The sequence below is a fragment of the Spinacia oleracea genome, chromosome 2 (genome assembly GCF_020520425.1).
Source record: "Spinacia oleracea cultivar Varoflay chromosome 2, BTI_SOV_V1, whole genome shotgun sequence".
Lineage (NCBI taxonomy): Eukaryota > Viridiplantae > Streptophyta > Magnoliopsida > Caryophyllales > Amaranthaceae > Spinacia > Spinacia oleracea.
The window spans coordinates 87,522,315-87,666,493 of record NC_079488.1 but is presented as its reverse complement, the minus strand read 5'-3'; the positions used below and the strand labels follow the sequence as shown (position 1 = coordinate 87,666,493).

At 36.4% G+C, this 144,179-nt stretch overlaps 6 protein-coding genes, 2 long non-coding RNA genes and 1 other non-coding gene across 13 annotated transcripts; 4 read left to right on the top strand and 5 right to left on the bottom strand.

The window, feature by feature from the left end:
• The first annotated feature begins 5,087 nt into the window (after positions 1 to 5,087).
• On the top strand, positions 5,088 to 8,199 carry LOC130467982 (protein FAR1-RELATED SEQUENCE 5-like). The gene is made up of 3 exons (XM_056837226.1): positions 5,088 to 6,140; positions 6,350 to 7,784; positions 7,872 to 8,199. The coding sequence occupies exons 1-3, from the start codon at positions 5,428 to 5,430 to the stop codon at positions 8,091 to 8,093; spliced, it is 2,370 nt and encodes a 789-aa protein (XP_056693204.1). The 5' UTR covers positions 5,088 to 5,427; the 3' UTR covers positions 8,094 to 8,199.
• Positions 8,200 to 33,705: 25,506 nt separating this feature from the next.
• LOC110797528 (small RNA-binding protein 11, chloroplastic) lies at positions 33,706 to 65,043 on the top strand. Of its 5 annotated transcripts, none has more exons than XR_008928189.1 (6): positions 33,706 to 33,886; positions 37,392 to 37,460; positions 37,611 to 37,717; positions 37,801 to 37,989; positions 60,836 to 60,948; positions 64,263 to 65,043. XR_008928189.1 is itself a non-coding variant. In XM_022002646.2 (4 exons), the coding sequence occupies exons 1-4, from the start codon at positions 33,742 to 33,744 to the stop codon at positions 37,912 to 37,914; spliced, it is 435 nt and encodes a 144-aa protein (XP_021858338.1). In that variant the 5' UTR covers positions 33,707 to 33,741; the 3' UTR covers positions 37,915 to 38,481. The 5 variants fall into 5 exon arrangements, 1 of the variants encoding a protein (XP_021858338.1); XR_008928190.1 differs by lacking the exon at positions 60,836 to 60,948 and adding an exon at positions 58,219 to 58,288; XR_002535859.2 differs by lacking the exon at positions 60,836 to 60,948.
• Positions 43,130 to 45,877, bottom strand: LOC110797518 (protein FAR-RED IMPAIRED RESPONSE 1-like). Its single transcript, XM_056836174.1, has 4 exons — positions 45,764 to 45,877; positions 44,477 to 45,039; positions 43,870 to 44,393; positions 43,130 to 43,176 (listed from the first exon to the last, which is right to left on the bottom strand). Exons 1-4 carry the CDS (start codon positions 45,875 to 45,877, stop codon positions 43,130 to 43,132), a joined length of 1,248 nt encoding a protein of 415 aa, XP_056692152.1.
• On the bottom strand, positions 61,531 to 63,071 carry LOC110797527 (probable F-box protein At2g36090). The gene has a single exon (XM_022002645.2). The coding sequence runs from the start codon at positions 62,993 to 62,995 to the stop codon at positions 61,913 to 61,915; it is 1,083 nt and encodes a 360-aa protein (XP_021858337.2). The 5' UTR covers positions 62,996 to 63,071; the 3' UTR covers positions 61,531 to 61,912.
• Positions 65,044 to 69,628: 4,585 nt separating the features above from the next.
• Positions 69,629 to 70,099, top strand: LOC130467615 (NAD(P)H-quinone oxidoreductase subunit 1, chloroplastic-like; the record flags this gene model as incomplete). Its single annotated transcript, XM_056836173.1, has 1 exon — positions 69,629 to 70,099. A coding segment is annotated over one exon (471 nt), but the record flags the coding sequence as incomplete, so codon positions are not given.
• Positions 70,100 to 81,448: 11,349 nt separating this feature from the next.
• Positions 81,449 to 82,601, bottom strand: LOC130467981 (uncharacterized). The gene is made up of 2 exons (XR_008928188.1): positions 82,296 to 82,601; positions 81,449 to 81,985 (listed from the first exon to the last, which is right to left on the bottom strand). It is a non-coding gene; the product is annotated as an uncharacterized lncRNA (long non-coding RNA).
• Positions 82,602 to 100,885: 18,284 nt separating this feature from the next.
• Positions 100,886 to 100,992, top strand: LOC130468209 (small nucleolar RNA R71). Its single transcript, XR_008928629.1, has one exon. It is a non-coding gene; the product is annotated as a small nucleolar RNA R71 (small nucleolar RNA).
• A 13,629-nt stretch (positions 100,993 to 114,621) lies between these two features.
• Positions 114,622 to 116,211, bottom strand: LOC130467614 (uncharacterized). The gene is made up of 4 exons (XM_056836172.1): positions 116,152 to 116,211; positions 115,578 to 115,956; positions 115,313 to 115,497; positions 114,622 to 115,233 (listed from the first exon to the last, which is right to left on the bottom strand). The coding sequence occupies exons 1-4, from the start codon at positions 116,209 to 116,211 to the stop codon at positions 114,622 to 114,624; spliced, it is 1,236 nt and encodes a 411-aa protein (XP_056692150.1).
• A 7,868-nt stretch (positions 116,212 to 124,079) lies between these two features.
• LOC130467979 (uncharacterized) lies at positions 124,080 to 124,559 on the bottom strand. The gene is made up of 3 exons (XR_008928186.1): positions 124,439 to 124,559; positions 124,288 to 124,351; positions 124,080 to 124,191 (listed from the first exon to the last, which is right to left on the bottom strand). It is a non-coding gene; the product is annotated as an uncharacterized lncRNA (long non-coding RNA).
• Between the last annotated feature and the right edge of the window lie 19,620 nt (positions 124,560 to 144,179).

Genomic DNA, 144,179 nt, shown 5'->3' with positions numbered 1-144,179 from the left:
TACTCTTTTCTTTGTTTTTTTTAAAAAACTTTTATTTTTAGCGAAAGTTAAAGGTTATTTTAGCATGAACGGTGTTATGCCGGTCATAAGTATTATTGGTGAGCCAACAATTACTTTTGCGAATCGTTTTTTTAGTTTAGGCCAGAATACGCGAAAATTGTCGAGTCAAGCCAGCAGCGCTAGAATATTCCAGCGCTGGGATTTGCAGCGTTGGAATTTTCTAGCGCTTGCCTGTGGTGCGCTGGAAATTTCCAGCGCGTGCAGGCGTTCGTGCAGTTTTTTCCTTTTAGTCAATTTTGTTTTGTGGCTTGGATTTTACCAAACGGGTCCCTTTGTTTGAGCGTTCGTGCGCTCAGACATTCAGCATTCCGACGCAAATGGTAAGTATTTTGCGCGTACTGGCCTTTGGGTTCGATTGGCAAAAGCGAATGCAGATTTTTGTTAATTTTGACTTAATAAGGCTCCAATTCCGTGAAAATACCTTCGGAGCAATTTTGAATATGCATTCCGGAATGGGTATTTTCAGCCAGACCTACGTAATGCTTGAGGCAGATGCGTATTTTGGTCTTTCGAATTGGTAGCACGCTGGACTGGGTTCTGAATTTTCACATTTTGGTTAGTGATTCAAATGCGAGGAAAAGTAGGCGGGCGCTGGAAAATTCCAGCGCACAAGATGGCAGTGTTGGAATTTTCCAGCGCTGGCCTAGACAACGTGAGAGTTTGATGCGCTGGCCATTGTGCCTTTTTTTTTCTTTTCCTCGTCGAGTGCACTAGTATTTTATGGCGCTTGGAATTTGAGCGCTGGAATATTCTAGCGCAGGTCAGGGTAGCGCTGATTTATTCTGGCGCTGGGCTCCTGGCTGCGGAAATTTGTTTCTGATTCACAGCTTTAACATTATTTCGACATTTTAAAGAATTTTTTTTTGGAACTCGATAAGCATTGTTGACCTTAAACTAAGCGTCTGGTTGATTAGTTTCACATAGCACATAAAAATCTACATTTAATTAACAACGAGCATGATTTCAAGTATAATGCACATTTAGTTTATGCTAGTATCTAAGGTTCAAAAGTCTTGGGTGTCAATTGTCAAAGTGTACCAAACCTATCGTCAATTCCCCAACAGGCCTTTATCAGAGTAGCCAGGTTCATGACGAATTTTATCAAGGCCTATCGGGTACGTGTTGGAGTGGCATATACCGTGAATGGACCTAGGAGATAAGCGGTTTAGTTTTGGTGGATGTGCTACATTGCGAATGCATCGAGTGGATAACATCCGCAGCGCGTGCACCCCTGGGCTGATAGGTGTCCTTAGTCTGGACTTCCGAGATGAAACATGCCAAGGAAGTCGAGATTCGTTTATGCGGTTCTGTCGCGGATCATTCGTCACATTGAATATTCAGGTCGTCCCAACTTAATATGGAAATAATTGTGCCGTAGCGTTCGATTTCTGCTATATGGCTTCCTCACCGACGCACTACTTGCACAGATTATTTCAATTATTGTCCCCAGCGGAGTCGCCACTGTGAGGGGTCGAAAAACACGACGGGGCGCCTCTTAGGAAGAGTGTAAGGCCCTCACGACTTTTCCCCTCTGGATGTGGCAAGCATATTAAGTAAACAGGGACTAACTGTGGGCGTTAGCCTCTTTTACTAGTCTTTAGGAGTCGCCATTCAGATTTAGAAAACTGACAAAACCTGGTTATCGTGATATGCCTATAGTGCAAACATATGTGATTCACGACGGCCATAGAATCCCTTGTGATCCCTGGTATGGAGATCCCTTAACGTACATCCAGCGGAGCAGAGATTGAGAATTCGGGGGACATTTATTAATACGGGGAGTGCCCAACATTAGCCCACGCGGTGCGGTCCTTACTAGTTTAATTGTGATGATGATGGGACATGCGTTATGCTACATTACTACTCTTGATTGATTTTAATGCACATATATTACTAAACAGATGTCAAAACACTGATTGAAGTTTATTTAAGGGTGCTTAACAATAAACCGGTTTGTCCAAGTATTATCTGATTTAGACGTGGGCAATATAACATATTAAAGTTAGCAAATTTATATGGTGGAAAAAGCAATAAAAATATAGATATATTCACGTTACAATAAAGCGTAGGCTAAACTACAGTTCTCAGGAACACTTACCACTCGCCTTAGCAGAGCCTCCTTTTAGCTTTTAGGACAACCTTTATACTGACTTTTAGATTTTTATCCTTCCTTTAATAATTTCATCAGAGTTTCCTCTTAGATTCCTTGGTTTTGGCTTATGAATTGGGTAAAACTTCGGTAGTAATTGTGATGGTTTGAATACTTGTACGGACAGAGTTCTGTTTAACGAGAGTTAATACGGCAGAACTGTTACGAATACGGGGGTGGGACGTCAACAAAAACTTAGTATACTAGAGAGGGAAGAGAGAATTCAGAATATCAGAGGAGTGAGACTGGATTGATGACTGAAAACGGGGTGCAGAAGGTTTGTATTTATAGTGTAGGTAGTCGAAATAAGATAGATATTTGAAAGGCTCGATCGCTAGAAAAAAGTAGCGCTCGAATTTCCAGCGCTCAAAACTGGAGCGTAGGAATATTATGGTGCTTCATAAGATATGATTTGAAGAGTTTGAGTTTCAGTTAGAAACAAATCGCAGCGCTGGAAAAAAATGGCGCTTGAATTGGGACCGCTCCAGCGCACGAAATGCCAGCGCTAGAACATTCCAGCGCAGGCAGATCTGCGGATTTCCAGAAAACTCAATCTTTAACAGCTCATAACTTCTTTATACGAACTCGAATTCTTGCAAATAATATTTTGTTGGAAAGCTACGGAATCCAGATTTCCAATGCAGCTGGTCTTGCATCAATGCGCTTCGTAAATCTCGAGTTATATATGGCCCAAAGAGTTGAGGTCGGTCCGTTTCAGCGAAGCCCAAGTAAAAGCCTTATAACTTATTCGTTTTAAATCGGATTTGGGCTTATGATAAGTCTATGGAAATCTTATTCCAAGGCCTATACAATCATGTCATTTTCATGTTCTAAATCATAATTTATAAGACAGAATTTGATTTCGGAAGGACGTATTTATTTGCTAAACGGGCTAAAGAGCGTATTCTAGGCACTCGTAAGCATTTTAAGTAACTTGGGTTAACATTTACATGTATTGTGCCCAATAAGTATGAGTTTGAGAAGTTGTACTTTTTGAGCTATGTTAACTGAAGGCAAGCACTAGAACATCGTGGCGCGCACAGGTGTACTATAATGCGGACCATCATATTCATTCTTTCTATCGATGCAACCACATATTAAGCCGTATCGGGATGCGAATGCGACTAAATATGTGTCCAGTCTATTTTAGGAAGCTTTCAATTTATGGAAGTTTACTATATTTAACAGGTACTGCTCCGAGTGGTCTCTTCAGTCAGTCGAGGGTTGTTCTTTAGCTAATTAGAGTGCATTGTTGGCGAGCGGGTTATAGTTTCATCATCGAATACACCGTGTCGGGCCTAAGGGAAAATGTAGGCGTCTATAATGGCCGTAAAAGAAAAGAAAAAATTAAAGGAAAAACGACAATATATCATATATGCCATGTCAGCATATTACCTAATGTAGTAAGTCGTTGTTGAAAGGAACCCTTTAGAAGAAGGTAGGTCTAAAAGATTGTGTTATTCTTAGTTAAACGAAAATTAAGCCCTTTCTAAGCAGACCGCTTAAATGTTGTAATATTTAGAATCATTTTCTCCAATAAATTTATTTCAACCAAAATAAGCTTTTTTTTAATAAAATAATTTAAGTTAAGACTCCATTCTATTCGACTTATTTTGTCCAAAATTATATTAACTTAAATAAACTTATCTAAATTTAACTTAGGAAAAATTGATGCTAAAATACAATCTTTAAGCGATCTGATTAAAAAGGACTAACTTTATGTTTATCTAAGAATAACGCAACCTTTTGGACCTATCTTCATTTAAAAGGCTCCCCTCTACAATAACTTGCTAAAATAGGTAATATGCTACAACATTTTTTAATCTTCTTGATAATTATATAAAGAAAATTGTTGAATTTGTGAGGTTGATTTTCATATTACCTATTGTAGCAAGTCATTTATGAGGGAAACTCTATAAAAGAAGACAGGTCAAAAAAGTTGTGTTATTCTTAGTTAAACGAAAAGTCAGTCTTTTTTAAGCAGATCGCTTAAAGGTTGTATTTTTAGAATCAGTTTTTCCTTTAACTTATATGAACTTATTTTATATGAAATTAATAAACTTATTTCGTAAATGTATGATTTTTTTTCCTGAACTTAACTGAACTTAGTTGAACTTATTTTGTTTGAAACAAGTCAAAATAAGTTGAACAGAACAAAGCCAAGTTTAGAAAAGTTCAGATAATTAAGATAATTTCGGATAAGTTAAGATAAGTTCAAATAATATAAGTTTAAACAAAATAAGTCGAATAGAACAAGCACCTGCATAACAAGTAGAATGGAAAAGGCTGCATAGATGTGGTGAACAAGCTAGCCCCAAAAGTAAAGCTAGCCCCAAAAGTACCTTCATAGGATGTTTAGCGGTTCAAAATAGGCTAGCAACCAAGGACAGATTACTAAGGTGGAACTTGAGTATTGATGGCAGACGTGGCTTATGTCAAATGGCTGATGAAACTCTTAATCATTTATTTTTCTTCTGTCATTTCTCTGAGGAAGTTTGGAGACTGGTGCTTCAGAGTAGGGAGTCCATACACATAAAATGGTTTTATGTTGACTGGACTTAAAATGCAATGGGTGGTTGACATGTCAGATTGTACATTTTGGTTTTAGGTGGGAAATGGTATATTTTAGGAGGGAAAGGTTTTCATTTTTTCCGCCAGTTTGCTCTTCACAGCGGGTATTCTAGCGCCCAAAAATCCTCTGAAATTTTCCCCGCCTAAATTTCCCAAAAAAAAAAAAAAAAAAAAAAAACGGAAAGTGAAGCTGAGCATTAACTATCCACAGAAGGTTATCACTTACCAGGCTTGTTGTCGTATAATATATGAACCACTAATTTATTAAGCGGGATGCCCGATGTTGTTGATTGAAGTTGACGGAGAAACCTATGTACCTTGTGTGTATAAGATTTTATTTTCGTGGATAAGTTATGTATGTTATCCATTTTAATTTAATTAATTGTATATGTCTAATTAAAAACAAAATGTTATTTTATTATATCAATTTTTTATTTGTTTATTTTAATTTAATTTGAAGATTTTCGATACCTATTTATTTGTATAAAAGCATTGTATGATTTAATTTAATTTGTATTAATTTATTATTTGTTTAATTTCATTTGTTATGCCAGAGTACAATGGTTAGTATAGACCTTAATGTTGAACCTGACGTCGTAGAAGGAACTATTGTGAATTCAACTACGCCAACCACCCCTTGTCCATGAATGTGTTTTGAGTCCGGTAGTGAGTTTTTTGAATTTTGCAATCGTTATGCGTACATGACTGGTTTTGAGTTGTTTGTAATATGTAGTAAGATTAAGAAGGAGTACAAGGATAAGGGTGTTAGTAGAGTTGGTATTGGTGAGCTTGAGGCTAGGCCTCATACGATGGAGATGATCAGATTAAAGTGTAAGAAAGGTGGCGTGAAATCTAGTGTCGGGTCTAATGTTACTGGTTGCAACGTATTTTTTTATGGTAAAGAGAAAAACGGAGAGTTTGTAGTTATTAGTTGTGATTTGGTGCATAATCATCCTCTATTGCCCGAAAATAGTAGGATGATGGTTAACTATAGAAGCATCGATAGTGCTACCTTTGATAGGGTAATGATAAATGAACGTGCCGGTGTTAGCATTAGTAGAAACTTTGGCACGCAATTGATTGAAAAGGGTGGTTTTGATAATATGACGTTCAACAAAAAAGATTTGAGGAACGCCATAGCTGTTGAACGTCGTAAAACCATGTTTGACAAAGGGGATGCTGTTGCACTTGAAGAGTATTTTAAAGCACAACGAGATCTGAATGGCGATTTTTATAGTTCTATAGAACGAGATGAAGAGGGTATTTTAAAGAACGCATTCTGGTCCAACGCGCGTAGTAGAGGAAGTTGCAAATATTTCGGGGATGTGATCAGTTTCGACACCACCTTTTCTAGCAACAGGTATGTTATTTTATTATTTATTTGTTTCTATTACATAACTGTGGTTGTTAGTTTTTTGGGTTATTTAGTTTAGTCTTCTTGAAATTGAATTAATTGTGCATGTGGTAGTGCATGTTATTGTAATGTTATTTTGTATGCATGCGATAATAATTTACTTGATATTGTTTTTCCATCCTACTTCACACAATAATAATTACTGAATTAACTAGGTATCGTATGCCATTTGCCCCGTTTGTTGGCGTCAACCACCATGGGAGGTCAATTGTTTTTGCTGCCGCTTTAATCTCACACGAAGACACTCCGAGTTTTGTTTGGGTCTTTGAGGAATGGCTTAAGTGCATGGGAAAGCCTCCTAAGGGGATTATAACCGATCAGGACAAGGCAATAGGTAGAGCGATAAGCATAGTTTTCCCTGGGGTTCCTCATAGGCTTTGTTTGTGGCACATGCTACAAAATGCCTCTCGCAATCTCGGCAAGCTCGATGAATGGAAAAGCATCGACACGCTAATTAGAACCGCCGTTCATGACATGCTCGATCCCGAGGAGTTTGATGAGGCTTGGTGTCTTGTGATGGACAAATATAATCAACGTCAGGGTTGGATGCTGGATGCGTATGATAAACGTCGGCAATGGGCACCAGCTTACAATAGAGGTAAATTTTGGGCTGGAATGTCCTCTACGCAACGAAGTGAAGGTATGAATCGCACATTCAAAATTCATGTAAACTTAGATTGTGGATTAACGCAGTTTATTAAAAACTACGAGTTCTGTATGAAGATAAAGGCAGAGGAAGAGTCGAAGGATAATCATAATAGTATAGATAAGCCTCCTAAACTTGATGTGGACAAGAGTGTGTTAGCTGAGTATGTGTTGCATACTGTATACACCAATGAGATGTTTGCTGCGGTTGTGAATGAGCGTAAAGGTTTAACCCATACGAACGTAACCAAAACCAATGCAATAGGGTCACTTGTATTGTATAGAGCAGATGAGAAACTGACCTCCCCTCATTGGAGGAAAAGGTTCAAAAGTTACGTTGTTAAAGTAGATAAGGTTAAGGGGGAAGTCAGTTGCTCATGTCAGTTGTTTGAATTTAGGGGTATTTTATGTAGGCACATACTCAAAGCAATGGATGTGGAGGATTTCCAATTTATACCGGAGAAATATATACTAGATAGATGGACGAAGCAAGTTAGGTCGTATGAGAGTGTTAGGGTTTCATACTATGATCCTGAAGAAACCGCAACGTTAGCCAAAGCTAAAGAGCTTTCCCAAAGACATAATTATTTGAAAGAATTAGCCATGCGCAATGAAGCTGCCTACAAGTTATATACGGAAGGCACTGATAGTCTTAGGCTGAAAATGGAGGATGCAGTCGGTATAAGAAAGACTGGTGAAGGAGGTGATCAGTCTATTTGTTGGTGGGATCCCGAAGCACGTAACGTATTTGGTCGTCGTAGGCTACGACCGAGGGAGTGTAATGAACGTGCCCTAAAGAGGGCATCTCAACCTGCTGAGGATGGTGCCATTAAAACCCCCATTGATAAGAGGCATGTTGGGCGGTCTAAGAAAGGACCGTATTCAATTTACGACAAATCAACGAAGAACCAAGCATGTAATCATGCTGAGATTGCAGCGAACGAGGTAATGTAAAATTGTTTGATTTTTTTTTTATTTGAATGTTTATTTTTTATTACGACTTATAATTTATACAAGTTACGGTAATTGTAGGAACTCATAAGGTCTACTTATGGCCATATTCCTAGCTACCGGGCAAGGCAAGAGCATGCGAACAACGTTCAGGATGCCCGTTTACATTCCTCATCCATTGGACCTGTTTTAGAAGACATTCCTGAATCATCTCAAATAAATTTGTCCGAAGATATATCTCAAACTTTTGATTATGATACCTTTGAATGGAACACAAGACTTGGAGGAAGATTGACCATGTAGTTGTTTTTATCAATGTTATAATGAATTGGGTACCGTATTATCTGTATGGCATTTTTGCGCTAGATTGTCATTTGAAGTTTGTTTATTGGTACTTTTTAAATTTAATCTAATTTTTAACTTTAAATAAACGCAAAGCGTTGAACTGAATTGGACATCAAAATAGTACGGGGAAAAGCTACAAAAAAAAGTGTGCGGGTTAGGGGGGGTGGGGGGAAGGTTAATATGCATAATGCCGCTGCTACCAGGTATCGAACCTCAGACCAAAGGGGAAGCAATGCTCTATGTTAAGGCAGTAACCATTGTGACGTGAGGCCGAAGCCATTGCCTCATTTGCGTCAAGAATATACTAATAGTTTGACTTAATGCTCCACGTGCTGATAAAAGTAATTAGAATACCGTCTTTAATTACATTTCGTTGACACGCATACAACGATTAATTAATTAAATTAAATTTACTACATTGGAATATTTTTACATTTATTTTGTTCACATTTGTTGTTGAAAATGTTGGTGTCTTTATTTGTGGTATTTTGTTAGAAATTTTCAAATTGTAGAAATAATTGTTTAAGTTTCTGTGTAGTTTGTATGAGTTTGAGTGACATAATTAATCTTCTTGTTGACATCCAAGTTTAGTGTAGCACAATCCAACTTGTATATATATTAATGGTTGTTTAGTGTAAAAGTAAATTAAAGTAATAGAATGTCAGCAAATCATCCAAAAATTACAACGAAGTGCGATTCTATTGATAGTATTTTGCAAGGTGGAATAAGTGTTGGTGAAGTGACTGAATTATGCGGGGAGAATGCGACCGGTAAGACACAACTTTGCCTTCAAACTAGTATTGCATGTCAATTACCTCCGTCAGTGGGTGGAATGTATGGGGCAACCATTTATATACACTCAATTGGACCTTTTCCAATTTGAAGGTTAACTTCTCTAATACCCTTCATTTTAGAGACCTCTCTTGATCCCAATGACAACCCCTGTGATCATATAACAACCAAACAGGTTGAATCACCGTATGAGTTACCTGACGTACTTGACTGGGTTGTAAAGTTGATTAAACAGTCGCACAACACATGCAGGCATGTCAGGTTAGTTGTTATAGACTCTATTGCAAGTATTTGCACTAGCCATTTTGAGAACACGGCTCAAGGGCTAGAGTCACGAACACAATTGCTTCGTGCAATTGGATACGGTTTGAAGTCCATTGCATCCCAATACAATGTTGCCGTCCTAGTGGTCAATAATGTTATTGATGTGTTTCCAACTGATTCCGATTCCTCTACACATTTCATGATGTCCTCCGGAAGGAAGGTTCGGCCTGCTCTGGGCAACGGATGGACTCGGAATATAGGAACAAGGTTATTCTTATCAAAATCAATTAATTCCGCAGACCAAAGTTATGTAAGAATGATAAGTATCTTGTTATCATCTACGCTAGAGTTAAATGTATGTAGGTTTAAAATAACCGAAAAGGGAGTTGTTGATGCATGAATTACATATTCCGGGGGATTAAAAGAAAAATATTCTGAATAATGTAACAATCTGAATGTGACCGAATACAATATGATCACATCGTAATATTAATCCACACAAATTCTAAAGAAATCATTGTTGTAGTGAAAAATCATTTAGAACGAAACTTATGCCGGATATTTGCCTAGAATTAATTTCAAAACGTCATTTGACTTGACCTCATTGTGATGGCTTCCCACCAACCGAGCAAGTAGGAATTTCCTAACACCATTATCGTTGTCCAAATAAGTCTGCAATTCAAACCATTCAACTGAATCATCGTTTGTATGTTGTTTAATTAATAACAAAGCCATACAAAAGTATTGTGTTACCTTCATCATATCTTGCACATTCTCCAGGACAGACAACAAGTGGAGCATGCACAACAAGCCACAGCCCGTACCGATTTTCGCGGACGGATTGTTTCTAACAACAAATTTGATATCGCCTTTTGAAAACGATGACCACACGTCGTTCTCGGTGGGTTGGGGTGGAATCTGCCCAATTATGCTAGCCTGGTGTACATCACAAAAAGTTTCAGGACGCATGATTCACAATTCGATTTATCATTTCAACTAACAAATAAAAATTATAGAGGACGTACAATCTTGAGGCCTAGTAAACGGACAGCAGATTCAGCTGTATGTGGCTTTATCCTTGGGTCAAATAACCTCAGCTCTCTTTTTCCACCGGATATGTTAATCACTAACCAATTGTCACCAAGGAAAAGGGGTATATACAACTGCATTTCAAGTGGGTTTAAGCTGAATTATGATTAGGCCAAAAAGCGTGAATATATGAATGACATAAAATGGATATTTTACCTCGTTGATTTCATTCCAAACAAAGTTGTTTGCGAAGTCTTTCTTTATTTCATTCACCTTCTGCACCTCCAACTCCATATACGTGTTTGATTTTATGTCAATTTCCATTATATCACTCTACAAGAAAATGGTCATTATTGTTATTCTTAATCCACATGCAATAACATCAACTCTTGTAATACACTTACCAAAAGCGTTGGGTGGATCACGTATGATTTAATTCCAGGGTTCGTTAAGATGTCCATGTTCAAAGTAGCACACCAAGCATCCATAATCTGTAAGTGGGAATTACCATTATGTTTCTGAGACAGAATATCGTGGCCCATATCTTATGAAAACGCACATAATTTGACAACACATACCTGGAGATTTATTTCTCCTGGAATCGTAAAAGAGGAAAACAACAAACCACGAGTCAGTGAATGTCCCCCGCATTTGAAAAGAACTTGAGGTGTTTTTTTGTTTTTTGCCAGTATCGTGTCAGTAATCCTTGCATGCTTAGGATGAACCAACGGCGGTTGATTTGCGAAGTCCCTTCTGTGGATGTCGTCGTCGGACTGGGTTTCATCATCTTCTTCGTTGGTATCGTATTCATCCTCGGAACTTCTACTGGATGTTCTCTTAGCAATTTTTTTACGCTTCCTTTTATTAGGGACTTTACCCTACATTCGGTACGTATTTGTTTAAGTTCATACATTTCATTAGTGTATGTTTTCAAAATTTTGGAATAGGCTGTATAAAATACTATCTGGTTAAGGTAATCTACCTTCTTGTTTGGTTGTTGCTGATCCTTGTGTTGGCGTAAGTTGACCTTTTGCACATCTGGAGGAATGATGGGTTCCCCAACAACATTGTCTCCTAGATGATGGATCCATGGTGGTATTGTAACTGGTTTTCCAATTGGGTACTCTTTACCGTAAACAACGTCCCGAACCACCTGTTTTCAGTGTGTTATGACATTGTTGTGTTAGTGCATTCATTCCTTTTTTCAGCTATGATAATGTGAGATATGTGTGTGTTTTTACGAATTTACCTCCGCTTTTCCAAACTCGCCGTTGGACCCTTTATCAGTAGCAATGACCAAGTCCATGTCCTCGGTGGTCCAAGCACCTATGCGTGGCTTTTCTTTGCACCATAACTTTCCAGTTTTTTTAAACTTGATACGATCCAGGTATGCAATCTGTCAACATACAAAATACTGATTAATAATTCACCACAGTGTTATTCACAGATAAATCAACTATTAACTTACCAATAACACAAACGCAGAAGCTTTTCCTGGTTCCTTCCCACGACCTGTCATCCATTCATACACAAACCCGCACCAATTCCATGTAGCCGGATTCTCAACGTATTCTTTCTTTAATAATGGCAGTAGTTTTGGGGTTATGAAGTTGTACTTGTTCATACAAAATAGACTTCCCATAGTCAACAACAAGAAATTCCTTGTAAACCAGAACTTATTGACCTCAACACTACATTTGTTGTAAACCTCTGTGTAATCAATCCCACTACGAGTGTTGTAAGCAGTTTGGAATTCTACAATTTCATCTTCCCCTAATGTCATTGAGTTGAAGTCTTGGTCACCAATTGGTAAGCCAGTGATCCAAGATATCATTTCCTCATCAATTGTAATCTCGTAGTCATCACGTATAAGAAGAACTTGTCTCTTCCAGTCCCACCGCTTTTCTAACCAAGTCATAAAATATCTATCTACTTTGTTTACCTTAAGTTGTAGAATGGACCTAAACCCCGCACTCGCAACCCAATCTTTTCTTACTGGACACATTGCATTCACTGCGTCTATAACTAATTGAGGGTAAACCCTTAACGACGTATGCTGAACAAAATGAAACATTTATGGAAACACGTTACAAACACGACAAGCAATGGTTACGAATTGTTGTTGTAGACTAATAAAGCTTAAAAAGTAAAATACCGGTCTTGCTGCCTTGCTTTGACCCTTCCCCAATGGTGGCCTTCCTAGGCCACCCGGAACCCATCTTCCAAGAGGCTTCCCACGCTTCAACCGTTCATCATCCGTCAAAGGCGGCCTTCCTCTCCTAGGCCTGTGTGGACGTTTATCTTTCACCACCCTATCCGTTTCCCTTTGTGGCATCTGTTCATTATTAGGTTCAACATTTGTGGGGTGGTTGATAACATCATCGGACTGGTCATCGTGTGGGTGTTCTTGATGTCCAGGTAGAATGTCATTCTAACAATAGCAAAAGTTGCAGTAACATTTAACACTACCCACTAATACAATTGACCACTGTTATTTTATCAAGTAATTTTGAACTTTAAATAACTAAGTAAGACATTACGGTTGTTTTACCTCAATGTCTTCAAAGTTTAGAACCGGGCTTGAATGCTCACCAATGCCTATGTCGTCCCAAATTTTATCCTATTGTAAAGCACAACATTATACCCGTAAAGGATCATATTTGAAATAAATTGTGTGTGTGTTTTCTTTTAACTAAATAACATTATTCATTTTCATCTACTTACACCTTTTTACCCAATTTTTTAAAAAGTAATGTCTTAAAAGAAAATACCTGAGACACTCCGATGTCGTGAAAGATGGGTATCTCTTCCGTTTCCCTTTGTCCATTTTTCTCTATTTGAACGGTCTACATCATATTCAACAGAGTAATTACTTGATTATATTCTAAATGAATACTTAACCTTGCCTTTTTCCAACATTTATTAGATTATTATTTTAGGTTCTCACAAAAAACTTTTACGAAACCAAAACGGATGGTAAGTGTAACATACTTGTGGGGAAACAGTAGAACCGACGCCACCATCAACGGTGTTTTCTGGACTGCAATTTTCGTTCTCTTCGAGGGCATCGACTTCCAATTCCTCTTGTTCTGGGGTTGTTTCACCAGTATTGCAATCAATTGAATCTGAATTCATGGCATAGGCTGCAGCAATCGAAGCCACCTCCCCAAAATCGTGTGCAGCAGGGTCGTCCCTAATTGATTGAAACTTCAATTACTAATCAATTTTAAAACAAAATACACATGCAATCATGTTTTAACATGAACACAAACCAAATATATTGATTGGTGCATCTAGAATAACGATTTAAGTGATGAGATCAATTTTACTTACATTCACTGTTCACGCGGGTGAGGCCGTCGGCGTTTGGAGAGAGTTTGGGTGTTGTAGTGGTTTTCTAAGTAAATGGTTGAGGGAGACCAAGCTTTAATTTTTTAAACCGGCGAATTTAATTTTCAAATAAAACAAAACATGAAAAACAAATTGGTCAAACATGGTAATGATGTCGTCCGACATGTAGGTGAGTAGGTGTTAGCTTTTTCAATTTTCAAATTAACTTTAGTTGAAAAAAAAATTAAAATATAAATAATATCCTAGTTGTGCACCCTCCTTAATAATTAATTATAATTAAATTGTTGGTTATGTTACAATGTGTACAAATATTTCAGTTACTAATGAACAAGGTCAGTATTAATGATTTATTAATTACATACTTATGTCGAAGTAATAGTATAAATTTTTATTAACCATTCATGTTCCTCTAATTTTTATTAACCATTCATGTATAAATTTTCATGTACCTTGAATGGTTGACTTAAAACGGCTTGATAATAACATAGTAGATGATGACACCTAATTTATCTCCTTTACCCCGATTAGAAAGTCGTTCATGTTTACCCGAGCCATCATCCATCATCGGTATACCTAATTCACATCTTTACCCCGATTAGAAAGTCGTTCATGTTTACCCGAGCAATCATCCATCCCGGATAACCTAGTAGATGATTACACATAATTGATCTCCTTACCAAGATTAGATAACCGTTCATGTTTCCCGAGCCATCATCCATCATCGGTATACCTAATTCACATCTTTACCCCGATTAGAAAGTCGTTCATGTTTACCCGAGCAATCATCCATCCCGGATAACCTAGTAGATGATTACACATAATTGATCTCCTTACCAAGATTAGATAACCGTTCATGTTTCCCGAGCCATCATCCATCATCGGTATACCTAATTCACATCTTTACCCCGATTAGAAAGTCGTTCATGTTTACCCGAGCAATCATCCATCCCGGATAACCTAGTAGATGATTACACATAATTGATCTCCTTACCAAGATTAGATAACCGTTCATGTTTCCCGAGCCATCATCCATCATCGGTATACCTAATTCACATCTTTACCCCGATTAGAAAGTCGTTCATGTTTACCCGAGCAATCATCCATCCCGGATAACCTAGTAGATGATGACACCTAATTGATCTCCGTACCACGATTAGAAAGTCGACTTTGTTTACCCGAGCAATCATCCATCCCGGATAACACCTAATTGATCTCCTTACCTAGATTAGAAACTCGTTCAAGTTACCCGAGCAATCATCCATTCCTGATAGCCTAGTTGATCTCCTTACCAAGATTAGATAACCGTTCATGTTACCCGAGCAATCATCCATCACGGGTATAACCTAGTAGATGATGACACCTAATTGATCTCCGTACCACGATTAGAAAGTCGTTCATGTTACTCGAGCAATCAATCATCCCGGATAACCTAGTAGATGATTACACATAGTAGTTCTCCTTACCAAGATTAGATAACCGTTCATGTTACCCGAGCCATCATCCATCATCGGTAGAACCTAATTGACATCTTTAAAACACATACACAATTCATTTAACTAATGTGCATACAGGAATATACCATCAAACATGAAGGACATTTAAAACACATACACAATTCATTAGCAAATTATTGTTACAACTATGGTGGACCCAACTACTGTTTGGTGAAACAAGGATTGGTTCGTCTGCTTCTTGCCTACTACAAGGATTGGGTCATTAGCTGATTGGTTGCATGACCAACCCTTTGTGTTGGCGGGAAAATAAACAATGGTGATTAATAGTGTGGGAAAACAAATAAACTTGCATTCATACTCATATACACAACGATTTCATCAAACAAAATAAATTACACAACTTATTAATTAATTTCTGTTGTGACAAATAAAATATGTGTACCACATATTACGCCAAGTAATCCCACCATTTCTCCAACGTTTGGTCTTTGGTGAGTCAAAGAAGTGCCATATAAATACAACCCTTGAAATTGTACTCATATTCATTCAAGCAATCAACTACATACACAAAACCGATACCAAATCCACTAACCCATTTCCTTTCAACAATGGCAAAGAAATCTGGCAACCAGTCAACACCACGAACAAGGAGAGGAAGGAATGTATCAACTGGAGGAAGTGCATCCCAAACTATCACAGTGAATGGAAAAGGTAATTTTTTAATGTTTAAAATTTGTCAAAACAACAATGTGGTCCTTTAGTGTAACCAAAACAATACAAAACCTAATGTTGTTTTAAAAATTGTAGATGTTCAACCCACCAGAAGATGGTCGAAATACCTGGCTGTTGAAATTGAGCAGGAGAGGTTCAAAGTCGAGTGGAGAATGTTCATGAGAGTGGTGATTAATCGTCTAGGTCCTTCAGAGACATCGAAATTGCTAAGTGAATTACATTATGTCCCTAAAGTTAGCGAGGTTTTCATGGATGAAAGGGACTCCTATTTGTTAGAAAACTACTCTTGGCAAGGTATTGAACCAAACTCGTCTGGGCAACGTATAATATCGGTGGCTAAAGCGGACGACAGGTTAATCAAGAGGGAGCCAATTGAAGAGAATGAATACTTAATGATGATCGGGAGATAAAAGAAGATTGAAGTCATTGACTTGACCGACGAATAGTTGGTGGCTTGTTAGAATCACGATGTTCTACATTTTTTAAATCATTAATGTTTAAATCCAGGTTCATTGTAATATTTAGTTAAGGTATTTCATGTATTAACTTCTATTTTATTACATTGTGTTGTTGGAGTTAACAATGTTAACCAGTTATTATAAATTATTTGTGTGCATTTTATTATGTATGTATTATTAAGTAATCATACATCACGCTTTTCTAGCCAGCATCGCATTATTGAATGTACCTTTGGAAACCCCGCTTTTTACACAATTCCTTTTGAATAACTACCCAACTGTACGACAAAAACCAAACACAGATACACAAAATCGGTGACGGAAAAATGCTCTCCGTGGAGGAAAATTTAAGGTAAATTATTCCACACTTTGTCAACCATTGATTTTCTACTTGTTCAATTAGATTCGTTTCAATTAGATTGGTTAATTTGAAGCAGTCTTTGATTAAATGTGATACAGGCTTTGCAATTGGAAAACAATAATATTCCTTACCATTTGGTATCATGGGAAGTTCATTTTCCATCCCAAGAGAGGATATGAGAATGGATTGTCACAGACGATTATCAGTAATAGAATTCGTCTAAGCCTTACACATATGGAACACCTAATCGAAGAATTAGGATGCCGAAAAGAGTATACGATCTGGTTCGTTGCAGATATGGACCGATTTCACGAGGATGGTGTGCCAATAAAAGATGAGGATGACTTTGTGAAGCTGGTTGAACTCACAAAAACCAATCCACTTGTTCAAATCGTGGTTCAACATCGAGATGTTGAAGAAGAAGGGAGAGGGGCTGCAAAAAGAAAGGTTGCGGCCTGCCCAACAACATCTACCAAAAAACCTAGGGTGAGTCACATTTAATTGTCCATACACTACTTTATTGTATTGTGCTATGAATTATTTGATTCCATGTCTAATAAATATTATAATATTAATAGAGTAAGAAATCAAATGGAAAAGACTCGGACAGTTCTGATTCGCATACTGGATCCACTAAGGATAACGAACATGTCGGGAGGAAGGTAACCACTCATATTTTACACAACTACGTTAATTAGATTTTTTACAACGAACTAATATCAATTTCACACCCCCGATATTATAAAATATGCATGTATAAGTCTGATTTTAATCAAAATGATTAACTCTCCCACTAAGACAACTTCAAATACTTACAGATTCCTAGAATGGGATGTGCTCTTAGTCAATTTGGAATTCTACTTGGGAAATTATCCGGTAAACAAAAGTTGTGGATTGTTGATATGGGCTTTGAGGAACTTTTATTCACTAGGATTTTCAATATTGACCCAAAGTTTGGGTACTGGATTACATCCAGGTTTGATCCTAATACCTTACAACTAAAGGTTAGGGACAACTACATGGTTACAATTGATGAGGAAATGGTACATTGGGTGTTAGGAATACCGTCCGATAAAGAATTGATGCATCCGAGTTTATCAAATAAGAGCACAGCTCTAACCATAAAAAGATTATACAAGCAGAACACAATGTACGGAGCTGTTACACAATCTGAAGTGTTTGGTAAAATCGTCTGTCACCGGCCTGATAAAGAGTCCTTTCAAAGAGACTTCTTATTGTACGCACTAGGAACCATTTTATGCCCAACTCAAAAGTGTGGATGGATAAGCCCTTTGCATCTAAGCGTCCTACAGATAGCGAGCGAAGCATCCACTTATAATTGGAGACGTTATGTACTGGACTGGCTTATCAAATATGGAAACAAATTCAATTCCTCAAAAGAAGGATACGGGGGGTGTACACTACTTTTGCTCGTGAGTACTACATTTGAAACATTTTGATCAATAGGGTACGATAACTTGTTTAAATTGTATTTGTTAAAACAATTACTCTGTTCTTACAGATAATCTACATCGATCGACTGGCGTCAAGTACTAGAATCCTAAAAAAATTTCCAAATTCAAGTCGTCTACGTCTATGGGACCAAGAAAGCGTGGACAGGGTCTTGAAATCAGACCAAGGACCAGATGGTTCCTATGGGTTCGGCGAGGTAGTTGTGGATTATGTGTACGGTGACATATAAATACTTTCTATTAAGGTTTTGTATTATTTCGTTTTTTAATCCTTCATTTTTTTTTTAATTTAATTCTGTGCATGAGTGTAATATCAGTAGGTCATTCAGTTTTTTAATTGTGCGGAAAATTTGTGATCCCAATAAGTGATTGTAATAAATTTGTTTTCATTCTTTTCCTTGTTATGTTTTCACAATTCATAAACATTTACTGAATATGTAAAATTATATGTATTAGAATGAGGACTCATTGGAATTATTTTTCCATTTATGTCCAATATTATACCAAGTATAACATATAATTTTCAGACAGACCAACCAACATCCACATAACAACGGTCATATTTAGAATGTACCGTTTTTTCAAATCTAAAACCAATATATTGGACTATAAGTATGGCTTGCCTACTATAGCAAAGTACTTTTGAAACCAAACAGTTCCACTACAAAACTATAAATCACTAAATTAAGAGCATGGTTTTAGATTATGAATCCCGAACCTCATCCCCGTCAACGAGACACACCCGTGGGAGTAGAGTGAAGAATTTGTTTTGCTACCATGGTCAAAAAGCCAAACTTGACCTTTGTAAACACACGAAGAACGCTGGACAAAGGTTCTACTCATGCCCTTATTGGAAGGTTGGTAACAAATACACTAATTTTTTTTTTCAGTGCCTACTTTAGTATAGGGGATGGATAATAATGATTTAGATTCGGATGCAGGACGATAATTGTGGTTTCTTCACTTGGGAGAACGACATCAATATCAACATCGTTGAGGTACTTCAAGAAGATAATTCAAATCTGCGGGAAGAGAGTGTGCGATTAAGTCTTGCAAATGAGATGCTCATGGCCCAAATCGAAAAGGCACGTGACGCAGAAGTATTCATGTACAAGATGGCATTCATAATAGCCTTTGCCATGCTTATTTATTTCACTAGGATTTGATAATTGTAATCGTTTTCCACATTTGCCTTACAATGCTTCGTCATGTTATCGTTCGTTTAATTAATAAAATAAATTCCCTACGCAACTTTTTTTTGTGCCATTAACTTAAAGTATGTATTGACAGAAGTCCTCAATTTTACAATAATGAATAAGAGATTATTGTACATTATAGCCAAAAAAATTATGAAATGGAACTCAAAAGCTTTACTTGGGATTACAATTCCATTAACAAATACAACAAAAATAATGTATACAGTTAATGTTACAGCAGAATTGAGACACGCACGACTTCATTAATTTCGATAAAATTAACCCAAGCGTCTGCGTCTTGGGAGTTGGTACAAAAATTATTGCATCATTATTATTACATACACAATATATTTTAAAAACGTAAAATAAACTTAACATACACAACCAGTATTATATCTCGTATAAATTGAAAACAGGTTAAATAAAACAAATAAAGGTAGTCCAATAGTCAACAAACCTATCACATCATACGTTGTCTCCCCTTACACTCCCATTCTTGTCTAAAAATTCAGAGAAAAATCACTTTAATAGAACTACAAAGAATTAAGTAAGGCTTCCAAGACACAACTCCACAAAATCACTCTCTCAATAAAACTAAACTCCAAAACCCTCCCTAAACTACATCTTCACGGAATGGAAAATCAACAACAACAAGATGGGGAGCAACAGCTACCAACACAACTTGGGTTGGAATTGGTAAGAAGCTTACCTCTCAATTCTTTATTTCATGTCTATATAGTGATTGTGTAGGAATTAATTCTATTATTTTAACAATTGAGATGAAATTATTTCATAACTATTGATGACCCCTTGGATTTTAATTGATTGTTAAAGCTAGATCTGGAATTAATAATTTAAGTAGTTGTGGGTTGTGGTGTTAGTTACGAAATTTAAATAAAAAGAATGCTCAATTGCTAATGTTGTTGTTGATTTAATAATTTTGTGAATAATCAATCAAAAAATTGGGGGAGTAATTGTTTAATACTACGATTTACACTTCAAGTTGTGTTAAATGATTTTGTTTCCTACACAAAATCGAAATAATGTAGGTGTAATTGGTAAATTGTAAAATGGAGTCGTTAAACTAAATTTCATTACAAAGGGGTTGTAATTTGGGAAAATTATTCTACATGTTTGTGTGTATAATTTTGTGTATTTTTAAATATTTAATTACATGAACTAAGATATAATTGGGAGTTATCTACTGCAAACGTTCGAGTGGACATTAAAGGAGATGATCAATTTATGTATATAGTCATATAGTTGTCCAATAAGTAGTAATTATCCTAAATTGTACTATTCAGCTTCTGGTTTTGCAATTTACTGATAGATATTAGGAGATGATTACTAACTTTATTTTAAATTAAAATAATAACATTGCAGCTGAAACCAGAACAACATTGGGCACTATTCGACGAAAACATTATGGGGAGATTGATATTTCCACGTTTCACGTCTACGGAGGCAATGGAAATAGCTAAAGTTTGCAAAAAATGGAGAGAATTTGTCATGATTAAAATATTACATTGTGACGAAGTAATGGATGATACTTGGTAGGGCAACGACCATGAAGTATGCCGCGACTAAGGGTTTTATGAACACGTAGTAAAAATTTTGGCGGCTAGATTTTGCAATAACCCAATAATTTTTCTTACATATCCCATATGCGGATTCATATGCTTTTGATTATAACGTGCATAACGATGAAGCTTTTTTTCAAAGTCTATGGAAGATTACAAGAATCGACATGGTTGAAGAAAGCTTTTGATGTAATATAATGTTAAGTCGATAATCGGCACATTGCTTGTACAAGTATATTTTATTAAACAACGTTTTCTGTTTCATTAACATGCATGTAAGGGTCAAATTAATATGACGTCAACTAAATAGGTCACATTAAAATATAATTTCAACATCATTTGATATTAAAGTAACCACAATGTCAAATTTTTGTAAAAGAATAACTAAAAATAATCAAGTAGTTCAAATTTGGGGAAGAAATAAGGGTAATGATGACACCCACAATGTACCTTCTGTCGATAAAATTAACTCTTACATTTGCGTATTTTGGAACTTATTATTGGTAATGGATGAATAATTTTCCATACACGACTAAAATTAAAAATAAGAGAGACAAATTAAAAACGGAGAACTTTTTTTTTAAAAGAATATACACAAATAAATAATTTACATTTATAATTTATGGAGTCAAAAAGTCAACAAGGCAATCACATCAACCTTTGTCTTCCCCCCTACTACCATACCTGTCTCAAAAATCAGACTACTTTACATGCAAAAACTAAGTTCATTTTCCTTTTACATTTAATCAGACTACACTCAATCTTACATCACACACCTCACAAACTCATTTCACAAAGCTCAAAAAAGAGAATCATTTCCTCTCTCTCTCCAAAAACCAAACACGGCTAAAATTGAGTGTAGTCATGGACTCTCAACACCAACACGAGCTTCCAGAGATGGCGAATCAGAATTTGGGGCCAATCGTGGTATGGATCCAACCCTTCCTTTGTGTGTTTCGATTATTGTATACTAATTATGTTGTACTTAAATCCTAATTTAAGTTCTTTTGATAAACTGCTGTGATTAGTTGTTTTGGTCACGAAATTGGAAGTGCTTGGTGTTGTTGGTGGTTGTTTGTGATGGGTGTTGGTGTTGGTGTTGGTGTTGGCGATGGTGATGGTGTTGTAAATGGTGGTCATGTTTTTGCTATTCGTGTTGCTGTTCGAATTGTACTAAGTTAAGATTGTTGTTTTTTGTCTTGTTTCTTACAACAATCCAAAAGAATTAAGAGGTCACATGTTCAATTTTGGTACCTAAAAAGTATAATTCATCCATTAAATGTTTAAAACTAATTAGGGTTTGACTAAAAATTGGGATTCCATGTTTACATTATGAACAACTAATTCAGATCTGGACAATTTCATTCGCCAAAATTGGTTCTATTTCACATATTAATTTGCTAAAAATGTAATTAGATTTAACCGAGATTAATTGATAATATGTGTTCTATTACAGAAATTAATTAATTGCCACTCATTTTACAATTGCTTTCAAAGTAAAAACAACATGTGAAATTGGTGACAACTATAATAATAAGTTGGTTAATAAAAAAACGAACAAATGTTAAATACAAATGTATTAAAAAACGAACATATGTGTACATGACACTCTATGGTAATCTCACAAACATCTCATTTTATACACATTAGATAGTTCAACCATTAAATCTGCTTGCATCACATTTAACAACTAATTGCATCCCATTGTGAGTCATCTTGCTACCCTTTTGTTAAACAAATGCTACAACAAATGTACAGCCATTTGGACCGGGTTTTCGATTCAACCCAACAGACGAGGAACTAGTTCAGTGGTACCTAAAAAGAAAGATCACAGGAAAACCGTATGGTTGGGAAGCGATTACTCAAGTAGATTTCTACAATTACGAGCCGTGGGAACTGCCAACCCTATCACCGTTGGACTCAAGGGACAATTTGTGGTTTTTTTTTGTACCAAGAGGAGAAGAACGTAAGAGATTGACTAGGGATGGTCAATGGAAAGGTTCTGGAGCGACAAAATATGTGTTTCATTTGGGAACAATTGTCGGAGAAGTAAAAAACTTCTATTTCAAATGGGGTGAAGAACATACGCAATGGAGGATGAAAGAGTATTCCATTACCGGTGATGACGTTGGACACGATCAAAAAAAATATGTCATCTGCAAGCTTTTCTACAACAGACCGTGGAACGAAAACCAATTCGTTGAGGAAGAATGGGTTCCACTCTTTGATCCTCCACAAGTCGCACAGAGCGAAGATAACGCAAACCACCAAAGTATGGCAAACAATGACCATGCAGGTAACATGCAAATTTACCCCATGTTATGATACACATACTAAACAATTTCGTTATAAATTTCATATGGCAGGGTATCTAATTTAGCATTTCTTATTTTGTAGCGAGCCCTGGACAAAATGATGTGAATGACCTGCATTACGAGGCGAACTTCATCGAAATGGAAGAACAAGATCATTTGCACATGATTTTGGACTCGTTCATTCCCAAGTCTACATAAATTCAGATCGATATAGTATTAACCGACTAATTGTTGTACGTAATTCCAATTGTGATGTGGAAACATTTTGATGTTAGATAACATTCAAATTAACGTATTAGGTTTATTGGTTGAATGTTTGTAAACACGTATATCACTGAAATTATAAGTAACATATTAATAGAAATGAAAATTTTAAACATGTTGATAAAACTATATAATATCACAAATTAATTTCAACAAAATATATATGATTCACATACCGTAACTTATGAATTATAAAATAATTTAACGTACTGTATTCATTTCATTAGGTATAATTAAAAAGATATTTCATTTGCGTAACATTGGTAATTGATTTTTGATTTGTTTTAGTTAAAAATACGTGAACATTTCAATTTTGAGGATAAAAATATTAGGTGAGATAACAATTTTGTAAACTATTTGCACCCATTTACTTGAAAACATTCAAAAAGAGTTGCACACAACTTGGAAGAAGAGAAAAATGTTCAAAAAGAGTGATGATTACCACCACGAAATCCATTTTTCCATAAAAAAAAACTATTACGCATGCATTTCCTGGTACTGTTTCTTATTAATGTATGTTTAATATTCCATACTTGATTTATCTATACAAAATATAAATCACATAGAACATAAAATTAAAACATCTAATAACGAATAATCAGATAAATAAAAAATATTAAAAAGATGGATTCTATCACAACAACCTTTGTCTTCCACCCTATTACCATACCTCACTGTATACTCAATCAACTGTACATGCGAAAAATTGCTTCAGTCCACTGTTTTTTTTAGTCCGACCACCACCGCCCTTTCAAGACACTCCACCTTTACCATAAAAGCTTCACCAACTCAACTTCATTCCTCACACCAAACAAACCAACACCTCTGTCTCTCTCTCTCACATCACACGCGAAAAAAAAAAATCTACCAACAATAACTATGGTCAATCAGATTTTGGGGGAGAACTTGGTTTGTATACTACCATTTCTTTGTCTAATTCATCAATTTTTTACTAGTTTTATGTTAATTAAAGTCGAAATTACGTGTGTTTCATTCGAATCTTTAGCTGCATGTTCCCTTTCATTATTCTTGGTGTTGATGTGTTGTTGGTGTTGATAATTTTGTGGTATTTTCTTAATGTTCTGAGTGTTGATCTGTTGTTGGTGGTGTTGTATTCTGTTATTGTTGTTGATGTTACTCGATCTGTTGTTGGTGTTGGTCATGTTGTTGATCGATCTGTTGTTGGTGTTGGTCTTATTGTTGATCGATCTGTTGTTGGTGTTCTTGTTGATCTTGTGTTTTTGGTGCTGGTGCTGGTGCTGATCTAGTGTTCAATGTAGATGCTAGGAAGTAGAAATCAACATACTCATTTTCTTAGCTAATTAGGGTTTCCTACAGTGGGATTACGTGAAGATATATTGACCACTTACGTCGGTCCCACATAATGCATAATTAGTCATCATTAGTTGATTTGTACTCATTACAATCGTAAAATATACAAATTACGACTGATTATTTAGGTTATAGGACCAAATTTAACTACAATTTTTAACAACAAAACAACTAATTACGTCCTTTCTTTAACAAAATTCAAGTTAAAAAAAATAATAATAACTAAAACCCAGCAAAATTAGTGGCTATACAATAACTTTTATTAGATTCATAAGCTAATGAAAACAATTTTTACATGTGGGTTGTATACTTTCTTTTGATGTTGAGTTTAGTTCAGAAAACTGCATTTATTTACAAATGATTAACTTGAAATACTATATATTTCGAAACCATAAATTATTTTTCGAGGAAGAAACGAAGTACATGGTTAGATGGAGTACGTCGTACACAACTGTGTCACTAATGTAGTAGCAAAATCACAACTTTTACGCGCAATTTTTATGCTAGGAAGTATATTGCAACGATTTAATCAACTAATTCGGGTTTTACTCTTAAGTAGTGTTGTAATTGTTTGTCAACCTAATTATGTATTCTGCACAAATTTACAGAAGCTTGCACCTGGTTTGAGGTTCCACCCGACGAATGAGGAACTACTAGTGTGGTACCTAAAAAGAAAGATTAGAGAACAACCTTTAGGTTGCGAGGCAATTACAGATATTGATTTCTACGCATACGAGCCATGGGAACTACCACATATGTCACCAATTGATTATGGGGAAAATGCATGGTTCTTTTTCGTACAAAGAGGAGGAGTGCGTAACAGATTGACGCCTAGTGGAGGCCAATGGAAAATCTCAGGTACGGCTATAAATGTGTTTAATTTGGGAACAATGGTAGGAGAAATCAAAAGTCTGTCGTTCAAATGGCGTGGAGAACATACGTTATGGAGGATGAAAGAGTACCACCTTACAGACAATGACCTAGGAGAAGAACAAGGAAGTTACGTCATATCCAAGGTTTACTACAAAGGACCGTGGGTCGAACATCAGTTTAGGGAGGAAGAGTGGGCAGCAATCTTTAACCCCCCACAAGCCGCACCGAACGCACAAAACGTAATCAACCAAGAAATTGAAAACACTAACAATGCAGGTAACATGCAAATTAACCCTCGTATTATGATACTCATAAAAAACATTCTCAATATGACTTTCATATGATATCTAATTTAGCAATTGTAATTTTGTAGCAGGCCCTGCCCAAGATGTTGAGTTGAATTACATGGATATGGAAGATCAAGATTTTGTAAACAATGTGCTCGCCTCGTTCATGAACTACGGATGCTTGTGATGCTACAAACATTCTGATCGACTTAGCAATAACCGAGTTTTTGTTGTTAATATTTAAACTAATGCTATGGAAAAAATTTCATGTTGCATACATTAAAGTAACGTATTAAGTATGTTGCGTGAATGTTTGACAATCTTACACTTGGAACAATAACGACTCAATCCCGTAAAAATACACACACGTTTGCAATAACCAAACTCCAAAACATATAATGTAGAAAACAACGGATTGAGTGGTAATGGATTAAATAGGTTAATTATCAATTCATAAAAGAACACATGTTCTAATTTACATTACAAAGTAATCTTTACACTAACTAAAGTTTATACACAACAAAATTTATAATTGTAAAATGTATACAAAATAATAAATCAATTATTTCTTTTTTTAAAATATAATTTACATTGTATGTCACATATACTGAAACCAAACAAATAACATTCCTACGCAAAACCAACAATGGCTTCGGCCTCACGTCACAATGGTCACAACTAAAACATTAACATAGAGCATGGCTTGCACGCTGGTCACGGGTTCGAGTATTGGCTTGAGCATAAAAAAATCGCGCATTCATCTTCTTCCCTACCAACCCCCCACCCTTTTTTTTTCCTTTTTTTTCCAGTTCCCTGCAAATGTCCGTTTCTATATATTTGTCAACAACAAACCATGTTTTTGATTTCCAAACTTAAACAAAACATTGATAAAATTAGGGAATATGGATATAAAACTAGGATAAATTAACCAACAACAAACCCAATCCAACATTGGAAATATCGAAAAAAAAATACAAAATCAGAGATAAGAACTCCATTGACATAGATGCTCCAACGACGAAGAAGGAGAGCTCACAACAACATTCTTTTTCTGGAAAATCAAAACATAAATATCATAACAGCTCACATGAGTTCAAGGAGATGATGAAACATCGGTTTCATCGAAATAAATCCTAGAAAAAAAAAGAAAAAAAAAAGTTTTATTATTTGAAATTCAAATTCAAATTGTCATTGAAATTTTTCAGATGACTAGACAGTGACAAGGCAATGAGCTGGCATTGTTACCCAATTGGTGAGCATTTTAAGTCCAGTCAACTTAAAATGATTTTAGGTGTGGGTTTGGCGTTCAGAGTATGGGGGTGGTTAGAAGAATTCTTCCATGGAATGAGGAAGTTCAGAGAGTTAAGAAAAGTAGGAGCATCAAGAAAGTAGACTGTAGCTATAGTATTCATTTCTAGAAACAGTCTATTGTATTTGGCTTCAAATAAACTCAAAGTTGTTCATGGGTCATGTTGATCCAGTTAGAGTTACGTTGTAGTTGACAGAATTATGTTCAACATTGCTTGTAAACAGTAGAGTTTGGTGTGTTTTTTTGTTAAGGATTGTTTGCCTTAATACTGGATTTTTGGTGATAGGTTGTAATTCTACCTTTGGTAAATGAAATCTAATATTATTTGCAAAAAAAAAAAAAAAAAGTCGCATAGAACATAACCTTATTATTTATATTTTTTTTGACGCGAAAGAACAATTTCATTAATAATCAGCCATACGGCATCTACAATGATAAAATAGATCTGCATACCACATATTCAAAGAAAATACATAACTGTTACAATCAAAACAATTACTATTCTGCATCCTAAAGTACATCTCGTACTCCACCGCTTCTAGTTTAACGCGAGCAGTGATTTTCGATGTTTTCGCATCTTTCCAAGTAGAGCCTTTCGCAATTTGCGCACGAATTGTTCTGATCGACGAGTTGATGATAAACCCTAAACCTGTATGAATCCAGATCTCCTTCTCAATGATTGAAACCCTAAAAAAATTCTCATCCATTGATGAGAATCAAGAACCTAGAAAATTCTAGGAAAAACCCAAATAAATTGGGAATAACCCAAGAATAAATTGGGAACAAATCAACGGAAAACAAAACCAAAACAAGACAAATCATAAAGAAAAATGATGAAAAAACAAGAAAAAGGGTCGAAAATAGTCTAATTTCCGAAGAAATTAGATTATTTCCGGCCTAAGCGACAAAGAAAACTGAAACCCTAAAAGATGAGAGAGAAGAGATAAAAAGGAGAGAGAGAGGAGCCTATTATACCTTATTATTTATATATAGTACAAATCACATGACATAATTGTAAATAAATTGATTGTCAAGATATTCATTTAAGCTCAAATTTTATTCATTTAACTTCGACTTTTATTCATTTAAGCTCAAATAATTCATTTAATTCACTATTTTTTTATTTCTATTTTTTTTACCGACTTATTTGCGAAAATGTTTTACTTCCTCTGTTTCACAAAATATGCATCATTTTGACTTTTTATTTTATGTATATACTCCCTCTGTTCTCGAATATTAGTCTATTTTGGAATCTTGACACTATTCACAATTGAAAAGAATCTTCTAATTTTTTCCAATACGTCCTTCAAAACATATTCATGTGAGATCTTATTTTGTTCGTCTTACTGTGTAGTTTAACAACATCAAATTTTTATATTTTTTTAACATACATGTTTGGATATATAAACATTGAGTTGAAACGAGTTGAATAGTCAAAACAGGACTAATATTTAAGAACGGATGGGCTATTAATTTTGACCATCAATATCTTTAATTATATATTAATAAAAAATTATAAAATTATATTTTGGAAAATCTAATATATATATATATATATATATATACATATATATATATATATATATATATATATATATATATATAAGGAGACATATTTGCTGAATTATTAGAGCGCCACATAGGATTACTAATGGTTTCGGCTAATGAAAAATAAGATTTCTAATTTATTTTTGAATTAAAAAAATCGATTTCCACGTAGATAATTAGTTAGGTGCCACATAGATATTTTAATTAATTAATTACTAATATATACAACTCCATCAAAAATCAAACACTATAATAATTAAAAAAATAAATCTAAAATAAAATTTATCCAAAATCAAACACTAATCTAAAATAAAATAAATAAAATTTAATTTAAAATCAAACATTAATCCAATAGGAATATTTGCTGAATTGTTAGAGCGCCACGTAGGATTACTAATGGTTTCGGCCAATGAAAAATAAGATTCCTAATTTATTTTTGAATTAAAAAAAACTATTGCCACGCATTTAATTAATTAGGTGCCACATAGATATTTTAATTAATTAATTACTAATATATACAACCCCATCTAAAATCAAACACTCTAATAATTAAAAAATAAATCTAAAATAAAATTCATCCAAAATCAAACATTAATCTGAAATAAAATAAATAAAAATCAATTTAAAATCAAACATTAATCCAATATTAGAGCGCCACGTAGGAAATCTAATGGTTTCGGCCAATGAAAAGTGAGATTTCAAATTAATTTTGAATTAAAAAAATCGAGTTCCACGTAGATAAAAAAATTAAGTGTCACGTAGATATTTTTATTAATTAATTATTAATATTACACATATACAATTTCATCCAAAAAGCAACACACTCATAATTAAAAAAAATAAATATAAAATAAAATTCAATGCAAAATCAAAAACTAATCTAATCTAATACGAAGTATATAAAATTGGTATATACATAGGAATTTTATTTAAACTTAACAATTTAATAGAATCCCTGCATCGTACGGGCTAAAATCTAGTATATATTGAGTTTAACCCAATTTAATATATATATATATATATATATATATATATATATATATATATATATATATATATATATATATATATATAGGAGAGTTTTTTCAAGAGCGATTAGAGTGTCCACGTAAGATAGCCCAGTCACAAAATCATTATTATTATATTTTAAATTAATTAAAAATATTAATTATAAAAGAGATAAATATCCGGTAACAAAGATAAAGATAAAGAAAAGATAAAGATTGAGTAATTCAAATGTATTATATCTCAATCTCTCTATGTATATATTAACCATCTATCCCACTCCAAACCCCCTAATACATATTGATTGATCGAGTTTAGACGTTTAGTTCTACACACAAGAATGCTTTTGCATTGCTTTTCCATATTTCAATTTTTTGAATTTTGTTTTTATTGGTTGTAATTTGTAAAACTTATAACAATTTATCATATTCATAAATGAACATGCGGTAGGTTTTAAAGTTTAATGTTCGGTTTTGCATTTGTTCTTTCATATTTCTACTTTCTTTCATGTATTTTTAATGGTTGTAACGATTTATTGTATTATACTAATTATGATTAGTTTTCTTTGTTGGTATAGCCCGTATAGGTGGTGATAGTTCAGGATGTAACTATTCTTTTAAAGAAATATAAAGGCACAACACCACGAGGCCACGATAGTAAAGGGGCTGGGGAAACATACCAGCATGGATGATTCTACCAAGTTTGAAAAGCATGAGTATTTATCGATCATCACATAATTACTTTTATATGGTATTCATTCTTATATTTAATTTGTCACTAAAAATTATGAATTTTTTTATGTGAATGACTGATCTTGAGACCAACTCTTTATTAATCATCATATTCTTATTTTTATCATCATTAAAAGAGTTTAACTAATTGGGTGATGATAAAGGTCGCAAGTTGCAACAACATTTATTTGTCGCAATATTACGTGTCGAAATTTAATTGGTACATATAGGCGCCATGTAGGCTATGAGTCACCATAATATTTTTACTATCAATGCAATATTTTTACTATGAAAATATGTAAATAACGTGATCGATATAAAAAAGGAAACAAATTAGAATATTAAGATTTTCTACCATTTTTTGAAACATGTATAATAGGATATATGTGTTAAATATTTTAGTTTTCAATTTAAAATATATGACACATAAGCATGTCATGTCATCATTGTGACCTTTATCATTTTCGGGCTTGTAGGTCAAATATCCGTTTTTGGAAATATTTTCATTATAATACGAATCGGAGTATTATTGCAAACTTTTTATTCTTTGTTCTTCGCATTACGGTTTGTAGGTCAAATCTCCGCTTTTGGAAATAATTTCGGCACATATAGAATGGGACTATGGATTCGATTATTACAAGATTTTATTGTATTTTTTTGTTGAAAATTAACTTGTTCGAGTTGATTGCTATTGCTACTAGACTACGTACTCGTATTTGATAAATTTGTAGTATGGTCCTCATCTCTTGCTATAGCATAAGAATTATGTGTTTTTATGTATTGTAAATTACATTAACTAGATTCTATCCCGTATATGAATGGATATTCTAAAGTTATTATTTGACTGGAATATTTCTTGTCCTAAAGATATACGTATTTAATCATAGACATAGTAATATGCAATATTGTATGACAATTTTTTTTTCTTTTGAAGGTAAAAATTAGTTCATTGATAAAATAGTCATACGACATCTATAATAGAAATCAAAACTAACAAATACAAAACAATTTGGATCAAACAAAATTCTAATCCGGCAAAACCACGATCGTTGTAGATGAGATCTGACAATGATGGATACCCTCTTTCACATCAATGTGAGCCTCCAACGAGGGGTTCTTTCGATCTATTGTAGCTTTGGTATTGAATTAAATTCGATTCAATTGATTGTAGACGTAAGAATGACATTCGTTGTAACCCCGCACAAATCTTCTTCAATAAGGAGAGAATAGAGTTTTTATTTCGAACATGAAATCAAAAGCTAGAAAAAACAAGAAAAAAGGGGCTTACCATCAATCAAATGGTTGGTGGTAGCCCCTAGAAAATTAGGGTTTTAAAAGAGGAAGAGAGGAAAGGGAGAGAAAAAAGAAGAGCGGCCTTGTGAAAATGATACGGAGTACTTCATACACTTCCAACTCCTGTATGAAAAAAATATTATACAATATGATTTGACTAAAATATTTTCACAAATCATTTATAGTAAATATCTCTGTAGATTTGCGATGCCATTATATATAAAACCAATATTATGTTTTATATAAGTTAAATAAACAATTAATTAAAAAAATATAAATGAAAACTAAAATAAAGTAGAGATATTTTTTAAAATATATTTTGGTGCGGAAATTTTGGACAAGAAGTGAGTCGAGAGTCCAGACCTAAGACGTTAAGAAAATGGAAGTAACATTGTTTTTAAATTGTTACGAGTGTATGTAAATGGGGTAAATGGTGAGGATTTATTACAATATAAGAAAATGAAGCAATCTCTATAGGATGGACTAAATAGAACATGATGCGAGATGACATTAATAACTAACTCGATTTTTCCAATTTATGAACTAATCATTTCATAACTCGGTTTTTTATGAGTGTCTTGTGCATAAACATTTTAAATATTATGAACATATTTATACTCCAACTTGAATTTTGACCTATTTTACCTTTCTATTATAGGTATAATTTATCAGACACCTATTTTTATATGATGATGTATTAAGACAAAGATGTACGAAAATTGACAAACCCGTGCATCGCACGGGCTTCAATACTAGTTACAATTAAAAAGCAGAAAATTATCTTTATATGTAGCATCCCTCCCACTTGAGATTTTTTCCATACCCAAAGCTCGAACCCAAGACCTTGGTTAAGGCCCTTAACCACTCATACGAACCTCAATTGATTTAATATATCTTTTTTTTTTTTGGATAAATGGAATTTTTTTTTTTTTTTTTACGGGGGATAAAAGGTTTAATACATCTATTGTGAATAAAGGAAGTACTATAATTTACACCGGTAACAAATCACATTTGTTGTTCAATTTCACCTTTGTTTCTCACTCTTTTTCGGCCTATACAACTAGGGGTGTAAATTGGCTGGACTGGATTGGACTTTGCCAAATCCAAATCCAATCCAAAAAATTTTGGACTTGGATATTTGAGTCCGAATCCGATCCAAATTTTTTTTCGAGTCTGATCCAGTCCAATCCATAAAAAATTTCTTGAGTCTGAATCCAGTCCAGCCCGATCCAGAATTTTTTTAGAAAAGAAAGTTTATTTTTTTTTTATTTATAAAAAGTTAAAAACAATTATTTTTCTTTTGAAGGTAAGGAGTTCGATCATAATGCAAATAATACTGTTACAGACTAACTTTTTTGACACATAATATAAAATATACGAGTATTAAATATTAGGTATGAAATATATTAACACCTATAACTACAAGTCACTCTTTCGTAAAGGGAAAAAAAAATAGCCATTAAGCTATAGATATAATTGTAAATAATAATGTCTTACACATTAAAATACTTAGCCAAAAAAGGTTCTAGTTCTTAAAAAAAACAAAATTTTTAAAATATATTAAAGCTCAATAATCAACCTTCACATCCAATGGGAGAAAACAAAAGGAAAAGTAGTTGATATGGGTTTTATATGGAGTGTAATGTTTGGTTGTTTTCTGTTTCACAGAGTTATTAAAGCTCAAATATCACATAATTCACAATAGTTTTTAAATTACATATGTTTATCTATAAATAAGAGCATAAAAATTTGGACTTAATTGGATTTTGGACTCCGAAAGTTTGAGTCCAAGTCCAATCCAAAAATAATTAGACTTGGTAATTTGAGTCCGAGTCCGATCCAGTCTGACAAATTTAAACTGGATTAGATTGAACTTTGGACTTTGGACTTTTCTCAATCCAATTACACCCCTATATACAACACACCGGTCTGCACCCAAAAAAAAAAAACGCGCCGATAAATGGTGGCGCTCCTCAGAAAAATCACCACCAACTCCGCCGCCATCGTAGGCCGCCACTTTACTTTTTCTCCTCCCGGAATCCCTATTTCACCGACTTCGTCTCTCCTTTCTCGCAGAGCCATCGCCACTAAACTCTTCGTCGGAGGTATCTCACACTCATATCAGTATTCGTATATTAATCCGTCTAATTCTGTTCTGGAACGTCAATTTTATCGAAATTCCTTGTTTAGTTTGCCTCGTTGTTGATTTTTCGTGTTTTACTCGTTTCAGCACGGAAATTTAATCGATGTTTGATTACTTGAAGAAGATGATGCATTTTTCAGTACGCAATTGCATTATAATCGCTCTTTTTGGTTGAATCAAATGATTAGTTAAAATGTTCTTCTTATTTATATATGTAGAATCTCCGTACTTACTGCACTGAAGCATCGATTCATTGATTGCTTAGGAATTAGTAGATGTTGAAGCTTAACTTGTGTAAGTTGACTGAAGTCGAAGTCGCAACCCTATTTAGATTATTTTGCTTTTTAATAAATAGAGGAAGGTGCAAATTTCTGAGCGAAATAGTCTTCTTGATGAGAAGTTTGATAAGGTCTTTAGTGTTAGATGATACTCCTTTGTCATGCTTTAATATGCCACTTTTCGATTGGTGAATGTCCCTGCATAATACTTCCTCCAATTTATATTAGTTGCAGCCAAGAGACCATTTGCACTACTTTCATATTCCCTTCCTTTTGACCATCTTTGGTAATGTATAGGTAACCAGCCTAAAACATAACATAGTCATGTGAGATCGTGTTAGGTCCGTCTTAATGTATGTTTTCTCAATATCTACTTTTTATAACTTCTACTTATGAATAATTGGAGATATATAACTTTTACTTATGAATAATTAGAGATATATATATGGTCCAAGTTGTAGGCAAGCGTAAAAGTCAGTCAATTCCATCTAAAAGGACAAAGGAAGTATGGAAGTTATCATATATTGTAAATTAGTAAGTATAATTATGAATTTTCCCGTAATACTTTTTATATCTAGGATTTGAAACATATGTATTACGTAGTATCATAATAGATATCTATGTTATTTTGAGCGAACGTAGTGTCATAATAGATATTTATGTTATTTGAGCGAATTTCCTTAGAAATGACCAATTTAGCGTACAGCCTATCAAAGTGGGATCACTTGGACTTTAGGGAATAGGGAGTTGTTACTGAATGTTATTTTTTTTTCAATGAGTTGAAGTTGTTCAAATCATATATTCATATAAGATTGTCACTAGTATTATCCACATGAAAGATGATCAGATCATCTTTTTTGTAGTAGTAGTTTGTTTTGTTGTTGTCTAGTCGAAAACACGTAGCTAACTAGTAACTACTTAAAAGCAATGTATGAGGGAAGCACAAAACCGCAAACTGAGTAGTATGTGGCATACTTTATAGAACTTCATGACGTTAATATAAACTGAAAACTTTAAGCTTCAGTGGATCACTGGCAACTCTGTCATGAAGTAGGATTCTCTAAACAGAAAATGCCCCACATTCTTCTCAGGTTCTGAAGGGAAGCGACCTGAGATGTTTGATAGACACATCTCCGATCTTTGCTATCATTTGTGGGTTTTACCAGAGAACGAGGTATCAGTTAGATATGTTTGATTCTCCCATTTAGCACAGGAATTCTGAGGATTTTGGTGTCTTATAAGTGAGAAGTTGTGATAAATCTTTTGCCGCCCTATGCACAAAATGTAGTATCCTTTGGATCTAATATCTTGGCAAATGATTCTCAACTTATGCTCTTATGGAGTTGAATAGTGACAATATTTTTTCGTCTTGGTGACAACAAACTCAGCCCCTTTGCGCAGCTTAAAAATGTGTCCCTGGTTCTCTCTTTCTACCATCTTGATATCTGGAATTTTCCTAGAAATTTTTGAAATGATGCGCTAGAAGGCTTGAAAAGTGGCAAATCGATGGAATTGTGAGGGGTAGGGAAAGACCAAAGCAAACTTGAAAGAGGTGATTGAGAGTGATATGAGTTTATTGGAGATTAAGGAGCACATGATATTAGATAGCCGTAGTCGGCGGAGGTTATGCTGAATACTCAACAAGACTTCTTTTTTTTTTTCTATTTTCTTTGCAAATTTTCTCATTTGTTTTTAATGTTTTTAACATCCTTGTGCCTCTTCTTTAAAAGTGTAAGCCGACCTTGTTTTCTTATTCCCTAGTTTTCATGCCTCATTACTCTCGCCCTCACTTTCACAATTCAGCGTGTTTATTCTCTTTAATATAACCTTTTAGTTTCCTTGTTTCACTTTTGTTGTTGTTGTGAGCTTGAACTTTCAGCCTGTTCTCCAAATCATAATCATTTTTATCCTAAGCAAATAACGTGAGATGCTTTTGCCAACTAAGTTGTGCTGTTTTCTATTACTGTTGGATTTTCCATATATCTGTTGTGTAAGTGCGTTATGTCCGGCCTAGTTCTGAGCAAATCATCAAAGTTTCCATTATGTTCTTGTAGAGTCTGCTGCCTCTTTCTTCGAGGATAGATTTTTAGCTTCAAGCCATTCAGTTGATATAACTAAGAGTGTGAATGAGTTACGCCAAACAGAGTACTACATTATTCATGTTAAACTTATTTAACTTAGTTGATCTCAAGTCTAAGCTCGAGCTTTCAGTCATCTTAATGTTCCATTTAAACTCGGTAAGGAATTGGTGAGTTTATACTTCTCTCATTTATTAATCCAGCTTAGCTTATTAACCAGCTTTGTTCTTTGTAGCTCTTTCGATAAAATAAGCTTCTAAAAAAGATTTAATAATCAGAACTTACCAAATGTAAGGCAAGTGAAAAACTTTTTATTTATCTTGTTGGTTTTTGTTACTTTCTAGTTGAATTTCCAGAAAAAGTACATATTTTAAGTGAACATAAGAACTTTAAGTTAAATTTTGTTCAAAATCGTTTAAATTGACTAAACCAAGAAACATGAGTTTCTACCATGCTTGAGCCGATATTCTGGCTTCTTCTTCTTCGAAATTGTTTATATATTGATAAACCAAGAAATACGAGTTTCCACCATGCTTGAGATCTTATTTAAGCTGGTTAATAAGCTAAGTTGGATTAATAAATGAGAGAAGTATAAAATTGGAACTTAAGCTTTGTTCTCATTGGAAAATTAAATAATTTTGACAATCTTCAGTTCTTATCGAGTTTATAAAAGAGGCCATGGGGATAAGAGTTGGAGAACAAGTTGTAAGTCCTTTCTTTATTAGAGGAAAGAGAGAGACAAACATTTAGAGGGAAATAAGAATTTTAGGCTTTCTTCAAACAAACACTTAAGATTGGAACAGAAGAGCTTGACCTACCCATGAGGACTTGGTTGTTTGCAATTGAGGGTATCTTATGGTGTTTCGTATCTGATCATTTCCTAACATTTATGGGAGATGCAATCTTACCGATATTCTCATATGGGCATTGCTATAATCTTATATGCAGTTTTGCACTGGACACTATTTAGTTATGGGTTCCAAACTTTATGGCCACTTCATTGGGATCCTTTTGTCAACCAACTCTGGAAAACCAAGTTGCCTACTTGAGATGAACCTAAAAAAATTGTTTCCTTTACTTTGCTGACTGTCTGTCTACCTTTGTGTTCTAGGGCTTTCATTTCATACTACAGAGAAGACGCTAGCAGAAGCATTTTCACAATATGGACAAGTAATAGAGGGTAATTTTGGCACCATCCAGCCCTCCCCCCCCCCCCCCCCCCCCCCCCCCCCCCCCCACACACACACACAGAGACAGACACAGACACAGAAAAGAGGTTGTTGATGCTCATTTCCTGTTTAATGATGCTGATATGTCTTACTTTTGACAGCAAGTATTGTACATGATCGTGTGTCAGAGAGATCCAAGGGTTTTGGATTTGTAACTTATGCATCAATAGATGAAGCTGATAAAGCCTTGACGGAGATGAATGGGAAAGTATGTGTTTTATCGTGTATCAAGATGCTCCAGTTTTCATTTATTATAATCCCGCACTGGAAATAACTGATGAAAACTTGCAGCAAGTACATGGGCGCAATATCTTTGTGGATTATGCAAAGATGAAACCCGATTTTCGTACGGAAAGGCCCATAGCACGAGGACCACCTGTTGCTGATGCTGAATCTGTTCAATAAATTTTTATGGCATGGAAAGATGGAAACATTTAAGTGATTGAAAACACGAGCCCAGCGATTTTTCCGACATGTTAGGTACGTGACACAGTCCATAATATACCTTTAAATCATTAATGAAACCACCAACCTATTTTATTTTAGTTCTTTCGCGGTGGTTCAATTATGGATATTCTGGTAATTTCAGAGCTGTTTGGTGCTAGGCTAAAGAGTTGCCTAAACATTGGCACGTTTTTCATCCTTTTTTTTAATCTCTATTGAGCATACTAGTTTATGGTGGGGAAAGGTTCTACTGCTTCACGTCAATGGAAGTTTATTAATGTCGATTAACAGCAAACTCTTCAAATCAAAAACTGCAATGCAATGAAGTTGGGAGGTTGCTGAAATTTCTTTTTTCTATACTCCTGTAGTTACTGTGTCAGTATTTGGTTAATATAAGCTAATCCAAGTTAGTCAAAGTCCTCGTAAGTGTTGCTTAATATGATGTATTATAGACTAGCCAACATTAGAGCATGCCTAGTTGCATGAATCTAAAGTGAGCAAATGAATAAAAATATTTATTGTCGCGCATACTTGTTTCTTTGTTTGCCAACCATTTAGGAACTCCATCGAAGTTCTGTTTGAGTCGAGTCTGAATTAGGTGGGATTATTTCTTTGTGTTCTTATCTGTTGTTGGATACCATTCTAGTTTATGCGAAAAGATGATAGTTGACATCAGATTTGGTAGGTTTCTTTCTTGATAAAAGAATATTACTTCTTATCGTACAAGTATCCTGTAATTTTATGCTCTTTTTGCTTTTAAGCTATAACTAAAACTACCCATGTAAAGAAATGTGTTGCAAATTGCATGAACAAACTAAAAATCATATCCTACCACTGCCCTTGAAATGGGGCAGTGCACTCTGCATGGGATTTAAAACAGTCATCTTCAAAAATAATTCTCACTAGGTCACCCTTCCATGATCCATCAATTTTTTGTGGAAAAGTAATAGGTGATACTCCTAACTATGTGCATAATTTTTACGGCCTTTAAACCTAAGGCTAATATGTAAGATAAAAACTTCAAAACATTTAACAACCGTTTCATATTTTTGTTTTGTTTTGTTGTTGTGTGATAAAGTATTAAATATTTTTTTATTAATTTAAGAATCGCATCTGGCCAAAATTGTCAAATATCGGGTAGCTGACCTCGATATTTCTGCCTCTAATTGTGGTGTGAAACATACTCTGTTTCTTTTACGTTTTTGGTTTTTCTCTTTGGCACTCTCTCTGTCCCTTTGATCTTCTTTTATTCTTTCCTTTTGCATCTAATCTCGCTCCTTTCTCTATCCCTGACTTCATCTTCTGCTCTCGAGTCTTGACACATAAAATGACTAGTGAGCTGAAATTTACGAAATTGTATCCATTTGTCATCAGTTGACTATAGAATAATGAGTTGACCTTATGTCAGTAATAAATTGATCTTTACTCATTGAAGTGTGTGCCCTATCCTTTTGGAAATTATTGCAATATGGTGGCCAGACATATGGTTCTACTCCGTATCAGTAAAGGAATTCTTTAACTTATGCGGAGTATTGGGAAGTTGTAGATCTCAAACATATGAGGAAGTATTTGCACATGTCTGATATTTAGAGAAAAAAGGAAACATACTGAAATTACCATTGAAATTACGCATCCTTATGGACGACCACCTCCAGAATACTCACCATTCTCTAACCTATTTCGGTAACATACAAGATTATGCGGTGGAGTTAGACTACGGCTAGGCCACACACCAGTGACTTCATCGTCCTGGAGTGCATAGTACGGGTTAGAGTTAACTAGCCACGTGATCTTTCCACCGTACGATCCATAACCATATTCGAAGTAGGGTATGTATTCGATGGCATTCAGGTTTATTGGTCGAGATGGAGGCATAAGTTCCCTAGTGATCATCTCGGGTTTAACACCAGAATAGCACGCCGAGTTGGTGTTAAACCGAGACGATCACTAGGGAACTTATGCCTCCATCTCGACTAATAAACCTGAATGCCATCGAATACATACCCTACTTCGAATATGGTTATGGATCGTACGGTGGAAAGATCACGTGGCTAGTTAACTCTAACCCGTACTATGCACTCCAGGACGATGAAGTCACTGGTGTGTGGCCTAGCCGTAGTCTAATTCCACCGCCTAATCTTGTATGTTACCGAAATAGGTTAGAAATGGTGAGTATACCGGAGGTGGTCTTCCATAAGGATGCGTAATTTCAATGGTAATTTCAGTATGTTTTCCCTTTTTCTCTAAATAATTGTACTCTTTTTTTATGGTCAAGTGGTATTAGCAATTTTTTCTCTAAATAATTGTACTCATTTTTAATGGTTTAGTGGTTATTAGCAAATGGTCAAGTTCTTTTAGTTATTAAATGACATTTTTTATTTAACAAATGGAACTTATTATTATCAAATGACACTTTTTATTATCAAATGACACTTTTTATTAGTCAAATGGTACTTTTTTGTAAAACATGGTTTGCTTTTTACAGTAATTTTGATTCTTCAAATATGGGCCCACATTTTTGAATCTTGAAATATGGAACATTGCCCATTGTAATTTGAATACATTTTTTAATCTTGATATATGGCCCATTGTAATTTGAATCTTGAAATAAATGTCACATTGTATTGTGGCCTCAACATATAATGCAAGGCCAATGTAATTTAAGAATGTAATTTAAGAAATGGCACTGCACAGGCCAACATTTCAAATTGGCCTTGAAAACAATTGTGTCTTTACTTGAAAACAATTGGATTACAAACACAAATTGTCATTACAGTAAAGGGTCAATATGTGCCTTTGCTTTGACTTGACTTGGACTCCAACCTTTCAATGACACAAACTAATTAACATAATGAATCAATCACGCAAATGTTCAGCATTATTACAACTACAAGCTTACGGATAAAATGAAATAAAACTGTTCGCCATTATTTCAACTACAATCAAATAAAATGGTATAAAACTGAAATGAACTAGTACATAGGCATCATCCTATTTCTCCTTAACACCGGACACAAGATCCCGGATAAACAGCGGCAACTGATTACTTGCCAACGTAGATGCACCCGGAACAACATGTCGTGGATCAAATTGAGTCGCAAGTACACAACCACTCGTCTGGTACGTGGTACCCAAACTCAACCCCTGGGCCGATTCACCACGTTCCACCTGAAGCATCTGCTATGAAAAAGACAGCAGCTTCCCAGGACCGGGTTGTTCAATGCAACAACCACCACCAAGCACGGGTTCATAGAACCCACCTACAGCACCGTTCACAGACCCACCACATACTTTAGATTGGGATTATTCAACATAGAGTTGATGTGGGGCTTGTTGTGGGTGAATAAAACGTCTTTGTGAAGGTTGTGGCTCACTATAAGGTCGTTCTTGTGGATGCTGAGGATGAAAATAGCGTTGTTGTTGAGGATGAACAAAGGATTGTTGATGTGTTTGTTGTGGGTGACCATAGCATAGTTGTTGAGATTGTTAGAATTGTTGGGGTTGAACATAGGGTCGTGGTTGAGTTTGTTGGGATTGAACATAGGGTCGTGGTTCAGATTGTTGAACATAGGGTGATTGATGAGATTGTGGGGGTGGATGGCCAACATATCCTGGAGGTAAGAGGGTTGTAGGCTCAGAAAAATAACGAATAGTGCCATCTAACATTTGTATACCACCAAGAATTTGTTGTAACACTTGATAATTTTTTTAAAAACATCAAAACTATACCAACATAAGCATATGACAATAAATTTGTACAAAACATTACCTGTTGTTGGGGTGGCTAGGGTGCCTGTTCCTGCTGGGTGGGTGGGGGGTGGGGGGGTTCCCTGTTCCGGTTCCGTGGCCTTCTTGCCCTTCCTCGTAGCTGCCGGCTTCCTTGGGGTTGCTGGCTTCCTTGGGGCTGCTGGCTTCCTCGGGGCTGCTGGCTTCCTCGGGGCTGCTGGCTTCCTCGGAGCCGGCTTATCCAAGACTGGATAGGTCGGAGGGTGTTCAATTTGGGTGGCATCATCATCGTCATCTTCATCTTCAACTTCAGTTTGGGTTAAGTCACAAATGTTATGAGAAACACCTTTCCGGTTCATCTGTTCTTTCGTTGGAGGTTTCTTTGGAAACTCAGTACATGACCTGTATATATAGCTAGTGGTCTTGTGAGCAGGTGCGGGAGACTTAAAGGGATCCAAAAGGGGAACACTACCCCCATCTTTACTACTAGACGGAAAACCATGCCCATCATTACTTACCGAATAAAGACCAGGAAAATCAAGACTTCCGGGAACACTATCACCACCAACACAACTACCTTCATGCTCAGTTCCAAGTGGGGAATCGAAGACTGCAATACGACGTCGTACAGAGACCAATTCACCCACAGAAGAAGGGGTTACCTCAGTCGTACCCTTTTCTAGGCATACAGAAGATGGGGTTCCCAACATGACCTCCTCACTTTGGGTAACATCGTTTTTCCTATCAAGCATGGAAATCTTCTCATCCAACCGAATATCCAACAACTGAAATATATCAACCACTACATCAACTGTTTCTTTGTAACTCGAAGTCTTCTTGCGAATGGGATCAAAAAGGACCTGCAACTTATCATACCTACAAACATGGCTAAGACACAAAACCAATATATAATCACATACCCTTTACTAATCATAACAAACAAGATTTTATACCAACAACAACACCAAGCAAGGAATACATATATTCACCCTACCATCAACCAAGAAATAATTATAATTACCCTACTTTAACTATTCACAACAAACATGATTTTAGTTTGAATTGAAACAAGAACTGACCTGCAACCAACCTCTGTCTTCAAGGGGTCATGGTACATTACCTTCACCTTCGTATGTTTTCGTTCAACATCTTTCCTCCAACGCCGAAGTATATATTTTTTAGGGACTTCTGTTTGATTATTTAACTCATATACAACCATCATGTGCCTACACATGATCCCATGGCATTCAAAGTGCTTGCACTGACAACTTACTTCTTTGGTCACATAATTATAAGTCGCAACGTACTTTATCTTACGTTGCGTTAGGATCTCCTTCCTAGAGTATTTAGGTTTAACCCAAACCCTATCAGCAAGCTCATACTCTTCCACGGCATCATCCAACATCTTCCTACCAAGACCATTGACATAAAGCATTTTCGAACATTCTCTTTAAACCTCGTTGAACTTAGCATCAGTATAACATTTCTGGAAGACAACTTCAATTGGAAAATCAGTTACAATTTGCCTTATATTTCTCGCCGTGCTTTCATCGGCCTCCTTTCTGCATTTGCTCTACCCTCCATTGCTTCGCAGTATGACTCGGCAAACTCATACAAAGGCGTATGTTTGTCAACATAACAATCAAAAATAATTGTTAATGCTTTCAACCCGTTGTGTCGTCTTCATTCCAGCCTAGAATAAATGCTTCAAATACGCAGGTACCCACATATGCCTTTCCGCGTACATATCTACACACACACACACCATAACTAAATTAATTCATTCCAAATAAATCATTCCAAAATACACTGAAACAACACACTGTCCTTTCTTCTTTTTGTCAGACCACAACTGAGGTTGTGTGTTACAGATCGATCGGATCAAACTGATCATTCTATGTGCATTTCAGATTGATCAGGGTGGGTGCATTTCATTTCAACATACCATGATCAGTTTATGAGAATTAAGGTTGCCTAAACATATACTTATACTTAAGGTTGCCTAAACATATACTTATGTTTATGAGATTGTGATAAACAAAAAAGGGTTGCAAGCAGACTTACGTTTATCATAATGTGATCTATGATCCAAAAAAATGGTTGCAAGCATAACAGAATCTCATAATGACCTTATAAAGGTTGCAAGCATGGCCAAAAATCTAAGCAAACTTAGTTTCCAAGCATACTAACCTTCAAGCCAAACAGATTCAATCTTTGACAGGGTATACCTCTCCATCACAGTTGCCCAATTCATTTCAAATTCATCAGCATCAAGACTACCATAAATCGCATGCTCCAAATCTTCTTTCAAATCAAGGTACTCTTCATTCTTTCCGAGCTTCTCACAAAACTTCTGCGTAATGTGCCATAGACACCACCTATGACATGATTGACTCATGGTTGACCTTAAAGCCTTCCTCATAGCGGCATCCTGATCGGTCAATATCCCAGTGGGCGCTTTACCTCCCATACACTCCAACCAATGACCAAATATCCACTCAAAGGTGTCGGCTGTCTCACGAGATACCAAAGCACATCCAAGTAATATGCTTTGCCCATGGTGATTTACACCTATAAAATTCGCAAATGGAATTCTATATTGATTAGTCAAGTAAGTGGTGTCAAAGCATACAACATCACCAAACTCCTCATACGCCGCTCTACTATGAGCATCAACCCAAAGAACATCTAGCAAGCGCCCATCTTCAGCTTGCCTAAACACGTGAAAAAAACAGGATTATCGTCTTTCATCTTCTCAAAGTAAGTAAATATCACCCTAGCATCTCCCACTTTCGACTTCTCCTTTCTCAGTTTAGCAGCGTAATCATGAAGATCCTTCTGCGAAAAGGGCATGTGCGCTTTACCATTCCTCTTGGTTGACATCAAATTATACACTTGATTTCGCCGCCATCCAGCCTTCCTACACACCTCAAATTCCCGACCTACGTGTGGATTATCTTCAATGAACTGCTTTCGGAAGGCAGCAATTGTTCGGGACTTACCCGCGGTTGGGTGGTGATTTGCATGTCCCATGACTGATCTACGTATAACCCACTTCCCTATCTCATTTACACTGGCAAAAATATGAACGTGACATTCACATTTCTTTGACTTGCGTACACCACTGCCAACAAGAACCAGCAAATCAGAACCTTCATCACAACTGACCTTCCGCTTCCTTTCACGATCACCATAGCACTCACAAGTCCACATAAAATTACGCTTCTGTTTAACTACTACTCCTATTTCAGACCCATCATGTGACAAGCTACTGCTAGTACATTTCTTCGACGAACCACAACGACGGACAAAACAAAATCCCTTTTGCCTCCCATACGCCTTCAGATGAGTATCAATCCCCTACCAATCAGGGAAAACCATATCTTCCTTCACTTCGGGCACTTCCTCTTCCTCCCCATAGGAAGTCACTACAAAGTTCTTGGAGGGAGTTTTGAAACCATCACCCCCATCCTAAATTTAAAAACACATACAAAAATTTTCATTCGCATTGAAGAAGAACAACTGCCAATGCATGTTTTCATTTTCATGAACATTAAATGGCAGATTGGAATTAACTTGCATAATAAAGAATAAACAGGTTCATAATTCCACTACCATCAACTTTAATCCTAACTACCATCAACTATAATGCTAACTACAATCAACTATAATCCTAACTAATCATACCTAACTATTAATCATTAATAATAAATAAACATCAGAGTATTGATTAACTAATATTACATAATAAATATTCAATACACATATTTATTATTCAATTAACATGGGTATCGGTCCTGATTAAACACGAAATTTCATCAATTTCGTCAATTCTAACCACATAACTACAACATAGAAATCAGAACATAGATATCAGAGCATTCATACCTTTCATTAATCCGGTCCTAATTAAACACGAATTTTCATCAATTTCTTAAATTCAAACCAAATAACTAAAGCATTGAAATCAGAGCATAGATATCAGAGCATTCAAATCGAACTAATTAAACAGGAATTACACGAAATAAAATACCTACAAAATCCTAAATTTTCGAGAAAAACAATAAACAAAGCCTCCATTTACCTCAATCGGATCTTGTTCGTCATCAGAACACTGAGATTCCCACCTCCATTCATAAGGCCCCTCTTGGTCGTTTAGTAAACGCCCAGATTCTGGATCTATTTCCCTCGAAGTCATCTCGAGAGTATTAATCCGACTCAAATAAAAAAATTTAGTTAAATTTGTTTTGTGGTTGCACTCAATTTGATTGTTTGTTTTCGAGATTCATTACTGGGTTGTTTGATTTAAAGAACCTGGGATGAGAACTGGGGAAGAAGAAGAACAAAAGACGATTTGGGGACGAAGATGAGCAATTGAGACAATTTGGGGAACCTCAAGCTTTTCCACGTAGATAGTTCCAACATGGCAGTTTGGCCATGTGTCTTTCACTATTCAATTTTATTTTCCCCCCAAAAACACATCCCTTTTTAATTTCCCTTTTTTTTTGTCTGATATCGGTTGGGTTGCACATATCAGACATATGCAAATACTTCCTCGATTGCCGCCACGCCTACCTCCAAACATATTATGATTCCCTCTTTAATTTGCGGCACTTTTTAGGCTTTTCTGAGGCAAATCATTATGTCATCACTTTATCATCTTTCTAAAGGTCAATTGCCTTGTGATCAAATTGAACACAAGTCAGCCAAGAGAACCCATTTTAAGTTCCAACATAGAGTATGTAAATACTAACAGTATAAGTGAACCTTATTAATACTAATTCGTAGCGTAAGTGACCCTTATTAATACTAATTTGTAGCGTAAGGTATATCAAGAACATACTACTAATTCAGCTACCAAATTAATCAGTATCAAATATCAATATGAGTATTTACTTGTGTCTATTTTGGACGAGCCATTTTTCACATAGACTTTCTCATACTGAATTAGGTGTATTTAACGAGTCCAAATCCCATGTCTCGTACTTAACGGATAGTGGGTATATATACGGTACAAAATAGCGGGGAATTCGTAGTTAACGTACTAAAGTAACAACAAATTTTGGATACTTCTTAAATTCGTGAGTGTGTGACCGTGTGATTGTGACCTTGTCTTTTGAATTTCTATTATATAAGCGAATTTTTAAACAGCGTTAAGAAAATGATTGCTACTTTTACCCTTTATTTAAATCAGAAAAAAAAAAAAAAAAAAAAACACACAATACATCTTCTATTACAACAGAGAAAGAGAATAATTTAAAAGATAGATATAAATAAAAAGAGCACCAAATATCAAAAGGAAGAAAAAATATAAATAAAACGAGCACCAAATATCAAAAGGAGGAAAAAAAATATAAATGAAAAGAGCAAAAAGTAATAAATCAATTAAGTATTTTAGTGAGCTTTTTTACATTACAAGCACGCATAGAAAGCTAGTCCCCTGTAAATTATGGTGTACATAATCGTAGACACTTTCATTTTAAAATAGCTATAGAGCCTGTTCAAGAACGGGCGGTTAGATAGCGGTAGTTCAGAGGACTTGTGATTTTTGGTAACACTAGTTGTTGGACCATTCGTGATAGTGCACGATCCCCTAAGGTATACAAATTTATTTTACAGAAATGTTACGTAAAAGACTGATATTTACAAATTTTGTTAAATGTTAGAAAAACATTGCTAAAGTTCGATTTGCGTGTAATTAATAATATGAAATCATACATACGTTTACAATATTTGTGAAGGAAGAAATAAAAGAAAGGCAAAATAGAAAGAAAAAAATTAAAAAAAATTAAGAGAGACATGGTAGCAAGATTACTGAGTGTATAGTTGTCCCCACACTATTGATAAGAATAAGACAAAAAAAACAATTAAGGTACAAAATGGGGACATAATAGTAATAGAAGTTCAAGGCTTTATAAGTGTTAGGATATGAATTAAAAAGAGGTGTAATTTAAAGGTTGAAAAAATATAAAATTATATATTGAATTAATATTGAGTGTCGGGGGGGGAGAAGTAGAAGATGCTAATGAACATATTGGAGTATTGTTAACTTTATGTTGAATAATGAAGATGAAGTGGAAGAGGCGCTGAAGTTCTAAAACATATAAATAACAAAAGAAAAATAAATAAATAAAACAAATTGATGGATGAAAGGAGGGATAGACACATGACTTCTTTTTTTTCCCGAAGGGAATAGGAAAATTATCATTAATAAATCGCCATACGGCATCTACAAATAATAATTAGCCCTAAACAAAATATAATCTAAAACATCAATATGAAATTCTTCAACCAATTTACTAGTATGCACGCTTCGGAACCGCTTCTTTGATATAGTAGTAATCCAACCATATTCGACTTTCGATGACTCAACATCTGTAATGCCTGATGTTAGCAATTGAAATCTGATCTTCATCTTGATCTTCAACCAGTAATATTTTTCCCTCATACACACAGATCTACAAATAACCTAAAAAAACAAATTTCCCTGAAGGAAAAGAAAAGCCCCGTTTTTCAAGGGAGAAAGATCCTCACACAAGGAGGCACGTTCTTATAACCTAAAAACAAACATAATTAAATGAATAACCAACGAAAGATTAAAGATTGGGGCTTTCCACCGATAAAAATCGATGGAAGCCTCTACAATATTCGCCAAAGGAGGCTAAGGTTTGATAATAGACACATGACTTCTAATAATCTATGATTTTTTTTTTAAATACTAGGTATAGATGTATGCAGGGCCGTCTCAAAGATTTTAGAGGCCCTGTGCTATTATAAATTGAGGCCCTATTAATAATTTCAAAAATAAAAAATCTCCAATTTTTTATTTATGGTTGTATTTTTATATGGAACACGAATATGACTTATTCATGTTATTGAGGTATATTTTGTTTCTTAGTACAACTTTCCACTGCAATCAACATATTCAAAAATAATTTTAAATTTAATTACACACTGAACATAAAATCGAAAGAAGAATTTTGAAATTGTATTACCTCGTATATGACAATCAAACATTTAACAAATTCACCAACAAGTAAATAGCAAAAAGATTAGATGAAAAAATAGATACTCAAATTCACTATCAATCTACAAGTATAATAATAACACAAAAATTGAATTACAAATAAGAGTGGGGAAGAAGCAATGAACATCGTACCGATGTCCACGAGGTGTATGCCACCACAACGGTTCTGTTATTCGGATGGAACACTACAAGAGGGGGGGTGAATTGTAGTATGGAACTTTCTAGCCAATTTTGCGGAATTATAAAGAAACTTTAAGCAAGTAGAGAAACAATGCAAGAGAGATTTTACGAGGAAACTTTCTACGCCCAACTAGAAAGAAAACCTCGACCCACTAGGGATTTCAACTTAAACTCTTTTCACTATAGGGCAACAACTCAGTTACAAACCTATAAGGAACTCGGGCATTACTTGAGTTCCTCTACGAACTCAAGTTCCCAATAGTTGTTCCTCAAACAACTACGCTCTCACTGACTTCCCTAGAAGTCTCTCTTGACTCTTTTGCTTCACTCAAAGCCTATCAGCTTCTCTCTCATAGACTTCACTCAAAGCCTCCCCAAATACAACAGGAACTCACTCAAGTTCCTACCCCATACACATCAGGAACTCACTCAAGTTCCTGCCCAAAACTTATACAAGAATTCACTCAAACCCTTGACAAATTACCCATTACAAGAGCTCACTCAACCCTTGAACAACTCTTAAAATATTGACATTTGATAATTGATTAAACTCTAATATGTAGAGAGTGAATAACTGTAAAGGAACTCGGAACTGACAGGAACTCGGAACTGCAGGAACTAACTAAAAAACGTGGAACAAATATATCTTCTTTAATTACCTTCCACGTAAACCAGACTCTGTGGAATGACCGAGAAGTCAGACACTCTTGAATGAATGAGAAAGCTCTCCTTTTATAGAGGAAGAAACCTCAACCACTTTCTCCATAATCTTCTCCACTAACAACCACTAAGCCCTTCAATTTAGGCATGATCCCATGACTTTAGTCAGTAGAGAAAATCATGGAGTTAGGGCTAAGCATAATCAGGTTTTCCATGATCTCCTATTATTTCTCCACTAATGTAGTTTTTCCAAAACAACGTAAAACAATGATTTTAATTTTCTAAAACAAAACCTTTTAAATCTGATTTTAATAAAATAGAAAAATAAATTTTATTAAAATAAAATAACTAACAATCAGATTTTATTTTACAAAAAGATTAATTATTTTTTATTTATTAAAAATAAAATTTTAAACACATTAAACTACAAAAGATATTCAAAACAAATCCTAGAATGAATAGGACATTATTAAAAACGAATTTTAAATAATAAATAAATAAATATATGATATAAAAATCAGAATCCTAATTAAAATAAGATTTTATCAAAATTATCTTTTATTTTAAAAACATAAATAAATAGAGTTTTACTAGGAGATAAATACTCAAAGTCAAAGGTAAATCCCTAACAACTAGGAGTGTTAAAAGCCACGTTATTGACACTTAAAATTACCTTAAAACTAGGAGTATTCTAGGAAGATAAACTGACGTTATTTCTCATAAGTTCCGACAAGTTCCTTTTGGCACCGTGTTCCTCAATTATTCAAGTTTCTACATACTTACATGAATCATAGAAAATAAACTCTTATTTTCTTCTTCATGCTTCATGATGCTCCAACTCAAGAGCCTCATGTTGATAGTTCCGCCTCTGGAACTTCTCCATGCTTGTTCCTACTCAGGAACTTTATACTCGTTGTTCCTCGTAGGATCTGCGGAGGAACTGATCTGTTTGTGTTCCTTTGAAGAACTTTGTTGCAGCTTGGATACTTGATTTATTGACTTGAACTCTTCATGTTTGTTTCTTCATCAAACCTATATTTGTTTCGTATACATATTGGAACTCAAACATAGGTTAGTCGTTTGCTAGTTGTCATCAAAACCATAAAGTCAGTGATGACAACCAATACAAGCAAGATGAGGAAAACTAAACTAATAAACAAGTATGCAGTAGTTAAGGACACAAACTCTAAGTCTAATGGTATACTTATATAATTAGACTTCTCTTCTGAAGTTCCCTTCACTTCTTGAGTTCCTTTCAGGAACTTCACTTCTTCTTGTATATATCTTCATAATCTTCCAACTAAATGATCTGTATTAACCGTCATTACTTGTTCATGCACATCTAAACAATACACACATTAGTTAGATAATCATCATTTGTTCATAATCATCAAAACACTATATTACTCAACAATATTCCCCCTTTTTGATGATGACAAACAAATGATGCTTATCGCAAATTAAACATTAAAGATGTACATTAATTCCCCCTTAATAATACAGACTGGAAACTATTGAACAAGTCATGCATAAGAGGATTTAGACTTGACTATATTAGACAATAAGCATTATACATAATCTTCCCCCTTTTGTCATTATCGAAAAGGACAATTTTACACATATTTGCTTTAGGTAAATCATATATACATATTGCTATATGCCACAATTACCACCATAAAGGTTAAACACTTGTTAGTCCTAAAAGTCTCAAGATGCTCAATTTTCAAACTTAGGATGCATATGCTACACGAATTTCCAATTCACAATCCAAAGATCCAACTTTAAAATTACTGAAGGAACTTGACAAATAATAAATTAAAGTCAAGCATAGATCAAATTTGAAAGTCAAAATGGATTAAGAGAGTATGATATTGTAATATCGGGCTCAAAGAAGTATGAAAGAAATTTATGGAGCAATTTGAATAGAGGGAACTTTGAAATAGATAGTGTGCTCTATAGTTAGGTTTTCAAAGTGAGGTTCTCAACAATCATTAGAGTTTATCACTTTACCTCACAATCTTGAAATTTCTTCTAAACATAACCATGATATGTACCAATCAAGTTCACTTCTCTTCAACCACCAACTTTCCTTGAGAAACACATTGATAAAAGGAACTTGAACATATTTCATCAAGTTCTTTCAATTTTTGCTTATGTTCCCCTTTCAACTGATTCCATGAGTAAACGTCTTCAGAATCATATGTCATCTAGGAAATAATAAAGATTTGATCACCCTTGTTTATTTTATTTATTTATTTATTTTTTTTTTTTTCTTTTCATTTTTTTTTTTTTTTTTCATCATACATTTTTTTTTTTTTTTTTAAAAAAAACAAGGGTGTCATTACACGTTGTGGCACTTTCCTAGAGTTTTTAAGTACAACAGTAAAGAGAAAATATATTCATACATACTTGAGTTCCACCACCAAATATGAATCATTTACATTTGTTCCTTCCTTATTCCCCCAGAGTTCCTTACCATTCCTCTCTTCATTTTGGAGCTTGTAAGTGTAGCTCCATCTAATGATTTCCCTCGAAATATCAATTGATAAAGTATAATAAACTTGCTTCTCACTTCTTCCACAAACTTCCCCCTCAAAATGTATCCATCCATTTATAACTCTTTATGTATCATCAAACCATACAAATCGATGAATATTAACTTAGAGCTCGTGGGAAGTAGTATATTTGAAGTGTCGGGATATGAGTGGAATAATAATTTTGGAAATAAGGATCTTCGAAGTTATGAAATGTTAATGATAGGAATAAAGAATACAACGTAGAGATACAATACTGGATTGTAGAGTATGATTGTACTTAGCACGGACACACAACCCAAAGGTTGTAGAATAATGCTAATGGCTCGGCACAATAGAACACTCTTTGCAAATGTAGTATAATGCTCAACCCAATCACGAACACACAAACCAGTCTTGTGGAAAGATGTTGTTCTTCAAATACATATGGTGTGGATAAGTGGAAGTTGGTTAAAATATAGGTTTGTTCCCTCTGACAATATTAAGCAAGATAAAGAAATATTTTTATGGGAATCTACTTGTCTAGTTCCATCAATGTTTCTTCCATTGTTTCTTTGGCAACTTAGGATTTTCTTGTTTGATAGCATCCATATAGTTCTATTATGAGACATCTAATACTCTTTGGGCAAGTGAGTATGCCTTTTACAGCACAAAATATAAGTGTGACACATTTACTTTAAGCATACATAATTGCCTTATCTAAATATGTGTAGGAGTTCCAAATCAACAAAACTCATGGAAAAGACTATGTTATGCTCATGCCATTGCTTCATTAAGTATTGATCCTTTAAACAGTCCATGAATAGATGAAATCATAAGGAAAGCATAATCACATAATGCATTTCAAGACGTGTACAATTAAATTAATAAGTAAACAATATAACAAAAAAAAATGTACCTTATATAATTTTTCACCATGTGTATGATTACTTTGAGGTGCTGGACAAATTTTGATGAATTTATGTTCGAGTTCCTTGAGTGCTAGTTCCATCATCTTGATGCCCTCACATCTTATGGAAACATTCATGTGTAATCGAATATTGTCAATCATTCTTCAGAAGTTCCTTGACATGCTTTTGTCATTTGATCATCTCAAATATCACTCTCTATTTAATTTTTATAGAAATTAAGAGAGTGGTTGTTGTGTTCTTTCATCATGTTCATATAAACACTTATGATAATGAAACCTTATAAAACAATTCGTTAGGTTCAACATTTATGTATATATATCACTAATAAATCAGTTTCTCTTGAAAACAAAATATGTTAATTTTAAAATCAGTTTTCAAGAAGGGACTTGACATTGTTCTTTATAAGAAAAAAAAGAAGTCATCTTCTGTTTGGAACAACCTACGTCCCATATGTGCAACAACATAAAATTATACATAATTACCTTATAAGCAAGCTAATGGAGTGAGAGTCTCCTAAAAATCAATACCTTTTTTACTGGTTGTTCCTTTCAAGAACCAACCTTCTCCGAGTTCCTTTGCCGATGTCATTGATAAATTGATTAAATGAAAGTTGTAGTGCACATAGGAACTCGATGACTGAAATTGGCAATTTCTCTACTACTAGAGAAGTAGTGGAACTTGTTGCATGATATTGATTGATCGAGTTGATCTTTTTAGTTGTCCAAAGTTACAACCATTGTAGGTAGAACCAAACAATATAGTGAATTTTCTCTCATAGAACAATCGTTGTCGAGATATAACGAGGTGTTCCCCCTTAGTTGGAGCCACCTCATTTTTCATGTTTCAAGTAAGCTAGAACATGTTCCTATGGTATTCATGAAAATTGTCCATCTTGAGCTATTTTAATATGAGTAATTTGGAAAAAAAATAAAACTCAAGTGTAATACTTTTGTGCAAATTTATGATTAGCAAGTTAGTCTAAATAAATATATACTCAAACATAATAACAACATATAATGTTCCTGGAAAATTTACTTCACGAAAGAAACATGAAACATATATTTTGTTCCATGGAACTTAGGTTAACAAGAATCAAGAACTTGTACATGAAAAACTTTGACACCATAAATTTAATGTCAAATAGTTTATGTACCATTTATCAAGTTACTGTAACCTTGAGTTCGTTGATTGTTCCACCAGATCTTAGGAAGAGTTCCTTTGATCAATGGAACTTATTATTATGCATTTTATAAATATTAAATTTCAAAATAAAACCTATGACACAAATAAGGTTAGTTTGCACAACAATTTAAGGGAAACAGGTTATCAAAAAAATATTCAACATTAATTAACACAAGTAAAATGAGGGAACAACCTTACTAGCATTTCACATGATTGAGTTCCTTTGAGATGTTCAAAGTGACTTCCAATTATATAGTGCATGTGAGTTGATTCGTTGATATGACCCATCATATTTGGAAGGAACTTACATGCTGGTGGAACTGGAACTAGTTTACATCTGAAGTTCCAAGTTCCGAGCCTGAGTTCCTCTTCACTATTCCAACGAATCTAATGGATTTCCAACTCATTTTTCCTTGGTGTAATTCTGATGTTGTTCCTTTACTTCATACACACACTCAATCATGAGTTATAAACCTGTAAAAATCATTTCTCTTCTACTACTTTCCAAAATCATGCATTAGTAATAAATATATTTAGGTAGCATAATTTAGAAGATTAAAGTATACAAAAATTGTATACTAACAGACCTGTAAACAATTCATGGTCTTGGGAACCTGACTTAATTTCAGTTCCTTTCTTTTTAGTAGTAGCATCTTAGAAAATGATTATTTTAAACTGCTAGATCTAAGATTTAACATGCATACATATAATAAATATTCAATATACTCATAATACATGGAAAAATCGTTCTTTGGACAATAAATGATATAACATTAAATTATGCAGCCCAAAGAATAAAGTTCTCTTTGCAGGGAAACCAAGTTCCAAGAGTGGCTATATGCATTGTTCCTTTGTCTTGTTCCTTGAACCATTCAAATAATGCATGAATGCAAAATCAGTTTTAGAATCTGAAATTTGTCTCACAAAAACATGTTTGAGACAATCCAAAATCGATTAAACAAATTTTAAAATATATTTGAACAATTTTCATAAAACGTTGTTAGGAACTTGATTTAAATAAATAGCGTATGCATATAAAGATCTCAAAAATTTAATGTTTACCTTAACTGTATCATTAAGGATCTTTTCGTTGCAGCCTTTATCTGTTCCTTGGAATGGTGCTTAAATGAGTTCCTTTATTCGAAAGTTCCTCTTCGGATTTTGATCCTTGTTCCGATGTGGGGAGCTGATGTAATGTATTTTTATAATGTCGCACCTTCGTGAGTTCCTAAGTATAACTCGTGGGTCAACAATGATCCAGCGAGTTCCTCAATGTAGAACTTAAATTCACAGGAACTCTGACATATTAATGTGCACCTTTGTTTGTTCCTGTACCAATTTCTTTGTCGAGGGAACCCAACAGATTTGGGTCCCTTCTTGTTAGTAGTAACTGTTAAGAAAATAATCAACACAACAACTACTACCAAGATACAATATGCCTTCATATAAATGATATTCAATATATTCATGAAGCATATAAAATAATAGTTTTTAGGCAGAGAAAAAATAAGTAGGATATTTTGTTGCCTAAAAAATAAAAACTCCGAGTTCCACAGATATGCATTTTTCAAAATACGTTTCCTTGACATAATTTTAATGTACTGAAGTTTGAAAAAAAATAAATTGAAGAATCATTTATTAAATATAGATTTTAGATTTTTCAAATTTAATTTTAAATCAAAACAAAACAGAAGTTCCATTAGAAACAATGCAAGGAACACGCAATAAATTAATGTATGCACACAAAGAAGGTCTAAAGGAATAGATATTTACCTTAGAAGATAGCCTGTTACACTTTGGCTGACTTTTATTCAACAATAAAAGTCAGATCTGCCTTGTTCCTTTGAATGGGTAGGATCGAGTTCCTTTCATCAAGTTTCTTGTAATTGTTCCTCCTTCCAGGAACTTAACTCAGCAGGGTTGCCTGCTTATCAGCGAGTTCCGGCTCTGATACCAATTGTTATTCGGATGGAACACTACAAGAGGGGGGGTGAATTGTAGTATGGAACTTTCTAGCCAATTTTGCGGAATTATAAAGAAACTTTAAGCAAGTAGAGAAACAATGCAAGAGAGATTTTACGAGGAAACTTTCTACGCCCAACTAGAAAGAAAACCTCGACCCACTAGGGATTTCAACTTAAACTCTTTTCACTATAGGGCAACAACTCAGTTACAAACCTATAAGGAACTCGGGCATTACTTGAGTTCCTCTACGAACTCAAGTTCCCAATAGTTGTTCCTCAAACAACTACGCTCTCACTGACTTCCCTAGAAGTCTCTCTTGACTCTTTTGCTTCACTCAAAGCCTATCAGCTTCTCTCTCATAGACTTCACTCAAAGCCTCCCCAAATACAACAGGAACTCACTCAAGTTCCTACCCCATACACATCAGGAACTCACTCAAGTTCCTGCCCAAAACTTATACAAGAATTCACTCAAACCCTTGACAAATTACCCATTACAAGAGCTCACTCAACCCTTGAACAACTCTTAAAATATTGACATTTGATAATTGATTAAACTCTAATATGTAGAGAGTGAATAACTGTAAAGGAACTCGGAACTGACAGGAACTCGGAACTGCAGGAACTGACTAAAAAACGTGGAACAAATATATCTTCTTTAATTACCTTCCACGTAAACCAGACTCTGTGGAATGACCGAGAAGTCAGACACTCTTGAATGAATGAGAAAGCTCTCCTTTTATAGAGGAAGAAACCTCAACCACTTTCTCCATAATCTTCTCCACTAACAACCACTAAGCCCTTCAATTTAGGCATGATCCCATGACTTTAGTCAGTAGAGAAAATCATGGAGTTAGGGCTAAGCATAATCAGGTTTTCCATGATCTCCTATTATTTCTCCACTAATGTAGTTTTTCCAAAACAACGTAAAACAATGATTTTAATTTTCTAAAACAAAACCTTTTAAATCTGATTTTAATAAAATAGAAAAATAAATTTTATTAAAATAAAATAACTAACAATCAGATTTTATTTTACAAAAAGATTAATTATTTTTTATTTATTAAAAATAAAATTTTAAACACATTAAACTACAAAAGATATTCAAAACAAATCCTAGAATGAATAGGACATTATTAAAAACGAATTTTAAATAATAAATAAATAAATATATGATATAAAAATCAGAATCCTAATTAAAATAAGATTTTATAAAAATTATCTTTTATTTTAAAAACATAAATAAATAGAGTTTTACTAGGAGATAAATACTCAAAGTCAAAGGTAAATCCCTAACAACTAGGAGTGTTAAAAGCCACGTTATTGACACTTAAAATTACCTTAAAACTAGGAGTATTCTAGGAAGATAAACTGACGTTATTTCTCATAAGTTCCGACAAGTTCCTTTTGGCACCGTGTTCCTCAATTATTCAAGTTTCTACATACTTACATGAATCATAGAAAATAAACTCTTATTTTCTTCTTCATGCTTCATGATGCTCCAACTCAAGAGCCTCATGTTGATAGTTCCGCCTCTGGAACTTCTCCATGCTTGTTCCTACTCAGGAACTTTATACTCGTTGTTCCTCGTAGGATCTGCTGAGGAACTGATCTGTTTGTGTTCCTTTGAAGAACTTTGTTGCAGCTTGGATACTTGATTTATTGACTTGAACTCTTCATGTTTGTTTCTTCATCAAACCTATATTTGTTTCGTATACATATTGGAACTCAAACATAGGTTAGTCGTTTGCTAGTTGTCATCAAAACCATAAAGTCAGTGATGACAACCAATACAAGCAAGATGAGGAAAACTAAACTAATAAACAAGTATGCAGTAGTTAAGGACACAAACTCTAAGTCTAATGGTATACTTATATAATTAGACTTCTCTTCTGAAGTTCCCTTCACTTCTTGAGTTCCTTTCAGGAACTTCACTTCTTCTTGTATATATCTTCATAATCTTCCAACTAAATGATCTGTATTAACCGTCATTACTTGTTCATGCACATCTAAACAATACACACATTAGTTAGATAATCATCATTTGTTCATAATCATCAAAACACTATATTACTCAACAGGTTCCATCCTCAACAATGCCGAATCAGCAATAGGATTGAGTGAATGACGCATAATAATTTCTCAAACAAGGTAAGTTTTTTTTGTTTCTTCTTATTTTTAAATAAAAAATCACAAAAAATGTAAAGAATAAAGATGATGAATAGAGAAATTAAGAGAGAACCATTGATGAATTGGAATTGGAGGCAGCCAATCTATGGCTTAATTACGAGACAGATATGTATTTGGAGTATGAGAGGAGAGTGAAGAGTTAGATAATTAATTAATTAATGGGTCTTAATTACCGAAATTAATGTGATCCAATTACCATAGCTAAGGTGGTTCTTTCCATAAAAGAGTAAATGAGTAATGGAAGTTGGAACAGCAGTAATGCAGAGGAGAAGGAGAAGTCACGGGACATTGTAGAAAAAAAAATGAATTTTGGGCTGCAACAGAATTGGGCCCTTAAAATGGCGGAGGCCCTGTGCTGAGGACCAGGATGCACAGGGTCTTAGCCGGCCCTGGATGTATGATATAATTGATTTCTATATTCAATACCAAAAAAAAGTTTGGCTTTTCTTTTATTTACTTATTAATTGTTAAGTTAAAATAAAACTATCATATATACCAACTGATGTATTTATATATTAGATTAGATAAGTGTTTGATGTTGAATTGAATTTAATTTTAGATATTTTTTTTAATTGTTAGAGTGGTTGATTTTGGATGGAGTTGTAAAATATCTATGTGTAACCTAATAATTTATCTACGTGACACTCGACTTTTTTAATTCATAAATAATTTTGAAATCTTATTTTCATTCGCCAAAACCATTAGGTTTCCTCGCGGCGCTCTAATATTGGATTATTGTTTCATTTTGGATTGAATTTTATTTTAAATTAGTGTTTGATTTTGGATTGAAATTTATTTTAGATTAGTGTTTGATTTTGGATTGAATTTTATTTTAGATTTATTTTTAATTATTAGAGTGTTTGGTTTTGGATGGAGTTGTATATATTAGTAATTAATTAATTAAAATATCTATGTGGCACCTAATTAATTATCTACGTGGCACTCGATTTTTTTAATTCAAAAATAAATTAGAAATCTTATTTTTCATTGGCCGAAACCATTAGTAATCCTATGTCGCACTATAATAATTAAGCAAATATGCCTCCTCTCTCTCTCTCTCTCTCTCTCTCTCTCTCTCTCTCTCTCTCTCTATATATATATATATATATATATATATATATATATATATATATTAGATTAGATTACATCCTTGAGCAAAATAACCCAAGCCCTAGAAACACAACCTTTTAAATTAATCAAAGGTTTTTCTAATACTATGTTCCTCCGTTCTTATTATATTGATATAAATTGAGTTCTTGACAGTATTCATACAAATTCTTTTGATTTTTTTTTTTTTTTTTTTTATGATTTATACTTAAGAAAAAACATAGTCGTATGGGGTTTTATTAGATTCGTCTTAATAAATATTTTTTAGTATCAATTTTTTATAATTTTTTCTCTTTCATATTGAAAAATATTAATGTTTGAAATCGTGCATTGATAAATGTGCCTAAACAATTGTATCATTTAAAAAAGAACAGAGGAAGAATAACATAACTCCGTTGTTTAACTCTTTTTTGGGTCGAACAACATATTTCCTCTTTCCATTCTCCTTAACCACCAATATACTTAGCCACTTAGGTACAAAGTAGATACTCTTTTTTGGGAGAAATTTATAAATATTAAGTCAATCTTTTTATCTTCCGCTTTCATTAAGTCGACTTTTTTAATTATATTTAAACACGCAGCCTTGTAACATACTTCCTCCGTTCCTAAATAGTTGCACCATTTTGATTTTTGACACTATTCACTTATCTTGCTATGACCTCAATTTTTTACTAATAAATAAAATTAAAAATTATTATACAAAGTATTATTAGGTTTGTCTTAATATACATTTTAAACATATCAACTTTTTATAATTTTTACTAATACATAATTATAATTATGGATGGTCAAACTTATGCGTTGGCAAACGTGAAAATCAAAACGGTGCAATTATTTAGAAACGGAGGAAGTATTAATTTTTATTACGTTTTTTTTTTACTAGTGACTGGATAAGCCCTTAACAATTTTTAAAGTTTGGATGGGAAAAGTTGAGTTGACATTTTAACACAAAAAAGAGATGACTTTTGCCCTCCAACTCTCGTTCAACTCACGTACTCCCTCCTTTTGCTTCTTCCATCTTTCTCTCTTCATTACTTCTCTTCGGCTCTATTTGGTAGGGCGTAAAACGTTACCATTGTAAAATGATTTTTCATGGAAAATATTTTTCAAAGGAAAACACAATTTCAAATTAGTTTTCCTTTGTTTGGTACCTTAAAGGAAAATGGGAGAAGATGGTGAAGATTGAGGGGAAGAAAGAAGAGAGAGGTAAGGAAGTAAGAAGGAAAAGTGGTTTTCCTCCCTTTCAAATGGAAAAGGTTTTCCACCTTTGAGGGAGTCATGAAAAATTGTTTTTCATCCCTTACCCAACCAAACAACGTAAAATGTAAAGGGGAAAATCGTTTTCAATGAAAACGTTTTACGACCTACCAAACGGAGTCTTCATCCCTTCTCTTTCTCCAGGAACTCTTTCTGCAACAATCACCAGACACACAATATTAAACCCAATAAACGGTGGCGCATGTGTAGGAAACTGGCGCCGGGTAATTGAAGTGCATAATTCAGCAAAATTTCAGGTTAGTACTTGAAGACCTAGGCCCATACGAACTTTGCTTCCTTCCACTTTTCGAGTTTGACATTACCAGATTTGAGGTATTTTTTAATTTTTAAGTGCTACTAGAAGATTAAACTAGAAAATAACGCTTTATTTCAACGTTAAACTGAAAAAAGAAAAACAAGGAAGAGGAAGAATGGGAAGATTGAAAGAAAGAGGTTGATGAGGATTAAATAAAGGAACAAAAAGAAAAAAAAAACTTCCATGTAATAAGACACGTTAACAATTAACCTGATGAAACAAGGCACTAATTTTTTTAACGTAATAAAAATGAATACTATCACAAGATTAATTAACGTGTTTAAAAATTGACTTAATAAAAGCGGACGGTCAAAAGGTTGACTTAAAAAGTTGTGAATTTGTTAAAACGAACCTGGGAAAGTAGACTTTTCTCTAGGACGTTGATATCGTATATTATATGGAGTGAAAATGTGGCATGTTATTTTCAATTATGACGGGCTAATTTGAAATGACAAGTTACTCTAAAGTGGAATACAACAATATAATTCTAACCTTAAATCATCATCTTTGATAAGAAATGTGATTAGTATCTTGATCATTTTCATTAGCTCTTGTATCATTTTATTTTTTCCCCTAAATTGACATTTTATTTGTTTCACAAATAAATTTCAAACAAGAAGAATAAAAAGATAGGGAGAGGTAAATATATTTATCTGTTTGGCCACCAGAGGCAGATACCTCCGAAACAAAAACAATAAAGGGTGGCAAAAACTGTACAAAACCAAAATTGAAATATGAGCAATATGCTAGATTTTCCAGCAACATGTATTCTTTCCGAGTCTCCCGTGTACTCCTCATTTCCCTTGGGGATCGAGTTAAACTCCACATTGTTTAGTGTTTACCTACACAAAAGTCGAAACTCGATGACAACTAATCCTCATCTAACGAGCTTGTGTGAGGCTAATCTATCTTGAACAGAAACAAATCACATAAATAAGACCAATAATTAGTAACACTCCAATTCCAACACACATGTCATCTAACTTACCTTCTCTTCTCAACATTTTCTCTTTCCTCTCTTTCTTTCTCTCCAAATACTCCAAGTATCTCCTCCTACCTTCTTCCACCCTCCCCTTCATTCCTCCTTTCCCACACAAATTCCCCCTTTTGCCCTCCAACAACCTCTGTAAAATTACCAAACTATCCTTCCCATTCAAATGGCCCCCACTGATCTCCTCCATCTTCAGACAAGCCTCTCTCACGTGTAACACGAGGCTGCCGCCAGGACCGCCTCCCACGCACGTCACTTCCACGCTGCACATCACCTCACCTCCCATCACGGCGGCGTACTTCACGTGCAACTCCCCGCTCAGCCAGTGCCTCTCCACCGACACTGGCCGGAAGCTTGATAAGTTTACCGCTCGCTGCGCCGTGGGGTCAATCACTATCCAGCTCAGCTCCAAGTCAGCATATAGATCGCGACACGTGTCATCGTGACTGGGTCTCCTTATTGGTGTGGGTACAGACTCCTTGGGGCCTAACAGGTCAACCCGTAATGGAGAACACCGGAACCACCCGGTCACGGTTTCCGTCTCTTGAACTTTGGAAAAAATGCATTTTCCACGGTAGAAGATATCAACGGCCGATATTAGCTGCTCAGGGAGTAAGCAAGATGGTGATAAAGATGGAGGGTGACGATTAGAAGAGAGAATGGAGGGAAAGAGTGGGAATTGGAAGGAGAGGGAAAAGAAACTGCGTGGCCCGCCACCTGGGAAGGATGAGATGAGGTGGCGTAAATGTGGGGTTGTGGTAGACGGCCACGTGGAGTGGCATATGTCTGACCAAAGCTTTTCGTCGGAGGAAAGAGAGCGGAGCTCGGGTGTGACACATCCCATTGAAGCTAACGTACACCCGTCTAAGATAGGGAGTATGTGGGCCTGGATTATGTCAGCTGGGAGGAGAGAGTATGGAGAAGTAGTATTTATCGTTTCCGTGGTGCTACCGGTGTTTATAGAGGCGGAGATGGTGGCGGAGGGTGGGGAAAACATGGTATTAGTGTGAGTTTTTTGGTGTTGCGTGGTAGGAGCGAGAAATGGTTAGGATGAAAATTTTGTGAAATGAGAGGCTTAAATAGGTGTGATTTTATCCCATTCTTTTATTTACAGTAATTTATTTTATTTTAATATTTTTTTTAAGTTAATTTTTTTTTTTTTGGTGCGAATGAGCTACAAGGGCAATATAAATTACAAATGGGGACGGAGAGATTCGAACCTGAGACCTATTGTACACAGGCCCTCAGTCTTAACCACTAGGCCAAGACATCATTGGTTTTTAAGTTAATTATTTAACTATATGGGATATATTTATGGTTATTATAAGGTGATGATCACATTGTTTGACTCTCGAATTAAAAATATTTGAAACAAATAAAAAATGATTCAAGATTCGTTATTAGTCCGTAGATTTTATAATGGGAAAAGAAAATCATGTTGGATCTATTTTATAGTTTTCAGAACTCTTGGAATTTCAATGCATGAGGAATCATCACGTAATAATGATATTATTGTGATTTGGGAAAGATTTGTGGATCCGAAGATTGATCTCTGTTTAGGGCTCAAGATTTATGAACATATATAACTCAAACTCTTCCATCTACCGCGGAATTTGTCTTAATTGTTTTTTCTTTTATTTTTTATCATCGGCTCAACCTATATAAATAATGGTTTTTTTATAAAATGCCCTTAAAATTTAACAAAATGCACCGAATACTCCTAAGATTTTGTAAAAATGCACAAAGTATTAATGGTCATTTTTCGTCAGTGCCGTTAACATTTTCGTTAACATTAATTTTTTTATTTTTTTATTTTTTTACTTTTTTCCTTTTCTTTTCTTTATTATAGAGGAACCATTCAACCTACTCTTGTAAACCCAGCTTATTCTCGATTTTTTCATCAGATTCAAAATAGTTAGTATGATTTCTCATAATTGATTCAATAAACCCTATATTTTCAACCATTAATTGTTGAATTTTCCAAGCTCAATTTTCAGTAAAAAAAAAATGGCGCAAACAGAAGTCTCCTCCAATTTCTAATTCCTCTTCTACTACTGGTTTTAATCTTTCATCATCATCACCCAATTTCGCCAAGTATCTGAAACTCTAACCTGACCTCGCAAACCCAGGTTGTTGCAAACCCCAAACAAATCAAATTGGGGCAAGATGAAAGAAAAAAATTACAAATTCAAATCATTGAAAACCCAGATTATTGAAAGCAATTCAAATTACAAATCTCTAACTCAAACAAATTGAATGTGTAGGAGAGAGAAGCAAATGAGGCTATTTTTGGGTCGCTATGGTGGTGTAGATGACATGAGCAAAAGAGAACCAAGAAAAGGTCTTGGTCGACGGCGGTGATGGAGCATGAGATTGCTTCCATTGCGAGTCCCACCCCAGCAAAGGTGGGCCAAATTGGGGCGGGAAAATAAAGCGGATTGACAACCCCTGGGCGAAGTCGTTAAGGGCGGTGCCAACGTTTTTGATTGACAAGGCGTAGGAGAAGTGGGCAGCGACGAAATCTTGCATGCAGTGAACGCTGGTTTCATGAACAACTTGTTTCTTTGCATCTTGGCACTGTTTCTTCACTCATTTCTCATTTTTTTCGAATTTGAAGACTCTGTGGGATGGAGAAGGAGACGGAATAAATGAAAAGGTAAGTGTAGACGCCTACATTTGTCACTAGGCCCGAAGCGGTGTGTTCGATGATAAAACTATAACCCACTTGTCGGCAATGCACTCTAATTAGCTGAAGAACGACCCTCGGCTGACTGAAGAGACCATCCGGAGCAGAACATGTTAAATATAGTAAAATTCCACAAATAGAAAGTTTCCTAAAATAGACTGGACACATATTTAGTCGCATTCGCATTCCGAGACAGCTTAATATGTGGTTGCATCGATAAAAAGATAGAATATGATTGTCCGCATTACAACACACCTGTACGCGCACAGGATTATGATCTATCGAATTTTACAAAGTTGAAAAACTTTATGTTCAATTAAAATTCAAGGCAAATTTATAAATCATATTAATTTCATGAATCTTGGGGAAAAATTTGTAATTATGAATTATAATTTTAATTTGGGGGTAAGGTTCATAAAATTTAAAATTTAAAATTTAAGCATTGTTTCAACCTATCCTTTAGTTAGGGTAGTTAAGAATTCCTAGGTGCTTTTTAAACATAGGCTCTGATTAAATTATTGATTATGAAAATTCGAATCAAATCTAATTTCTTCATTTTTTTTTCAACAAATTAAGTCAAGATTACGAATTAGGTTGCATTATTAAAGAAATTAATACCTAAAATCATTAAAAACATGCAGTATAATTATATTTTACAAACAACATCCATAATTATTAAATATAACATCATTAATTTTTTTGTTCTTCCAGAATACAGAAAACCCCCAAGTAACATAGGTCTGGTCAAAATTTGGCTATGTCGGTTAGTGTAGACACCTATTTCGTGTCTCTCCTTACAGCCGATGGCGATACCACCGATCTAACTTCAAACTGGAGCAACTCCTAGCGGAAGCACCAATTGAAAGATGCAATGAGCTTATTCCGATTCCAACTTCCAAAAATCCAAAATACAATTCAATCCTCAAAAAATCCAATTCTCGTGTTCGTTCCAATCCCGGACTTCGGTACAAAATCCAAATCCAAATACAATTGCAAAATCCGAGTACAATCTCGTGAAGAGTGCCGCGACCAATCTCCGATGCACACTTACAGTCTAAATCATATAAGGCAAAGCCTTTTCAGGCGCCGACCCACAAAATCGAGCAAAACGGAAAGCCCGAAAGCTAATTCCGAAAAGCACATTACCGAAAAAGTGTCGCTTTCAGAGACGGATTGTCTCCAATCTTGATCACCAGAAAAGACAAGAGTACAATGCATTTAAAGAAATCCACTTAGTCATCATGGCTTTAATTGTCGGGAATCGTGTAGGGCTTGCGCCCAGCGCAAGGGGGTGCCCTTGTCACAACTACTTGCGCCAGGCGCAAGGCCTGTGCCTTGTCCCGTCGTCAAATATTCTATAAATACTCCCATCTTCCGGCCAAAATGGATGAGTAAATCAATGAGAAATTAGCAGCAAACCTCTGCCAAAATACTCTCACATTTTATAATTTTCCAAATTCTTCACTCATACAAATTCTAAATTCTTCACTCATACAAATTCCAAAAATTTAAGTATTAATCTCAACTTCAAGCACTAATTTAAATTTCAAGTATCAAGCAATGGGAGCTCAAGAAAGGAAGTTTCAACCTAGAAGACCTAGGTTAGCTTCCTAGACTCTAATCTTAATTCTAATATTCTACCTTTCTTTGCATTAAGTTCTTAATATTTTGCAAAATTCCAATGATGTTCATGTATTTTCATAACTTGCAGAACTAGCAACATGACATAAAAAGAGTAATTTTGGAAGTATTTCACTCTTGAAATTCCCTTCAAATGATCTTCGATACTCTTTTTTCAATTTCAAGTTTTGATTTTACAAAACACTTTTAAAAATATGATTAGTAAGTGAAATTTCACTCTTGAAAATTCTCTTTACAACAATCACATACAATTTTTCAAATGTTCTTGGATGTTTGAAGATGTGCAAACCCATCTTCAAATTAGAACTCATGAACACAAAGTTTCATGTTCAAACCTTCAAATTCAAAGATGTTTAAAGAAGAGCAATCTCTTTAAACTAGAACATTTTCAACATTTGGAGCATATTAAAGTTAGATTTTTTCATGCTTGAATTAACTCTTCTTTAAAACCCTGACCCTCATAATTTCAAGTTCTAATTTCAAATTCAATTTTCAAGTTCGAGTACAAAACCGGTGATACTTTTTAGTGAGCAACCTCACTTTTAAGTTAGATTTATACAAATTTAGGTAGCATTCAAGGGAAAATATGTTATGCTTGAACATTATTTTTTCCTTTAAATTCTAAGTCTCCAAACTTGCACTTTTTAATCATTCTTGCAATTAGATTATTTGTTCTTTAACTTGCTTATTTAATCGTTTATTTCAATTTTTGCACCTTACAATTTATTTTGGTGGCACCTAGTCCTTCTAGGTGGTGTATAATTTTATTTATGCACCTTTACATTATTCTTGTAATGTTTTCTTTGCTTGCTTACTTACTTGCTTTCATCACCTTTTTCATGCTAATATAAGGCCTACCAAAATTCGATCACACTTAAGGAGATAATTTTTTGACAAATCGGCTCGGGTTCCCATTAATTTGATTAAAGAGAATCAATCACCAATTTCTAGAATACAATGTTCTAAATATATATATGCATGTTCATCCACCTAATTAGAATCATGCTACGATTTTTTATACGAAAACGATCCTGGTATTGAGTTTTTCCATGCCAAAATCAATTTAAATAAGTGCCTCGTTCCCGAATCTGGATCTTTATTCGGTTTTCGATTCTAATGCCTTATCTCTCAGTCAGTAACTTTTTGGTGGCGACTCCTTTCGAAATTCAATGTTCAAAGCCACGGGGGCATCCTTTTTCTTTTTTTTTTTGAATTTCGATTTTCAAATGTTCAAAAACCATATAGCATCATTTAACAAGATTCTTGTAGCTGGCTTCTCTTGAGGGTGGGATTGTAGAAAACCAAGTCAACTCTTTTCCAAATCATGCTTCTTGATAAATTAGTCAAAGCTTGGTGTATTTGGCCATTTTTAAACAACTTTGGTTAAGTCAATAAAAGTTGCATTTCAAAACCATTTTTTCCCGGAAAAATCCATGACAGGAAAAAGGGAGAAAATCAACCCCCTATTGTTAGGGGCTAACTTGAAGTCTTTTTTAGAATGTCATTTACATGCTACTATGTTTTACATAAGATTTTGACCGTTTTTTACAATCTTGTACAAATTTCTACGAGAACATAAAATTAACTAATAGTACCGAAAATTGCGAATTAATCACCACCTCATTTCATTACAATTTTTAGAATCAATCCATTTTAATTTTGATTAAATTAAATTAACACAAGGTGCTCATGATACCACTTTTGGGTTATGAACAATCTAAAAGTCATGTTGAATAAACCCCAATGTCTGGATCCATGTAAAAGTTCAATTAACCAGCTAGCGTAATTCAATATACATAAATACGTGATGCGTGCTTTCCCTTATATAATTAGCTGCTCTCGAACCAAATAAGAACCTAGTTTAGGACCTCAGGTGTTGTCCCTCCATAGTTAGTCCACAGCGTGCCCGAATTCTCCTTGAGTATATATTAGCTTAGAATATTAACACAAGGTAGGTGTATAGTTCTGGTTCGCACAATTTTAACAACGTAATTGTTAATAATATGTCACATAAATTTATGAACACCCTAGGGTCATATTTATAGTGTTGGATTGGTAGAGTCGGTATCCAAGTCGGGTTAGGGTTTACCATAACCAGAATTATAATGCAGTAATAGAACTAGAATTAGGATTCCATAATAGAATTAGAATTCTAACCATATACGAAAACCTAGGCACAATAGGACACGCTTGCTTGCCGCCCAAGCTTTGCTTGTCGCTCAAGAAAGCCCACACGCGCAAGCCCTATGCGCGCATGCGTAGGCCCAGCGCACGGCTAGCCTTAGCGCACACGCACACGCACACGAGCCTTGTGTCACTGTTGTGTCAGTTGTGTGTAGTGTGGCCCAACATTGTTGCTTTCTTACAAGCGCGCACGCGCCTACGTTGTTGTTGCTGCCTAGTAGCTTACAAGCGCGCACGAGCATTACTCGTTGCTTGTTGCGCTGTTGTTGCTCGCGCATGACCTTTGTCCAGCCCATGCGACGATGCAATGGCCATGGGCTGCGATTCACGCGGGTCGTGGCCCGTGCTTCCAGTTCATGGTTTGGGCCTCGTCTTGATGATTCGTATATCAATTCTAATTAATTTTCTCCGTGCGACTATCTTGTACACTAAATTAATTTTATTATTTTCTTTAGATATTTGTTCGTTCCCACTAACCCCAACATTCATCATCTGCGAACACAACTTCACTTAAAAAAAAACAACTTATTTTTTATTTTTTAAATCAGCTTAACAAATAAATGAATAACTTACAAGAGTAAGCTTAAAAATATACAAAATACAAAAAAAGGTTAGGCGCTTACATGCGGAACCGGTTACCGGTCACTTGACTTGTCTAAAACTGATGGATGTTAAAGTTAGACTTATTCAAATATGACTTTTTTTAATTAAGGATCCAAACATTGACTTATTCCCATCAATTTTTTCAGAGACTTATGCGTTTTAAGCTTATACTGTGGCTACATAAGTCTATGCAATGGTAGGAGCTTAATATAAAAGGTATATGTCATTAATGGGTTCATTTGTTGTTGAATTGGACAAAAAAATTCAAAATGAAAGTAAAGGATGTGATCAATTCCGAAGCAATTTTTTATTAGTATAGCAGACAGAATTTGATTGGTCTAATTCAGGGTTTTTGATTGATTTTCACTTTATTTATTTTACAAACATATCAAGATTAATAAATATCGAATCAATCCTTTAGATTTATTTATGGCTCTTGAGGAGCCGTATGAGGTGAAAATCTCATGTACGGTTCTGTAATAGCGATGACAAGGGTGATCTTATCATCGACTATAATTATCTAATAGTTCAAGTACAGTTGATATAGTTGAGGCGCAATCAAAATATGGTTTTGGGGGATGGAATTTGTGGCGGCAACCTATAGGATTTATTGTTTTTATAATTTCTTCTCTAGCAGAATGCGAGAGATTGCCTTTTGATTTACCAGAAGCAGAAGAAGAATTAGTAGCAGGTTATCAAACCGAATATTCCGGTATTAAATTTGGTTTATTTTATGTTGCGTCTTATTTAAATCTACTAATCTCTTCATTATTTGTAACCGTTCTTTACTTGGGTGGTTGGAATCTTTCTATTCCATACATATTCCTCTCGGAGTTTTTTGAAATAAATAAAATAGATGGAGTCTTTGGAACAACAATTGGTATTTTCATTACATTAGCTAAAACTTTTTTGTTCTTGTTCATTCCTATCACAACAAGATGGACTTTACCTAGACTGAGAATGGACCAATTATTAAATCTTGGATAGAAATTAAATCTTGAATTGGAAAAAAAATGGAGACTTGTGAATTTTGAGCTTGTACCATGGTATATATTTCTGCATTTTAATCTCATGCCAAGGAAGGAGATCAAAATGTACAAGACCCTGTTTTTTTTTAAAAAAAAATTCAGGAAAATGTTCATTTCAGTTTAGTTTTGTAACATTCAGTAAAATTCAATTCAACCTACTATTATTATTTTTTATTTATTTACTTGTTAATTATTGTTGTTATTATTATTATTATTATTATTATTAATATTTATTTCATTATTATTCTATTTTTCAATTATTTACGTTACAATTACTTTTTTATTTTTTTATTATTATTTTTACTCCGTATTATTTACTTCCTCTGTTCGTTTTAGTCGATACATTTGAACTTTTTACACCATTCACATATTCTACTTTGACTGTTGTTGGTTATTTATATGAAAGATATAACATAGTCATGGTAGATCTTGTTAGTTTTGTCTCAACATGTATAATCAAAAAAATTTAACATCATGTTAGTATCATTATCCACATCTACTTCCTCTAGTCTCAGACACTCAACAAATAAAATATTTATGATCAAAGTTGTGCATTGATATGCCGGAAAGTGACCAACGTTGCGAGTAAAAATAACAGATGAAGTATTATTTATTAGTTATTATTGCGGATTATTATTTATTATTTATTTAAGTTCATTATTATTAAAATCAATTCACTTCAGTTAAGTCAGTTCAATTCAGCTCAAAATAATGGTGCCTTAGTCTACGCAATGGTGTGAGCTTAATATGCAAAAATCTGTGTCATTAAGGGATTTGATTTGTTGTTGAATTAGTAATCTGAAGTAAAATAGTGAATTTTGCATTTGATTTTGCACCATGGTATAGACTAATGCATTTTGAACTTCACTAGAGGAAAAAACCTCAAGTGCGGGCTCATTTTAAGGGGTTTAGTGCGGGCTTTTACATGTGCAGCACATGGCCTGCCCGCACTTGATGTTTCTCAAGTGCTGCCAAAATATTGGCAGCACTTGATGTTTCAAGTGCTGCCAATTTGGAAAATGAGCCCGCACTTGACATATTTTGTGCTGCCAATTTTAGAATATGAGCCCGCACTTGACATATTTGGTGCTGCCAATTTTGAAAATGAGCCCGCACTTGACATATTTGGTGCTGCCAATTTTGAAAATGAGCCCGCACTTGACACAGAACTGGGCAGCACAATAAGCATAAAAATGAGCCGCACTTGATATATAAATGAGCAGCACTTGGCCTATAAATGAGCCGCACTTGATCTAGTTTTGTTGTATAACCGATTTCCCTGCTACATATTACAATTGGACCACGCCACTGATTAACCTCCATATGTCACATAAAAAGTATCCAATTATATAGATAATTAAATTAAATAGTATATAATTGTAAATATAAAAGTCGATTACATTAAAATCATATGAAAAACTAGCATCCATAATTTAAGATTCAGTACAAGAAAATATCAAAGACAATCACTGATAATGAAGATTGCTAACATTTCTCGAACTTCATCTATCTTCTCAAAGGTGAAAGGCCGCTCCCTCGGGTTACTGAATACCTTAAAAAGATCGACCATCAAAAAATACATATACACTTTAGTTATATTATAAATATTGAATCATACAATAAATTAAGACTTAATTGGTTCATAACAAAGAAATAATGAACCGTATAATAATAAAATTGGTCAATTTCATTCACAACATTGATCTAATGAACTTAAATGAGTATTTTAAAGTCCTTCCATGTTTAATACACTTAGTTTTATGTTTCAAAGACTCATTCTCACCCATTTTGGTGAAGTTATGCACATTTAAGCCTCGTTAGTTCATTATCGGTCACATTTTGACTAAAATGGCTAATTTCGGTCCCAACTTTCAATTAATGAACTTAAATGAGTATTTTTAAGTATTTCCATGTTTAATACACTTATTTTATGTTTCAAAGACTCATTCTCACCCATTTAGGTGAAGTTATGCACATTTAAGCCTCGTTAGTTCATTATCGGCCACATTTTGACTAAAGTGGCTAATTTCGGTCCCAACTTTCAACTAATGAACTTAAATGAGTATTTTAAAGTCTTTCCATGTTTGATAAACTTATTTTTATGTTTCAAATACTAATTCTCACCCATTTTGGTGAAGTTATGCAAATTTAAGACTCGTTTGATCATTATCGGAAACATTTTGACTAAAATGGCTAATTTCGGTCCCAACTTTCAACTAATGAACTTAAACGAGTATATTAAAGTCTTTCCATGTTTAATACACTTGGTTTTATGTTTCAAAGGCTCATTCTCACCCATTGTGGTGAAGTTATGCACATTTAAGACACATTTGATCATTATCGGACACATTTTGACTAAAATGGCTAATTTCGTTCCCAACTTTCAACTAATGAAGTTAAATGAGTATTTTAAAGACTTTCCATGTTTAATACACTTAGTTTTATGTTTCAAAGACTGATTCTCACCATTTTGGTGAAGTTATGCACATTTAAGCCTCGTTAGTTCATTGTCGGTCACGTTTTGACTAAAATGGCTAATTTCGGTTCCAACTTTCAACTAATGAACTTAAATGAGTATTTTAAATTCTTTACATGTTTAATACACTTAGTTTTATGTTTCAAAGACTCATTCACACCCATTTTGGTAAAGTTATGCACATTTAAGCCTCGTTAGTTCATTATCGGTCACATTTTGACTAAAATGGCTAATTTCGGTCCCAACTTTCAATTAATGAACTTAAATAAGTAGTTTAAAGTATTTACATGTTTGATACACTTATTTTTGTGTTTCAAAGACTCATTCTCACCCATTTTGGTGAAGTTATGCACATTTAAGACTCGTTTGATCATTATCGGTCATATTTTGACTAAAATGGCTTATTTCGGTCCCAACTATCAACTAATGAACTTAAATGAGTATTTTAAAGTCTTTCCATGTTTTATACACTTAGTTTTATGTTTCAAAGACTCATTCTCACCCATTTTGGTGAAGTTATACACATTAAAGCCTCGTTAGTTCATTATCGGTGACATTTTGACTAAAATGGCTAATTTCGGCCCAACTTTAACCTAATGAACTAAAATAAGTATTTTAAAGTTTTTCCATGCTCTATACATTTTTTTATGTTTCAAAGACTCATTCTCACCCATTTTGGTGAAGTTACGCACATTTAAGACTCGTTTGATCATTATCGGACACATTTTGACTAAAATGGCTAATTTCGGTTCCAACTTTCAACTAATGAACTTAAATGAGTATTTTAAAGTATTTTGATGTTTGATACACTTATTTTAATGTTTAAAAGACTCATTTTCACCCATTTTGGTGAAGTTATGCACATTTAAGCCTCGTTAGTTCATTATCGGTCACATTTTGACTAAAATGGCTAATTTCGGCCCTAACTTTCAACTAATGAACTAAAATAAGTATTTTAAATCTTTTCCATATTCAATACACTTATTTTTAAGTTTCAAAGACTCATTCTCACCCATTTTTGTTAAGTTATGCACATTTAAGACTCGTTTGATCATTATCGGACACATTTTTACTAAAATGGCTAATTTCGGTCCCAACTTTCAACTAATGAACTTAAATGAGTATTTTAAAGTCTTTTCATGTTTAATACACTTAGTTTTATGTTTCAAAGACTGATTCTCACCATTTTGGTGAAGTTATGCACATTTAAGCCTCGTTAGTTCATTGTCGGTCACGTTTTGACTAAAATGGCTAATTTCGGTTCCAACTTTCAACTAATGAACTTAAATGAGTATTTTAAATTCTTTACATGTTTAATACACTTAGTTTTATGTTTCAAAGACTCATTCACACCCATTTTGGTAAAGTTATGCACATTTAAGCCTCGTTAGTTCATTATCGGTCACATTTTGACTAAAATGGCTAATTTCGGTCCCAACTTTCAATTAATGAACTTAAATAAGTAGTTTAAAGTATTTACATGTTTGATACACTTATTTTTGTGTTTCAAAGACTCATTCTCACCCATTTTGGTGAAGTTATGCACATTTAAGACTCGTTTGATCATTATCGGTCATATTTTGACTAAAATGGCTTATTTCGGTCCCAACTATCAACTAATGAACTTAAATGAGTATTTTAAAGTCTTTCCATGTTTTATACACTTAGTTTTATGTTTCAAAGACTCATTCTCACCCATTTTGGTGAAGTTATACACATTAAAGCCTCGTTAGTTCATTATCGGTGACATTTTGACTAAAATGGCTAATTTCGGCCCAACTTTAACCCAATGAACTAAAATAAGTATTTTAAAGTTTTTCCATGCTCTATTCATTTTTTTATGTTTCAAAGACTCATTCTCACCCATTTTGGTGAAGTTACGCACATTTAAGACTCGTTTGATCATTATCGGACACATTTTGACTAAAATGGCTAATTTCGGTTCCAACTTTCAACTAATGAACTTAAATGAGTATTTTAAAGTATTTCCATGTTTGATACACTTAGTTTAATGTTTAAAAGACTCATTCTCACCCATTTTGGTGAAGTTATGCACATTTAAGCCTCGTTAGTTCATTATCGGTCACGTTTTGACTAAAATGGCTAATTTTGGTTCCAACTTTCAACTAATGAACTTAAATGAGTATTTTAAAGTCTTTTAATGTTTAATACACTTAGTTTTATGTTTCAAAGACTAATTCTCACCCATTTTGGTGAAGTTATGCACATTTAAGCCTCGTTAGTTCATTATTGGTCACATTTTGACTAAAATGGCTAATTTCGGTCCCAACTTTCAACTAATGAACTTAAATAAGTATTTTAAAGTCTTTACATGTTTGATACACTTATTTTAAAGTTTCAAAGACTCATTCTCACCCATTTTTGTGAAGTTATGCACATTTAAGACTCGTTTGATCATTATCGGTCACATTTTGACTAAAATGGCTTATTTCGGTCCCAACTTTCAACTAATGAACTTAAATGAGTATTTTAAAGTCTTTCCATGTTTGATACACTTAGTTTTATGTTTCAAAGACTCATTCTCACCCATTTTGGTGAAGTTATGCACATTTAAGCCTCGTTAGTTCATTATCGGTCACATTTTGACTAAAATGGCTAATTTCGGCCCCAACTTTCAACTAATGAACTAAAAAAAGTATTTTAAAGCTTTTTCATGTTCAATACACTTATTTTTATGTTTCAAAGACTCATTATCACCCATTTAGGTCAATTTATGCACATATTAGTTAACCTACGCACATTTAAGGCTCGTTAGTTAATTATATTTCAAATATTGGCTAAAATGGCTTATTTAAGGATCGTACCTCTTCGAGATCCTTGACATCCGTACAACTTTTAACTATATCGTACATGTACTTCATCACGTAGTAGCCGCACTCCGTATTTCCTGTTTGTTGTGCACACTTGGAATCACACAAATAAATGCATGTAAGACAAAAGTAAGTTTTTGAGCTAATAAACAACTAATGAAAATGTATAATAATTGAAATCATTTACCTTCACTGATTCCATAGGGGGGTCTTGATCTACTTCCATTTGATTTCTTCAACACACTACACCTCCGCAATAAGAGCTTTTAGTTGCAATATCATGTTTGCATATAAATTAAAAATTGATATGTTGAACAAATTAAATAACTAAATTAAATAACGAGAAAGATATTAGTAGAGTGAGCAACAACTTTTGGCTCGAACAACAGATTGGAAGTAGCAGATCAGATTCACAACTTCTGATCTAATTGCTGCTGCTTCTGATCTGCTCGCAACAGATCTGCAACATCAGATTAGAAGCAGCAGCAGATCAGTTTCACAACTGATGTTCTGATCTGCTGCTGCTTCTGATCAGCACGCAACAAATCTGCAACATCAGTTCACAACAAATCTGCAGCATCAGTTCACAGCAGATCAGTTCACAACTGCTGTTTTGATCTGGTGAACTGATCAGTACAGCAGATCAGTACAAGAAATTATCAGTATGTAATAGTCTATAGTTCAGCACAAGAAGCAGCATATCAGTTGTGAGTGTTTTGATCTTCTCGCAACAGAAATGAAAGAACAGATCAGAAGCAGTAACAGAGTTTGTGAAATGAAAGATCAGATCCGAAGCAGATCAGTTCACAAGCATGCTTCTGATCTGATGCTTCGGATCTGATCTTTCATTTCACAAACTCAATTCACTAGATCAGAACAACAATTGCGAACTGAACTTTTTTGTACTAGCTACCAAACATTGTAGTTACGGGGAAAAAAAACTTGAAAGTTACAAAGCTCCATCCATCTAATAAGATACTCTAAGAAATAAAGATCAACTTTTAAACCAAGAAGCTCAAAGTTTTCCCAGCATGGGTTTTTAAAAGTAAATGTTAACTTATGGAACAATCGTCTACGCGACTGAGGGTGCTAAGCTTGTGAAGGCATTCAGGAACCTTCCCGGTGTCGAAATCTGCCATGTTGATAGGCTCAACTTGTTGAAGCTTGCTCCCGGAGGTCATTTGGGTAGGTTTGTAATCTGGACCAAGGGTGCTTTCCACAAGCTTGATGCAATTTACGGGTCGTTTGATAAGGCTTCTGAAGAGTGAGGCTTTGGTGGAATGTGGATGAAAAGCTTTTGAGGAAAACGGTGAAACTGAAGAATTTACTCTTGGTCACGAAGGAGAGAATAAGTATGAGACAGAAGATGAAGTCTGATTGGCCCATGGATGTGACATTAATTATAAAATGTTCTTCAAGGTAGTTGATGCTTGATGTTAAAAGGTGTTGAAAAAGTATAGAGTTAGAGAGTGACTTTTCCACTCCTATAAGAACCGTTCTCAGAGGAGATGGATAATCACCTTACAGTAGAAGGTTTGGACTTTAAAGTACAGACTGATGCCCTATTTCTGAGGATCACTGATTATCACTTATCAGGATTGGATTTGGGAACACATTGAGTTAAGAAAGTGGTACTTTTTTCTCAACAACGAGTTCCATAAAAATAAAAGAATTGAGTTCAACCATTGACAAATATACAAAAACAAACCGGAAATACTTCCACATTAGCACAATTCACCACAAACAAACTCATCACACCGGAAAATATAGGAGGCAACTATCATACACAGAGTTTACAAGTGTTAACCAAGGGAATAGCAAGCATTAAAGTTTAGAGTACACGCCTCTAATTCATTGAAATATCTAACCATTTCCATTACAAATTGAAATAAAACTCGTTGAAATATCTACAGCAAGACTATCATCAACAATGAAACTGTGAGCATGTATTGCTTGGCACATTACATGGCTTTTCATGAAGCTGTAAATCGACTTAGCTCACATGAGCCTTTCCCTGGCTGGTTAATGTGAGCTTGATACTTCAATAAGGAACAAAACCTTTATATTGTGATTTCAGAGCTTTTTTTTAGGAATTATAATGTAGGTGAATCAGTTTTGCTGCCTTCCATGTTTAAACTTGTTACAATTCAACATCAAATAGTCCATTTGTCCAGTTTATCCCATGTGGAATTTAGGGTTTGAAAAAAAAAAAAAGTAAACGCCTCTAGTTCATTAAAACATGTAACAATTTCATTGAAACATCTAGCAATTTCATCACAAATTGAAATAAAACTCATTGAATTTCCTACAGTAAGAATATCATCAAGAAAGCATCACATACTATCATAACAAATAAGTAATAACACAAACAAGTACCTTTATCAAATATAGTTCATTCTAAATAACATTGACAAAAATTAAAGAGGTGAATAGAGAAATATACCTTTGACAGAACCTTCCTTTTCTTCTGGATCTTGCTCTCCTTGGAAGCAACCCTCTCCTTCTCAGCCAACATAGCCATCCTCTTAGCGGTTTTAGCATATGGGTTCAACTTCAACATCACATTCAAATTCTTCAATGGGTCCTTCTTCAATGGAGCGCTAACATAGTCCTTCTTAATAGGCCTAACCACAAACTGAATCTCATCATAATTGATAATCCTAGCAAGATCACCATTCAACATCTTAGCCCTAGGCAACAGGTACTTGTTCTTTGGAGACATGTCTTTGTGAGTGGCATTCATATATGTACAAAACCACATCAGAATATACAAACACGTCTGAATTTCATAAATTTTAGGCTGGAAACAAAAATTGGATACCACAATTGTAGTTCTAACTTAGTCAATATCACCACATAAATCTTATGATGCAAAAATAATCACGTTTTAGCAGAAAATTACTTGAAAAAAAAAATTAAATTCAACAAATGAACAATTAAAATTTGAGATTTTCTGAAATAGAAAACAAAAGAGAGAAAGAGAGAACCTTGGAAAGGACACATTGCCGAAGAGTTTGCAAAAGATGAAGGCATTTCTCCTGATCGTAATAAGAATCAACCACGCAATTGAGAAGATCCAATGCCTCTTTTCCACACACTGGTTTAGCTGCTTCCATTTTTTCAGATTGAAGAACAACAAATTTGGGGATTTAGGGTTTAACTAGGGAAAATGAAATCTGAATTTGGCGGTGGGGGAACAACAGCGTCGACGCGGCTGGAAGAGGAAGAGTTCGTCGGTGGGGGGACACCAGCGGTGGCGCGACAAGTCGTTGGGTGCATGTGTTCGGCGGTGGGTGAACAACAACAGAGAACGAGAAGGGGAAGGAGGAAGGAGGAAAGCGGGAAACGAAACAAAATGAAACCTTAGCTTTCAGGAAATCTTTTGTGCTGCTCATTTGTACATGACCCCGCACTTGAACTCAAGTGCTGCCAATTTTCTAAAATGAGCCCGCACTTGTGAAATTGTATTTTTTTTTTAGTGATCTCAAGTGCTGCCAATTTACTAAATGAGCCGCACTTGATGGGAAGCACATGAAGATTTTTCCTCTAGTGCTTGTACCATGCCAGGAGTTCAAAATGCATAAGTCTATGTCATGGTAGTAGATTAATATACAAAATTCTATGTCATTAGGGGTTTTATTAGAAATAATTAATTCGGAGAAAAAAAAGTAGAGACTTACTACGTATGAATTTTGAACTTGTATCATGGTATGTACTTCACCGTTTACAGTGATTGGAGCTCAAAATGCATAAGTTTAAGGTGAGATGAGAAGAAACTAAGGATTAAATAAGGGTGGTAATGTAAAAAAATACGGAGGTTTTAAGTATAGGACAACTTTTAGCGCGCCACTATTTTCTTTAGTCTACTGTAATGAGAGAGGGAAAAAACAAGGAGAGAGTAAATGATGACGATATGAAATTTGGGCAACCTAATGATCACTGTGTGAGCCCTCGCACTATGAGGTTGTCGAGGCGGCTGACGATATGAAATTTGGGCAACCTAATGACCATTGTGTGAGCCCTCACACTATGAGATTGCCGAGGCGGCTACCTGTTATGTTTGCCAAAAACATAACAGGTGCAAAAAGACAAGAAGAAGAAGAAGAAGAAAAAGGTCAAGAAGAAAATTACAAGGAGTAAAGGACAAATTAAAACAACAATCAGAACAGAAAAAGAAGAGAGAGAATGAGAAAAAAAAAGTAGAGAGAGAAGGAGAAAAAAGTAGAGAGATAAGAGAAAAAGTAGAGAGATAAAGTGACAAAGTGGAGAGAGAAAGTGACAAAGTAGAGAGAGAAAGTACCATTTTTTTAAAAAGTACAATTTCTTTTTAAAAATATCATTGTTCCATTTTCCCCTTAATTACTTACTAATCAATCTACTCTGTAAAAAGTAACATAAAAATATTATTTTTCTTAAAAAATTTGACAGCAATTTTTTTGATCTTTTTACTATTTTGTCTTTTTGTTGTGTTATGTAATTAGTCTTACATAACACCGTTAGGCATACAGACTTCCTCCTCGCACAATCCATTTAGAGCACGTACAACCTTGCCATGAGGCTTGGGTCAAGTGATAATTGACAGGACAAAATGACTACAATATTGACAGTGTACAAGGGTCAAAATTTTATTAACTTGATCCGGGTCGGATATGTGACCCTAGGTCAAGTGAATAAATTGCCGTGTGGGGCTAACATATCAGCGCAATTTGCATGTATTTCTTTTGAGATATCTCCCTTTGTGTTGCTGCCAACATGCATGCTATATACTCCATCCGTCCCGGAATACTTGACATGTTTTCCTTATCGGGCCGTCCCTTAATACTTGACATGTTTCTAAAAATGGAAATACTCTCACAATATTATATTATTTCTCACTCCACCCCTATTAACCCACCTACCCCCTACTCCATACAAAAAATAATTAAAAATTCAACCCCTACTCTCCCCCAACCCCACCTCTTAACCCACCTCCCACTAACTACATTAAAATAATACTCCACTATCAACTACTACCTATTAAATTAAATAAGTCAATTCAATTTTCTTAAACTCTGTGCCGGTCAAACCGGGTCGAGTATTCCGGGACGGAGGGAGTATCTCGCTTGGTGTGTTAATTAAATTTCATATTTATTAGTTTTTTTTTTTAGCTTATTAACATATTAGTTATTTTGTTTGTTTATTAGTTTATTAATTTGTTAAAATTAATAATTTGTGTTGGAAGATGAATTTGAAGTGGGTTATATGTAAAAGTAAAAAAGTAGGTATGAGAAATTAATGACCTTGAGTCAAGATTGTAGAAGAAAATGAGAGATTTAAATAAGAGGTATGTCAAGTTAGTGGAAAATGAGGTGTAAGAAGGAGAAGGATGAGAGATAAATTATTTTTTATTTGACCGAAAGTCAAGCACGCACATGGTCTTAAGAGAATAAATAACTCACCCATTGCCTACTACTGACTTGTGAGGAGGACCATAAAAGTATACATCTATCTAGCTAAGGAATAGTCATTGTTGTGCATTTGAGGAGTCGAGGAGATATGAATTCTTTTTCCATTGATGACTTCAAACAAAAATGAAAGATACAAATTCAAGTAGTCCCAACATTAAGATTAAAGTGTCTCTTTTAGTTGCAACATTTTAACTCACGTTTGCCAATATATATTATTGATCATTATTATCTCCAATTACATTTAAGTAAAAATAATAAAAATTCATGTTGTTAATATAAATCGAGATAAATCTAACAATATATCACACGATTATGTTTTAACTTCATCAAAATCATCAACGGAGAACATATGAATAGAGCAAATGTCAAAACGTTGCAACTACAGAGTACTTCTTCTGTTTCGAATACTTGTAACACTTGTCTCTTCAATCGTTTATGAATAGTTGCAACGTTTCCACTTTTGAAATGAGACCCCAATTCGTAATGTGTCTCTCACCTTTGTACCCCACTTGCACAAATAGTTTATTATTTCTCTCACATAAACAATTAAAATATCACCATCAATCCCACTTACAAATTAATTTATTCATATGGATTTTTTGTCATTTACCACCTAAAAAAATACCAAATTTTTAATTAACCACCTAAAATTCTCAAAGTTTTAAATAACCACCTAATTTATTTTTTTACCACCTGTTCATAGACTTGTTAACAGTTCCGTGAAGTTGGGCCCACCAATTAAACTTCCCTCCAAATTCTGCCCTAACTCACGTACGTTATTTCACTTCTTCACTGCTATGCTTCTTCTTTACTGCTTCCCACACATTCAACCTTTCTCTTTACTGCTTCCATGTTCATCTTCTTCCTGTCAGAACTTAATTAAAGCCTTTTTTTTCACCTTCAAACTATCGATTTAATTCATCAGATACCTCATTTGCCCATTCAAACCATCAATTTCCCTCTTCATCTGCTTCTTGTCCAGCAAAAGATTGTTAATGATCAAAGCTTTGCATCCCCGTTTTTGTGATTGGATCGCAGCCACAGTTATTTCTCTTTTGAAGGTGAAAAATTCAATGTAGACACGAGCGATCCTACAATTGACATCAAATAAAGATTTTTATTAGTTTAATAATACGAATCAACATTCCCCAACCTCAATTTGTAAATACATTAAGCATTCAACAAATCCCCAATTTGGATTTCATATGAACCCTAACTTAAAAAATAAATAAAAAATTGGGCCTTATTTGATTGATTGAATCGATAATTCAGCAAACCAAAATACTAAATTCGTATACCAAATCATTCACACACAAATATTGGTTCAATTTATGTCAAAATTATCAACATGAAATACCTACGAAATTTTAACAAACGATCGAAATTCAAACGTAATTGTACCTTAATTCTTCATCTTTCGCCCACCAAATTGCTCGAAATTAAATATCTGATTAAATCCCTCAATCAATTTCAAGTTTTGTGATGCAAATTTGTGATTTACATGCGGATTGGAAGAAGCAGGAAGAACCAAAAGCCTTCAGTAGTTTTTCTTTTTTGAAAGTATGCCTTCAGTAGTTTTTTGCGTGTATTTTGTAAAATTTTAATGAGCTTGATGTTGGGACTGGGGCCCACTTTACGGATATGTTAACAAATTTGTTAACATGTGGTGAAAATAAAAAAAAAAAAAAAAAAATTTAGGTGGTAATTTAAAACTTTGAGATTTTTAGGTGTTTAATAAAAAAAATTGGTATTTTTTTAGGTGGTAAATGACAAAAATTCCTATTCATTTCCATGTATTACCACAAATAAACAAACATTCGTATAAACAAAAGGTCTTGCGCGCACAAGGTGTACAATAAATTTATTGTACACCAAAATAACTTTAACCCCTTTTTTGTAACTTTAACCTAGTTTTCATTAACTTTTATATTAGTAAAAAAAAATTTGATAGATAAATATTTTAAAGGGTTAAATGATTAATTTTATACATTATTAGTTATTTTGAAGAAATAAGTTTTACTAAAATGAAAAAATTTATCACTGAAAAATAGATAACTTTTACATATATATGCTTAACTTTTAAGCATTTTGAGTTAACTTTTACTCCGGTGTACAATATTTATTGTACACCCATTATAAATAAGAATTTGTGTCGTATAAATTCACGCAAACACAAGGGTTGCGAGTATTTTGGAACAAATGGAGTAATAGAGAACAAAGGAAGTACTGCTCCATAGTCCATAGTCACTGTACTATTCTCTCCGTTTTTTTAATTCTCATTTATATTAGGCTCTTGTTTTAAAGAGTGGTGAGTGGATCTGTGAATGTAAGAAAAATGTGAAAAAAGTAAAAGAAATATAATAAATTAATAGATAATAAAGAATAAAAGTTAGAGATAGATAATGAAAAGTGTAATTATAATGGAGAAAAGAGATAAGATGGTAAAAAATAATTGTGAAAAACAAAATAAAATAGAAGTAGATTAAAAAAGAAAAAAAAAACCTATTTTAAAAAATGGATACATAAATAAAATAAAATCCGGAGTACAATTGTTGAAATGGGCGGAAAGGTGTACTTGGAAGTTGGAACCTCGTGGTGCACGAGCTCCAATTGGGCATGTGTTACAAGAGGGTCTAGAGTAGGGGCTAAATAAGTACAAGTACATGGAATTCGTGACGGTGATAGAAGTCGACTGTTGATTTTAAGCTTCGCTTGACAATATTAGTTGAAATTGAGTTGAAACTTACACAATAACTTATTTTGACTAAATTTATATTATCTGAACTTATTTGAATTTAAGTGAATTTATCTAAATTTATTTTATCTGAAAAATATTATTTTGTTTGAATTAAATTTTTTTGTGTGTGAAAATGTCGGAATTTTTTTTAATTTTGCTGAACTTATATTATAAGAACTTATCTGAACTTATTTTGTCTGAAATAAATCAAAATAAGTCGAATAAAACAAAGCCTAAAGTTCAGACAATATAAGTTCAGTTAAAATAAGTCAAATAGAACGAAACCTTAATATAATAAATGTAAAATTACATTGCATAGGGTGGTAAATACAAAACATGGAAGTTACAAGACAGTACATATTAAAAAAATATCCTAATTTCTAATTTCTATTACTTTGCTCGATCATTAAACTTCAAGTACAATGCAGCAACCCTTTAATTCGTTAACCGATGAGTTTTTTTCCGACAATGATGCAAAATTCATCCAAATGACCATATACTTCGTACTAAACAAAATTTTAGTCAAGGTTAGGTTAGTAATTTGAAGTTCAAGGTTAGAGAATCAATTGAGTTAATTAGGCCCTGTTTTTTTGGCTTAATTTCAGTTTCATGACTTATTTCACAGTTCAGTTCAATTCAGTTCAGTTCAAGAGCATTCAGTTCAGTTTAATTCAATTCAATTCAACTTAATAATAATATAACTAATAATAATAAATATAATAATAATAATAATAATTATATTAATAATAATAATAATAATAATATTTATTATTATATTTAATATTATTATGGGAAACCACCAAAACGTTACAAGCTTAACAAGCTACAAAGATCAAGTAAACTACAAGAAGTTGGAGGGGAGCCGAGATACAATCTGGGCCCCCACTCCTCTAGCTATGGCGAACCCGATCCTGCTGAAAATGTGGGCAGCTGCCCGTGCCCCAATGTCTTGAGCCCTGGAGTACGTCTGGACCCGCTTCAGCAACGAAACAACTCCTTTCTCTAATTCCCCAAAAGAAGAGAAGGAAAAAGGAAAGAAACCGTAACCCAAAGCCCTACAACGTGCCGCATACTTATCCTGCTTCCGCTGCGCTGCAACCGCCACAACCCGACCCGGAACGAAGTCTGACAACCCAGATTGCGTCATAGGGGAAGACCCAGTCAAGTCAACACACACATCTACACCGCCATCCCAAGAATAAAGCAATATATCTGCAAGACGAAGAGCTCCATCACTCTCATTAGTCAGCCCAACATCAACCTCCTTGCGAGAAGAAATCCCCGACCGATAGCAAATATCCAAAAGGGTATCACGAACAACATTATGTCGATGTTTAATACCTACAATCCCAGCACAAGACACGCATGATACCCATAAATGTCCCCATCGAAAACCCGAGAGCAAGCAGAACAAGGCGTCAAAATGTTGTTATTATTATTATTATTATTATTATTATATTACTTATTATTATATTTATATTTAAATTATTATATATAACTAATTATTTATTATTAATTACTACTCCCTCCGTCCCTTAATACTTGCACCGGTTTGACCGGTGTGGAGTTTAAGACATTTGAATTGACTTATTAATTTAATGGGTGTTAGTTGATAGTGGAGTATTTTTTTTAATATAATTAGTGGGAATGTGTAAGAGGTGGGGAGTGATGATTGGGGGTGTGAATTTTTAAATGGTTTTTTTGTAGGGAATAGGGGTGTAGGTGGGGTTAGTAAGTAAGTGTGAGAAATAATATGATATTCGTATAAATTTCCATTTATAGAAGTGGTGCAAGTATTAAGGGACGGCCCGAAAAGGAAAGCGGTGCGAGTATTAAGGGACGAAGGGAGTATAATTTATTGGATTTTTTGGATAAAACCATCTTTTAAAGTTCAACTTTTTGAAATAACCACCTTATATATTTTTTTAAAAAAAACCACCTTAAACTTTCAAAATTAAGGAAAACACCACCAACTGTTAACTTCCGTCCATAGTTCCGTCAGTGGGGCCCACATCAAAGTTAAGGAAAACACCACCAACTGACGGGACTATGGACGGAAGTTAACAGTTGGTGGTGTTTTCCTTAACTTTGAAAGTTTAAGGTGGTTTTTATTTTAAAAAAACATATAAGGTGGTTATTTCAAAAAGTTGAAATTTAAATTGTGGTTTTATCCAAAAAATCCTAATTTATTATTATTTTTAGTAATTAATTATTTATTATTTAGTTATAAATTGTTAATTATTTAATTATTAATTATTTATTTATAAACTATTAATTAACATTTTTTATTATTATTTTTTATTTATTATTTATTAACTATTAATTAACATTATTAACTATAAGGTGGTTATTTATTATTTATTATTAATTATTTATTATTAATCATTTATTATTTTTATTTTTATTTATTATTTATTATTTATTTTTATTTATTAATATTTAATTTTTAATTTTTTAATTTTTTTAATTTTTTTAATTTTTCATTTTATATTTTTATCTTTTATTTTTAATTTTTAATTTTTTTAAGTTAAGTTAAGTTCAGTTCAGGAGCGTTCAGTTCAGTTCAGTTCAGGAGCATTCAGTTCAGTTCAGTTCAGTATATTTCAGTTCAGTTCAATTTAGTTCAGTTCAGTCCAGTTCAGCTCTAAAGAACAGGTTTTTAGCCATTAAAACTTAAGGGCACATTAAAGATTTTTTATCCGACGAGAAAATATCAGTAGCCATTTCATTCAATGAAAGCTTTGTTCGCAAAGAAAAGCATGAGCATATCCAGGGACACTCCTCCATTCATACCAGCACTTGCTCAAAAGAGAGGGAAGTTTTAGCCATGGAGTGTACCACCACATTAAATGAGCGTCTATTAGCAAAAACACAAATATCATTGATTATTTTTCGTCCTTGAAGAAGGGAAAGCAATGCAAAGCAATATATCTCCGCCTCGATCGATCTAAACCCAACATCGAAAGCAACTTGAAGGCCAAAGTAGAGTGCATTGGTCTTAACTTGAACATGTATCCCCTTCGTGCCTTTCCTTCCGGCCTTCCACCATAAGAACATCCCAAACATCGTCCCTCACCACCATGGCACCATCCCATAGCCTATTGTTCCATCTTCTGTGACTGTTGCATCTAAATTTAGCTTGAACATGCCAGTCGTGGGTGGAGCTGTCAAAATGGTTACTCGGGTCGGGTTCGGGATTTCGGGTCTGACCCTCTCGGGTTTTAAGTAATGATCCGGTCGGGTCGTGTTGGGTTATTTTATCTTCCGGGTTCAGGTCGGGTTCGGTCAAGTTGATTTTTTGTCAGGTCATGTCGGGTTCGGTCAAGTTGATTTTTTTTTCGGGTCATGTCAGGTTAGATTTTTTAATGTATAGGTCCGGTTCAGGTCGGGTACAATTTCGATTTTGGGGTCTTATCGAGTCGGGCTTGTAGCAGTTAATTTCGGGTATGGGTCAAGTTGGATTGGATAATTACCAGGTAGATTAAATTTCAGGTCGGGTTCACTCTCGGCACGGGTTAAGACCGGGTCCAATAATTATCAGCTTTAGCCAAGTTTTTAACATAAAATTATTTTTTCTTATCAAATTTTTTTTTTAAACCAATTAATCGTGTGTGAGGGGATCGAAAAAGGACGAGGATCTTTTCCTAAGAAATAACTCGAATCAACTGTGGATATGGCAATCATATTAAGTAAAACGGGACTAATGTGGGCATTAGCCTCTTTTACTAGAGCCTGGAGTCACCATTCAGTTTTCAACGACATTGAGAAAAACGGACAAAACCCGGTTATTGTGATGCGCAAGTAAAGCCGAATCCTATGCGAACGTATTTGACCACAACGGCCTTAGGTTCCCTTGTGATTCCTGATGTGGAGATTTCTCAATGTACATCCGCAAAGTAGGGATTGAGGGTTCGGGGGACATTTACTAATACGGGGATGAACAACATTAGCCCACGCGACGGTCTTTACTAGTTCAATACAACGACGAACGGACCTGCGTTAGGCTATATTACTAATGAGTTAATTTTAATGCACATATAATTAACTAAACGACATCAAAATAGTTATTTAGATTTATTAACGGTGCTTAACAATAACAGATTTGTCCAAGAATACTTATTAGGCGTGATCAATATAACAGATTAGGTGAACAGTTTTATAGGGTGACGAAAGCAATAAAAAATATAGATTTGCAGTTTACAATATAGCTTAGCGTTTCTCAAGAATACTAACCACTTGTTTTTACTGGATTTCCTTTTCTGCTTCAACTTTCTGGCAACTGATTGATTGTTCCCGATTCCTAGTACGATTCCTCCAGAGTTTCCCCTTAGATTCTTCGGTTTAGGCTTATGGATTGACTATAATTTCTGCAGTAATTGGGATGGTTTAAGTGTTTATACGGACATAGTTCTTCTTCACAAGAGTTAATACGGAAGGACTATTACGAATACGGTACGGGTTTAAAGATTCGGTTAATACTCAAGCTCAAGGAGTTTTGATGGATATTTGGTCAATAATCGGTACCGATATCCGGATTTCGGAGGCTTGTATTTATAGTGCAACTGGGCTGAATAAGATAGACGTTTGAAGAGATTGAACCTTACAGAAACTAAAATTCCAGCTCTAGATAATTCTAGCGCTAGCCTAACCAGCGCTGGAAATAAACAACGCTGGTCTGGACGCGTCAGATCTGTTAAATGCTGAGTCATCGACAAGTCATTAAGGAATTCTACCTGTGCCGTGATTAGGCGAGAACCAAACTGTTGCGCTAAACTATAGTGGCGATGGGTTGGCTGCGCTAGAAATAAACAGCGTGCAGGTGCCACGTGCTAGAAATAACTAGCTGATAAATTCTATCCACACGTGTTTCTAGATTCTTCTGATTTGTTCTGGATTCTATCTCTTTCACGGTTTTATCTCTCCTATGATACTAGTTGGATTGCAACTCTTATCTTTTTCCAAGGATTAATTTTAGTGCAATGTAATCTTTTTGAATATCTATCTTGTAGGATTGTTAGATCTGATAGCTGTTAAGCATAGCAGTTACTATAAATGACAGTTACTAAAAATGAAAATGAGGGTTTCGGGATCACGTCATTCAGTCGTAGGATGTTCGTTGCATACTTAAGAAAGTGTTGACAAGTAGTGTTTGGTTTCATCATTGAACCTCCCGCTACGGGATAAGGGGTCAAATGTAAGCGTCTACATCGTGTTTTTTTTATCAATTCGTTACATATATAAAGTTAATATGGGATTAGAAGTAAATAATCGATTTGATCATCTCAACCTTAAAATATATAACTATACTATTAATTAATCATAGGCGAAACACATCTTATACGATTTTACATACTAGGAAACAAGGTTAAGTTTTTAGTCATAACTATTGTATATAACTATATAGGTTCAAATTAGTTTATTCTAAAAAATGGGTTCGAGTTTATTTGAAAATATGACATTAAAGTGCGAGTGTATAAATTACCATTTGGTTTAAAATAGATAATGATGATCAAGCCACATAGGAAATATTTACCACTAAGATTATTTAGATGTCGATTAGATTATATTCATAGTTCGACTATTGAGAGTATAAGCCTGCAATAGTATAACACTATAATGATTAACGTTTACAAGTCTATAAGTTTTGTTATAGCAGTTATACTAGTTAGTTATAAGCTACTTATATTAGTCACTTTTTTTAGGGTACTTACGGTAGATAACTAATTTTCACGGAGTAGTTACTTATAGACTTTGTAGTACTCCGTAATTGCTAATTATAATAGTTAGCTAGTTACTAGTTGCTTAGTTAGTTAAAACACTTACAAATTACTTATAATTTATAACTTATAAATATAAGTCTAAACGAGTGTAGGACTAATAAATTAATAAGACTATAATTTCTTGCGGACTATAAGTTATACTTCATATATTAAATAACGACAATAACACTTATCACTTGTTCTAGATTAGGTAATTATAAAATATAACATTTACTTGATTTAAGTTACTATGTAGTTAGGTCAATGACAAGTCGGGTTGTCAACATGTGGGGTAAAATAAGATAATGGGTTGTCACGGGTTGGATCAATAACAAGTTTCATCTGGTTATAGTCGGTTCCGGGTTGACACCGGGTCGGGTGTTGAATCGGGTTCGGGTCATTGCCCGATCGGATCAATTCTGTTATCGGTTATATTTCGGTCGAGCGCCGGGTTCAGGTCCAGTTCAAACATTAACGGGTAAAAATCGGTCGTCGATTTTAATCGGGTTGGATACGGTTGGGTTACAGGTTTCCTGTTTTAACAATATTTTGGGTCTTGGGCCAGGTCGGGTCCGGATCCTTACGAATACAGGTTTGTTCAGGTCAGTTTCTCGGGTCGGGTCATTTTTTGAAATCTCTAGTCGTGGGTGGCTGTCATATTTTTTGTTTTGGGATTTAATACTAATCTAATTAACAAAAGCGGAAAACATCCCAGATCCAGAATCACATGTAAAAGTACGACTTAAAAGAAATATACATTCGATGCATGTACTCCCACTTTCCTCACGAACACGAACAAGAACTCCATATGTAGTTCCTCTACAATAGTCCACTGGCATGTTCAGATCTGCCTTGATTCTGTTACCTTAGAACTTCCACAAGGTATTTGGATTTTTGGGAAATCACACTCTTGGAGGAAACCTAAGAATTGGGTTCTTGGAATCCTCTAGGGTTAGATAATATGAATTGTATAGTTGGAAAACACACTTAGATTTAATCAAATAAACTCTTAGGGATTAAGTAACCAAATGACCAAAAGCACAAGGCTTTGGCCGGCCAACTTGCTTGCACATGAAGCCCATACACATTGAGCCAGCCGCGCGCGGGTTTGTAGTCCATGGGCTTTGCATTGCCACACTTCTGCTGCTGCTATGTATCATGCGTGCCCAAGCCATGGGTCGCTGCTTCTTTGTGCCGAGTTGCAGCCCCATGGGCCTTGCGTGCTTGGCTCGTGTGTCGCATCATTACTCGTTCCCTTTCGTGTTGCTTCTAATGCCTTACCACTATTATTTATCGTATAGTACTTGTGACAGGCTAAAATCGTATCACCTAATAAAAAATAACCTAAGGTCCACTAGCTAGGTAGCAAGGGAAGTCAGGATCGAATCCACAGGGAAACAGGCGTTCTTTCTACTATCAATTAATTAATCTAGACTATTGTGAACAAAAGTTGGTTGATGGTTTGTATTCTAAGACTACGAACGAATATTAAACAAGAATGAATCAATATATTAAGGAATCTAGGGTATAGGTTCGCCAACAAATAATAATCCAGGACATTGAACAATCGCGATAATCAACAAAGTAATTAATTAGACTAGCATGCTCTCTCAAGTCGATACTAATCATAGACTTAGAATTAACGGGCTCTCGCTACGTATTAACTCTAATTCCACCTATTGACACAAGCCTAAACACCAAATTGCATATCTCGAATCTTAATTTGATATTGCATAACTACCACAATTAAACCTGCGCAAATCTAATTGTATAGTGAAATAAACCAATCAATAGGAATCAATTACAATGCCAACAATCATAATCATTCATCATCCCTTCATATTATTCATGGATCCCCAACCCTAGAAATTAAACTACTCAAGCATGTTGACAATAAACAAAGCAATAATCATAATTGAAAGCATTATTAAAGCAAGACAATGAATTGAAATAAGAAATAATACCTATTTGAAGAACAAAGGGAAGTGAAAGCTTTAATTTTTATTGAGAATTAAACTAAGTGTTTTTGCATAAACTAGAGAGAAAACTAGCCTAAGGAAAATAACACTAAGGTTTAATACTAGAAAATAAAGTGTACTCTAAAAATAATTAAAGCTTGTTTATATAGTTTACCAAAATAAAGCCTAAAAAACGGAAAGTAAATGCGCGAAAAACTGCTGGAGGTTGGCGTCGCCCGATCGGGCGTCGCTTCGCCCGATCGGGCGATCCACTCGATAGTCGGCCCGATCGGGCCAAAATCCGCCCGATCGGGCGGTTTGTGAACTCTCCACATAGGCTCCAGGATGACCGCCTGATCCGGATCGGGCGAGCTGCGCCCGATTGGGCGCGCGTTGATGAATCCAAATTGCCTAAATTCCGCCCGATGGTTGCATTTCGCCCTCAGCTTCCAGGGGGATTTGCAATCTTCAATGTAGCTCGCCCATATCACTGAGTCTAACTCTCGGGGCTCAACCATAAGCATCCAAGGCTCCAGAAAGTCGACGATGGAGGTCCCGAACTTCCTCGGGCTCATATAGTGGCCTAGATCAACATGAAACGGGTCTAAAAAGACCAATTTCTCATAATCAAACCTGAAACTCAAGGCACACTCAATAACACACATTAGTACTAGAAACGGCTCCTAAGAGCACGTTTGACACATAAAAGTACTAAGGGACGGGGGTAAAAATACTATATAAAACATGCATATCAAACCTCCCCAAGCTAGATCCTTGCTTGTCCCTAAGCAAGGAAATCATCGATGAACACAAAACCAACTTCACCCCCAACATAATTCAAAATGAAAGACATAATTCGAGGCAAAATCCAACAAGCATGCATCAATGTCAACCAATCAAATTCATTCAATCGCCAATCCACCTTAACAATCGTCACGCAAAGCGAACCACAAGTGTACAATGGAATTCAAGACTAGTGCTCACACACTCGTCACTCATTTATGTGGCGGATAAAAAATGTACCCGTTCGCTCCCCTCCCAACATATATGTGTACAATGCCCTCCCAAACTCACAACACTCGTGTGTCTAGAAAAACATGCACTCAACCTAGTAGTCGACTCGGAATGTGTCATGTCATAACTTGCATTGATAAACAACTACTTTCACATTAATACAACTCTATGCACAAAGGTCTGAAGGTCTTTCAACCTTGTAATGATAGGCTTAGGTAAGGGTGTGGTAAATTTGGGTAAAATGTGAGCTTAAAGCCTTGGCTTTGGGGAGCATAAATCCTAGCAAATCCATGATCAATCACAAATAATGACCACTACTCTCCCACTCAACACATGAATAAAACAACAAACAAACCACACTATACTTTCTTGCCTTGATTTCACAATTATAACCAATCACTCATGAAGATAAGAAATCGTAATACCGGAGTGACAAAAGCTTGAACTATTTTGAGAATAACGATTTTTTCCTCTTTTTTTTTTTTCTTGCTCAATCTCTTTTTTTTTTCCTCTTTTGGAACCTTCACATTTTTTTTATTCTCCTCATCTCATTCATTTTTCAGCTCATTTTTTCAACAACAATCATGATAAGAAGAACTTCCCTTTTCGATACTCAATATGCTCAAAATGTACCACACTACAACTCCCTCACCTCACTACTATTAGCTCCCCCAAGCTAGGCTTGGGACTAGTAACCAATGGGGAATTTACGGGCTTGTAATGTGGTTAGTCACCGAATAAAGGGCACAAGCACAACATGGGTAGAAAAAGAGGGAACAAATGTATCTAATTTCATCTGAAGGCTACCTAAATAGAAAAATGCCTTCATCCTCCACAATGTGCATGTATATGAGTCATAAAACACTACTAATAGTTGCAAACCAATACTCAAAATCAACGACACACCAGGAAGCTATCACACATCCTAACCAAGTCAACTAGTCAAGCACCAAGTCCACAAGTAGTTAGTCGGAGTTGACTCATGTTTAGGCATCAAAGCAATCGAATATCAAATCATGGCTAACACATCTACATTGCCCATCATCAAATACCAAGAATCAAAACAATTTCCGCTCAAGGGGCACAGGGAAGCATGATATTGTATTCATCGGAACGTATTTTTGTATTTTTTTTTTCAAAGCAATAAACTAATCTAGAAAGCATTAAACACACCAAAGAAACACACCAAAATAAAGAAATGCGAAAAGAAAAGAAAAACATACCTACAATGTACAAGTAATGTGAAACCCCCCCAAACCAAATCAGACAATGTCCTCATTGGCTCAAGGGTATCGAACCAACTCGATCTCATCTCCATCATTGACGGCCATGGCCTCCATCATCATCATCATCACCATCATCTCTGCCACCATGCCCGCTAGGACCCGCTCCCCACCCTCCGTACCGGGTAGGTGCGAAGGTGCCCATAGAACCCGGAGCTCCATATCCCTCCGCGGGATAGGTATACCAGGTAGGGTGCTCATAATCTGGGGCAATGTAGCCTTGCCTGGCATACTGATCTTAGAATGGGAACATGGTCCTCTGGTGATCAGCTGCGAACTCATGGAAACCGAGCTCAAGTCTTCTCAACCGCTCATGAATGGACCCCTGCTCCTCATCTACTACCGGGCCACCCTGGGGCCTCCCCGCGTCTCGACGCCCCCTCCTAAAGTAGGTGCGAGGCTCTGGCTGGTACTGGTGGGGCTCTGGCTGTGGGTCAGGCTGAGGCTGGGGGTCAGGCTGAGGCTCTTGCCCAAATCCAACAAATAAGTAATGAGCCTGACCGGGTCTGAAACTAGTGCGGCCCTGAGGGTCAGGCAAGGTGAAAAGCCTGTTTCCCTCGAACATCCAATACATGGCTCCCGGCCTAAACAACCCATGCTCCCCCTGTAGCCGACGGAGTCCAGCAAAGTAAGCCAAATCAAGCAAGTTGCTACCCAGAACTGGAGTCTGGTTAGCCTCAGTAAAGTTGGCCGTGGCCATGGCTTTGTGGGTGATCAACCCACCAATGGTAATTTTGGTAGTATGTGTGGAAGTGGCTATGGAATAGAATTGAGAGGCCATATGATGTGCAAGGTTCATTTTGTAGCCATCCTCCCCTTCTGAAACGTAGCCACCTAGAATCTCTAGCTCCGTACTCCTAATATTTTGGGTCTCATCCCTACCAAAGATCGTAAATCCTAGAAACCTGTAAAAGACAATGGGTACCGGGTGTTGTATCTTGGAAGCATGCAAATGTTGCATACTCCTGGGATTAGCATTACCCGTAAGCTTTCCCCACATGGTGCAGTTATTATTGGTCTCCTTAGGTTTCCTACTATAGGTGGTAGACAATCCAAAAATCCTACCAAAATCAGCTAAACTCATGGTGTAAGTTCGGTTCATCACACGAAATTGAACCGACGACACGGTTCGATAACCATCTCTACGCACATTGAAACTACTCAAAAATTCCAGAGTTAACCGTCTAAATGTGAGACGGAGCATACTATACATGTTACTCATACCAACACCAACAAAGACACGTTTGACATCACGCTCAATACCCATTTCATGTAAAGATTTTTGGCATATAAAGCGAGTAGGGATTACCTCCCTCAATTTGAGGTGGATGAATCGTGCTCGTTGCTCCTCCGTAACAAAGATGACATCCGGAAAATCCGTGTCGGGCTCGAATTGCGGCGGCGGAGGTGGTGGTGTCGGTTCCCGAGCTCGGCTCGTCGAAGCTTCATGCTGATTTCTTGGTACCCTTGTGCATTTCCTTTGTGGTCGGTTTGCCATTGATGAAAATCTGATTTTTTGAGGTTTTTGAGCTTTTTGGGTGAAATTGGGGATTTTGTGTGGATTGGAGAAAACTCAAATCGGTTAGGTGTAGGTTGTAGAGGATGGTGTGAGGATGATTTTGGTGAAAAGATTGGTGAATTTGGTGGAGATTTGAGGGAGATATGGTGGTTGGAAGTTTTTGGAGGTTGGGGTTTAATGGAGGAAGTGAGAGAAAGTTAGGTTGAAGATGAAGAGGAAGTGAAGAAAGAAAAAAGAATCCGTGTATTAATCGCTGAAATCGCGTTTCGCCCGATCGGGCAACATTTCGCCCGATCGGGATGATTTTGAACAATTCCTTTTCATCCGTGCGCGCCCGATCGGGCGATTTGCGAATGCTTGTTTTCTTGACTTTTTTCTGCCCACAATCTTCCTTGACTTTTCCACGAAATTTTCATCAACCGCCCGATCGGGCAAAATAATTTCGCCCGATTGGGCATACCACTCGCCTTCTGCGCTCGATCGGGCAGACAATCGCCCGACTCGGGCATTCCACTCGCCAGACCGCCCGATCGGGCAAAGATAAACTGCATTAATTTCGTCCGTGCGCGCCCGATCGGGCGCACCTCGCCCGATCCGGATCGGGCGATTTGCAGCTTGCTCGGCCTTGTACGTAATTTCACTTTCTCGAACTTGGAGCTTTAGGCCTGCACATTATTAAACACCCAAACAGCGTAATGCCCTCTTCTCGCCTCACTAACACCAAAAACAATACTTAAACACACTCAGGTATGGAAATACTAACTAAACACACAAAAATAGAATCAAAAATCAAACTTATACTACTAAAGCGATAAAATACGGGTTGCCTCCCGCAAAGCGCTGGTTTATTTCTAGGTCCCGCTCGACCTTGTTACCTCAGATATGCTGTCTATGAGGCGGAGGGGTTGAGGTGATGGACCTCAACCACTCCTACAGTAGCCCCATCATGGTACAACTTCAGACGTTGCCCGTTGACCATGAATCGTTCACCATTATCATTCTCTACTTCAACATACCCAAACTTGCTTACCATAGTCACGGTGAACGGCCCAGACCACCTAGACTTAAGTTTTCCAGGAAACAACTTAAGCCTAGAGTTAAAAAGTAGAACCTTGTCGCCCACCGCGAACTATCTATGCAAAATGTGATTGTCGTGCCACTTCTTGGTCTTTTCCTTGTAAATCCGGGCACTATCATAGGCTTGTAGTCGGAATTCATCAAGCTCACCCAATTGAAGTAACCGCTTCTCACCGACTAGCTTTGCATCCATGTTGAGCTGTTTGATTTCCCAATAAGCCTTGTACTCCATTTCTACTGGTAAGTGACATGCCTTGCCATACACCAACCGATACGGGGAGGTACCAATAGGTGTCTTAAAGGAGGTTCTGTATGCCCATAGAGTATCATCTAGCTTATCGCTCCAATCCTTCCTAGACTTCGCCACCACTTTCTCAAGGATAGATTTGATCTCTCGGTTGGAGACCTCGACTTGACCACTCGTCTGAGGGTGGTAGGCTAGCCCACTGCGGTGATAAACCCCATACTTGCGCCGGAGCGCATCCAGATGCTTCTCATGGAAGTGTGACCCTCCATCACTGATCAAAGCGCGCGGAACCCCAAATCTAGGAAAAATGATCTTCTTAAACAGGGAGATGACCGTCTTAGCATCGTTAGTGGGTGAGGCAACGGCTTCCACCCACTTTGACACATAATCTACAGCAACAAGGATATACAAGTTACCCTTGGACGATGGGAATGGTCCCATGTAATCAATTCCCCAAACATCGAAAATCTCAACTTCAAGGATCCCGTTCTGTGGCATCTCATACCTCCTCGAAATAGTGTCGGCCCTCTGGCACGCATCACAAGCCATAATAAAAGCCTGTGCATCCTTGAACATAGTAGGCCAGTAAAAACCACATTGTGACAACTTAGAGTTTGTTTTAGATGGTCCATGGTGACCACCATAAGGTGAAGAATGACACCTACTGATAACATCTTGAACTTCCCATTCTGGAATACAACGCTTGTACAACCCTTCAGCAGTCTCACGAAACAAATAAGGGTCGTCCCAAAAGTAAAACCGGACATCATGTAGGAATTTCTTCTTCTGTTGATATGAAAGATCGGCCGGAAGAATTCTCCCCACAATGTAGTTAGCAAAATCTGCAAACCATGGTGACTGACTGGCAAGTGTAAGTAAATGATCATCCGGAAATGAATCATTAATCGGTGTAGATCCCTTACCATCGTCATACCTCAATCTAGACAAGTGATATGCAACCACATTCTCAGCCCCTTTCTTGTCGCGGATCTCTAGATCGAACTCCTGTAGCAGTAGTATCCATCGAATAAGCCTAGGCTTGGCTTCCTTCTTAGAGAGCAGATACTTAAGGGCCGCATGGTCAGTATAGACTATCACCTTGGATCCAATCAGATAGGTGCGGAATTTATCCAAGGCATAGACTATAGCTAGAAGCTCCTTCTCAGTAGTAGCATAATTAACTTGAGCTTCATCTAAGGTCTTACTTGCATAATAGATGGCATGTAAAACCTTCTCCTTTCTCTGACCCAAAACTGCCCCAACTGCATAATCACTTGCCTCACACATTATCTCAAACGGAAGATCCCATTCGGGAGAACGAATGATGGGAGCCGAAATCAGTGCCTGTTTAATCCTGTCAAAGGCCTCAAGACAAGCATCAGTAAACACAAACGGGGCATCCTTGAGGAGGAGTTGGGTAAGTGGTTTAACAATTTTAGAAAAATCCTTGATAAAGCGGCGATAAAACCCCGCATGACCAAGAAAACTTCTAACACCCTTCACATTAACTGGAGGGGTAATTGTTCAATCACTTGGACCTTAGCTCGATCCACCTGAATGCCCTTATCAGGTATCAAATGTCCCAAAACCACCCCCTCAGTAACCATGAAATGACACTTTTCCCAGTTCAAGACTAAATTACACTCTTCACATCTTTTCAAAACTTTAGTCAGATTTAGCAAACAAGAATCAAAAGAAGTACCATAGACGCTAAAATCATCCATAAACACTTCCATGATAGACTCAATAAAATCAGAAAAGATACTCATCATGCAACGTTGGAAAGTAGCAGGTGCATTACACAGACCAAAAGGCATCCTACGATATGCAAAGGTACCATAGGGACAGGTGAAAGTGGTCTTTTCCTGGTCGTCTGGATGTATGGGAATTTGAAAGAAACCAGAATAACCATCCAGATAACAGAAAAACTTGTGACAGGCTAGCCTTTCTAACATTTGATCAATGAAGGGAAGGGGAAAATGGTCCTTTTTAGTAGCAACATTAAGACGCCTATAATCAATGCACATGCGCTAACCTGTGACTACCCTAGTTGGTATCAACTCATTTTTTTCATTTCTCACCACAGTTGTCCCCGCTTTCTTAGGCACTACCTGAACAGGACTCACCCACTTAGAATCAGACACATCATACACAATACCCGCATCAAGCAATTTCATAACTTCAGCTTTTACAACATCTTGCATGACAGGGTTCAAACGACGCTGGGGTTGGATGCATGGTTTATGATTTTCATCTAGATGTATCCTATGCATACAAAAGTCAGGGCTAATACCCTTTAAATCATCAATACTGTACCCAATGGCCTTTTTGTGCCGTTTCAACACAATAAGAAGTTGGGATAACTGGCCTGCATCAAGTGCAGTACTGACGATCACATGGCAAAGTTGTTCATCATCTAAAAACGCATATTTAAGGTTAGCAGGAAGAGGCTTAAGTTCGGGTTTCTTTACCTCTTTAACAGAATAAACCGGCCGAACTAACCTCTTCAATTTGGTGTCTCCGGCTCAGATTCTCCACCATTAAGAGCCAACTCCAGAGCATCCACTTCAGCACTCCAAGAACTGCTATCACTTGCAGAAGACTCACAACAAAGCACTGCCTCCAAGGGATCTCTTTCGAGAACTTGGGAGACGTTATCACGAGTAATAAAATCAACTACATCTATGCGATATCATTGTTCCTCCTCTAGCATGGGACTTTTTAAGGCACTATTCAGATTAAAAGTCACCTTATCATCCCCAACAGACAATGTCAATTTCCCACTTTTAACATCCATTACCGCCCCCGCCGTGTGAAGGAAGGGTCTACCTAAGATTATGGGAATTTGAGAATCCTCCTGCATGTCTAATACTACAAAGTCTACAGGTATATAGAATTTACCTACTCTAACAGGGACGTCCTCTAAAACACCTAAGGGGTATTTGACATAACGGTCGGCCATCTGTAGAGTGATATTGGTAACCTTAAGCTCACCCATATTCAGTTTAGTACAGACAGACAAAGGCATGACAGACACACTAGCACCTAGATCACATAAAGCTTTATCAATAAATACAGTGCCAATGTTACATGGGATGGAAAAACTCCCGGGGTCTTTAAGTTTAGGTGGAGACTTGTTTTGCAAATAAGCACTACATTCTTCAGTGAAAGCTACAGTCTCTACCTCACAAAAAGCACGTTTCCTGGTCAAAATATCTTTCATGAATTTAGCATAAGCAGGAACCTGTAAAATTAATTCAGTAAAAGGAACCGTTACCTGCAAATTTTTGACCACTTCCAAGAATCTGCCGAACTACTTGTCTAGCTTATTCTTGAGTTGTCGGTTTGGGAAGGGGAGTGCAATAGGTGGTACTTGAATATCCGCTCCCTTCTTAACCTCAGTTGTAGCCTCATTCTCATTGACTACCTTTTTAGCTTCCTTTTCATCCATAACTATCTTCGGGATTTCCTCACTGACCAGATCACTAGCAGACACCCCGGAATCAACCTCAACCGGCATAGAAGGACCATCATAATCCCTACCACTCCTCAATATAATTTCATTAGCAGTCTCCCTATTTTTGGGCTGTGAAGGAAATTGGCCTGGTGGCCTCCCTGCAATAGTAGTAGCCATCTGTGCCAACTGTGTATCAATGATCTTGTTGTGAGCAATAAGAGCATCGATTTTTGCATCCTTTTCACTTAGAGATTTTTGCATTTGTAGCATCATGTTTCTCATCTCTACTAGCATAGGGTCAGGCTGTGTGGTTTGAGGTGGTGGTGGTGGAGGTGATGTGTGTTGTCTAGGGAACCCAGGTGGTCCACTAGACTGTTGGTTGTAGTTGTTCCGTGGTTGGTAAGGTTGGTATGGTTGTTGTGGTGGATGTTGGACTTGGTGAGGGTTCTGGATATTGTTGCTCCTGTAGGATAGTAGAGGGTTGTTTTTGTAGCCCTCATTGTAAGAGTTGGAGAATGGGTTATTTTGTTTGTAGGATTGAAATGCGTGACATTGTTCAACAGAGCTTCTACATTCCGGTGCATAATGACCAGACATTCCATAGCTTTCACAAAAAGTAGCAGGTTGGGCACTCATAGCAGCTACACTAGCAGGTTGGGCAGATTGAGTATTGGCTGCTTGCATATTATCAAACTTATAGTGTAAAGCAGTCAATTGGGCAGTTAATTGTTCAATGGAATTTAAATCATGCTTACCACCCCTGTTAGATAGACCTCTAGGATTCCCATACTGAGCATTGTGAATGGCTATCTCCTCAATCACCTCCATAGCTCTAGGCACCTCAACTTGCATAAACCTCCCACTGGCAGCCGAATCCAACAAACATCTAGACTCATTGCCCAGACCATTATAAAACCGCTGAATCAAGAACCAATCTTCCAAACCATGGTGCGGGCATTCTCTTTGCAAATCCTTGAATCTCTCCCAGACCTCGAACAAACTCTCATCTGCTTGTTGTGAGATACCTAAAATCTGACCCCTCAGACGAGTCGTTTTCTCAGATGGAAAATATTTAACATAAAAAGCAAGAGCCAAGGATTCCCAATTAGTGATTTTCAAAGCCGCCCGATTCAACCCATTAATCCACAGTTTAGCTTTCCCACTCAAAGAGAACGGGAAAAGTGTCTTCATAGTCTGCTCCGGAGTCAATCCCTTTTGCTTGATGGTGGAAAATATTGGATAAAGGAATGAATGTGAAGATTCGGATCTTCACCTGGTTCCCCACCGTACTGGCGTCTCTCGATCATGTTAATCAATGCAGGCTCAATCTTGAAGGTCTCAGCTGCAATAGAAGGCATGATCGCCTTTGGTAGCACGGACAGACTTGGCTTAGAATAGTCTGTAAGCCGTGGGGTAGGTGGCGGTATCAGATTTTCGTCACCCATCTCTATCTCTGAAACTGAATCTGTATCTGAAGGAAAAAGATCGCCAATATTATGATCAGAATCAGAGTAATTCCCACACTGTGCAATGAAAGTTCTTCGTCTGCGAAAGGTTCTTTCGGGCTCAGGATCGAATGGAGTAAGATTACTAGTACCTACGGTCCTGGGCATAGACAAAGACTACAAAACAATGTGAGATCCGGACTCAAGGAACGTGAGTTCCTTGAGTAGTAACAAACAATAATCTAGGATAAGCAATCAACAACAGAAAAAAAAACCGTTTCCCCGGCAACGGCGCCAAATTTTGACAGGCTAAAGTCGTATCACCTAATCAAAAATAACCTAAGGTCCACTAGCTAGGTAGCAAGGGAAGTCAGGATCGAATCCACAGGGAAACATGCGTTCTTTCTACTATCAATTAATTAATCTAGACTATTGTGAACAAAAGTTGGTTGATGGTTTGTATGCTAAGACTACGAACGAATATTAAACAAGAATGAATCAATATATTAAGGAATCTAGGGTATAGGTTCGCCAACAAATAATAATCCAGGACATTGAACAATCGCGATAATCAACAAAGTAATTAATTAGACTAGCATGCTCTCTCAAGTCGATACTAATCATAGACTTAGAATTAACGGGCTCTCGCTACATATTAACTCTAATTCCACCTATTGACACAAGCCTAAACATCAAATTGCATCTCTCGAATCTTAATTTGATATTGCATAACTACCACAATTAAACCTGTGCAAATCTAATTGTATAGTGAAATAAACCAATCAATAGGAATCAATTACAATGCCAACAATCATAATCATTCATCATCCCTTCATATTATTCATGGATCCCCAACCCTAGAAATTAAACTACTCAAGCATGTTGACAATAAACAAAACAATAATCATAATTGAAAGCATTATTAAAGCAAGACAATGAATTGAAATAAGAAATAATACCTATTTGAAGAACAAAGGGAAGTGAAAGCTTTAATTTTTATTGAGAATTAAACTAAGTGTTTTTGCATAAACTAGAGAGAAAACTAGCCTAAGGAAAATAACACTAAGGTTCAATACTAGAAAATAAAGTGTACTCTAAAAATAATTAAAGCTTGTTTATATAGTTTACCAAAATAAAGCCTAAAAAACGGAAAGTAAATGCGCGAAAAACTGCTGGAGGTTGGCGTCGCCCGATCGGGCGTCGCTTCGCCCGATCGGGCGATCCACTCGATAGTCGGCCCGATCGGGCCAAAATCCGCCCGATCGGGCGGTTTGTGAACTCTCCACATAGGCTCCAGGATGACCGCCCGATCCGGATCGGGCGAGCTGCGCCCGATCGGGCGCGGTTTGATGAATCCAAATTGCCTAAATTCCGCCCGATGGTTGCATTTCGCCCTCAGCTTCCAGGGCGATTTGCAATCTTCAATGTAGCTCGCCCATATCACTGAGTCTAACTCTCGGGGCTCAACCATAAGCATCCAAGGCTCCCGAAAGTCGACGATGGAGGTCCCGAACTTCCTCGGGCTCATATAGTGGCCTAGATCAACATGAAACAGGTCTAAAAAGACCAATTTCTCATAATCAAACCTGAAACTCAAGGCACACTCAATAACACACATTAGTACTAGAAACGGCTCCTAAGAGCACGTTTGACACATAAAAGTACTAAGGGACGGGGGTAAAAATACTATATAAAACATGCATATCAACTTGACGATCCAATGTCATACGATACGAGTATTCGTCCGGCCCGGCCTACGAATATACGCAATACTGACGTGGCCTAAAAGAATGCCACCTGACTGCACTATCAAAACCCAGAAGAAAGAACCCAAAAGCTTGCCTACGGGCATTTTCCAAACTGCACAGAGCCCAGGCCCAAACGATTAAGAGGTCCACATTGGGCCTAAACAAGCCTCCAGAACCAATGCAGGACATGTGTCCCAATCTTGCGTAAACACTCAATCATGCGGGACCAGTTCCCGAGAAACCCTAGCACTATAAATAGTGCAGATCCCTAGGTAAAAGGGCAATCAATTCTTGCTCAGCAACAGAAAACCTATCTTTGCTCTGCCTTCTCTCTACAAATTACTTATCTCTCTAGCTTATACTTACTTAATCATCGGAGGAAATATTCCTACGGGAATATTCTTGTTTTGCAGGTTGCCAGAAGTTCGTGCCAGGTCATACTTGATACCTCCAAGAAGCGCGTGTCACGTCAGCACCGTAAAAGTTCCCACAACATTTGACGCCGTCTGTGGGGAGGTACAGTGTCATGGCCGAACTACACCCTGACAGAGAGCATGCTAGTGAAGAAGAGAGACGGCACATTGAAGAGACGAATCGAATTGCAAATGCAGGGAACACACCAGGACGAATGCAAGCTGAGGTGGTGGTGGAAGAAGAACCAATAACCGAGGCGTCTCCGCCAGGCGGCCATCTAAGCCCTAGCGTCCGAGACGTCGTGTTGGATGAGAATCTAGATTTGCCAGTATCAGTGGGCTCCCTACGCGAGATTTTAACAGGATTCCAACAGCAAATGAATCAGACCTTCCGACAACAGATGAGCACTACACTGCAAGATGAAATTCGGAAGAACATGTTGATCTACTGCGCTGAAAGGACGGCTCCGCAGAGGCCCCTCAGTCTAGGCGTCAATCGGATAAGCAGAATGCCGCTCAGGTCCAACGTCTGGAGAGCTGGAGAAGGTTCTCGTCCACAAGCAAGCAGGGGAGTAAGCCCTGTGCCTGAGCACTCAGAATATGGCCGTGACCCGCCCACCTTCTTACCTCGAAGGGACCCGGTCCTACGACCATCATCTAGGGGAAGTCCCCCAGCCGTCTTGCGACCAGCTGCAAGGCGTCAAGAGCACTACGAGGCCGAATCTGAACTATCAGACACCGGGTCCACCCCTGTGATGGAAGACCCGCCATTTTATCCCACTACACGTGGACCAACCCAGATGACGCCCCATAGGGTAAGCATGCGCCCCCGCCTGCTATCAAGCCGCCGTGAGCCAACCTATCATATTCAGCAAGGATTCAACAACCTGACGTTAAGGCACATGAGTACCCCTTTTTCTGACGAGATTATGAACGCCCCGAAGGAACCCAAAGTAAAAACCCCTACCATTGAAGCTTATGACGGGACCACTGATCCCGACATGCCACTAGTAGAAAAAATCTTTATTGCAGCCCCCTTGTTGAAGGGGGCATAGAGAAATACGCTTCAACAACCAATCGGTCAACGCGGGTCAAACATTATAAAGAGTTGTTGAAGCGAACATTTTTGTTGTTCGCTTCAATAGCAATTGTTGAAGGGGGCATTAAAGGTTCGCTGTAACAAATAATACTCGCATATACTCCAACTTTTAATTCTCTCTCCTCCTCATTTCTTCTGTTAGCGTGAAAGAATCATTTCTCTCTCCTCTCCCCTCTCCTCGCTCCCGGTTCAAAACTCCTCAAACCATCCGCCCCTTTCCATGGAAGGTATATCTTCTCTCCCTCTCCCTCATTCTCTTCAAAGAAGGTGTCTTCATAAACGCCCTCGATTTCGTTCTCTTTCTCTCTCCTCTTTCAACATTTTATCTTCGTGTTACATCTAAAAATTTCAAGCGAAAATGAAGGAATTTCAATCCACATCGGTCAAGCTGATATCCAGGTTGAAAATTCTTGTTGGTAGCTTTACTGTCTCGAGCATGGTATTCAGGTATAACCTCTCTTCTTCTCTCTAGATCTATCGTTTCTGCTTTCTTTTTTTCTTAATTTTATGTTGTTATTGCGAAAAATTGATGTTATGAGTGTTGAAATCGTTCAATTTGAACTTTTGATGCCGCATTTCGGTATATAGTGTAGATCTATGATGTTATGTTGTTTTTAATTGGTTAAATCTAATTTTTGATGCCTCGGTGCATAATGTGAAGATCTGTATTTAAAATTTATTAGGTTAGGGGTTTCGATATTTGCAATAATCACAATTAAGGTTTATTTCAATAATTTTCCTCTTTTACGCTTCTAATTTGCATACTGAATTTCTTCGTTATTCATATCAATATAATAAGTCGACATCTTAGTATCTGAAATTGAATTGGGTACTTTCAGGCTTAGGACTGTAAGGAGAAGTAGGGACTCAGTAACTCACGCTTGCTATTAAGCTTTTAGAGTAATCTTCAGTTCTTTGCGTGTTATTTTGCATTCCTTGACTATCTTTAACAGAAGCAAGCACCAGAAGCTGTAAACATCTGTTGTCTCTGTTAGCTATCTGTGTGATAGATACTCTCTGGGAATCTGGGGCAATATACCCCCCAATAAATTGTGATGTAATATCTACTTTTTCAAATTCGAGCTTTAAGCATAGACATGAAAGAACTACTCCTCTTCCCGGAACTAGCAGTCATTTCTCCCCAACCCCTCGTAATTAAGGATATCCTGTTTTACAAAACCACTATTGTTAGTTGCTTGCGTTATCCTCTTCTTGTCACTTATTCTGAATACAAGAAATCCAATCATAAACCAATATTATTTTAGAAAATGTGACAGTATTTTCCGAACTTCATACAGTAGCATATGGCTTTTAATTCTAGACAGAGGGAGCTGGGAGTTATCGCTGTACCTGATTATATAACTTTGAATTACTTATAGTGTGCCTGCAATGGAAGTACTGACGTGGCTTTTATCTTCTTCAGAAATCATGGCCAACCCAAAATAAGCAATTTTTGCTGTAACTTATGCTTTTATGTCTCTGTGGATAATTCTTGTAGTTGCACTTTAGTGAAGATATGCCAAACCTTCAGCAGTGCCAATACTAGTTCAGTGTTTTACCTAATAAGGGTTCTGGTGATGTACATTCAAGAATTTAAACATGAGGGAAAAAGAGAAAGACAAGTCTAAGTTCATGTAAGTTGAAAAAATCATAGTGATGACAGAAGATGAAGTGATCGGGACTCTTGTTGCATCCAGTATAACCGACTCCAGAGTGATTAATTTCAATACAGGTTATGACTCGGTTCCTTTATCTAGAAACTTTGTTAGATGATATTGTAAGTCAGAAATTAAATTGGAGATAGAAAGAGGTGGCACTCCAATCATGGATGCAATCTGAGAAATTTCTTTGAATCGGTCATTGTATTGTTTTCGTCTCGCTGTTTTAGTAAGATTTTTTCTGGTTATTTTACTATTATTCAACTGCTACTTCGTGACCATTCTATTATGATTTTAACTTCTCCTCTTTATATTTATCACTTTCTCTCACTGAATGTAAAACTATTGTAATTGCTTGGATGACATTTTGTTCTGACTTAGTTGAGTAGTTATGCAATGCAATTTAGTTTAGGTTGAGCTCTTATGTTCTCACATTTCCTATTTAGTCTTTACTACCCTATATCTTAATTTGACCCCCCTATGCAACAATATCTAGATGTAATACCCCGAATTTTTAAAACCCAATTAGTTATGCTTAATTATTTTTATTTAGCTTAAAACCATTTTAAATTCTAATTTCGAACTTTATTTTGATTAACGAAGTTTTATTTTACTTGAATTTTTAAACGATTTATTATTTTTCAGGTTTTATAATTTAAATTCATATTTACGAGTTTAGCAACATTTTATTTCGTAATTTGTAAAAGATTTTAAAACGTTTATATTAACAATAATTGTTATTTTAAAACTAATTTATTTTATTAGCACTTTGTATTAAGAATTATTTAGAAATTAATCTTACTCAAGCCATTGTTCCATTTTCATTTTCCAAAAAATGGCAATGTAAATTCTGAATATTGTCCACTATTACTTATTTACCAAAATACCCTTGTTCACCAAAGAAACCAAAGATCAGTTTCTCTTTTTCCCTCCTTCTTCTTCACGTATCTTTTGCCATTGAATTCCAAGTTCACTTTCCAACTGTCAACACCATGTTTCATATCAAATTGAGTCATCAATCTCATGACACTAATCTGAATTCTAATGCCTTAGTCACCATATTCTTGATTTCTCTTGACATTTGTCATACAATTGAGCTTCAATGGAGGTCATCACTTATGTCATTAACCCCCATTAATCCCTATAAATAGATTTCAAATTAACCAGAAAATTCAAGTTAAATTCACCATTCAAATTCAAGTTTTAACCATTCAAGAATCATGGAGTTTTTCACTATTTTTCTTACCTTCATTTCAATTCTTAGCCACCACCACTGACTGCCGCCGGCAAGACCACCAACGGCAGACCACCCCTGCCGCCTTCTGCCCCCTTTTTCCGTTCACCACTGCAATTGAAACCAAAACGACAACCACTCCAAAGCCTCATTCTCATTCGCTCCCCCTGCTTTCCCCTCACCCGCGCCCAGCTCCTCCTCCACGCTCAACCACCAGCGCCGCCGTACTGGCGTGCTACTCCGCCCGCGCCGGTGCGCATCCCTCCTCCGGTCACGGACCGCCACCAGCCTACTCCATTTTCTCCTTCCTCCCGTCGTGGTTGTTCCTGCTCACTGCCTTGCTTCCTTCTCTGTTTCACGATTCCAGGAACCCAAATTCTTGAAAGTTTGGGTTTTATTTCCTCAAGTCAACCCATTATCAAAAGCTGGCCCAATATCCTTTTACTTGGATTTTGTAAGTTGTACACCTATCCTTCTATTTCAACTACTTATAATTTTGATAACAATGTTTACATTTTAGACCACTAATGATTATTTGTTTCAAAAAGAAAATGTATTTAATTATTGAACTTTACTTAAATTGAGTTTATAATATTTATGAAATTTTGATTGAAATTTCGTTTAATAATATTTCCAATAACTTATAAAAATTATATTTTTATTAAATTCATTATTTCAAAATTCACCATCTATAAAATGTTGATTTTAAATTATTTATCGTTTTAGTTACTAATTCAACAATTTAACTTTTGAAAGAAATTGGACTCGGGGCTCAGGAAGGACGATCCATCAGACAGGGAGTATAAAACTACGGTTGAGGTAACGGTTATTGCTAGTACCCGCATTCCCTTCGAAATGTATTTATGAATGATGTTATGAATGATTGATGTTTTATAATGATGTTTTATGAATTGCGGGATTACAAGCATGATTTGATTGAATTGTTTTACGATAATGCAGCTTATGCAAAGTATCGATTTAATGAATTATTATTCCTGAAAGAAACGATTTTATGAAATAACGAGATTTAATGATTTTATTGAACTATCCTGATTGAATGAGATTTTCCTGATCAATCTTCAACTAAAAGAAATGTAAACATGATAAATGAAAGTGTAAGAACTGGTCAAGTTCCCCTGATATGGAGCCCAGGCTCCCCCTGATATGGAACCAAGGTTCCCCCTGATAAGAAGCACTGGCTTCCCCTGATATGGAACCAAGGTTCCCCCTGAAATGAAGCACTGGCTTCCCCTGCTATGGAGCATTGACTCCCCCTGTTATGAAGCACTGGCTTCCCCTGTTCGTAGGAGACGTCCTACCATGTTTTCCTGTAAAGTCCTGACGACCAGAATAATACTGTTAAAAGGAAAAAGGTTAATGAAATAATGTTCCTGAAATGATGTTCCTGAAATGATGTTCCTGAAATAATATTCCTGAAATAATGTTCCTGAAACGATGTTTCTGAAATGACGTTATTGAAATGATGTTTTTGAAATGATGATGCTTCTGAAACGAGGATTTATTAAATGTTTTACTATATTCTATTCTCCCTGTTTATTAAATAAAAGGAATTGAAATGATGTTACGATGCTAGGGTAACTTGTTACTGAGTCTTCGGCTCACCGTTTTGTTTTCCGTTTTAGGTACTGCTGGGGACCACGGAAACGAGTAGTGGCGAGGATTTCACTATTACCAAGTTCACCTAAGTTATTGTTAAGTTGTAACAAGTTTCAGTAAAGATTCGAGATTAAGTTATGTACTTTGATTAAGGAATTGAGAAGGATGATTATGTGAATTTTGGAGTTTAATAGCTTATGATTGATAGTTGCCTTGTTATTCCCAAGAGGGAGTTACGGCAGTAATGTCCCGATCAAATTAGGTTAATTCCGCTGCTAATTATGATTAAATAAGTGATTTAGAGGTCGGGGCGTTACACTAGATGATAGCTAACTGTTGTCAAATTATTAATAACTGAGGAGGTAATTTGGGTATTCAAAACCAAACTGACCGAAGGACTATTCTCTTGCATAACTTGTATAGAGGTTGATTTGATTTTTGGTTCGACAACGTAGACTGTGCTTGATCTTTTGTAGAGTGGGAGTTTAGTTGTCTTTGGGATTGGCAAATTCGCAAATGGGAACCGCCTTATACATTATTATTATCAGTATGTTAGATGAGGGGAGGGGGAACTTCATATATGATCATTTTTATTGCTTCTGTTGTTGTTTCTGCCTTGCATTTGTTGCATATGTACTCTAAATATTTCATTGCGAACTTTTGTTTGGAGATTGTTGTGTTACAAAATTATTCAATATTTGGAACTCTACGGTCTTATGAGGTTCAAGCTGTAATTTTGGTGAATTTATTAAGAAACCTAACCAGTAGCATTATTTTTTAGTTAACTGTCATTTTCAAAAAAGGAAATGGTAGCTAATGAACTTGCTTGATTTTATTTCTCTCTCAGAACTTCTAGAAGTCAAAGTAGGCATATATTATGGAATTGTGCCTCAAATTAGGGGAGCTAAGCAATCCTGTACTTGGGTGCTGCCTTTTTCTATAGAAAAGATTTAAAATGGGCACTACTTATTATTTAAGACTTCTAATCAATCCTGATTCATTTTTTCCTTAGTTTTCCCAGTTTTCCTTCTTCTACAAGTGTCATCTTCTTCGTGTATACTGATCTTATGAAATTGCCATGTTTTTGTCCTTGAATTGACTTGTTAAATCAGTCCAAGACATGAAAATGTTTAAGTATTATATGTTTCCACATTTTCCAGATGTCAGGGCTTAAGAGTGGTCTTGTGGGATTTCTCTCCTCCTCAATCCTTCCTCCTTAACTAGCAATGCTGATTTGTTGTTTGCTTGTAATGCATACGAATGGATTGTCTGTGAATTTGAGCTGACTTAATTGGTAAATTCTTTGAGGGGGTGCACCAAAACTTGCTAGGGATCCCATAGTATCTATCAACAATGGGGCTTATGCAGCAAAAAACCAAGTTACCTTGCTTTTGTTTCTCTTTTTCTTGGAAACTGAATGACAATTTCTGTTTATAGGAAATAGATTATGTGTGTTAGAAATCATTGCATTGGTGGTTTAATGTGTATCCATGTTAATCTTTCAGATTCCTATCTAGTGACAAGTTGACAGCTTTTTAACTGCTTTTGTAACCAATCCTGACCGAATGACAATGGAGAAATTTATGCTTTTTGTAAACTGATGCTGAAACCCAAAGGCCACCATTGAGATAAACTATTTATTCCACTATTTATTTCCTTTCTTTGGTTATTTAAAGTTGTTGCGATGTATCTGCTCTATCTTCTCAATTGATGACTTATCATGAGATTATTTCCTTTAGCATCTGAAATTGTTATAGATGTAGTACTATTTGTTACAGAGTATATAGACTACATTTTGTTTTACAACTAGCCAAAAATAATCACTCCTCACTGAGTACGGGGTCTATCTTGGTGAAGTCAAGTTATCATTTTCTAAATACATGCACTCCTAGCTTTCTGTTTCGAGTTCAATAGTTTGTTTTCTTACAGAAGCTTCTACGTGGCAGGTAATAATTCTTGCAAGAGAATGTGGATTAAAACTTTAACTTTCAGATATTCCTCCGGAAAGCCTTGTACCAGAACCATTAAGAGTAAGTATCACATGTTTATTAAGGCTATTTTTGGGCTTTTGACTGGGTAAAATCCTTCTCTGTGAAAACTGAATGAACTTTTTTCTGTTCGTTTGTAAAGGAGAGACTGTAATTTTCCGAGGTACCTTTTATTGTTTACCCAGTATTTACTCAGTTCTTTTGTTCTTGCATCTGTTGAGTGTAACATGAGCTTTTTTTTATAAGAGTTGATTGCCTTGTAACTGAATAGCTTATGAAGTTCAATTTAGAAATGGACTCGGACCTTCAACGAGGCTCTGGAATCAACTCCAAACCACCACCTTTTTGCTAAATGTCTAAATAGAATGTTGTTAGAGTAATTTTGCATATGATTCAATGTCCTGTTTTTGTTGCCTTAACAGGGAGGAATTCTGCCTTCTGCTTTTGGTCGCAACAAGGCATTCCCGCATACAATATTTCCTCCCAAGAGTCTGATAGTATTAGACACAAAATGTTGCTGCTGAAGTATTGTCACTCCCTTTTGTAGCAGCTAGTTTTGTAGATTCAAAAATTATTTTTGTGTGAATTTATATTGTAAAATTACATTAAACAATATTATTTCAATATTAATGTGAATGAAGTATTTATTGTTTACAATTGTCTATTTTATGAGTATTATAGTTCTTCTTTACCTAACAAAGAAAATTAAAGCAGAATATTAGTGGTGGTAGCCCAGCTTACGTGTTGTTGATTAAGACTGCTAGTTGGGGCGGGCAACACAATGTTTGCCTCAGCAGGCTTGTCTGTTGAGGGGGGCTATTTAATGTTCGCCTCAACAGGCTTGTCTGTTGAGGGGGGCAATTTAATGTGAGCCTCAACAGGCTTGTTTGTTAAGGGGGGCTTTATAAATGTGAGCCTCAACAGGCTTGTCTGTTGAGGGGGGCTTTCAAATGCCCGCCTCAACAGATATCTTTTTGAGGCGGGCCAAGCCCGCCTCAACAGATCTCTGGCCTGTTGAAGCCCCCTCTGTCGAAGCGGGCCATGTTCGCCTCAACAAGCCTGAAATGCCCCCCTCAACAGGGGTTTTTTCCACTAGTGTGCATCTTGTCGCATACCGCCACCACATGTACGTACAGGGAACCAATGAAGCCACCTGGTGCAAATACTTCCCAGCCACGCTTAAGGGAGTAGCGTCTAAATGGTTTGAACGGCTGCCTCCAGGATCAATTGCCTCTTTTAGCGAATTACAGACTTTGTTCTCTACAAGGTTCATGGCACACAAGGAAGAAAGGAAAACTAGCATGCATTTAGGACGGATCCAGCAAGGGAAGGACGAGTCCCTAAGAAGCTACGTGAAGCGTTTCAATCTGGAGGCGGGACAGATCCCAGACTTGCCCGATGGTGTCTCTTTTGATAATTTTATCAGGGGATTGAAAAAGGGCTCCTTCAAGTTTGACCTAGTTAAGAAGAGTGTAAGGACTATGGCAGAGGTCCTAGACGAGGCTGAAGCATTTATCCATGCAACGGAAATATGCAGCGCGTCAAAGGAAGGGAGGATTGGAGAAACAACAGACTCCTCCGGGAAGAAGGATAAGGTGGACCGAAAACCTCCACGGGTAAATGGCACATGGGCTCTATCTAAAGAGCATGATACCAACTTTCCGGGGCACAAGAGAGAACGACCGCAAGAGCGGGAATATTTCGAATACAACACAGACCTTCTCACCATACTAAAAGACGTAGGGGCAAAGTACGACCTTGATCGACCATTCCCCATGAAGTCCCCTGCTAAGACTCGAGATCCCAAGTTATATTGCCAGTTCCATGAAGATATAGGACATGAAACCAAGAATTGTAGAAGCTTGAAGAGGGCTTTAGATGGTCTAGCCTCCAAAGGACATCTCAAGAACTACTTACGGAAGAATGCTCAGGGCTTTGGAAAAAACCAATACAAAAGGAACAAGTCCCCTGCCTCGCCGACTAAGGGACAACATAGCGACGGAGGATTTGTAGCCGTCATATCTGGAGGACCAGCCGCTGGAGGACCTACCATGAGAGGACAGAAGGATGATGCTCGCCGCTTAGGGAAAGTGCTGCTGTCAGCCAAAGCGCCCATGGACCCATTCCCAAAGATTGAAATATGTGAGTCAGATGGTGGACGGATAGCCACGCCGCACGATGATCCACTTGTGGTTGAATTCAAGATAGCTAACATGAGAGTTAAGCGCATACTAGTAGACACGGGAAGCTCGTCCGACATAATGAGTCTAGAATGCCTCAATCGCCTAGCACACGATCCCAAAGCCATCGAAAGAATTCACTATCCCATCATTGGTTTTGGAGGGAGTATCATTCATCCTGTTGGCGTTATCACTCTACCAGTTCGAATTGGAGATAGGCAGAATGGGCGGAAAATGGAAGTGGACTTCTTAATCGTCAAAGACCTGACGGCATACAATGTCATCCTTGGACGACCCACCTTAAACAAGATCAAGGCTGTAGTCGTCACCCATCTGATGCTTCTGAAGCTCGTGTGCGATGATGGAGTCATAGGCACCATACATGGAGATCAACAACAGGCTAGGGATTGTTACCTGACGACCCTCAACCCGTCAGCATGGAAGCAAGATTCTGCTGAAGTTAGAGGAAAACGAAAGCATGAAGATGAACCCCAGGTCACCAAAGAAATTGGACCCGTCCAAGTAGAAGCGGTCAAAATTGAAGAAGGTGGCTAAGAGTAGAACATCATTAGGGTAACCATTATACTCAGAGCCTACAAAATGGCCTAGCTATTGTACTCAGAGCCCACAAAACGGCCTGTAAATACCCGTCTAAGACGCGGTGAATGTAGCAAGCAATTTAGTAAATTAACACTTATCTGACGAATACAAGTCTTTGTTGAAAGAAACTCACCAGAAAACAGTTCCTAAACTGGCGTCCCTATCCGCTAAATAAACAATACCCAGTGCTAATAAACACGAAGGGTTTTGACATCCAGCATGACGCCTTTTCTTTGAAAAGCGCCCAAAAAGACTCAAACAAAGAGAAAAACAATCAGACCTAAGACCTCCTCCTTGGATGGCGTCTAAAAAGACTAATCGTTTGACGGCCTGAGAAGTGGCCTAGATTAGCACCTCAAAATAGGCTCGCAAAACATTCAGACATAAGACCTCCTCCTGGGATGCCGTCTAAAAAGACTAATCGTTTGACGACCTGAGAAGTGGCCTAGATTAGCGCCTCAAATTAGGCTGATCACCTAAAACACTGAGGTTTCTGTCCAACAATTGGACCCAAAGAATTTTTTTTAAAGAAATCAGTACCGAACTGATAGAATTAAAATACAGTGCACAACGGCACAGACTGTTTATACATAGCGCCCAAAGCGCAAACAAACCAAATCAAATAAATGCCCGAAGGCACCAAAGTTTTACAAACGCCCACGGCGTCATCTAAACCAATTGCAAGAAAACCTTCTCAAGGAGGAGGGGCAATGGAACTCCCGTCCTGGACGTCCTGGCCTTCAGGGGAGTTCACCTCGTCTTCTTCTACGTCTTCCTCCCCGTCACTAACAAACTCGGGAGGATCTAAGCCCAAGCGCCTAGCCGTCGAAACAACTATCTGGTGGGAGATACGGCGTTTGAACCAGGAAAAATCCTTCCCGTCCATAGACTGATCCCACGCCTTTTGGGCACTCTCCAAGATGGACTCCTCGCCCAACTTAAAAGAGCTTGCAGCCTCCTTGCGCACGGCCTCGATCTTCCCCTGCATGGCCTTGAGCTGACCTTCCAGAACGTTCACCTTGGAAGAGAAATCAGTCACCCGCTCTAAGACGGAAGAGTACTCCTTTCTCAACACGGTAAGCCTCCCCTCATGCTCCAGCAGCTTCTCTGCATATTTCTCAGCGTCCATCTCGGCCTTCTTCAGCTCTTCCGTCTTCAGAGCAATCTCCTTATCCGCGTCCAAGTTGATCAACCTGGCCGTCTTCTCAGCATATTGCTCATGATTCTCGATCTGGTCCTTGTGCTTGAGCATCTCATTGTGCATATCAAAACGGTAGTTCCTACTCTCAGCACAGCGAATGAAAAGCTGCCAAAAGACAGTGTAGAATTAAAAATAGCGTACACATATAATCATAACCACGGAAATACAGGGGTAAGTATCTCACATCAAGGACGAGAGACTGAATGGACCCTAAGAATCCCAAGTCAATCCCGGGGAGTGACCTCACGTACTCCTCAGGGATGGCCGCATACACATCGGCAAGGATTTTATCCTTCGCCTCTGAGCTAAAACCGGCAGAAGGAGGGATGCTCGCCACCTCGGCCCGACGCATCTGCTTGAACATCTCAACTGAACCAAACACCAAGATTAATAAATATCGTGCAAATCCCAACCTGATTATCACAAATTTAAAGTACAGAGACGCTAACCAATTGGCGAAGTTGCAGGAGGAGTAGAGGCATTATCAGTAGAAGGAGCCTCAGTCTCCTTGCCTTTACCTTTGTCCTCTCTGGACAAGGCGGGGGCGTCAGCCGCCGCAGTCTGATCGACTGCTGCCTCGTCAGCAGCTGCTCCGGCAGTACCATCCATTTCGGTGTCCACCTGGGAGGGAACCTCCTTTTGCTCAGGAGGAGGAATGGGCGTCTGGATAGGAGGAACCTCCCCCTCAGCTGGGGGAGCGGACGGTTTTGGTACCGACGGCTTGGTGACAGCGTCGGCCGGACCCATCTTCTTAAAGAAGGGTCGTTTTGGCTTAGGAGCCTCCGTCGAAGATGCCGGACGCTTCTTAGTAGCCGGCAAGGTGGGTTCCTAAAAGAAAAAGAAATCAGCGACCAAATCATGACCAGAAATAAAAAAAATATAATAATAAAAATTTATATATATATATATATATATATATATATATATTACCTTGGCGACGTCGCCAGAGGCACCCTCACTGGACTTCTTGGAGGAGTCCTTCTTCTTGGCCTCCACGGCCTTGAGAATGTCCTCGGTATATACTTTGGACAGCCAAACGGGTACTTCCACTACACCCTTGTCTTCGGGAGATAAGCGATCCATGGCAGAACCTACAAAGCCAAGGGTTAGTAAATAAATTTTTTTTTTTTAAAAAAAAAAAAAGAAAGATGGAAGAAAAATGTTTGAAAATCTACTGGGGAACTACATCTACTCAAAAAAGAACAAAGACCAACGGCCGAAAGAAAGACTATATTGGTGAACTGGCTGACATGGGGAAGCCAAGCATTAGGCACCCAGGCATGGCTTTTTGACGACAGCCGATACATCTCAGCCTGGAACAAGGGCTTCACTAGTCCCCACTCCCTGGACGAGAGGCGAGGGTATGCGTCAGCTCTAGACAAATAACGGGGCCGGCGGTTCCAACGAGAAAGACGTCTGGAAAGAGAGAGGTATTCCATTCGGACAACAGACCACTTCTTCCTCCACCAAACCCAACTAGAGGTCTTACCCACCACCGTCTTATATCCCCGACGGCTGTAAAGGGTGAACCATCCCTGGGGAGAACGAGAAGAAGGGGCAATAACTACGAGACGAAGGAAAGCAGGAAAGGAAGGGGTGACGCCGCTAAAAGCACACTTGGCAACAAAACCAAAGACATTTGCCCATGAGTTGGGCGTCAATTGAGCAAGGCCAATGTCATACCCCTCTAAAACGTCCATCACAAAGGGGTGCAATGGAAATCTAAGGCCCAACCTAAAGGCAGCAGTATAAACGGCTACCTCCCCTTGGGACAGTTGGTCCACGGAGTCATGAGGTCGAGGGCTCCTAAGGCTAAAACCTGGAGGCAAGAGCAGAAAACGCTCAAAGTCGCGACCCTGCTCCCTCAGGTACCGCAGCCATTTCATGCTGGGAAAGATATCCGACGGGAACAGATTGACGTCTTCCTTCCCCCGGACCATAGGAGGAAGATTTTTTGCAAACTCCTCGTCTGAGGAGCTAGAGGAGTCATCTTAAAAATCCTCGCGTGGAACGCGGGGACGGGAAGCCACATTCTTTCTTCTCCTAGGAGAATGTGCTGTTCTAGTGGCCCCGTCTCCTGTATCATGGGAAGAATAGACTCCACTCCTACTTCCTTGGGACGGGTTCGAAAAAGGAACCCTACCGTCCCCCTCTCGCGGTGCAGCCCATGCACGCACGTTAGCTGTCTGTCTAATTCGAGCCATACCGTCCTGCATAAGGGACAGGACGTCTGACTTTAGCAATGAATGAAAGGGATAGGTGTCATAACCCCCAAGACGCCTCCACAGAATACTATAAACAATAAACGAGAGAGGTCCCACAAGCATACAAACAACAAGGTGTTGATAGAAAACTTACCAGAAAATGATCAAACTGATGAGAAGTCTTGGCAAATCCTCTAAACCCTCAAGAACACTGGACAGCAAATCCAAGAACACTCAAGCGCACGCACCAGCAGATCTTTGGCAGGACGAAATTTACTTTCTCTCTCTAAAAGAAAAAATCGCTCTGAAGTAACAAAAGAAAAATGAAAGAGGAATTGAAGCTTTTAAAGGAAAATCTAAGCTCTGAGAAGCCCTCACACGTGGCGTTCCTCCCTATCAAGCAGCCTACCCCACAGTGACAAGGGGCATCCTCCTTGAGGGGCAAATGATGTGGCCTAAAAGAATGTCACCTGACTGCACTATCAAAACCCAGAAGAAAGAGCCCAAAAGCTTGCCTACGGGCATTTTCCAAACTGCACAGAGCCCAGGCCCAAACGATTAAGAGGTCCACATTGGGCCTAAACAAGCCTCCAGAACCAATGCAGGACATGTGTCCCAATCTTGCGTAAACACTCAATCATACGGGACCAGTCCCCGAGAAACCCTAACACTATAAATAGTGCAGATCCCTAGGTAAAAGGGCAATCAATTCTTGCTCAGTAACAGAAAACCTATCTTTGCTCTGCCTTCTCTCTACAAATTACTTATCTCTCTAGCTTATACTTACTTAAGCATCGGAGGGAATATTCCTACGGGAATATTCTTGTTTTGCAGGTTGCCAGAAGTTCGTGCCAGGTCATACTTGATACCTCCGAGGAGCGCTTGTCACGTCAGCACCGTAAAAGTTCCCACAACAAATACGATATACAATTAGGATACAACGAATTTCCGTTTCATTTAATTCAACGATCTTTTATATGTTGTTGGTGTGACCTTGTAGGTACAGTCAAGAGTAAGCAGTGAGCCTAAATAAGGATTAGAACTCACTGATCATAAACATTTCTCCAGCTAACTTTCCGATCACTTGATCTTACCGGATTATTTATTCTATAACTAATCTGAACCTTAGTGTTGGACCAATGCACTTTGGTGAAGGACAAATTTCCTTCATTCTCCCACTTGTCCTTTAGACAAGTGTGAATTACTATTCCTTTTTCTCTTAGTGTCACTAACTGCACATAAGGTGTGGACGCCTACATTTGCCCCTAGGCCCGATACGGTGTGTTCGATGATGAAACCAAACACCGCTTGACTAATCTTTCCTAAATATGCCACGAACAATCCATGACTGACTGATAATACCGTAAATCGTATTTCCATTTTTAGAAACTACTATTTATAGTAACTGCTATGCCTGAACGCTGCCCAGAATGGCAAATGTATAAGATAAAATATTCGAGTATTTAAGTCGCATTACGATTTATCGTTAGATAAAGGATAAGAGTTGCATCCCAACTCATATTCTAAAGGATAGAAACCGTGAGTGAGATTCGGGTAAAAACCGATAAGACTGGAAAAGTGAAGTAAAACACCAGCGCTAGAAAATTCAAGCGCTGGCAATGTACGCGGGACAATATTCCAGCGCACAAATCAAAAGCGCCATTATATTGTGGCGCTGCAATTTGTTTCCCACACAATCACGCAAATATAGAGTTTAATCCAGCTGTCACAAAACACATATGGTGCTGAGAATGTGAAGGGCTAGAAATTAACAGTGCTCATGATCTAAGCGCTGGAAATTTCTGGCGCTACACAGATCTCAGTCGAAAAACTCACATTTCTCAAATTTATCTTATTCTGGCCTACTTTACTATAAACATGGGCTCTAAATTCCTAAATAATAACACATATTCCTAACCCTAAACCCTAAGCTTGAGTATTGACCGAATCTTCTCTCTGTCCCGTATTTGTGTGTCTGCCGCATTTAACACTCTGTTAAGCAGACCCTACCCGCACGATCACCTGAATTAGTCTGAATACTGCCGAAGTACTACTGAAGTCTTAACCCAATTCCTAAGCCTAAAACATACAAAACTCTAGAAGAATCCCCTCCCGCAATCCGTCAGTCATTGGGAAGTTCTAAACGGAAAGCTAGCAAAGTCAAGTGGTAGGTGTTCCTAAGAACCGCAGTGTAGCCTACGCTATACTGTAACTTGAATCTATATTTTATAGCTTTCATCACCATATAAATCTGTTAACTTTAATCTGTTATATTGCTCACGCCTAAATCAGATAATACTTGGACAAACCGGTTTATTGCTAAGCACCTTGAATTAACCTAAATCAGCGTTTTGACATCTGTTTAATAATATATGTGCATTAAAATCATTCCAGAGTAGTAATGTAGCATAACGCATGTCCCATCTTCGTCACAATTGAACTAGTAAGGACCGCGCCGCGTGGGCTAATGCTGGGCACTCCCTGTATTAGTAAACATTCCTCGAATTCTCAATCTCTGCTCCGCTGGATGTACGTCAAGGGATCTCCACACCAGGAATCACAAGGGAACCTATGGCCGTCGTGAGTCAAATATGTTTGCACTCCAGGCATATAACGATAATCGGGTTTTGTCAGTTTTCTTAAACTGAATAGCGACTCCTACAGACTAGTAAAAAGAGGTTAACGCCCAGAGTTAGTTCCTATTTACTTAATATTCTTGCCACATCCAGAGGGGAAAAGTCGTGCGGGCTGTATACTCTTTTAGAGGCGCCCCGTCGTGTTTTTCGACCCCCTCACAGTGGCGATCCGCTGGGGACAAAATTGAAATAATCTATGCAAGTAGTGCGTCGGTGAGGAAGCCGTATAGGAAAATCGAATGCTACGCAACAATTATTTCCTTATTAAGTTGGGACGACCTGAATATTTAATGTTACGAATGATCGCGACAGAACCGCATAATCGAATCTTGGCTTACTTGGCATGTTTCATCTGGAAAGTCCAGACTAAGGACACCTATCATCCTGGGGGTGCACGTGCTTCAGATTTTATCCACTCGATGAATTTGCAATGTAGCACATCCACCGAAACCGAACCGCTTATCTCCTAGGTCCATTCACGCTATATGCCACTCCAACACGTACTAGATAGGCCTTGATAAAATTCATCATGAACCTGGCTACTCTGACAAGGGACTATTGGGGGATAGGCGATAGGTTTGGTACCCTTTGACACCCAAGCATATTGAACTTTAGAGACTAGCATAAACTAAATACGCATCATACTTGAAATCATGCTTGTTGCTAGTTTGATGTAGATTTTTACGTGCTATGTGAAACTAATCAACCGGACGCTCAGTTTAAGGTCAACAATGCTCTCAAAATTCTAAAATACGCCCTAAAACGTCGAAATAGTATTAAAACTGCGAATTAGTAAAATTTTGCAACCAGAAGCCCATCGCCAAAATAAAACAGCGTTGCCTTGGTCGACGTTAGAAAATTCCAGCGCGCAGACTTTATGCACCAGAAAATTCTAACGCTTGCGACGAGGAAACCAAAAAGCCATCATTGCCAACGCTTGAAACTTCTACGCTGGCCAAGCCAACGTTGGAAAATTCCAGCGCTGCTCTTGTGTGCGCTGCTATATTTTAGCGCACGCCTGTTTTTTCCTCGCATTTAAGCATGCAAATCAGAACTTGAAAGTCTAGAGTCCAGTCTATCGTGCAACCAATTCGAAAGACCAAAATACGAATCTGCCTTAAGCATTACGTAGGCCTGGCTGAAAATACCCATTCCGGAACGCATATTCAAAATTGCGCTGAAGATATTCTCACGAAATTAAAGCCTCATTAAGTCAAAATTAAAAAAAAAAATCCGCCTTAGCTTTTACCAATCAAACTCAAAGGCTAGTACACGCAAATTACTTTTCATTTGTGTCGGAATGCTGAACGTTTGAGTGCACAAACGCTCAAACGAAGGGTGCAGTAACACCCCGATAATTCTCTCTTTTCTAAAACAACATTTTAATATAAAACGTAGAGAATTATCAAGGCATTATCGCCCGTGTGAAAACGTAACGGCTTATTCAGAATTTTGCAGCGGAAAACATAAAACTAACTTTAGGTTTATAAATAATCGATTACAGGTTTAATCCCAAAAATCATCCAACGAAAATAAGGAAATATAAATAGTACGACAAGTTTAAAGTCCCAATTAACAAACCCAAGTTAACTTAGCAAATCAAAACTAAATACAAGCTCTCTATTCCCGATCCCAATGATGCAACATCTTCAAACCTGCAGATGGACAATGCTTATTGATCCTTAGAGACTGCTCACCAAAGATTGGGTCATCACAGGATCAATAAGGCATAGCCATGATCAACATGCACAAGCAAAAGCACGTAATCAGCAAAGCTGAGTACTACATACTAAATCAATAATAATCCTAACATGATTCTATTAAACGAACAATCCTAACATGGTACTAAATAAAACATAAGCAAGGATAATCAAGATATATTGACTTGAAGACTATATTTGACTGAACTAGACCTTTGTATCATTAACATTATTTTAATTGAAATAGTCAATGGACTGAGTTGTCTACTAGAAACTTCTTCTTCTTCACTAAGGAAGACGAGGTACGGGCGCGACTCCGTAAACCCCAATGACCTGCGATATCGAGGGACTTTTTAAATAAAAATAGAACCTGTAACACCCCGACAATTCCCATTTTCTAAAATAACCCTTTTTAAATATAACTGTAGGGAATTATCAAAGTATTATCGCCCGTGTGAAAACGTAACGGCTTATTCAGAATTTTGCAGCGGAAAACATAAAACTAACTTTAGGTTCATAAATAATCTTATTACATATTAGGTCCAAAACCAATTAACTGGAATAAGGAAATACGAATAGTACGACAAATTTCAAATTAAGTTGACAACCCAAATCATTTAAATAAGCAAATATAACTACAAGCTCTCTAATCCCGATCCCAATGATGCATCATCTTCAAACCTGTAGATGGGCAACGCTTATTGATCCTTAGAGACTGCTCACCAAAGATGGGTCATCACAGGATCAATAAGGCATAACCATGATCAACACACACAAACAAAGCACGTAATCAGCAAAGCTGAGTACTACATACTAAAACAATAATATTCCTAACATGATACTATTAAAGGAACCCTAACATGATACTAGTGAACATAAGTAAGGGCAGACAAAACATGATAATTTGACGACCATACTTGACTAGACTAGGCTAGACTTATGACAATAATATTATTTTGGTTGAAATAGACAATGGACCGAGTTGTCCATCCAGAAGTCTTCACTAAGGAAGACGAGGTACGGGCGCGACTCCGTAACCTCAGTGACCTGCGATATCGAGGAACGTTTAAATAAAAATAGGACACGGTGATCAATCCGGTCCCAGAAAAGGCCATGGGCTACCACCATGAACCCCAACTCCTGTTTGTCCGTCACTTTAGACGTGCACAGTCTAAAGCTATTGCTACTCAGTTTCACTTTACATGATTTACAAATTGATACTCTGTTATGACTCAACAATCACATAAGGCATATAATCCACATTCGTTCACAACTGTTTTTATCTTGGAATTAAGTACGTGATCATAAAGGCATCAATCAAGACTCATTCCAATTTACCCAACCTTTCCTTTAACCATGATCAACCCTGTATATGGGTATAAAGTTTCAACTTACTAAACAAGGTCCTCGGCCCTCATAAAGTAGTGAAAAGCTAAAAAGGGAACAACAACCAATCGATCCAAACCAATCATATAGAATAATCTAGTGTTCCCAACCAACATGTTTGTACCAATAATCCATACCAACATGTTACAGTTCTCTTAGTGCAAAACAAGTTCAATAAGTTTGTCCAACAGTATTAAACATGCACATTCCATATAACCAAGTTTGTCTATAATATCAACATCACCAAGTTCAACAATAATATCAACATGATTTCAACAATTAGCACACATTCCAAGCACGCAGGTATGTACGTACCTTGTATAAACAAATTGATAGGCCACTTTAACACTTTCAAAAGTCGCCTAAAGAGAATTCTCCGCCTAAAACAACCAACAAATATTCCCAATCAATTCCTAATCATTGATAACCATAAGAGAGCATTCTAAATGCATCCTAAACATATTTAGAACTTTCCCCAATATCAAAACTTAAACATTTGATTTCCTAGAATCATAATTATTGAATTAGTGATTGAAATTCGTTGAAAACTTTTGCAAACATCGTACTTTAAATTTTCAGCAATATAAATTCATTTAAAAGCTTCACCATGGTCAATCTACGTTCCTAGTATCTCAAAACAACCAATTCAATAATCCACAATCAACTCATCATGATTAATAATCATAAAACCTTGAATTTCATACTTTAAACAATCAAACCCAATATTTCACTGTAATTACATAATCTGAAAATTAATAACTTTATTATAAAATTCATATAATCTTAAATTCATACTTTAAATCACAAAAACCATAACTTTAATTCAAGGAAGCATAATTCGAATTAACAAAGCATGACTAAGCCCTAACTTAATTTTTAATTAATCAAAACTGAAAATAATTGGTTTATAATAACAACACCCAAATCTGAAAACCATATTTAACAATAAAAATTATAAATTTAATTCAAGAACATCATTTAAGTTAACAAACTTTAATTAAAATAATTAGTTACTTAGGGTTTAAGAAATAACCAAGAATTAAGGAGGAGAGAGGAGAGCTGGCCGGCGGATATGCGGTGGTTCGCGGCGAGGCTGAGCAAGGGGTTGCGTGCGGTGGCGGCACGCGGTGGTGGTGGCTGCGCGGATGAACAGAAGTCAGCCACGAAAAGGAGGAGGACAAGTAATGAAAAAGAACAAAAATAAGAGAAACAGGAGGGAGAAAGGGTGACTACCGGGACGGTGGACAGGGCTGTGCTGGCGGCGGCGGAGTATCGACGGCGGCGAGCTCACGGTGGGCTGGTTCGCACAGACACACGAGTAAGGGGTTTGCAAGAACCGAAAAAAAAAACAAAGAACAATATGAAGGAGGAACGAAGGAGTTACCACGAGGGTCGACGGTGGTCGTCGGTGAAGGTGGTGGTCCGATAGTGGGCGTGGTGCGGCGGCTGGACAGTGGCAAGGGAAGCAGTGACGTGAAGAGTGAGCGAGGAGGGTTGAGGGTTCCTGGTTTACGTGAATAGTGAAGGAGAGGAAAGGGGTTTGTGTTGGGTTTTAATACATTGGGCTTCACCCAATTGGGCTAGAAATATGATTGAAGTTGTTTGGATCCACAAATGGTTAGGATTGTTTTTCCGAATTCAACGAGTTTTCCTAATTTAAATTCTTTTCAATATAAAATTCTAAAATTATTTTTGATTGCCCAAACCGTTAAAATATTTAGAATATATTTAAATAGAATTAAATATGCATTAAATATATATAAATATAATAACGTTCAAAAATCGTTTAATATTTAGAACGTACTTAAAATAAAATAAATATACGTTAATTATATATTTATTACTAAAATTCATAAATTCTATTTAATTATAGATAATATACGTTAAAATATATTAATAAAATTTATAAATTTACGGGGGATTACAATCTACCCCTCTTAAAAGAAGTTTCGTCCAGAAACTTGACACGAAATTTCCCGCATTTTCCCCAAAAGCTTTTAACTTATTCTTACTAGAGAAGTACTTGTGCCACCGATGTGCACTCTTTTGCCAACTCAAAGCTATTTGTGTTACTCATGAACACCTTTTCTTATGCAGAGAATCTATTTGCTTTGCATCGACTTGTAAAATTTGTTAAAATGAGCATAAAAATGCATAAAAATGACATAAAATAGGTAAAATGCGCGAATTTCCATCGCATTCTACCCCCCTTAAAGAAAACGAGTTACGCCCTCGTAACTCACCTCAGGGAATTGCTAACCAAAATTTTCTTTCGACGAATTCTATCCTCAAAATTCCTATTTCACTAAAACTACTAACTTTAGACTTTTCACAACATGTGACGAAACAAAAGAACAAGTCACCACGAATTAAATAATGCTTAACTTGCGCGGAGTTAATAGAAAAGTACCAGAATCTATATCGGCAGATCGTTATTCCTCATTCTGATTCATCATGTACAACTTTCCTAGAGCCTTATCCGGGTTGTTGTTATCATTTGCAGGCTTATTATAGTTCTCTTGATTGTTTTGTGCCCCTTCAGGCTTTGAATTTTGACCTCCAGACTGGTTAAACCTCACTTGGTTTCCACCTCCATTACTATTTGTTCCTTTCTGTGCTTAGTGAAGCACTCATACTCCCTATGCCCCCCTTTCTGACAATAGTTGCAGGTCACTAGTTCTCCTTTGCAGTTCTTACCAGGGTGATTGCTACTGCACATCTTGCAATGATGCACTCTTTTAGATTGGTTCGAGTTGTTGTGGTGCCCCTGATTGCTTCTTCCTTGAAAATTTCCATTTCCACTCTCATTCCTATTCAGGTTTCTATTCTTCTTGAAATTTCCCCGGGTTTTCCCAGCATCAAACTCTTTTCTTTTCTCCCCAACAACATTTTTCTTGTCCCTTCTAGACTGTAAACCATGAATGGGCAGTTCTCTCATACACATTCTCTAAAGGTGTAAAGGTTTCTCCACCTAATCCCAACTGGATCTCATTGGTCAACCCTTGCTCAAACATCTGAGCCTTTATCTCCTCTGTGGCTACAACCTCAGGTGCAAACTTCGACAACGCTATAAATTTGCTATAATATTCAGCGATGGTCATACTCCCCATCCCAAGGTTTATGAATTCCTTTGCTTTTCGTTTTGTTATAAAAGGAGGATAAAACTTTTCCCTCAATGCAACAACAAATGAGTCCCAATTAAATCCCTCGGCAGTACTTAGCCTAGTTTCATTCTTTCTCCACCACAGATCGGCTTCATCTTTTAGGTAAAGGACAGCTTGACCTACTCTCATACTCTTAGGGCAACTCACAGCCTCAAACAGTTTCTCAAACTCCCTAATCCAATTTTCTAAGAAGGTAGGGTCTGATTGCCCCTTGAAGTATGGTGGTTTAACTGAAGGAAATAATGCCCTTGGTCCAAGTATGCATTCAATGTTAAGTCTAATAAATGCGGTTCAGTATTAATTAACAAGTTAATAATTCAGTGAGATCAAGTGAGCTGAATGCCTAGCTAGAGGCCGCTTCAGTTCAAGTGGAATTAATGATATTAATCCACAGCTTACTCTTGACTGAACCCGTAGGGTCACACAAATAGTACGTAAACGGATCAAGTATTTAATGGCATTAAATACTCCATCTATGGATATTCGGAATCGACGGATCTTGGTTTCAGTGGGAGCTGAGATCGTCACAGGCAAGAAATGAATACTCCGGAAACGATGATATTGCCGGAAACGGAAATATGGATCGTATCGGAAATATAAATATTATCCAAGTCGTGGATGTTGCCGGAAACGGAAACATGGTACGTATCGGAAAATATTATCGGAAATGGAAATATTGCCGGAATCGGAAATATTGCCGGAAACGGAAATATTGTCAGAATCGGAAATATTACCGGAATCGGAAAATAATTCCGGAAACGGAAATATTAAATATTTGTTCGAAACGGAAATTGATTCCGGAATCGGAAATATTGAATATTGTTCGTATCGGAAATGAATTCCGGAATCGGGAAATTAATCGGAAGCGTATCGTACGAATTAGCATCGGACGAGGCCTGCCAGACGAAGGCCCAGCACGAAGCCGGGCCATCGCCCAGCAAGCCAGCGCGCCACAAACGCACCAGCCAAGGCTGCGCCAGGCCCACCGCAAGGCAGGCCCAGCGCGCGCCAAGGCTACGGCAGCGTGTGGGCTTGCGGCAGTGGGCTGCGAGCTCGCGGGCTGCGCGCGCGCGCATGGCGCCCCTCGTGGGCTGCTGTGCGTACGTGTGTGTTTGTGTGCTACTCGAATCCTAAAGCTACCGGGATTTGTCATATGATTAAATCTAATCCTAAAAGATTTAGTTTATTTAATTAGAGTCCTAGTAGGATTATAATTAAATAAATTAGTATCCTAATAGGATTCCAAATCCTTTTCCATAACTCTATAAATAGGTGCCTAGGGTCACATATTTACATCGAGCATTCAAGTATTCAAAGTGAGTTTTTGAGAGCAAAATTCAGTCATACAATTGCCTATAAAGTGCCGAAAATTCTAAGTACCTTAAGGGCGATTCTAGTTGGTCAATCTTAAGGCGGATCCGGACGTGCTGTGGACTATCTACGGAGGGACGACACTTGGAGTCCTAAAGACTTGTTCTTGTTCGTTTCGGGCGCAGCTAGAGAGGGCACGCAACAAAGAGTATGCATCTAAACTATGCTAAATGATTATGTGTAAATAATATGTTTTCCTGGCTTTATGGTTTTTCCGCATGATTTATGAATTGTCATATGTATCATAACCTAACAGTGGTATCACGAGCCTCTTATTATTTTCATAATCTAAAATTGCATGAACATGGTTAAATATTACAAATTTGCAAGAATTAAAAGGGGTGATTAATTTTCGTAATTGTTAATTAATTGCAAATTGCGTTTATTTAATTATACGTACGCAATTTTTCGGCAGTTTCTTCGTTACTCATCCAAATGGAGTGATTTTTGTGTCAATTCCGCATGTAAAAGGCATTCTAAAATTTTGACAAAAAGAATATTTTTCTGCCGAAGCCAGAATTCTCAAATTCGAAGCCTAACTATGACTTTTCGGAGGTTTTAGTTTTTCGAATGCAAAATTTCGTAAATTTAAGATGTTAAATTAAATATTTGCGATTCTTGTTGATAAATCTTGAATTTTTGATTGACCTACTGTATATGTTTAACAAGTTTGAATGCCTAGCCTTGTTAATTATGCAATCTAATTTGTAATTATGATTAATTTGTTGAAAATTAGAATAATTTAGAATTAATTTGATTTTAATAATTAATTATAATTTAATTAGATACCTATGATTAAAAACCACCATAAAAATTGTAAATTTATGTTAAATTTTAAATTTTTATGACCTAGACTTGAATCCATGTTAATCGGAAATCAATTGAATAATAAATTTTCGATTTTTCGCCCTAAAATTATGAAATTAATATTATTTATTAATTTGTCATTAATTTTAAATATAATTTTTTTAAAAATTTTATGCGATTCGCTCATATAACTTGCACGCACAAAGCAATGGACGCTACGTGTTACCCTTAAAGGGTGTTGTATAGTGCGGGCATGTGACGACGAGCAAGGGAGGTCGTCGCCTATGCGGCACGAATGCAATGAGCAAGGCCATGGTGCACGAGCACAAGGCAGCAGCCCTGCCTTGTGTCGTGGGCTGTGAGCAATGGACGAATGGGCGAGGGCGAAAGCAAGGCACAGCAGTCGCGTGTGGGCAGCAAGCGAGCTGCGCCACAGCGTGCACTGCCTCGCGCAAGCGTGCGGAGCCTCGCGCGCAGCGAGCGCAAGCTCGCGTGCCACGAGTGCTACGCCCAGCGTCGATGCCTTGCGCAGCAAGCGAGGCTCGCTGGATCGAGCGCTGGCAAGCGCGCGCAGCGAGCAATGGCCCGCATAAAGCGAGCGCTGGCGAGCGCGCGCAGCGAGCGCTGGCGAGCGAGCGCAGCGAGCGATGGCTCGCGTGCATCGTGTGCTGGCGCGCGCAGCGAGCACCAGCTCGCGTGATGCCTTGCGATGGTGAGCAGCAGCGATGCGAGGCAGCGCATGGGCTGCGCGCACATGGCCAGCGATGGCTGTGTGCGCGTGTGGCCCATGGGTGTGCGTTGCGTGGGGTTGTTGCGTTGCGATTGGATCGTTTTGAAATTTTAATTTGAAATTTTCAGTTTACGTAATTTTAATTAATTTTAAAATTAATAATTTAAATTATTTTCTTGGATTTTAATTTTGAATATTGTAATTATAATAAATTTTATTTATTCTAATTATTTTACTAAAATTAAAATCATGAATTAATTTAAATACGACTGAATTAAATTAAATTTTTTGGATTCAATTATAAATTTATATGAGCTTTAAATTTTAATTAAATTTGTATGTTTCCGGTTAGACTAGAAATACATTTTTATGTTTAAAATTAGTAAAGCATATGAATTTATTGGATTGGTTTAAGTGGGAGCCCTTTTAGTCATAAACTCTTGATTAGGTCTACAAATCCTTAAGGTTAAAACAACTTGATTAGAATTAATAAGGACTGAATAATTGGTAGATTATTGGTGCCCTTGATTAATTGCTGCAAATGTTTACGTGATGCATAATGTGTTTTACTAACCAGCTATGTGGGCCATTCATGATAATGAATGGGTGAATGGTATATATTGTATATGTACTGTTTTGCAGGTTATGAAGTGACTAGTATGGCCCAAATAGGATAGAAAATATGGTCTGCGTACCATTAATTTGAATGTAATTGGTCTAAAGTACCAAAGTTGTTTTTCAATTCAAATATGGTCTGCGTACCATCAAATAGATGTAATTAGTTTTGATTATAGCTTATCCTATTTGAAGAAAATGGTGCCTCCCACGGAGATTTTCAAGACGGACTTTGAAGTTAAAGCTTCAAGATGAAGTCGGGCCATACTAGATCACATTTATCTTATGCATGTTTTAAGTTATTTATTGCTTTTAAATATGTCTTAAAATGCATGAGATCAAAAGCTTGATTATGTTGCATGATTAAGGATTTTAGTTCACTTAAAATCTAACCAACATAGTAAGAGCCTTAAGTTCCAAACTTAAAAATTGAGTTAAAAGGTGCCATGCCAAAATATACACTTGCTTGGATATCCTTTACATCAATCTAGTAATAGTTTTCGCTCAGCGAGGTGTTACTTATTGGTCCTAAAGGGGCAAGGTACACAAATAATTGTGAGTACATGTTAGTTTTGGTGAAACTCAACGATATAAGTAAGGAGTCCTTTTATGTCGTGGCAAAATCGATAGGTTTACCTAATAAGTTCTTAGACGTACCTATCAACCAAGAATAGTTTCTAGACTTTTAGCAAAAGGCTTTTGCTTACCTAAGATGTTTTAGGATTAAGTCGACAAACTGTGCTTAGTTCTTCAATGATTTTAGGATCTTGGAATCATTTTATTCACACCTGCCGGAACACATAACTTGAATAAAATGCTTAATAAACATTGAATTATGCATATATGCTAGAATTTAAGTTTATTAAGAGAAACTGTGAATGGTTATTTATTTGTTTATTCTTTTCAATTGTAGTTTTAAATGTGGCAAACAACAATTCATTCAACATTCGATCAATTCTCGAAAAGGAGAAGTTGAACGGGAAGAACTTCCTTGACTGGCAAAGGAACTTGCAAATAGTTCTTGTTAGGTTATGATACATATGACAATACATAAATCATGCGGAAACAACCATTAAGCCAGGAATACATATTATTTACACATAATCATATAGCATAATTTAGATGCATACTCTTTGTTGCGTGCCTTCCCTAGCTGCGCCCGAACCGAACAAGAACAAGTCTTTAGGACTCCAAGTGTCGTCCCTCCGTAGATAGTCCACAGCACGTCCGGATCCGCCTTAAGATTGACCAACTAGAATCGCCCTTAAGGTACTAGAATTTTCGGCACTCTTAGGTAAGAAATATGGCTGAATTTTTCTCTCAAAACTCACTTTGAATACTTGAATTAATCTCTAAAAATATGTGACCCTAGGCACGTATTTATAGAGTTATGGAAAGGGAATTGGAATCCTAGTAGGATACGAATTAATTAAACTTAGAATCCTACAAGAACTCTAATTAATTAATTTATCCTTTTAGGAATAGGAATTTAATCATATACTAATTCTAATAGTTTTAGGAATCATGCATGAACACAAACTCACACACACACGGCAGCCACGAGGGTCGCCCATGCGTGTGCGTGCGAGCAGCAGCCCACGCAGCGAGGCCATGGCCTTGGCGCGCGCTGGGCCTACCTTGCGGTGGGCCTGGGCGCTGCCTTGGCTGGGCGCGCGTTTGGCTTGCTGGGCGATGGCCCGACTTCGTGCTGGGCCTTCGTCCGGCAGGCCTCGTCCGATGCTAATTCGTACGATACGCTTCTGATTAAATTCCCGGTTCCGGAATTCATTTCCGATACGAACAATATTTAATATTTCCGATTCCGGAATCAATTTCCGTTTCGAACAAATATTTAATATTTCCGTTTCCGGAATTATTTTCCGATTCCGATAATATTTCCGATTCTGACAATATTTCCGTTTCCGGCAATATTTCCGATTCTGGCAATATTTCCATTTCCGATAATATTTTCCGATACGTACCATGTTTCCGTTTCCGGCAACATCTACGACTTGGATAATATTTATATTTCCGATACGATCCATATTTCCGTTTCCGGCAATATCATCGTTTCCGGAGTATTCATTTCTTGCCTGTGACGATCTCAGCTCCCACTGAAACCAAGATCCGTCGATTCCGAATATCCATAGATGGAGTATCTAATGCCATTAAATACTTGATCCGTTTACGTACTATTTGTGTGACCCTACGGGTTCAGTCAAGAGTAAGCTGTGGATTAATATCATTAATTCCACTTGAACTGAAGCGGCCTCTAGCTAGGCATTCAGTTCACTTGATCTCACTGAATTATTAACTTGTTAATTAATACTGAACCGCATTTATTAGACTTAACATAGAATGCATACTTGGACCAAGGGCATTATTTCCTTCAGTCTCCCACTTGTCCTTAGGGACAAGTGTGCATTTCCTAATTCCTTTGTCGCTCGATGCTTGCTCTTGAACATAAGGTAAGAGTTGTCATCCTTATTATGTCCAGAGGTGTTCCTCGGTTTCAGAGTTCAACTGATCAAATAAACAGATAATCATAGCCTATGATTCATCCGAGCACGGCCATGCATTTCACAGTTTCTAGCTCTCCGAGTGGCCTTGTACAACTTTTAAGCATCTCATCCCGATTTATGGGAGGACAATCCCAATCTTGCGATCTTGAGATTAGACTTCGTTTGATAGGTGATTACCTGAGCGTTGCCTTTATAGCCTCCTTTTACGGTGCGACGGTTGGTCAACGTCAAAGCAACCAGTTCTCAAACAAGTAATTTCAAATCACTCAGGTATTGAGGATTTAGTGTCTAATAATTTTAATGAAATTTACTTATGACAGATTTTCATCTCTTACAGTAAAGTTTCATAGGTCTTGTCCGATACTAGTCTTCCCAAAGTAAGTATCTATGCAAATGATTATGACATTGCCATGTCCACATAGTTCAAGAAACAGAACTACTAGTCATCTTGCATTCTAATCGTCTAACGTTTTCTATGCGTCCAATTTTATAGAAAACTCCGACTAGGGACCATTTTCAACCTTTGACATTCAAGTTCACTTGATAGACATTTCTTAGTCACAGGACCGGTCCTGACAGTCTATCTTGAATATATCGTCAAATTTGAAGGGACTCATCATTTAATACTAAACCAAGATTAAATGGAATATGAAAATACATTTCATATATGATAAATGTTCAACCCCAATGTTTTATAACCATGGGCCTCAAACCCATCTTCTAAAACAATTCATGGAATTCAAAGCTATGCTTGATTTCCAGTGCTACAACGTGAGTGTTGCTTCTCACTTGTTGCATAGGTTTAGTTATCATGCTTTGCCAATCTTAATATCCTTTTCATCGAATGTTCTTCGAGATATGATGATAAGATCTTTTCGAGTTTGTTTATTATGTGATCTAGTCTTTCTTACTTCGATGGTGGTTTTACTCATTTTGCAATGAAGAACCATCAAGTTAGCAGACGTTTTTCTTGCTTCAAGAGTGGTTCTACGCATTTTTCAATGAAGAACCATCAAGCCAGCAGATAGGTGATCTACCCAAGTTCAGTGAAGAACTTTAAACAACCCTGTTTTATTGCTTCTTAGGCAATAATTACTTTTACTTCAACTGTATAGGTTGCTAGTGATGCTTTGTTTGGATTTACCTATCCAGGCAGTTCATAGATATGTGGAAGATTCTCCAACTATATCTTAGAACATTATTATTTTAATTTCCCACGCAACAACTCATGGTCTCCAACCCATGTTGCCATTTTCAAAACACGATGCTCTATAGCTCGTCCTTATCAATGGTTAACTCCAAAGGGTCTTGCTTGATCCTTTGCCAGTGTTTATGCGTGTAGCATCAATATTTAGCATATCTTTATTTCCTTGAATCAAGAACTATTCCTATGTACCTTTTCAAGTACCATAAGTATTCTTGATCTCAATCTAGTTGATCTTTACTTAGATCAATAGAGATTGGTATATGTTCGTCATGGCTAAAGTCATACGATACGTTTTTGGCGATCCTCATATTATATCATACATGATAAATTCTTTTGCAGAATAATTCCCAATTGAATTCTATTCATGTAACTTTAGCTTATCTAGTTTCAGTAGACACTAAATTTAGCTAAATTCTTTGACATATAATATAGGTTAAGAATCTCATTTAGACTCTTTGATGTTTAACTTAGTAAATGCTTATACATAGTTCAAACATCCTTTACTTAGATTTATTCACATGGGTCGAATATCTCCAATGGAGACTTTCGTGTTTGATTTAGTAAATGCCATTACTTAATCCAAAACAATATCATAAGATCTTTGTAAATAGATCTTAATACCCAGTATGTACTAAGTTTCGCCATGGTCCATTATTGATGAATAATCTCAAATCTAAGTCATTAGCATTTGAATGTTATTTCACAATAGAGATATATGTGTGTAATACACATAGGACCAATTAAGTTTTAAGTACTCCCACTAAACTTCTTATATATCTATAAGAATCATGTATATTTTATGAAACTAAAATGCTTATTAGCTTCACTTAAAATACAGTTCCAATTCCCAATTGCTTGCTTAAATCTGTACTTAGATTTTATAAGCTAGCTTTCTTTTTCAAGCATTTATTTGGATCCACAAATTCTATGACATACCATGTACATATTATATTCCAACATTTGATTGAGGAATACGTTTTGTCATCCAATTGCCATATGTACCAATATGCAATCATTGCTTGAATTATAGACTTAAGCATTACGATTTTGCATGAGGTTTCAACACAATCCATGCCATGAATTTGCTTGTAACCTTTAGCAACTAATCTAGCTTTGTGTGTGAACACAATTCCATGTTTGATGGTTTTTATCCTTAAAACAAACTTGCAACCAATAGGTGTGAAACTATTCTTGCAAATCAACAAAATTTCAATTTTGTCATCAAAACATTCAGTATGTTTTATGGCCTTTAACCAATTAAACATATAGTCTATATATGGCCTCTAACCATTTTAGGGAATCTGGGTTTCGTCATAGCTTTCTTACAAGTCACTTCTTTTAGTTTGACTGCAAGTTGTAGGTTTCTTTACTATCTAATAGAAGAATTGCATAGTTTCATTGACTTGAACTCTATGCCTACTAGGGTATAGAACATCAAACAATAGAATATCAATAGCCACTTGAAAGTCCTTTGAATATTCTGTTCTCCTTGAAGCACTTGTAAAGTCTTCTAAGAGATGTCTATTCTTTAAAGCCACTTCTAAAGTCCTTAAAGAATAAGTTCGGATTTTCTGAAGCACTTCGAAAAGCCTCCGGAATGTCCGTTTATGTTTGTTGTTCGCCTCGAAGACTTTCGAGGTCTATTTTCTCCCACTTGTCATTTTGGAAACGAATCTCCAAAAGGACATCATTTCGAGCAACCAAACATTATGTTCTCAAAAATTCGTGGTAGAAACAATACCCTTGTGTCTCATTTGAATAAATCACAATGAAACATATATCTATACTTGGGCCTTAGTTTGTTGAATAACAAACACTAAGCTCCCACTGAGTTTAGCAACTCTCTAGATATATATTATCGAAAAGATATTCTGAAATTTCTTTTCTATAGCTTTGACGAATTTAGTTTAGTTTGGTGGTAGTTGAGCATTTTGTTTTAGAAATTAAAGGAAAAGTCTTTATTATCCATCATTGATCGAATCAAGTACTAATCGACTTCGATCATTTCAACTTAGATATGCCATATCTTATGGAGCTAGATTGTGAAATTATAACACACAATCATTGATGATCATATTTGGTCTCAAGTAATCATCAACATGATCTAACCTAGATCTTTATGATTTCTTGCCAAGTGGATTTTATACTTCGAATCTTTGAACTAGCCAAACAGATTCAACTTATATCACATTTGAGTAAATAAACCTATATTCACTCAAATCCATGTGAAATAATAAAGTCATAAAATCTTTCTTTAGCTTTGAACTCTATTGTCTAGGCGTTCTAACAATAGTTCATATCTTTTGTTACTTTCAACAAGTAAGACTAGCTTGTCTTAAGTTGATCTAGAAATCAACCAACTTTCAAAAGTCCATTAAAATAGAGCTTGTGAATGTTAACTTGTTGACATGGTCTAAGAAACAATGCCAAAGATTAGTGGAACTCAAATCAAGGGGTTGATTTGAACCTAGTAAAGTTCTTTAAAGAGTTGTTTGTTTTAATCAAGCATATTGACTCAACCTGCAATTGACCATTTCATTCAAATAAACAAACAAACATTGTTTTTGTTTTTCTTGAATGTGAGTCTTTCTGTGTTTGAAACAGAAATTTAGGTATGCTGATTATGGAACAAAATAGCCATTTAGTTCCAGCCTTTGAAAGGACTTAAAACAAACTAGATGACCCTACAACTAATGTAGCATTGCCATGCTTCATTTCCCACTTGTAGGTCATTAGTGTATCCTAGCTTCCATTGTTTGAGTTATTACCGAAGTAAGAACCTCAAGCGGTATATGATACCAAGGAAGTTTGATTGCTAGGTCACTTCTCTTTAAACATAAACTTATAGGTAGAAACGGAATCGTAAATTCCTTTCATTTGTTCCTCGTTTTCCTATTTCTTGTACCCTTTCTTATAGTCTTAAGAATTGATTTCTTTAGTGTTGACTTTTATACTTTGTTAGACATGTCCAATGTCACCAACAAGGTTTTTACCATTTTAATTTATGTTGAATATTCTGTTTCAACTAGATGATCTTATAAGAAGCTTCTAAAGTTCTCTAAGCATCGATCTATTCGAATGTCTAGGGACTAGACTCATTCGAGAATTAAATGGACAAAGATATTAGGTTGTTAACCATTGGTAAGGCTGAGCGTTTAAACTCAATGCTTCATGATTTCAAAACTACAGTGTATTTTGAATTCACAAGCACCAATTGGTTTGCCATTCGACTTTGATGTTCGAAAACAACCATAAAAGTCGCTATAAGAAACGTACATTTTAAATTGCTCACTTTCTCTCATTTCCGTGAATCGTTCTTGGATTCACTACCAATCGAGGAAATTTACTGTTACCTTTCTAAAAGGATTTATTGCAGTGCAAGATATTTAATTATAAACAATAATTAAAACATACATTGAAGCATGCAAAGTCTAAACATTTATCATGAATAATAACTTGAAAATAAAAGCAATCATGCAATTTAAGCAAGTCATTAGCATTTAATTCGAATTATGTGTTCCGGCAGGTGTGAATAAAATGATTCCAAGACCCTAAAATCATTGAAGAACTAAGCACAGTTTGTCGACTTAATCCTAAAATATCTTAGGTAAGCAAAAGCCTTTTGCTAATAGTCTAGAAACTATTCTTGGTTGATAGGTACGTCTAAGAACTTATTAGGTAAACCTATCGATTTTGCCACGACATAAAAGGACTCCTTACTTATATCGTTGAGTTTCACCAAAACTAACATGTACTCACAATTATTTGTGTACCTTGCCCCTTTAGGACCAATAAGTAACACCTCGCTGAGCGAAAACTATTACTAGATTGATGTAAAGGATATCCAAGCAAGTGTATATTTTGGCATGGCACCTTATAACTCAATTTTTAAGTTTGGAACTTAAGGCTCTTACTATGTTGGTTAGATTTTAAGTGAACTAAAATCCTTAATCATGCAACATAATCAAGCCACAATCTTATGCATAATTAAGACATATTTAAAGCAATAAATAACTTAAAACATGCATAAGATAAATGTGATCTAGTATGGCCCGACTTCATCTTGAAGCTTTAACTTCAAAGTCCGTCTCGAAAATCTCCGTGGGAGGCACCATTTTCTTCAAATAGGATAAGCTATAATTAAAACTAATTACAACTATTTGATGGTACGCAGACCATATTTGAATTGAAAAACAACTTTGGTAATTTAGACCAATTACATTCAAATTAATGGTACGCAGACCATATTTTCTATCCTATTTGGGCCATACTAGTCACTTCATAACCTGCAAAACAGTACATATACAATATATACCATTCACCCATTCATTATCATGAATGGCCCACATAGCTGGTTAGTAAAACACATTATGCATCACGTAAACATTTGCAGCAATTAATCAAGGGCTCTAATAATCTACCAATTATTCAGTCCTTATTAATTCTAATCAAGTTGTTTTAACCTTAAGGATTTGTAGACCTAATCAAGAGTCTTATGACTAAAAGGGCTCCCACTTAAACCAATAAATTCATATGCTTTACTAATTTTAAACATAAAAATGTATTTCAAGTCTAACCGGAAACATACAAATTTAATTAAAATTTAAAGCTCATATAAATTTATAATTGAATCCAAAAAGTTTAATTTAATTTCAGTCGTATTTAAATTAATTCATGATTTTAATTTTAGTAAAATAATTAGAATAAATAAAATTTATTATAATTACAATATTCAAAATTAAAATCCAAGAAAATAATTTAAATTATTAATTTTAAAATTAATTAAAATTACGTAAACTGAAAAATTTCAAATTAAACATTCAAAACGATCTAATCGCAACGCAAACACCCTACGCATTGCACGCCCATGGGCCGCACGCACACAGCCATTGTTGGCCATGTGCGCGCAGCCCATGCGCTCGTCGCATAGCTGCTGCATCTTCCATCGCAAGCCATCGCACGCTGTGGTGCTCGCTGCGCGCGCGCCAGCGCTCGACGCACGCGAGCCATCGCTCGCTGTGCGCGCTCGCCAGCGCTCGCTGCGCGCGCTCCATCGCTCGCTGCGCGCGCTCCATCGCTCGCTGTGCGCGCGAGCCATTGCTCGCTGTGCGCGCGAGCCATCGCTCGCTGTGCGCGGAGCCATCGCTCGCTGTGCGCGAGTAATTCCGCGCGATCAACGATGGGCGCAGCGCTCGTGGCACGCGAGCTTGCGCTCGCTGCGCACGAGGCTGCGCGCCCTTGCGCGAGGCAGTGCGCGTTGTGGCGCAGCTCGCTTGCTGCCCACACGCGACTGCCATGGCTTGCCTTTCGCCCATGCCCATTCGTCCATAGCTCGTGGCCCACGACACAAGGCAGGGCTGCTGCCTTGTGCTCGTGCACCATGCCTTGCTCATTGCATTCGTGCCGCACGGGCGACGAGCTCCCTTGCTCGTCGTCGCATGCCCGCACTATACAACACCCCTTAAGGGTAACACGAAGCGTCCATTGCTTTGTGCGTGCAAGTTATATGAACGAATCGCATAAAAATTTAAAATTTATATTTAAAATTAATGACAAATTAATAAAAATATTAATTTCATAATTTTAGGGCGAAAAATCGAAAATTTATTATTCAATTGATTTCCGATTATCATGGATTCAAGCCTAGGTCATAAAAATTTAAAATTTATCATAAATTTACAATTTTTATGGTGGTTTTTAATCATAGGTTTCTAATTAAATTATAATTAATTATGAAAATCAAATTAATTCTAATTTTCAACAAATTAATCATAATTACAAATTAGATTGCATAATTAACAAGGCTAGGCATTCAAACTTGTTAAACATATACAGTAGGTCAATCAAAAATTCAAGATTTATCAACAAGAATCGCAAATATTTAATTTAACATCTTAAATTTACGAAATTTTGCATTCGAAAAACTAAAACCTTCGAAAAGTCATAGTTAGGCTTCGAATTTGAGAATTCTGGGTTCGGCAGAAAAATATTATTTTTGTCAAAATTTTAGAATGCCTTTTACATGCGGAATTGACACAAAAATCACTCCATTTGGATGAGTAACGAAGAAACTGCCGAAAAACTGCGTACGTATAATTAAATAAACGCAATTTGCAATTAATTAACAATTACGAAAATTAATCACCCCTTTTAATTCTTGCAAATTTGTAATATTTAACCATGTTCATGCAATTTAGATTATGAAAATAATAAGGGGCTCGTGATACCACTGTTAGGTTATGATACATATGACAATACATAAATCATGCGGAAACAACCATTAAGCCAGGAATACATATTATTTACACATAATCATATAGCATAATTTAGATGCATACTCTTTGTTGCGTGCCTTCCCTAGCTGCGCCCAAACCGAACAAGAACAAGTCTTTAGGACTCCAAGTGTCGTCCCTCCGTAGATAGTCCACAGCACGTCCGGATCCGCCTTAAGATTGACCAACTAGAATCGCCCTTAAGGTACTAGAATTTTCGGCACTCTTAGGTAAGAAATATGGCTGAATTTTTCTCTCAAAACTCACTTTGAATACTTGAATTAATCTCTAAAAATATGTGACCCTAGGCACGTATTTATAGAGTTATGGAAAGGGAATTGGAATCCTAGTAGGATACGAATTAATTAAACTTAGAATCCTACTAGAACTCTAATTAATTAATTTATCCTTTTAGGAATAGGAATTTAATCATATACTAATTCTAATAGTTTTAGTAATTGTAATCCCCCGTAATATTATACATTTTATTAATATATTTTAACGTATAGTTAATTATATTTAAATAGAATTTACGAAATTTAGAAATGAATATGTAACTTACGAATATTTATTTTTATACATTTTAAATTTCACTCCGCAAGTTTCAGGAGCAATGGATAGGCAAGAGGCCACAAATATTTTGAAGTCATAAATAGTTAATTAGCTCTTTTATGTTTTAAAGAATAAGTAGCAAAGCTACAACAGTTTAAGGTTAAAGTTTATTGAAGTTTGAAATGTTCTTTATTATTTTCAAGGATATAATAAACCTTTATAGAGTCAGCAATAGAAGTTAAAGTATTTTTTTTCCAATTTGGGAATTCCATAATTCGCCAACAGTAGTTTAAATTTATATCATAGAACCTTTACTTTATTTTAGGACAAACTCGATGTTACGATTTAGGAAGTGTTATCAACATTTTGTTTCGAGGAATAAAGCTAGATTATAGATAATCCAAATGATCATGAGTTTATTTTGGGCACCCGAATGGGAATATTATTACTTATTTGTTGTGATTGAACTTCCATTCATTGGTTTTCAAATTGTATGTCCTTGATGGGGATATTTTCTTGAATGAGTGACGATGATTGCTCTATTATTGGTGTACATTCTTGAATAAGTGTTTGTTGATGCGATCTCTATGATCAAATCTAAATTTCTTTCGTAGAGGGGAAATATGAGTTATGGATCGTAGAGTAATTAATTTTAGGTCGCACACTAGAATGTCAAGCAATAATGACTTAGTTGTCGCTATTCGCCTCTTGACGGAAAAGATGATCCAAGAGAGAATTGAGCGTCCCGATTCTGCTGGGGACATGTTTAAAAAGACTAGCCAAAGTTAAGTCACCATACTTTAAGGGGGAAACTGATCTTACTTTTTAGAGAACTAGGTTAGAGAGTTCAAGAAACTGTTTGGGGATTTGAACTGTCTTGAGAACATGAGAGTGGGTCAAGTTGTACTGTACTTGGAAGATGAAGCTGATTTATGGTGGAGAGAAAATGGGGTTAGACTTAGCGCTGTTGAGAGATTCAATTGGGATTCGTTTTTTTTACTGCCTTAAGGAAACCCCTTTTATGAGAAAGCAAAAGGCACAAAAATTCATAAACCTTAGGATGGAATAGACTAAGTTTGTACAAGTCTAAGATAGACGTACTGTGAAATTCAGAAAGTAAATGTAAGGAACCATATTGGAAGATTGACCTCGTATAGATGTTTTGGGTAGTCCAAGAACCTTTGGTTATTTCTGTAATGCGAGTGAGGAAATTGATGAATAGGGAGCGTGAACTATTTTTCTGTAGGGTGCTAGATGGGAGTAAAGAAATTGGAGTCAAGATCGAGGACGTTCCCATGGTGAATGAATTCTTTGATGTGTTTCCGAGTGAAATTGCCAGTACGTCACCAGCTAGAGCCCTTGAGTTCACAATAGAGTCGAATCCCGGACCGACACCTATATCCAGAGCACTTGATAGACACCTCTTGGAATGAGTGAATTGAAGACATAGTTTCAAGAATTGTTCGATGAGGGTTATATTAGGCCTAATGCATCACCACGGGGAGCTCTAGCGTTGTTTATTAAGAAGAAAGATGAGAGTGTGAGATTGTGTATCGATTTTAGGGAGCTAAGCAATGTAACCATCAAGAACAAGTATCCTTTGCCTAGGATAGATGACATATTGGGTCAATTGAATTGGGCGAGTGTGTTCTTGAAGACTGATTGTGTTTGAAGTATCACCAATTGAGGATAGCTGATAAGGGCCTATAAGACCTCATTAGGACTCGTTATTGTCATTATGGGTTTAGAGTAATGTCGTTTGGGTTAACCAATGCACATGCCATAATTATGGATTTGATGGATGAGATTTTCTACGAATTCCGAATTAAGTTTGTTATGATGTTATTGATGATATCCCTATTTAAGCAAGGAATGAGAAAGAGCATGACAAACACTTGAGGATTACTTGGAGACGCTTAGGAAGAATCTAGTTTTATTAGATGAAGTATACAAATCTTGAAGTCATATGTGTATAAGTGACACCAACGGAAAAGTGAAGGACTAACTTGATTGAGAACTATGTTACGTAAGGGAATAAATCTAAGAGACGATTTGAGTGGTCCAGGATCGTTAGAAATCATTGTTGTCTGGAAAAGATGTAAAGAAATACATGAATTGGCGCAAGAGCTAAGAGAAAAGCCCAAAAGTTATACACCCATGAAAAGCGTAATGAGGTTCGGTAACAAGGAAAAGTTGAACAGAAGGAATTTCTGTAGATCCTGCTAAGATTCAAGCTGTGAGTGAGCGACCTACTCCAAAGAACGTGTCCGATACTTGAAGTTTTCTAAGCCTAGATGACCATTATAGGAGTTGTGAAACACTTTCCGAAGAGAGCAAAACCATTGACCAACTTGTTGAAAGAGGAATCAAAATTCGAGTGGAGTGAGAAATGGGAGAAAGCTTTCTAAATTTTGAAAGAGCGTTTGACTTCCGCACCTGTTGTCGCGTCAATTGAAACTTTATGAAACCAATTACCCTACCCATGACCTAAAGCTAGCCGCTAGTGCGTTCGCCTTGAATGATTTGGAGACATTATCTTTATGGGGCAACATTTGAGATCCTTACCGACCATAAAAGTCTAAAATTTTGGCAAAAAGGTCTAGTGAATCTTGGGAACGAGATTGAAATGAGTATTTCTTTCCACCCTGCAACCGATAGACAAGACTGAGATTACTACAAAATATATGTTGAGATCCTGTGTTATTGACTTTAAGGGTAATTGGGAAGACCAACTAGAGTGACTGAATTTCTTACAACAATAGTTACTATGCGAGCATTAAGATGACACCTTTTTGAGGAAATGTATGGAAAGAAGCGTATAAGTCCCACTTGCTGGAATGATTTTGGTGAAAATATAGTATTGGGGCCAGAATTTGTTGAAGAGAATTATCCAGAGTTGTTCCCGGAGATGAGTTACGAGGGCGTAACTCGTTTTCTTTAAGAGGGGTAGAATGCGATAGAAATTCGCGCTTTTTACCTATTTTTATGGCAAGTGTATGCACTTTATGCTCATTTTTAGCAACTTATACATGTTGGTGCAAAGTAAATAGATTCTCCGCATAAGAAAAAGATGTTCATAAGTAACACAAGCAACTTTAAGTTGGCAAAAGAGTGCACATGAGTGCACAAGTACTTCTCCAGTAAGAACAAGTTGAAAAGTTTGGAAAAATGTTTCAATTTTCGTGTCAAGTTTCGGGACGAAACTTCTTTTAAGAGGGGTAGATTGTAATCCCCCGTAATATTATACATTTTATTAATATATTGTAACGTATAGTTAATTATATTTAAATAGAATTTACGAAATTTAGAAATGAATATGTAACTTACGAATATTTATTTTTATACATTTTAAATGTTTCAACGATTTATGAAATCAAAACTAATTTTAAAATTTGATGTTGAAAAGAACTCGGATTTCGAAAAACGATTGAATTTAGAAAACAATCCTAAAAGATTTTGGATTGAAATCCTAAAACTAAATCCCAAACTCTAGCCCAAATGGGTGAAGCCCAAAATAATAAAACCCAAGGAATCTCCTCTCTTCCTCTTCTATTTCACGTGAAATCAATTAGCAAAGCCAAAACCCTTCCCTTTTCAATTTCACGTGAAAATCAAAAAAAAAGCAAAACCCTCCTCTCTCCTTCCCTCCTTCACGTGTAACCTTGCTGGCCGCCGACCCAGCCACCGGACCACCGTCGACCCAGCCACCGGACCACCGTCATCCTCGCTGGTAACCCCCTCTCCTTCCTCTCCTTTTCTATTTCGTTCTTTTCTTGCTGCTTCGTTCTCCTTCTCATGGTTACTTAGCTTTCCTCCTCCTCACTCACGTTTCTGTTATTGCGCAGCCACCACTCCATCGGTGTCGCTGCAACCCCTACCGCCGTC

Coding starts and splice junctions, on each gene's coding strand:
- LOC110797527 (XM_022002645.2), bottom strand. CDS start 62,995: ATGTTTTCCCCACCCTCCGCCACCATCTCCGCCTCTATAAACACCGGT.
- LOC130467614 (XM_056836172.1), bottom strand. CDS start 116,211: ATGGATCGCTTATCTCCCGAAGACAAGGGTGTAGTGGAAGTACCCGTT. Junction 115,957..116,151: donor TACCCGTTTGGCTGTCCAAA/GTATATACCGAG, acceptor TTTTTCTTTTAG/GAACCCACCTTGCCGGCTAC. Junction 115,498..115,577: donor TCCTGCAACTTCGCCAATTG/GTTAGCGTCTCT, acceptor TGTTTGGTTCAG/TTGAGATGTTCAAGCAGATG.
- LOC110797518 (XM_056836174.1), bottom strand. CDS start 45,877: ATGACTTCGAGGGAAATAGATCCAGAATCTGGGCGTTTACTAAACGAC. Junction 45,040..45,763: donor ACGAACAAGATCCGATTGAG/GTAAATGGAGGC, acceptor CCTGATTGGTAG/GGGATTGATACTCATCTGAA. Junction 44,394..44,476: donor GCTAAACTGAGAAAGGAGAA/GTCGAAAGTGGG, acceptor TCACGTGTTTAG/GCAAGCTGAAGATGGGCGCT.
- LOC110797528 (XM_022002646.2), top strand. CDS start 33,742: ATGGTGGCGCTCCTCAGAAAAATCACCACCAACTCCGCCGCCATCGTA. Junction 37,461..37,610: donor ATATGGACAAGTAATAGAGG/GTAATTTTGGCA, acceptor TACTTTTGACAG/CAAGTATTGTACATGATCGT. Junction 37,718..37,800: donor TGACGGAGATGAATGGGAAA/GTATGTGTTTTA, acceptor GAAAACTTGCAG/CAAGTACATGGGCGCAATAT.
- LOC130467982 (XM_056837226.1), top strand. CDS start 5,428: ATGTGTTTTGAGTCCGGTAGTGAGTTTTTTGAATTTTGCAATCGTTAT. Junction 6,141..6,349: donor ACCACCTTTTCTAGCAACAG/GTATGTTATTTT, acceptor TGAATTAACTAG/GTATCGTATGCCATTTGCCC. Junction 7,785..7,871: donor CTGAGATTGCAGCGAACGAG/GTAATGTAAAAT, acceptor CGGTAATTGTAG/GAACTCATAAGGTCTACTTA.